We start from the raw sequence: 144179 nt of genomic DNA, 5'->3' as shown, positions 1-144179 counted from the left end.
TCAAAAGGCAAAAAATAACTTATAGACTTATTTTGTATATAAAAAGAGCAGGTAAATATGTTTTTGTGTTGTCTATTAACAACAAAGTGTCTGAAACATTCTTTGTTTCTTAGAATAAAATGGTGTTCTTTTATCATTTTCAGATTTACCAGCCCCTTTACGTCTTATAAAGGTAAACAAAATGTGGTTGGTTGTGTTACAACTAGGGGTGTAACGGTTAGAATTTCTCATGGTTAGGTTTGTATTATGGTTTTAGGGTCACGGTTTCGGTACGGTTCGGTATTTGCTTTGTTCAGAAAAAAATATATTACTACCAAATCCAAAGAATAGTCTATTTGGTAAACACTTCAACAGGTTTGCCTTTAAATAACATTTAAATATCATTGTTTTACAACAGTAACCGTAGTTTAACCATGGCATTTGTAGTAAAATCATAGTAACCACAATATAAACATGGTTACTGTCATGGTTACAATATATAAAATCATGGTTACTATATAGAAACTACAGTATTACTCATGGTTAATTGTATCAAAACAATTATTTCTGCTCAGAAAACCATGGTGACAGCAGTCATGGTTACTACAATATTACTAAAGTAAAACCATGGTTAATTTTCTTCAAGGTCCTTTACTAAAAACATTTGTTTCTCTAATTACTAAATCAACATTTTAACTTAATACCTGAACTAATATGCTACATACATCAACATGAAGTGCACTTCAAATTCATCTCAACATATATTCAATATTCGGAAGCTGTACATCACTATAAAAGGAATAACCTTGCTATTAAAATGGATATGAGAAGCGGTGTTGTGATAATGCTGCTCGAGTATTTTAATAATACATGGAAATCCCACATGAACACCCCAAGCACATAGTCATTGTTTCATGTCTATCCGAATTAGCACTGAGTGTCTTCTTAAAAATGGAAGGGAGTGTGTGCAGTTTCAGCTAACCTGAGGCTCTTTCCCTGGGTGATGTTGGCATAAAAGATCAATCACGTATCAGTGTATTACTATAACGGCATCTTCATGCCATTAATAAAAGTGCATTATTGACGCTCACGATAGATTACAGACGTGCGAGGAAACAGGAAGAACATGAAATAATGCATGCTTTAAACCATCATGCACAATATTGACATATATTACCAGAATACGGCACTCGCACTGCAAACAGGGAGTAGCCTGTTTTGCCTGTTTTGTAAACGTCTTTTGACCATCGCTGTTATAACTGACTGCAAAAAGAAAATGTTCCCAGAAAGGAGAAACGCAGGGCGCTTCTCTATCAGCAGCTCATTTTCTCCACTTGCCATTTTCAACTACACACAATACTTGCAGAACAGAGATATCATCAAGTTGACCCACGTGAAACACAGGCGGCGTGTCCATCTACAGATCCATTCAGGTGCAACGGGCGTTAGTGGAGGTTGTAACTGTGCCTGTCTGTTTGACGCTTTGTTTTCTTGACCACAACTTGTGCTCCAGATGCGTCATTAAACTTTTGGTGAACCAACCACGTTGCCAATGCTTCCCAAACCATGGGTGGTAAACCGAACTTTCTTTTTTTTTTACAGAGAACCGTTAAACTCCTAGTTACAACCATCAGTCTCTTCTTATCCAAATCTTCTTATCTACTGCTTTTAACAGTAGATGGCTGTAATGCACTATTTTAGTTTTTGATCTGTGGTTACAAAAGAAGAAGAAAGATGCTGATTCTGAGCAGCAGTCAGAATATGCTGTAAGTTCATCAGATGTTTTGCTGGCAGAAGTTTGGCTTCTTTGCAAAAAAAACACATATTAGATATAATCTGACCAAAACATGATGTAGCGTTTGGTCGCGCTACACCGCTGTTTGCTGGAAAAAGTAGTTTGCTACAGGAAATGTTACTTTTATTTAGTTAAGCCTTCAGCATGGGCACAGCAGTTGATTTTCCTTTTCTTTTTTTTTTTTTTTTTGCTAGGTGCAAAGAAATTGTCCAGTGAAAAACGTTCACTGCACACCCTCTATTTACAGCGAGATTGAACTAATAAGCTATCATCCAGATGAAGAGCAAGCAGCCATAAGTTTGATCTATCCGGATCATAGAGTGGTAATTTGTGAAAACTTTCCTCGTCTCATGCCTTCTCATGAAGTCTCGCTGGTTTCTGTCACTTGAAACACCCAGGAAAAGCACATCTGTGCACCATTTTGATAAATTAACAAGATTAAATATAGATAAATTAGCAACCCTGCTAAAAAAATCCAGCATTGCTGGTCACCAGCTTAAACTGCGTTTTGTGTGCTGGTCCCACAGCATGGCATGCTGGTGTGCTGGTGACCCTGCCAGGCTTTTTAATTAGATAAACCAGCTTCACCTGAAAGACCATGCTGGTCAACCAACTTCACCAGCTGGGTTTTGCTGGTGAAAAGCATGGCTATGCTGGTCCACCATCTAGACCAGCACTAATCAACCAGCTTAGATCAGCATGGGATTTGCATGCTGGTTAAGATTATTTTTTTAGCAGGGAAAACACAAGACACAAAACAAGATGCCTATTCTTCACTGCTGTTATTCTCTTCTGTTGTGTGTCGGCTGTAACCAAGGTAACAACAACAAAGTGAGCTCTCATGTGAATGCTCCGACTCACAACAAGACTTCAGCAGGGGCTGCGTGAACTTCTGCTCTCGTTGTGCACTCTCATGAACACGCACAAGAGGGCAATTGTCGGGTGAGCATTTTCACTTTATAGTACATAAGATTTCAGTTTGTTTCTCATCAAACCTTAACAAATGGCATCAAAACAAGGCATGAGTCTCATGTAATAATTTATTAGACATATGGTTTATACTTTTGCAGTCTTTTTGAAACAGTGGTCACAATAACTGCCATTGTGTGACATCACTGGGCAAAACATTTTTGTCCCCCGAAATGTCTCCCTTTGTGTACCAGAAAAGAAAAGAAGTCATATGGGGCTATAAAAACACGAGGGTGAGTAAATACTGATTTTTAGGTGAACTATCCCTTTAAGAGGCAGCCCAAAAAGGCAATGTAAACTAGTCCAGTCAAAAAACATTATGGCAGAGCTCAAATACAAAACCAAATAGGTAGTTTAAACCCAACAACTCACTCTAGATGAAAGCAATAATTTAATTAATTAAAGGGAAAAGTCTGGGGTGAAAATGTCAACATCTGGTGGTGAAATAGAGGAATTGCAGGCAAAAACATTAAATAATTTGTACAAATTGTTTTTATATTATATAAAATAAAAAAATATTATTTTATACTTTCTGCTTAAGTTGTCAATATGAAATATTAGTTTTAGATTTCCAAACATTTATTTTGCAAATAAATAATAGAAGTAGAAGAAGGACTAGTCCTGCAACAGATGGTATGACATCCACAGAGCCCGGATCTCAACATAATTGAATCAGTCTGGGATTACATGACAAAACAGAAGCAATTGAGGCAGCCTAAATACATAGAGCATCTGTGGCAAGTTCTCCACGATTCTTGGAACAACCTATCTGCCAACAACCTTGAAAAACTGTGCACAAGTGTACCTAGAAGAATTGGTGCTGTTTAACACTCAGGGGTAGACGGATTTTTTCCTCATAACAGCGGAAACAACTTAAAATACTCCATCATTTTTGGGCATACAGATAAGTGTAAGATATCATTAGAAACTATAAAGGGTCTACTTTTATTTGTGTACACTCACAAAAACCACAAAACCTTGTGCTTTTGTAAAATAAAGAAAATAAACAGGGTGCGCTTTCAGCCGTCTCGGTCTCCGCAGAGCATCTTTCTGAAACACGTCACAAAAATGAACTGAAACTCTGCGAATACTTATCACACAAACATGAAACATATGTCTAAAGAAAGCTTAAAATGTCTACTTTTAAATAAAACAATTCAAATTGAAAACAAATATTTTCCTGCAATGTAATCTGTATGAAACAAAGCGATGCACATTTTCTCCTGGCTCAGCTAATTATCCCTAATGTGATCACACCCACCAGCAGAGCGCGCTATTCATACGGTAATGTGCTGAGGCGATCAATGCAAATGGTAAACGCCCCGAGGCAATATATATATATATATATATATATATATATATATATATATATATATATATATATATATATATTTTTTTTATTTTATTTTTTTTTAATGCAATTTATTCCTGTGATGTAAAGCTGAATTTTCAGCATCATTAATCCAATCTTCAGTGTCACATGATCCTTCAGAAATCATTCTAATATGCTGATTTGCTGCTCAAGAAACATTTATTATTATTATCAATGTTGAAAACAGTTGTGTACATTTTTTTTTTCAGGATTCTTTGATGAATAGAAAGTTCAAAATAACAGTATTTATCTGAAATAGACTTTTGTAACATTATACACTACCGTTCAAAAGTTTGGGGTCAGTAAGAATTTTTATTTATTATTTTTTGGAAAGAAATTAATACTTTTATTCAGCAAGGATGCATTATATTGATTAAAAGTGACAGTAAAGACATTTATAATGTTACAAAATCTTTCTATTTCAGATAAATGCTGTTATTTTGAACTTTCTATTCATCAAAGAATCCTGAAAATTTTTGTATATATTGCGTATATGCCCTATATCAGATATTACATCTTATTCTGTTCCCAGGGGAGGGGTTTTTGTCTCTTCAGGTGTGAATCACATCAATATTCATGATCATTCATGCCTCCTAGCATATGGCCTTTCTAACACTAAAAGTGTCTTACAAAAGTTCAGTGACTATATTGTTTAGTATGAATGAGTGATCAGGATGGTTTTCACATCATTTTGTAGCAAAAACTCTAGGCTACAAGATCCAGTTCTCAGAAGTCTTGTGAACAAATGTTTAGTATGTGTTATATGGCCTTATTTCAGTGACTTAAAATTTTAGTTTTTTCAAAAACCACGCATAAACGTTATTTTCTCAAAAATACAAACATGTACATCCATGTTGCTCACATAATACTGTAGCCCAGTTTGTGCTGAATACAGTGTTATCAGACTTTAGCCATTAATATGTTTTTAAGCAACTGAAAAAAGCACAAATGTCAAGGCATGTCAAAACTTCTCCAGGGCCCAAAACACCCTCAGACCCCAGAGGGATAAAAGGCAAAGAGAGGTAACACAAAATATTGATTTAGCTTTTTATGTTTACTGCACTTTTTATGAAGTAAACTGATATATAAAAATTATTCATGGCATTATTTATTAAAACATCCTCACTATGGTCACATCTACACAGCAGCAGAATACAATTGTCAGTCTGTATTTGAGCGCTGTAATAATACGGTTGTGCTCACACACAATTCCGTCATTTACGAGAGTGACAACCGAACTGACACCTGTAAATTTTTAGGACTCACAACCACATATTCTTGTGTTTTTCATGTAGAGTTACAGAAACTCATGGAAACAAGGTATGAGCTGCATGTCATCCAAAGATCCAGTCGCTGTCTTCCACCAGAGCTGTGCACATCAGTTTTACTGTCAGGATGCAACACAAATGCTGAAGTGCCCCTGATAGCACACGTACATCACCTAGACGTCTATTTGATGTGTGTGTTTACGTTTGGAATGCATATTTTTTACGTTGTTTGCTCATCTTCAATATGTCTATAAGACATATGTCAGTAAGCGTATGTCTCGTATGTCAATAAGACATTCAGCAGATGTCTTTGAAATGGTTATGATTTACAGTGTTTGTAAATCGGATCTTTTTAAGATGTTTAGCAGATTTAATTTAGAATGTGATGCTTTCCAGATGAAAAGATCTAAAACAGACATCTCGGAAATGTGCGTGTGCTGTCTGGGTCTGCTCTCAGGTAAAAAAGCTTTAAAAGCCATTGTTGGTTAATTAAGATCTACTGAATGAAGTCGCACCTCGATTGGACTTGTTTATTTATTAACGAGGAGTCAAATATAATTACATTTTCAGAAGTTATGGACATTGCCATCTTTGATATTTACTCTAGTTACTGTCACTATGGCTACAGGTGATTTTCAAGGCTATCATGAGGATACCAATACAACTTTGGTTATTTGTTCATACAGACAGTATTCTAGACTGTAAGCTGTTGTATGGACAGGACATTTTGAGACTAACACCTGTTAATAAATACAACTGTCAATTCAAAAACACTGACTGTGTGAACGAGGCTTATACAACATTTTTCACAAGTCTTCCAAGTCTAGTTTATTCCCAACTCTGCTTCATAAATGTTATCTTGTTTTTTCTGCAAAAGTGCTTGGCATGGGGCAACAAGGTCATGGAAAGATAACATTAGTGTTATATTGAACATTAGTGTACCCTCTAACATGACTGGTTTGAAAATTTCTTAATTTTAAATGAGCTACATAATTATAGGTTTCACTAATTCAGTATAAAGTAGGCATCGATAAATGGCGATCAGTTGATAACACATGGTCTATGTTAAAGCTGTTAAACCTATAAATAAACACATGCTGTGGGCATATACCACAGAAAGAAAAAATCCCTGCACACTGTCATATCTTGCAAATCTTTATTAGCTTAAAGCATTTTGGTAAAATAACTTCTTTACGCATTCTGTTGAGCCAGCCTGCTCCTGCTGATGTGAACTGGTACGATTTTTCACTCAAGCTTCATGTCAAACCATTTGAATTTGCCCTGTAGGACTGTTCGCTTCACCTCCGATGACAACAAGAACCTGCACTGACAGTAGATTCCTCACTTTCTTTGAGATGGGACACAGTGTTTGCTAATTCAAAATGTTACGACTTGAATACACTTTATTTTAAAAACCCTTTTAATACTGTTCCTCTAGTGTTCATTTCATGGCAGCAATACGTACAGCGAGCCCATTTAAAAATCATTTTGCAAATAGTAGGTTTTGTAACGTGAATCTATGAGATCTGGTTGCTAATAGCCTAAAAAATATTTGTTCATTCAGACGCAATAACCTACTAGTTCAGTATTTGGGCGTATTTTTTTCAGAATGTCAGTGGTATGCTTCTTTACAGACAGAACTCTAATGAGGTTTGCTGATGCTATAGTCAGTCTATAAAGACAGGACAAAGTCACACAATATATAAAAGTGCATGACATGACTAATTTGTAATTGAGCTATTTTTTTATGGAGGGAAAACACACCACTACCAGGACAATAATAATAATTTTGTGTCTGTTCAAAAACCCAGTGAGCATCCTCCGAAGGCAGCACTTTAAGAGAACATAGGCGTGCTCCTGACACCAAGGCTGTTCTAAAATGTAGGAATCTTATATGGAAGGCCAAATTGTCTTTTAATGCTCCCAGCATTACTCGTCATTATTGTGTTTTTACTAGTAAAAATTCCAGTTACAAAGCTCTACAAATGCATTTTTACATGTAAGAATTCCAATAACAAAGCTCTACAATTGAATATTTACTTGTCATATGTTTCCATTGACTCCTATTAATTTTTAATTACAGAGCTCTACAATTAAATTTTTACTAGTAAGAATTTAAATGAGAGCTCTCTAATCGAATTGTTATTAGTAAAAAAATCACATTAAAGAAATGTTTCATTGCAGAGATCTGTAATTCAGTTGTTGAGCTCAGCAATTACATGCTTACTAGTAAAAAATGCAATTGCAGAGCTCTGCAATTGCTTTCTTACTAATAGAAATGTCTTTATAGAGCTCTATAATTATAATTCTTAGTAGTAAAAATCAAGTGAAGAGCTCTTTAATTGGAATTATTTCTAATAAAAACAAATGCACTTGCAGAGCTCTGTAATTGAATTGTAGAGCTATGCAATTGCTTTCTTACTAATAAAAATGTCACTATAGAGCTCTATAATAATAAATAACATATGACACAAAACCAAATGTTTTGCCCAAAATGTGTGTGTGCTATGCATATCTACACTCATTAGATGATTGCGTCTGTAACACAGCTTCACAGCAGAAGGGAAAGAGAACACAGGGAAGCGGGTTTTCCAGGTTCAGGTAAGACTTTTAATCGAGTGCTTTACAACTTCACAAACTCATCAGCTTCACAAACATGTAGTCACTCAAACACATCAGCTTCACAGGCACGTAGTTACTTAAACACATCAGCTTCACAAACACAACAGATTAAATGCAACAGCTTCAGAAGCACCGTGGCCTTCCTTGTGCCAGACTCTCTCTCCTCAGCTGGTGGTGTGGCTGCTTATATGCCACTCTCCACATGCTCACTGGAATTAGAAACAGGTGTTAAACATAATCTAGCTCAGGTGCAAGCACCCTTACCGCTTTCTCTCTCTCCGGACGGATGCTTGACCACACCCCCACTGCCACAGCGTTGTTTCTCTCACGTCACCTGCAATCAGTTGTGAGTCGAGTCTGACATTTTTATTTACTGAGATAACCTAAGCAGTTCTATCATAGGAGAGAGTGTAAAGGTCAACTTGCGTGTTACGATAGTAAGTCCCCGTTTGAAGATCCATACAAATGGATGGGGAGAGCCGCAAAATTCTCTGTGTCTTCTCTTATAAAACAGTAATTTTATAGTAGTCCACACACAGTTCATTTCAAAAGGATTGTTTAGTGTAAAACACGTTGAAGATTAGCAGACAGGCGGTCAATTCATTAAGTGATGAGCTGTTTCCTCACAAAAGCAGTTTATTCAGCGTACTGAAGCATCTCCTCCATAGACATCCATTCAAAAAGAATGGCTTCTTGTCTCCTCACCATAGAATGTCTATCGGATTGCCATGCTAGAAGGGTTCTGGTCGAGTCTCGTGACCTGTGCATGAGGAGTGCTATTTGAGTGATGCGAGAGCTGCAACCTATGTAAAACGTTCCAAATCTGTCTCTTATGAGGCATCATTTTAGGTAGGACTCTGCCATAGAAGCCAGCTGCCTATGTAGGCAGGAGACAGCGAGGAAGTTTTAGAACAGACACAATACAAATAAAAATGTCTACAAATGTACTAAGACACTTGAGAAATAGTGTTTAAGCACTATTACTGTTTTCACCAAAAATGTCAAGAAAGCAGATTTTACTTTTTGTATTTTGTCAAATGTTGTGCTTGACTGGACCAAGATATAGAGAAGGGATTACAAAAGCCTAAACAACTACTGTAGTATCACTGTATGTATAACGGGTGCCAGCTAGTACGTGATAGTTGAGCGGTATGTGTAAATCCAACTTCCCTGGCCTCAAGAGGCACACTAGCGACTGACGTTAGAGCCTGTAGCCTTTAGCCTCCTAGTTAGCATGCCAGCCTCCCAGGCCAGCTGATGCCAGTTCAAATCCCACTCGGAGCAGGACTGGTTACATATGCACCAAAGCAAAACATTTCCACTCAAAATTAACATCATTTTAATTGTGTGGTCAGTTATTTTTACACGTTCATAAATTGGTGATTATGTTTAATGCATATCTATTACCCTTGTGTGACGAGGAGGAGAGCGGGCCGAGCCATGACTACGCACGCCCGGCCCCCAATCGGGCTAATCAGCGAGGAGAGGGATAAGTGCAGCAAGACACGGCAGCTGCGTGTGGCTCTCTCTCTTTCACAAACTGCCGCATCCCGCTGCACTTATCCCTCTCCTTGGCTGATTAGTGCGTAGTCATGGCCCAGCCCAGCCTTTCTCATTGTCACACCTTGTCTTAGTGATACACTTTCCCACATTTTTTTCTTTGTTGAACGAGATTGACTCACATGCCAAACTGACACGACATACCGCCTCTCATCACGTAAATCAACAGATTGTAGTTCATGAACAAGATTGTCTTTTGTTACTTTGACTTTCCCACTTCTAATGCCTATCTTTGTTAATCCCACTATCATGTAATAAAAAGACTTTTTGTTTGCTAAACTTTTGTGGACCTGTGCTTGTTGCAGTTATGGGACCTGGAGACAGGAGAACACCTGTGTTCTCTCCACTACTTTGTTACTCGCTTTCTGCCAACCCCTAGACTAGAAAGCGAACCATAACACCACTTAACTTTAGTGAGCTTCTAGTCTTCAGACTAAAGCTGATTGTCTTTGAAAAGGAAATACTTCAGTAAACAAAAAAACAAAACGAAAATCAGAGATGGAGTATAAAAGTTAATAAAAAAGATTCTTTCACTTACAAGATCCATTCTAAAATCCAAATTCAATCATGCATAAAACCCCACTAAAACTACATTATGACTGTTCGGCCGAAAAATAAATAAGAGGACTTTATGGCATAAATTCGATGTATAGCACCCCTGACATCACGATCCCATATTCAAGTCATGTCACAGTGCAGATGGTTGGCAGGAATTGTATTTCTGAAAGGTTCAGAGGGAAAAGCTCGGTTTCATGCCTGTGGACTGATGATGTGCTTCTGAGTCTTTTGTGAAATGGCCCCATGTCAGATGTGCATGATGAATTTTAAATTCCAGGGTCAAAATGAGCAAAGGAGAGCGTAAATGACTAAGGAAGAAACATATCCGCCCACTGAGGCTGTGGAGAGACCCCTGTGAATTTCAATATCCAAACACTTATGTTGTGGCTGTAAGAGACTGTTGAACTGGAGGAGAGACATTGTTTCCAATGATGAACATCAGAGCAGAGGTTACTTCTCACAAACATAAACCTTCACCATCTCAGAATTGTGAGTTCCTTAAGTGTTCCTGCCTACATAAACTTTTAATGCACATAGAAAAGATGTATTTAGCTTTATTGTACTTGTACTATTTGAATCCAAAGGGTATAGTGAGCCCAAAAAGGTACACTTCAAAAATGTCTGAAAACCATTGCATTAGATAACATATCAAAGCAAGTGGCACCTATTTTAAAGGCCCCAGCACACTTACGGAGAAGTTCAAATAGGACATCTCTTAGAGTACTATAACATATATTTTATTCTATATACAGTATGACATGTTATGGACTTGGTCTTGGCAGACTAGATCTGCTCTACGAATGGTGCTGCTGCTGCTGTTGCTTTACATGAGTAAATATGCTGCTGCTGTTGCACAGAACAGAAGCGTGCTACTTCTACTGAAAAAAAAAAAAAAAAAAACATATAATAAAATCCCGGTAGAGATCTAGACATGTGGTGCTGGGGAGGTGAAGTGAGAAATGCTGCGTTTTACCATGCTTCTGCAGCCATGCCGCTACATTGCGTAGGTGGGTTATATATCATTTGATGAGGAAAAAAAGGGGTTCTGATTCGTTAGCGTAGCAAGGTGTGCCAATGTGACCTATCAGCCTGCACCACAGAGTTCCTAACTGAATTTAATTTCAGTATAACATATATTTTAGTATAAATATGACATGTTATTGGCTTGGTCTTGGTGGACTAGATGTGCTCTATGCATGCTGCTGCTGCTTGACGTGAGTAAATATGCTAAAATACGGAATATAAAATTGATCTCATTACTTGCTAAAATCTCTTACGAAGGATGGTGGTATGCTGCTGCAGAATAAATCATACAGAGCTGTAGATAAAGGATTTTCTGCTGCCAAATGAATGGTGTGACATCACAATCAGCCGAAGGACCCCCGCTGTCTCTGCAGGTGATGCCTGGAGATCTTCTACATACTCTTTGACGATATAGTCAAAGAAAGATCTTTATCTCCTCTCCAGTGCAGCACTCATAGTTGATGCATTAGCTGAATTAGAATGCTCCCTTTATAAGGGCTCTGGTGATAGCTGCCTGTAATAACATTCTAACTCTAAAATAATGCTGTCTTGCTCGTCTATGAAGTCTTTCGATAACATTATCGCCTCTGTAGGGCTTTACTGGTTGTTTAGATCAGTGTTACTATCAGAAATAATTAATAATTATTTCTTTAGTTATTTAATTTAAATATTAATTAATAATAGAATCTAACTCATTAAAACCTCATATGGGGCTCCAGTAAATGCAGTGCACTACGTTTAGGAGCGGGTTTGGTTATTAGCAATAATTAATAATTATCAAAGATAATTATTAATTATTAAAATCAATAGAACATTGATGAGAATCAATGTTAGCTTTTTTTTAATCCTTTAAATCAACAATTATCAAAGATAATCATTAATTGTTAACATCGATGAAACATTGATTAAAATTAACACTAGCTTATTGATCCTTCAAATTCAACAATCATCAAAGATAATTATCAATTATCAAAAATCAATAGAATATTAATAAGGATTAATATTGCTGGGGCACCACCCTGGAATCAGGGACTAATAACCAGATAGTATAACAGTCTCAATATTAGATTGTTCTCTTAGGAAAATCGACATCCGAATATCGATTTTCGAAAAGAAACAATGAAGGCTTGAATCCGAGCACTGACATCCCGTTAGCATTTGACACAGGTGTATGCAAAACAATCCAAAACACTTCTCTTTGAAATATAACAAAGTTTATTTATGCAAAAATATCAATTAATAATTAATACAATGCAGTCAATAAACTTCCGATTTACAATTACAAACTAAACAGTGATATGATTAGATATGGAAACCAAAAGAATCCTATAACACATGAGGGTGTGTGTGTGTGAGAGAGAGAGTGTGTGTGTGTGTGTGTGTGTAAGGAGGGACGTGCACAAAATGGCGGACGTGACTCTCGTGGAGAGTATGTCACGCGAGACTTCTGGCCAGAGAATATGGCCGCAAATGTGGGCGGAGAGAAACCAGTCAATGGCGTCTGCCAGTTTACGCGTGTATCCGCTTGTACGATAGATTAGGGACAATGCTGAGCTTTATCACGAAGCTATCTACTAGCCAAAAATGTGTGCAAGAATGTTTGTGAGGGGTTGTGTGTGTGTGTGTGATTACTACGAGAAAGAGAGAGAATAAAGTGACGGCCCCAAAGCCGATTTCGCGGTCGTGGGAAAGAAAGCAGCTGTTAGTTTAACGCTCAGAGACACAGTGGACGGCTCGTAAACTGTCCCGCGGTCTTTGATTCTTTAATGGATAAACTCAGTGTGCCGGTCTCACCCGCGATGGCGGAAATGCACAACAGTCCAATGTGGTTGGACTACAAAACAGCAGATCTCATTCATGATAATTAATACCTTGAGTATTAGCTGCAATGAGCGGACTCGGCGGTCCGTAAACTGTACAAGCAATAACCTTGATACACAAGAATAACACACTATAATATTCTATCTCTGCCCAGACGTAAACCTCTTATTTGAATCGCATGAGGATGCAGCTAGAATGTGTTTTCATCCGTCGTTTGACTCCAACTCGGTTCCTCGAGGCTCGGGTGATGACGGGAGGCCATTTCCTCGCTCTGTCAGTGGGCAGTGCGGCTGCTGATTCTCGGCGGGATTCTTTTATCTCTTCACTTCTGCAGGCAAACGGATGAAGATGCAGATTGCTCAGCAGTCTCCTTCGGATCCGTTAGAGTGTTCGGTGGAACACAGAGTAATCTCAACTCATCCAGTGAGATGGAGATTGTATGGCCTCAGTTTCAAGTCGGACGTTACTTCCTTGTGCCACGAGGCTACACCTGAGAGCAACAATGATCTGCGTCTACGCACGGCGAGCAAAGTTGCTAGAAGCAAATCCCGGAAGCATTTCAGAGGTATTTCTACTCCTGATGATGTCATGGTTGAGGGACGTTCTGTTGTGTGCCTCATCCAATAGGAGTTGAGAGTTCGATCCTTTAGTGAGCAAGGCTTCATGGGATTTGTAGTCTGTTTTGGACTCCCTTCGTTTGATTTTGGTGCGGTTTTTTATCAGTAAGATTTATGACTTTGTATGTGGGCCTCAGTTAGGTTTTACAACTGGGTTAGGCCTGCCTTTGTCTTCTATCTGAATACATGAGGCCCAACACTTCCATGACAGGGTCGTCAGCTGCAGTTTATATTTTGCATTTAGCGGCAAAGTGGGTAGATCGTCATCACCGTTGAGATGTTAACACTAGGCCTAGTAGGCTCGGGCATGCCCGGAAGATGAAGTTTCCTTTGGTGTGTTTGCAGATGAGGATTCCAGGATCTCATACAATAAATGATCATCTCCCCGATCTACTAGGAAAAGAGACTATCTGGGTCCAAAGCTCAAGATGAGGCATGGAGGTGGGAAAACAAGGAGTAATAGTGAAAATGATGACTGTGGGAGTCTTGAGAAATGCTGCGTGTTACCATGCTGCTGAAGCTGTGACACTACATTGCGTGGGTGGGTTATATATAATTTGATGAGGAAAAAAATGGGTTCTGATTGGTTAGTGTAGCAAGGTGTGCCAGGGTGACCTTTCAGCCTGCGCCACAGAATTTCCTAACTGAACTTAATTTGTCATTTCTTCTTTGTTCTTTGTTCAGAGGTAAAAAATAAATAAAAAAAAAGTTTGAAACAGCTGAGTAATGACATACTGTTTGCAAACATTCAGATACTGGCTGCACCATTAGGGGAGGCATTTAGAGGAACATTTAAATAATAGGACGCACAAAACAACATATAAAACATCAACTAATGTTACATTAAAATGTGTTATCAATGACTTCATGAGATCAGTAACAGAAGCTGTTTTAACTACTTGATGATTTAAAGTAATATACGCAGTTGATAATATGCTATTTGTCATTTTTACATTCTTTTTTTTCTGCCCAATGCCCAATTCCCAATGCACTCTAAGTCCACATGGTGGCGTAGTGACTCTGAGACCGTCAATCCACGCATCTTATCACGTAGCTTGTTGAGCGCATTACCGCGGAGATGCAGTGTGTGTGGAGGCTTCATGCTATTCTCAGCGGCATCCATGCACAACTCACCACACACCCCACCGACAGCGAGAGCCACACATTATAGCGACCAGGAGGAGGTTACCCCATGTGCTCTACCCTCCCTAGCAACCGGGCCAATTTGTTTGCTTAGGAGACCTGGCTGGTGTCACTCAGCCTGCCCTGGATTCGAACTCACGACTCCAGAAGTGGTAGTCAGCATCAATACTCGCTGAGCTACCCAGGCCCCAGTCTTTTTTACATTCTGAATTCATGGCACTAATGTACTAATGCGCTGTACGGGACCGTATTTTGCAGTTATTACCAGGGACTAAAAACAAAATGTTTTTAATTTTGGTTTGTTCTAAGCAAAAACTGTATTTTTCCGTTCCGGTTCCAGTGTTCCGCTCTCTCCTTTCCAATTGGTAACCAGTTAGAACAAAATTAAAGAACATATAGAGCATTTAAAATAATGTTTTCACTCTGGAACAATTGAAAGGGACTTTGTTACCATTTCCAGTTATGTTCTGCAAAAAAAATTAAAATAAATTGTTTTAGTTTTTTGGGGTTTTAGGAAGTGTGAAGTGGCCTTAAAGAAAGACAACACAAGAACACTTTAAAGAAAAAACAAATCACAAAAAGATGTTTTGTTAGGTTTCAATCTTTCAAATTCTCCCATTGTAATTACAGTTTTACTTTTTGTGGTTTAAATGAACCACAAATGTCACATACTCAGTGTTGGGGAAGCTATTTTGAAACTATAGTTTGACAAGCTACAAGTTACTCATAATTAAGTAGTTAAGCTACAGTCAAGCCACTCTTTTGAAAAAGTAGTTAGCTACACTACAAGTTACTATCAAAAAGTAGCTAGCTACATTGAAGCTACTTAATGAGGCAATATTTTTTTAATGTTACTATCAAACCAATAATATTAATAACAAAATTTACACTAATGACATTTATTAATTAATGTATTAATTAAATACATTTAATGTGTTTATTTAAATATATTAAATGTATTTAATACATTTAATGACTAGTAACATTAATACAGTTAATAATGGCCATAAAATAAAATACAACAGTATAAAATAAAAACAAAAAAGATCAGATGCCATTAAAAAAATATTTTTTATACTATACTTCACACATTTCAGTCCTGCTATGGCCAGGTGTAGCCTACTTCCCTAAAGATCAAATTTTTATGACAAACCTTGGTCTGGCAATTTTTGTTCTTGTCACATAATATTTAGTGTGGATAATATGTGAATGAAGACTCAGGGTGTCACATCCTCGTCAGCCTCTGCTCCTCTAACCGCCTCTCACTCACCTGATTACTAATCATTCTCACCTGTCCCTCATCAAACCATCAGCCAGTCCTGTTTAAAGCCTCACCACTCACTTCAGTCACCGTCTGGTCTCGTTTGGACTCACCCTAGCTAACTCAGCTCTCCATTCATCCTAGTCTTCAAAAGTATTATTCCTGTAATTCTTCAGTTCGCTAGATTATTATATCCTGATTTGCCCTTTGGTTACTTCTTTGTGTTTGCTCTGCTTTCTCCTGAGTTTGTTAATAAAACTGCATCTGAGTTCAACTCATCGTCTTGGCTTCTTGACACAGGGCTTGTTTCTTCCCTCACCTGGGTTCATGCTCATTGTATTTTCTGACTTTTTTGCCATTGACATGCAAGTGCCAGCTTTACAGGTCACATACAGAGGTTGCTCTACAAATATTTGTTCGCTTTGTTCAGGTCCAAAAAAAGTGGACAGATGGTCATCCTAGATTGTTACATAATAATACATGCCATAAATGATTTATTTTACCAATCATTTTATTTATTTTACATGAAAATAATAGTTAATTAAATGCTAAGAGATGAAAAAATCAAATAGTTCTGCATGATAGTAATTACTATAATAATATATGCTGTATATTTATTAATATTATTATAATTCACTCGCTGCTCCCAGTAACGCACAGATGATGAGAAGTGAAATAAACATATTTAGAACAGAAACAAAATCCCTCAAAAGGCAATAATAACTTTTTGAATTATTTTATTTAAAATAGTAAAAGTAAATATGCTGTTATGTGATCTATTAAGAACAAAGTGTCTGAAACATTCTTTGTTACATAGAAGAATAAAATGGTGTTCTTTTATCATTTTCAGATTTACCTGCCCCTGCGTGTCTTGTAAAGGTAAACAAACTGTGGTTGCTCACTTTACATAACCATCAGACAATCTCTTCTTATCCAAGTGAGCTGTAATAAGCTCTCAGTAGATAGCGGTAATTCACTGTTTTTGTTTGTGATCTGCCATTACAAAAGAAGATGACGCTGCCTGATTCTGATTAGCAGACAGAAATATGCTGCCAGATCGTCGGATGTTTTGCTGGTAAAAGTTTGGCTTCTACACAATAAGGAAGGCTATTAGTTATAATCTGACCAACATGATGTAGCGTTTGGTCACGCTACGCCGCTTCTTGCTGGAAAAGCTACTCTGTTTTAAAAGCAGCTGAGCTACTGTCAAGCTATTGAAAAATGTAGTTAACCAGTATGTAGCGTTGCTACATGTAGTTAGCTACTCCCCAGCACTGCACATACTACATATTGTAAGAAATGTATTAATTAATCAAGTTTGAATATCAGAACGGCAGATCTCGGTTTCACTTTATTTTACAGTATATGTACTTTCAGGATATTACAATGTACTTACCCAAGAAAGTACTGGGCAACAATAGGAAACTACATGTTCTTAATATGGGTTAAGGTTAGGGTTGGGGTTAGGTTTAGGGTTAGTACCTAGTAATTACTATAGTTGTTGTAATTATATAGTACGTAAATTTAGAACAGTACTGTAAAATAAAGTGCTACCCAGAACTCAAACACAGTGAGGTAATGCATCTGTGTTTGCTTTAATTTCCTCATCCTAAGAGGCGCTAAGATGCAAGGAAATTATTCAAGCAAAGGAAACAATGATGCGCAATATATATCCACCAAAAGGGGATGTATATCCCCCATATATACATTTACATTTATTCATTTGGCAGACGCTTTTATCCAAAGCGACTTACAAAAGAGGAATGCATTATAAGTTAATCATCTTTAGGAGACAGTGGTACGAAAAGTGCCGTATTACAAAGTTTCACTAGCACCAGAATAGTAGTATTCAAGACAGATTAAAGTGCAACAAGAAAATGTATTTATTTATTTTTTATTTATTTTTTTGTTACTGGTTAATTGCTCATTGTTAATTGTTTTTAGCCATTTTTTTGAAGACAGAATGTGAGTCCGCTTCATAGATGGAGTTGGGAAGGTCATTCCACCAATGTGGTACAATGAAACCGAAAGTCCGTGTTGGTACAACAAGGCGCCTTTCCTTAGCCGACCGCAGGCTTCTAGTGGGCGCGTAGCTCTGCATAAATGATTTTAGGTATGCTAGAGCAGACCCAGTGACTGTTCTGTATGCCAGCATCAGAACCTTGAATTTGATACATGCATCAACTGGCAGCCAGTGAAGAGAGACAAGGAGTGGTGTAACATGCGCTCTCTTTGGTTCATTAAAGACCAGACGTGCTGCTGCATGCTGGATCATTTGCAGGGGTCTAATTGCGCATGCAGGGAGGCCTGCAATGAGAGCGTTACAGTAGTCCAGTCTAGTTATGACAAGTGACTGAACAAGAAGTTGTGTGGCATGTTCAGAGAGGAAGGGTCTTATCTTCCTGATATTGTAGAGTGTAAATCTACATGATCGTGCCGTCTTTGTGATGTGGTCTGAAATTTAGTTGGTTATCGATGGTTACCCCTAGATTTCTGACCGTTTTGGAAGGCGTTACTGTAGTTGAACCCAGTTGCATGGTGATGTTGTGTTCCACAGCAGGGTTGGCTGGAAAGACAAGGAGTTCAGTTTTGGCTGGGTTAAGTTGCAGGTGGTGTTCCTTCACATGTACATGGGGTGATTACAGATTTAAAGAATCACAAAAATAGACTGTTGAGATTTAACCTATTTTTTCTATTTGTTGTTGGCTTCCACAGAATTGGTGTCCACAGCTGGATAGCCAACATACCTGAATCATTCAGGAGATAATAGTAAATCACAGTTACAATAGGTGCAATTATGAGATTGCTCAGTAAACATGCTATCACTTTTGACTTCCTTCTCTCTTTCATCAGGGCCATCACACACAAAGGGCTGGAGACAAGGGGTGGGAGAGGACAATATTACAAAGAATTCTGGGAAAATCAATTTCAGGGCTGGACATGCAAAGAACATGTCCCATAAACATGCTGCCTACACACAAACAGCAGTGTCAAGCCTGATGAAATATTGGCAGAAGCTTTTAGTAACCATGAATTCAAATGAATTACACAAGCAAGCTGGTACAAAACACAGCTTGTTTGGTGAGAAGATGTGTGAGGAATGGGGAGAGAATAGAGGCTAATTTCTGTTATGCTGAGCATATTTCTGCACCTTTTGAATTTAGGAACTTAAAAAAAAAAAAAAAATGCTTGTGCTGTAATTTCAGAAATAATTTCTTTCAAAAGGTATACCAGATGTTCAGAAATATGCTCTGGTCAAGAACAGGAACATTTTTATATTATCATAGCATTTTTGTAATTTTAACAACAGACTGATCTCACAGTGAAATTGGAAACAGTAGGTGGATTTTTCTTTAGCTAAAATCGGTCTGTGCTTAACAAAATATGAAACACTGCCCCCAGTGTCCCAAGTGGTAAATATATGAGCACGTGTGAGCTCCATTTAATGGGTGTAATGTCCATGGAGGGCACCAAAAGTGAGTTATAAAGCAAGTTGTTTTCAGCTGTACAGGCTGTAATACAGTGTTGAGGAATGCATATTTTATAAATTGAACCCCGCAACCCAAACCCCAAACCTAAACCTAACCATCAGTGGAGTTCAAATGTTATGGAAGAGGGAAAATGCGAATCCTGCTCATCACTGATTATGCAAATGCTATTCCTTCTTGGTTTCAATGCGGGATCTGATCCTCGGTCTCCTAAGCTGCAATGTGATGCACGCAGTGCCTGCAGACTATATGTTTATACTATTAAATCATTCACGCTTCAATAATCACACTGGGTCATAGAACCAACGTCTTATCCGGAAGTGTGAAACTACCAACTTCACGTCAAAATAAAAGTTTGATTAAAAATAAAGGCTTGACGCATGACATTTAAGAAATTTCAACAGAAATAGTTTATTAGTGTTTAGGTAAAATATATTTTGTTATTATTATTACTATGTTGAACCTATATCTTACAAGCAAGAGTGTTGTTTTGAATAGAAGTTTACATCAATTGATAAAGATCTGTTGTGCAGCAATTTCTTTGACCTAAAGAACCTAACGGGCCACAACACAAGGCCAATGTTGTTTTATATTATGTTGTGAGGATATTTACTAAAACATTTCATTAAAAAAAAAATTTTGTTGAAAAGAAACGGTTCTATTTTTCATTTGATTGAAGTTTGGATTAATTTGATTAGACACATGTTGATGATGAAATTAAAATAAACTTTAAAACATGGAATTCAGAATAAAAAATTGGAAAACGTGGAATTTGGGAAAAAATAAATAGAATTTATAGGATCCTACTTAAAAAAAACTTGAAGCAATTTTTACTTTGAAGCACTCGAAGGAAACATGCTATTGTTTTAACTTATTATTTACATTGAAATTTTACATTTTAATAGGCTAAAGGAATGTGTTTGTTAGCATATTAAAAAAAATAATAATAATTCTGTGGTATCAAAATTGGTATTGAGAATCATGAAATTTTACTGGTATTGGTACAGACTACTGAAATTTTGGTATCGCTGACGCAACGCACTTCTGGTCACACTACCAGGGAAGGTAAACACAATGGAGTCGATGCAAAAATGTCTGATAGGAGATGGTGCTTCATTATTATTATTCGTGATAATATGGCCGATCCTATGGTACCCGAAATTTCGGAAAAAACATGCCTACTTACTGTGTGATCATGTTGTTATCAAACAGGATGGGGTGAGACGTACAAACTATTACACTGAGTAACATGCTCAAAAAAAGACAACCTTGATCCAATACTGTACCTGCCAAATAGTGAGCATTTTAACTTATATCTTATAAATGCTAAATAAATACAGTACTCTTATTCATACTTATTTTAATCAAACCAAAATGTCCTATTTCATGATTTATGTCACAATGCAGCAAAAAATTGATCATTATAGTGAGATTAAAAGGAGGGATTATGTCATTTTGTGTTTATATTCATGACTGTAATGTCTTGACTCACTTGTGTTGTCACATTGATGTCAAAAGAATGGTGCTACGCCGAGTGCTGTCCCAACTTAACTAGTTCTAGTTACCTAAAGTCCTCTGCAAAAACACTTTTCAGCTCTTCATGCTCATTCACAGCAGATATCATATAATAAAGCCTGATGACCAGTAAACCATACTGAACTTTATGTGCTGGTTTCTGATGTTGGCAACTCCTAAATACATGCTTCATGTGTGTCATTTGTTTACTAAGGCTGTTGATTTAACATGTTAAATAAGTGTGATTATTTATATAAAAAATAACGCATAAAAATAAATAAATAATGTAATTAATTATGCCCCCTGACATGTACATAAATTCCATAATAAATGTATGGATTTTCCTACCATACAAGAAATTCAAGCTTGAAGTACACCTGTTTGTATGATCTATGTCAGGTTGCAGCATGTCTCAGCAAACTTCTGAAGCAACACAGCCCAGGGGCATCCCTAGACTTCAGTGACATCTGGGGCTTAGCCCACAGGCCATTTTATAATATAAAAATATTAAAAAATGACCACCCTACCTGTCAAATAATAATTATATTAAGCACATGTAACATCTGAGGTTGTTACCCATCCTACCACCACCAGAGGGAGCCCTCTCCCGAATACTGATCTTCACCCATTTCTTCACTGCTCATTTTCTGTTTACCACATGTATATATAGCCATGCAGTTCCATTGTTCATTGCGAAGTATTGCCAGTTTACCCTGCCTTACCGAGCATTTTTCCATTGCCATTGTTTATTGATTCATGTTATGACCATTGCCTGTTTTTCTGGATTTACTGCTTTTTGGATTACTCTTTGTTTTGTTTGCCTGGTTGGACTGTCTATTAGGTTTATTGGATTTATCTGCCTGCTTTACGACTACATCTCTCTGCCTGCTGTTTTGGATTGTTTGCTTGTGTCTCTTTTAATAAACTTCTGCACATGGATCCTAACACCGTCTCCATGGCCAGTTCGTTACAGCACAACACTGACACCAGTTCAGAACTTTATATGAGCAAACGTCAGGCGCACAAACAAATAAAACACGTTTGAATTTACATTGTGAAGGATCAAAGCGAGAATTACAACTTATCAGCTCATTGTTCATAGTGCAGAAAATAAAACAAACAATAAAAACAAAGTAATTTAACAACTTCAATTTGCAATTGTCATTTATCATAATATCTTGAGAATAAAGTAAAAAGTATGAGAATAAATTCGAAGCATTATGAGATTAAAGTCGTAATATTTTGAGCATAAATCAAAAGGAAAGTAAGATCAAAGTGATGTGGTGGACAATAGCAAAGTGGAGTGTCTGGGTCTTTACATACAACACCACTAACCAGAGAGATAACGTTGCTATGCAACCGAGCTGAATTTGTGGGAAATTTTTGCGAGCTTTCTGTTAATGAATCAGCTGTGCGTGCATTAGTATTTTAGTTTTCAACCTATGGGTGTGTGACGAGAAGGAGGGTGGGGGCACGCCACGAGGACACACAGCAGGCCCTGAATCGGGCTAATCAGCCAGGAGGGGGATTAAAGACGATCTGGAGGCACCAGTTCGAGAGAGAGAGACGTACGCAGCCACGCGCCGCCCCTGTGCCCTTCTTCCCGGAAGTGCACAAGGAGCTCACAAAGTCGTGGAAGGCACCTTTCTCTGCCCATACACACTTCGCCGGCTCGTCCACCCTAACTACCCTTGACGGCGGAACGGCTAAGGGATATGTCGAGCTTTCCCAGGTAGTGTGCTCCGTCGCGGTGCATTTATGCCCACAGGGCGCAGCCACCTGGAGGAACCGACCAAGGCTCCCTTCCAAGGCGTGTAAGTTCCCTGTCTGTCACTCACTCGACATGGTGTCGATGTAGTGACACTAGGGGTTCGATCTTGAGAGCCCCATTCACCTTTGCTTAAAATAGAAAAGGCCAATGAGAATTGGCGAGTGGAATTTGCATGCCACTCTCCGTCCCGGACATACGGGTATAAAAGGAGATGGCGTGCACCATTCATTCAGATTTTTTTCTTCGGACCCCAATGCACGCTTGTGTTCATCCTCTCACCTTTCGCTTAAGCTGCTGGATTTTATGGCGCATATCAGCGGTCACCCTCGCATGGTCGAGTGTTGTGCTTCTCTTGGGCGCTTCAGTGGCTGAGTCTATGGGTGTTAAAAGAGTACATTCAAAAGAATATTTCCTTCTAAAAGAGCTTGCACAAACGCTTGCCGTCTTTTTAAAGATGTCCTTCCGCATTTGCGCTACTGGATGTGGCCGTTATCTCTCCCCTCCGGACAGCCATGAAATCTGTCTCGAGTGCTTGGGGCGCCAGCACGCCGAGGCAGCTTTCGTGGAAGGGTCATGTTCTCATTGCAAGAAAATGCCCATGAGAACGTTGCGTCTTGCGGCTAACTTCCTACTTCATGAAGCAAGGAGCCACCACGGCTTCTCCCCAACCTGGTCCGTCCTGGGCTGATGCTCAGCTGGCCGGGTCGGCAAGCACCACGGGCGATCTGGATGTGGACATGGGAGCGTTTCCGCTGGCTCAGCCCCCGCGGACCTCCCATCCCCCAGCATGCTCGTTCTATCCGGAAGAGCTGTCGAGCGATGCAGGCGGCACGCCTCAGGGCGGGTTTAATGTGTCGTTCGTGGATCGCGATGAGGATGAGCTTTCGGTCGCAGCATCGGAGGGTGGGCTTATGCTATCGGAAGCGGACGAATCTTCTGAGTCGGTGCTGGCCTGCCTGAAAACCTTCACGCAGAAGGTAGCGGTCCCAGTGAAACAATTTCAGAGGCTCCTGGGGCATATGGCATCCTTGGCGGCGGTACTCCCCCTCGGGTTGATGCATATGAACCCGCTCCATCACTGGCTACAGACTTGAGTCCCGAGGTGGGCATGGCGCCACGGCACCCAGTGTGTGACTATCATGCCTCGTGCCGTCAAACTTTCAGTCCTTGGTCAGACCTGCCGTTCTAGTACTTGTAGTATGCCCCTTTTCAGGTGAGCCCATGTACTTGGGCTCAGTGCTCCATACGTGGTGATTCCCCCCCTCGGTAAACCCGTATGATACGTTTCCACTGTTCATTTTCCCCTCAGGTGAACCCTGTGTCTCCCCTCGTCAGAGCTCTGCTCTGCCTCAGCCACTGTTGCTGTGTACCCTCTCCGAAGATAGGGTCCTCTGCAGTGGCACCATTCCATATGTGAACTTCCCCGTCGGTAAGTCCATGTGAGGTATTCTCCATATGTTAATCTCCCTCCGGTAGGATGTGGTCTCCATAGTGCTCTCCCTCCAGCGTTATTCTAACTGGTGCTCGGTGGGAAATTACTTAATACAAAAATCAGGAAAGGCCACCGCCTGTAGCTTCCTCAGGTAAGTGACTCCTCCCACCCTTATTGGGACTCGGGAGATGCCTTACCTAACTCGCTGGAAGGTCACGACGTGGTTGAGCGCTCACTGCGAGGCACGCAGCAGCCTGCCCGTGTCCACTCCACTGTACCTCGCGACATGGTTCAGTGCCTGTGGTGTTTCATATAGGAACCCCTAATGTCACTACATCAACACAACACTGAGTGAGTGACAGACAGGGAACGTCTTGGTTATTGGTGTAACCTCTGTTCCCTGATAGAGGGAACGAGATGTTGTGTCCCTCCTGCCGTGGTGCTGAACCGGCCGCTGACATGGCCGGGACTCTCTCTCGGCTCCTCAGCACAACTCTGAATAAGTGGTGCACGCCATCTCCTTTTATACCCGTATATGTCCGGGGCGGAGAGTGGCATGCAAATTTCATTTGCTAATTTTCACTGGCCTTTTCTGAATAAAGCAAAGGTGATTGGGGATCTCAAGAACGAACCGCTAGTGTCACTACATCAACACAACGTCTCGTTCCCTCCATCAGGGAATAGAGGTTACACCAGTAACCAAGACGTTTTATGTTGTTTTAAGTTCATTTATATCATTAAACCTTTATGTTGACTGTTCAGCCGGTTCTCGCCTCCTCCTTGCCCATCCTTGAACTGTTACATGGTGCCTTTCAAGGGAGACACAAGATATAGTCTCACACTCAAGTGAAGCAAAAAATAATTGGAACTGCTGTTAAGTCCTTATCAAGATATTGCATGTGGTAACATCTCCTCAGTTACAGTATTGTTTAGAGAGGAAAACCCAACAACAACACCAAATGAGACTGCGTGAATGTCTGGTTCTTTCTCCTGAATAAATTAAATTTCCTACATAACTGCTGCAGTGTCCAGAAACTAAAAACTCTGTGCTGATGTGCCAAAAGACAAAGGATTTCATTATTGCTAAATCCTATTCTAAATAAGATTACATACTCCACATCCATCTCTTGCATTAATGAAGCTGCTGGCTTGGTGTCCGTTCTATCATTGTGATAATAATAATCTGTTTAGCCTAATGTTGAGATTTTTTTTCTCTAAATATTCTACTTTATTCACACAATATACAATTTTATTCTCACAATGCTACAACTTTATTCTTGTAATTTTTAATTTATTCTCAAAATATAATGACTATAATCTCAAAGTTTTTATTTTAAAAACTGTGACTTTATTTGTCACAGTCTTTCTCCCTCATGTTTCCTAGAACTCTTATTTTGAAGTGTTTTCCCAGACTACATTTCCCAGTATGCACTGCCCTCATCACTGCCGTCTGTTCCTGATTGTTCTCACCTGTTTTCCATTCCCTCGTTAGCTTTTGTTTGTATAAATACCCTCTTGTTTAGTTCTTTCTTTGTCAGTTCTTGTTTGTTGTTGTTTTGAGTTCCTGTTTGTCATAATTTTTATTGAAGCCTGCACATAGATCCTACGTCTCCTGTCTCATCTCAGCAACCATTCGTTACATTATTCTAATCATTTTTACTTTATCTCATAGGAATTTAATCTCATAATGCTACAACTTTATCCTTGTGATTTTGACTTTATTCTCAAAATATTATGAGTTTATTCTCGAAATCTTAATTTTTCCTTTTATTTAACGTGGCAATAAAATGCCATAGTAGAATCACAGAGTATAGTTAAAAATAACTAACATTTTTATAAATGCATCTCGAAACACCTGTGTTGGGTTTCATGACTGTTACACCATTAAAGATGATTCCAGGTTGTTTTTAACCAAAGCATAGTTTCAGTGCTTGATAAATGGTAAGACAGTGTTTTTCCATTTTGCTCTAGTGTGCAGACTTAAGTATTAAACGATTATTAGACAAGTTCAATGCCATTTGATTTTAAACAATTTTAAAATCAAGGCACCCCAAAGAGGCTATTTAACTCCACGCACATGACATGGAAATGTGAACCTGCCCGGGCAGAGCGCATATACAGGCAGTGACAGTTTGATCATTTTTGTTTGACTTTAATGTGAGATTTTATCATTTTAAGACCCATGTATTGTGCTATTTAGTCAGGGCGTACCAGAGCGGGCAGTGGGAGGATTCTTGGGAGGCGAACAGATCTACCTGTGCCGGTCCGAATCGAATCCAGATCAGCTGGACCACCTGAGAGTGGAGTCTCCACTGTCCTCTGAGGGTAACCTGCCATGACAGCGCGTCCGCTGTAGTGTTGAGGTTGCTCGGGATGTGAGTGGCTCACAGCGACTTGAAGTGCTGCTGACTCCAGAGGAGGAGACGGCGGGCGAGTTGTGACATACAATGAGAACGCAGACCACCTTGGTGGTTGACATATGCTACCGTTGCCGTGTTGTCTGTCCGAACTAACACGTGCTTGCCCTGGATCAACAGCTGGAACCTCCACAGGGCGAGCAGAATTGCCAACAACTCGAGGCAGTTGGTGTGCCAATGCAGTCGCGGGCCCGTCCATAAGCCGGCAGCTGCGTGCCCATTGCAAACAGCACCCCAGCCCGTTTTGGAGGCGTCTGTCATGAGCACGACGTGCCTGGAGACCTGCTCTAGGGGAACACCTGCCCGTAGAAACGAGAGGTTGGTCCAAGGTCTGAAAAGATGGGACAGACCAGCGCGATGACCACGCAATGTGTCCCGCAGCGCCATGCCCATCTCGGGACTCGAGTCTGAAGCCAGTGCTGAAGCGGTCTCATATGCATCATCCCGAGCAGGGTGGCCACCGCTGAGGATGCCATATGCCCCAGGAGCCTCTGAAAGAGTTTCAGTGGAACCGCTGTTTTCTGTTTGAATGCCTTCAAACAGACCAGCACCGACTGTGCGTGCTCGTTCGTGAGGCGAACTCCAAACCAAGGAAAGAGATGCTCTGAACCAGGAGGAGCTTGCTCTTTTCCCAGTTGACTTGAAGCCCTAATCAGCTGAGGTGTGAGAGCACCAAGTCCCTGTATGCACACAGCATGTCCCGAGAGTGAGCTAGGATTAGCCAATCGTCGAGATAGTTGAGAATGCGAATGGCCACTTCCCTTAATGTGGCAAGAGCTGCCTCTGCAACCTTCGTGAAGATACGAGGGGACAAGGGAGGACCTTGTACTGATACGCCTGACCCTCAAATGCAAACCACAGGAAGGGTCTGTGTTGATGTAGAATCGAGACGTGGAAGTACACGTCCTTCAGGTCTATCGCCGCAAACCAATCTTGATGCCGGACGCTCACTAGAATGCGTTTTTGCGTCAGCATCTTGAACGGGAGTCTGTGTAAAGCCCGGTTCAGTACTCGCAGGTCCAAGATTGGCCGCAACCCACCGCCTTTTTTCGGTACGATGAACTAGGGGCTGTAAAACCCCTTCTTCATCTCGGCCGGAGGGACAGGTTCTATCGCATCCTTCAATAGGAGGGTGGCAATCTCCGCGCGCAAAGTAGCAGCATTTTCGTCCTTTACCAAGGTGAAGTGGATACCGCTGAACCTGGGCGGACACCTGGCGAACTGAATCGCGTAGCCAAGTCGGACGGTCCGGACCAGCCATCGCGACAGATTGGAAAGTGCAAGCCATGCATCCAAGCTCCGCGCGAGGGGGACCAAAGGGAAAATCTCGTCAGAATTACCGGTGGGCGGGGCCTTGCGGCAGGACGGAGCTCGAGGTGCCACACCATGTCGTGGCCATGCAGGGACATCGAAGTACTTACCTGGCTCCTTGTGACCACCCCCAGTACAGCCTGGGATGGGGAGGAAGAGGCCTGTCCTCGTGACCCGTGGAGACTTTCACTTCGGGAGCGGATTTGTGCCACAGCTGGGCGATCATGGGCGGGAAGACCGCCGCTGGAGTGCCAAACCTGCCAAATAGAGTGGTGGATGGTGGTTGTGATGACGGCCATGCTCACCGGATACGTGACCCAGGGAACAAGGAAACCGCTCTTGCTGAACTCTTGGGTACTGCAGCCAGGAGTGGTCTGCTTACCAGCTCCAGAGCAGCGGGTTTCGTCGTCCCTGGGTCATCCGTCTCAGGGGCGCTTTGAAGCCTTTCACGGGTTATTGGCGGCCGCGAGACAGGTAGCGTCTGCTTCCTGCGGTGGGCTCCACGCCGGGGCCGGGCTGCGGCGGAGCCGGTGCAGTCACCGCAGGGGGACGTCCTTGGCGATGAGCAGACGGGGTGCGGGATCTTGAGCCGCACCGGGGCAGGATATGCTGGATAGCCTCTGTCTGCTGCTTCACCGTCGAGAACTGCTGGGCAGAGTCCTCGACGGTGTCACCGAATAGGCCAGCCTGGGACATGGGGGCAGCAAGGAACCGTGTCCTGTCTGCCTCACCCATCTCGACCAGTTTGAGCCAAAGGTGGAGCTCCTGGACCACTAATGTGGACATTATCCGCCCGAGAGACTGCGCCGTGACCTTCGTCACTCGGAGAGCGAGGTCAGTTGCCGAGTGTAGTTCCTGCATCAATCCCAGGGCGGAACTACACTCGTGCAGTTCCTTTAGCGCCTTGGCGGACTTGCAGGAGAGCCATGGCATGCAGGGTGGAGGCGGTTTGTCCAGCGGCACCGTAGGCCTTGGCCGTCAGAGACGACGTAAACCTACAGGCCTTGGACGGGAGCTTTGGGCACCCACGCCAGGTGGCGGCGCTCTGCGGGCATAGGTGCACTGCGAGCGCCTTTATCCACCGGGGGGATTACCGAATAGCCCTTGGCTGCCCCACCATCGAGGGTAGTGAGGGCAGGGAATCTGAAAGACCGGGCAGTAAAAAGTGCCTCCCACGACCTTGTCAGCTCTTCCTGCACTTCCGGGAAGAAAGGAACGGGGGCGGGGTGTGGCTTTGAGTGGCTGCCCGGGAAAGCATGTCATCTTCTCCGCGTCAGCCTGTGGCCGGGCAACTGCACCCAAAGGGAGGAGCCCAGCTGAGGCTTCCGTCCGACTGGACGAGCCCGCTCTCCGATGCTGCGCTCGAGAGCTCATCACTTTCGTGGGCTCCGAATAAGAGGTCGAACTCGCCATGAGACAAGCCCGCGGACTCATCTGGAAGCCCGATCGGGGCAGATGAGCATGCTGGGGAATGGGAGGTCCGCGGGGGGATACCCGGCAGAGGTGGTCCCATTGGGGTCCCCAAATCACCCCCAGTGCCAGCCGCGCTGGCCTCATACCCGTGGGTAGAAGGACTGAGGTGGGGAGCCTCTGGGGTGGCTTGCTTTCTTATGAAGGTAAGCCGCGACCGCATCGTTGCCATGGACATGTTCTCACAATGAGTACATGACCCATCCACAAATGCTGTCTCCACGTGATCAGTGCCCAGACACGAAAGACAGTGATCGTGACCGTCAGAAAGCGATAGATAACAAGCGCAACCAGGAATAACACACAAAGGAAAGGCATCTTTGAAAAGACGCGTCTTTAAAAAGATGTTCCGTGTGTGCCGCTCTTTTAGAGAAATATACTCTTTTAGAGAAATATACTCTTATTTCTGCCGAAGCGCCCAGGGGCATTCTCTGCAGTGCATCAGTGCAGAGGAGGGAGAAGCTGCTGAAATGCACCGTCAGATCCAGCAGAGGTGAATGAACAGTCGTGGGAATTCAGCTCAGTGAGCATGACCGTTCGGCTCCAAAGAGAAAATCTGAATGAGTGGTTGCATACCAGCTCCTTTTATACCCGTATGTCCGGGGGAGTGGCATGCAAATACTACTCGCCAATTTTCATTGGCCTTTTATCAAAGACCAGAGGTGTCTCAGGCTCCCAAGAGTGAACCCTAGTTTCACTACATTGACACAATGTCGAGTGAGTGACAGATAGGGAACTGTATTTTCTTATGTTTATTGCATGAACTGAAATAATAATCTTCCTTTTTGAGAATTTTGAGTGTTGTTTTTCTTATTGCTGAGTGAGGTCAAAATTATATGTGATGGTTATTTAGGCTGTCTTGCACCCAAAAAACTTAACTAACAAATAGTTAATGTGACCACGCTACAAGCTGTTGGTGAAACCCAAACCCATTGAAAGGTAGTTACCCATTTAACCAAATGGTAAAAACAGTAACCGTGCACATCCTTACTACAAATTATCAACGGATAATTAGAAATCCAGATATTTTGTCAGCTCATGTGTAATTTAACCAGTTAGCAACTAGTCATTAACGTGGCTACCTACTGGTATAAGAATCGTACATTTACATTTACATTTATTCATTTGGCAGACACTTTTATCCAAAGCAACTTACAAAAGAGGAAAACATAAGCAAATCATCTTAAGGAGACAGTGGTATGAAAAGTGGCATATAACAAAGTTTCACTAGCATCAGAATAGTATTCAAAACAGAATAAAGTGCAACAGGGAGCTGAAAGTCTGGGAAAGTGTTTTGGTGCCTCTTTGTGTTAGTACAACAAGGCAACATTCCTTAGCCAACCGCAGGCTTCTAGTGGGCGCGTAGCTCTGCATAAATGATTTTAGGTATGCTGGAGCAGACCCAGTGACTGTTCTTTATGCCAGCATCAGAGCCTTGAATTTGATACGTGCATCAACCAGCAGCCAGTGGAGAGAGTCAAGGAGTAGTGTAACATGTGCTCTCTTTGGTTCATTAAAGACCAGACGTGCTGCTGCATTCTGGATCATTTGCAGGGGTCTAATTGCACATGCAGGGAGGCCTGCAATGAGAGCGTTACAGTAGTCCAGTCTAGTTATGACAAGTGACTGGACAAGCAGTTGTGTGGCATGTTCAGAGAGGAAGGGTCTTATCTTCCTGATATTGTAGAGTGTAAATCTACATGATCTTGCGGTCTTTGAGATGTGGTCTGTGAAATTTAGTCTGTTGTTGATGGTTACCCCTAGATTTCTGACCGATTTGGAAGGCATTACTGTAGTTGCACCCAGCTGCACGGTGATGTTGTGTTCAACAGCAGGGTTGGCTGGAAAGACAAGGAGCTCAGTCTTGGCTGGGTTGAGTTGCAGATGGTGCTCCTTCATCCAGGCTGAGATGTCTGCCAGGCAGGCAGAAATTCAAGCAGTCACTGTGGTGTCATTAGGCTGGAAAGACAAGTAGAGTTGCGTGTCATCAGTGTAGCAGTGGTAAGAGAAACCATGTGCCTGAATGATGGGTCCCAGTGATGTTGTGTATATAGAGAAGAGAAGTGGCCCAAGCACTGATTCCTGAGGTACCCCAGTAAGTAGCTGATGTGGCTTGGATACCTCACCTCTCCAGGCTACCTTGAAGGACCTACCTGAGATATACTAGTTAAACCAGTCAAGCACAGTTCCTGTGATGCCCAGCGAGGAGAGGGTAGAGAGTAAGATCTGATGGTTGACTGTGTCAAAGGCTGCAGAAAGGTCCAGCAGAATCAGGACGGATGATCTGGATTCAGCTTTCACCTGTCTCAGCGACTCAGTGACAGACAGCAGGGCAGTCTCGGTGGAGTGTCCACTTTTGAAGCCTAACTGATTGTCATCCAGCAGCTTGTTCTGTTAGAGATAGGCAGAGATTTGATTGAAAACTGTCCTTTCAAGTGTTTTTGCCAATGAATGGGATGAGAGAGACTGGTCTGTAGTGTTCTATCTGCGTGGGGTTAAGTGCAGGTTTCTTCAGCAGCGGGATTACTCGAGCCTGCTTAAATGTAGTGGGAAAAGTGCAAATCTTATACTTGTTAAAATTTTGTTGTATTGAAGTTATTGTTACTGACATACCTTCTTCATTTTGATCGACTGATGCTAAATAAAGTCTGGTTGGTTTGCAGTTCAGTGAACTTGCTGCTAATTGGATTATGGATGGTAATTCTTCCATTTTAGGGAACGAGTAGGGATGTTCCGAACAAGCTGACTGGCGCATACATTAAAATCTACTTGGTGTGTGAATTGTTAATAACAAATAAAGATTAGAAATGAGGCTTATAGATTATATATTTAGAAATAAGGCTTGCATAATAAAACCTCCATGCCTCTGATACAGAAAAGCTGCACCCCCGTGAGAGAAAATAGAAAGCGTTCGTTACATGTCTGATGAACTTGAGCACAACAGCAGTTAAAACTCAAATTGCGAACTGTCAATTAATGCAAGTTGGGCTCACTGATCAGAATTCATTTACATTTGAAGCCAGAATTGCAGCATGCCTTGTTGCTTTTTTACCCTGATGTAATGAACATTAACCCTTACTTTTTTACAAAAAAACATTTGGGCTATTAACAAAAGATCCAGGGCTTCAGCCCTATCAGCCAGGGTCTAGCTACGCTGCTGGCACAGCCACAAAATGAGAAACACTCACTGAAGAAGTACAACAGAATACAGGAATCTTGAGACATCATTTTCAAAACTTCCACTACTTTTATCTTGACACAATGTCCAAAAAATGCACCGTTTATGATGCTGAATACTAGTGAGACGCTCCAAACGCGCCTGTTTGACGCACATGTACATAGAGCAACAATTAAAAATAGTGCAGACGGAATGCAAGAACGCATCCTGTGAGAACTGGACACATTGATGAACTCTTGTTCGATTGAACTGTACGCTTGTTCAATGATATGAGAATAAAGCAAACACTATATTGAGTTCTTAAGATGCTTTTTATATTGTCTAATCAATACTTTATTCACCTGCCACAATAATGCAGTTTATTTCAAAATGAATTTCCATCTCTGTTATATATTTATTATAGGCCCTACATATTATATTTAGAAATATTTTAATTATCTTGCATTATTTATATGAATTATCTTTATTTGGGTGCCTTTCTCAGCAAATAATGATCTGATATGTGATTCATTAATCTGCATGTCATGTAATTCATTTGATTACATTTTTTAATCGATTGACAGCCCTAGTGTTCACATTAAGGTACATTTTCATACTAATATTGAATAAGTGTTATTAAGCATTAATACCATATGAGGTAAAATTGTTCATTATTTGTCATGTATTGCATGAATGTCCCCCATTTATACATGTTGTTATAACCACATATCACTGTCTAATAAACCTTTAACAAAGGGAAAATTATGTAAAGTGTTACACAAAAGACTAATGAAAAGTGATATTGAGGATATAGAAAAAAACTATAAATGAATTAAATAAAAAAAATTTTTTGTTTGAAACATTTTGATTAGAGAAAGAAATAATAGTATTTCCATCTTAGTAATAATAGAAATAATAGTATTTCCAGTATTTCTTTTTTATACAAAACTTTACCTGGCTTTCATGAAAAATAACTTTGTCCAAAGAACACATTGAAACCTTTTGATAAAAATCTGCCTTTATAATATACTTGACCCTTGCTTTAATGTATGCCAGCATGGTTCAATTATGTTTGCTTGTTCACCCTAGAGCTAACAAAAATATGTATCAATATATCAAATTTATGCTGGAGGATTGAATTCACAAAAATATTCTGTAAATATGTACAAAAACATAAAAACTATTGCTAGATGGGGAAAAAAACACATTCGCGCAATTAGATATAGCCCTTGTGACAACTAGCCCCTGCATCCCCCTCTATGATACGGGCATGAACTGCATAGTAGGAAAGTCTCTGTACCAACAGGCCTTGTTCTGAAATAATGTGCTGAGTTTTACAAGAGTAACCAGGCTGATTAATCTTATGTTGGCTCAGCTTAAAGCATTTTTAACATCCACCAGCCCACATTACAGTTACTGTACAGTACATTCAGTTGCCCCCTCAACAGGCTCTAGGCATCCACTGAAGCTCTATCTAACCAGCACCATGACCTTATTTCACCTTTTGTCAACCAGCACAAAAGCCAACACTTCAGCTGCCTTTACAACCCCATATGTAATCCACCAGGACATAATTAATGCAAAAGAAAGTGGGCAGCACCTTGCAAGACACCTAGACAAATGGGCACATTCTGGGTGAAACAACTATAAATAGCCAGAAAAAGAATTCATTACTGCTCATCAAGTCTCCTGTGATTCATTCAGCACAGGGTGAAACATTTTCCTCAAGATTTCACAGAAGATATATATCCTATTATGGCACTTTTTTTAAGTTTCTGTATAGTGTATGCTTATAAGCTATTGCAGAAATGGCTCATAAAAGTTAGATCTGAGAAAAGCCTTAACATATGTTTATTTGCAGATACCATTTGCTTTGATAATTTGTTATCTTTTTGGGGCCATTTTTTGTTGATTTTTCAATTGAATTCCAAATATAACACCAACATTTTGTTTGTGTTTGCCTTCATAAGCAAAGCACAGCTCTGCATAATTTTTATGGGGGCATTTTACACTTGTGTCAGCCACTTACTGATAAACACTGGCAAATATTAGCAGCATGACTGCCGAGTATTTCTATAAAAAACAAACAGTATATTCAGTGTGCCACAGTTCAACGCACCTGTTAGAGCACAGGCATGCAGTAAAGCTCTGGTCCAATCCCGCACTGAGACATGAGTTCGGCCTGAGTGGGCTGAGAGTGGAGGAGCTGAACAGTATAGTTCACACAGGGTCACAAGGCACTGTACTGAATATTGCAATGCTGCTATACACACATACATTCATATGCTTTCTACATTTACATTTATGCATTTGGCTGACACTTTTATCCAAAGCAACTTACAGTGCCCTGATTACAGGGACAATCCCCCCAGAGCAACCTGGAGTTAAGTGCCTCCTTGCTCAAGGACACAATGGTGGTGGCTGTGGGGATTGAACCAACAACCTTCCCTGCCACTTACCAGTTCAGTGCTTTAGTCCACTACACCACCACTTTCTACTCTCACCCTCAGAGTGCAATTAGTGTAGTAAAACTACAATTAAATTTTTACACTTCCTGAAGAATGTCTAGGATGTTCTGGGTGATTTCTAATGCATTGCTAAGTGGTTTGCGAGGGTGTTCAGGGTTTTGTTAGGTAGTTATTTACTGGTCGAAGTCAAAAAGAGCCCAACCCCATGTCTTTATGATATTCTGTTCTAATGTTAAGTCTATATGGATTTTTTTATTTATTTTTTGGCCCCGTTTTACATCACTTAGAAAAGTATTAGCACACCTCTATTCGACAAGCTTGCACGATATCAGGTATTTTTAATGTCACAAATGGCATCAGTTATGCATATTTAATAGGTATTGTTCAAGCTTTTCAAAGTTTGTAACTATAAGCAAAAGAGCACAACAGTGTCTGCCCACTTTGTCTTATATTTCTTATTTATTTTTTCCATAGGGATTACATAAAAACATGCTAACACTTTACAATAAAGTTCCATTCGTTCACATTGGTTAATGCTTTAGGTATCATGAACAATTAACAATATGTGTTTTACAGCATTTAGTAATCTTTGTTAATGTAAGTTAATAAAAATACAATTGTTCATTGTTAGTTCCTGTTAGTTCATAGTGAATTAACTAATGTTAACAAATACAACTTTTGATTTAAAAAATTTATTAGTATGTTGAAATTAACATTAAATAATATTAAACAAAGGTACAAGACTGTGTACTTAACATTCATACACATAATAAGCGTATATATATATATATATATATATATATATATATATATACAGTTGAAGTCAGACGTTTACATACACTTAGGTTGAAGTCATTAAAACTCATTTTTTAACCACTCCACAGATTTCATATTAGCAAACTATAGATTTGGAAGTCGTTTAGGACATCTACTTTGTGCATGACACAAGTAATGTTTCCAGCAATTGTTTACAGATAGATTGTTTCATTTTTAATTGTGTATATCACAATTCCAGTGGGACAGAAGTTTACATACACTAAGTTAGCTGTGCCTTTAAGCAGCTTGGGAAATTTCAGAAAATGATGTCAAGCCTTTAGACAATTAGCTTCTGATAGGAGGTGTACTGAATTGGAGGTGTACCTGTGGATGTATTTTAAGGCCTACCTTCAAACTTAGTGCCTCTTTTCTTGACATCATGGGAAAATCAAAAGAAATCAGCAAAGACCTCAGAAACAAATTGTGGACCTCCACAAGTCTGGTTCATCCTTGGGAGCAATTTCTAAATGCCTGAAGGTACCACGTTCATCTATATAAACAACAGTATGCAAGTATAAACACGATGGGACCACACAGCCATCATACCGCACAGGAATGTATATACAGTGTATATACACACTGACTGAAATGTTTCTAATGATCTTAAAAATCTTTTGATCTGAAGGCGTATGCTTAAATGTTTGAAATTAGTTTTGTAGACAGAAATATAATTGTGCCACCATATTAATTTATTTAATTATAAAACTAAAATGTAATAAAAAAATAAATAAAATAAGTTTTTGAAATTGATGACTTGGACCAAATAATAAAGAAAAGCAGCCAATAAGTGCCCAACATAGATGGGAACTCCTTCAATACTGTTTAAAAAGCATCCCAGGGTGATACCTCAAGAAGTTGGTTGAGAAAATGTCAAGAGTACATGTCTGCAAATTCTAGGCAAAGGGTGACTACTTTGAAGATGCTAAAATAAAACACAGTTTTGATTTATTTTGTTTTTTTGTAGTCACAACATAATTCCCATAGTTCCATTTATGTTATTCCATAGTTTTGATGACTTTATTATTATTATAAAATGTGAAGAAAAAAATAATTATAATAAAGAATGAGTAAGTGTTTCAAAACTTTTGACCGGTAGTGTATATATATATATATATATATATATATATATATATATATATATATATATATATATATATATTCATCATTAAGCTCATGGTAGATCTACATTACCTAACATTACTCATTACAGTCTGTTCCTATCCTCAGAGAAGTGATTATTGTCAGATGTGTGTCTATGGCCTTGTTCAGACTGCCACTAAAAATCTGATTTTTTGCATATCCAGATTGTATCCAGATTAGTTTTTGATAGTCTGGACAGCAAAAATCCACATGAAATCTGATTTTTCAGAATCTGATTCAAACCACATCGGGAGGTGGTTTCAAATGCGATTGCAATCTGATTTTTTCAGATGTGTCTCAGTCCGGACAGTCTGGCTGCTCAAATCGGATTTCAAACGGTCTTTTGCGTCACTCTTAACGCGACACACAATGATGATGTCAGAAATCGGTGACTGCAGCATGGAACATCACTATATTTACTCCGTCGCTGAGTTTTTCTTGTGCGACAGAGGAGTTCTGCACCACGACTGAACAGGGCGCTTATTTGGAGAGTGAGATGATGCACCCCCATTTTTCCCACATCTGTTTTGAAAGCATCGTCACGTGGGTAAGCCTACGTCGTTACCAAAGCAACCCATGCAGATTGGTTGGTTATGTCTGAACGCACAAATCTGATTTGATCACTTGCAATTAATAGTGCGGACAGTCTGCCTGAAAAGATTTGCCTGCAGTCTGAACATAGCCTATTTCTTTGGATCTCTGCTTTGGGGTCATGCGGTGGCAACTTGAGTTCTTTCTAAATACTTCTGAGTGTGAAATGTAAGTCATTTGACCTTTATGAAATGCAGTCTGAGGTGATGTCAGCTTGTGAGAGGACTAATGAAAGTTTTTTTTTTTTTTCTCTCAGAGTGAGTGGTGGGCAGGTATATAGGCAGGAAAAGCCCTGAAAAGAGACTGAAGTGACAGTATGCAGTGATTGTAACCTTCAGCCATGGCGCTTCATTCGCTGTTGAGAGAGCTTTAGACATCAGCTGCATCTGAATTCGCACTGTCAGAGTATGTACTTCATTTATTGATGAAGAACTTATTGACTGTTAATGAAGTATGCTCCTAAAGTATGCAGTTGTGTAGTGTAAATACATGCCCGGACATATTTCATATGTGGATGTAGGCCTTGTCCTGTGACCCATCACATACTTACTACTGCAAAAAAAATAATCTACTTTGGTTTTGTTAAACAAGTGCAATTTAACCATGAGAAAAAACTTTATTGGTATATATAGATAGCACTTATGATTGAGAAGAGCCACCTGACTCATGGTTCTCAGATGGTGGATGAAGTGAGAGAATTATACATTTTAAAGAAATGTAATTCAGTACTGAAAATTATAGATAAAACATAAACCCGGTTTACACCTGGTGTTAAGATGTTTTTTGGTGATCGGATCACATGTGGTCAGTGCTAAATACAGGTCCAAATGGGGGTCTAAAATGTTTTGTGATCACATCACAAAAACCACATACTAAAGTAGTCAAAAACTTGTGACCACATCACATTTGAGAAGTAAATGCTAACACTATGTAACACAATTTTTGTTCCTGGTAGTAAGTGTTATTTCCTAATTGCTTATGCCTCAAAAGTATAGAAAATTGCTATTATTCCACACAAGCTTTTGTGTCCAGGACAGTGATATTTTGAAATTTACCTATTTCCAATGAGAAAACGGGCAAATTTTTGACTTTTCGTTCACATAAAGTCAGAAAAAAACAACATATGAATCCAAATTAACATGTATTTATAATAAAGTAATACAAAAATGACTACAAAAGATTTAGAAGTGAGTAGTTTTTTGAGATTTACGATTATACTGTAAATCACTTTCACGATCCCATCATGTTCTCGTTATACTGTCCTTGGTAGCGGCATTCAATGTCCAGTATATCCTGATGGAAGTGCTCACTTTGCTCCTCCGAGTACGCTTGTAGTTCTTCACCAGAGTCTCAACCAGCTCCACATAGTTTTCGGCCTTGTGATTGCCCAGGAAGCCCCGAACCACTGCAACAAAGCTGTTCCAAGCTGCTTTCTCCTTACTAGTGAGCTTCTTGGGGAATTCATTGCACTCCAGGATCTTCTTTATCTGTGGTCCGACGAAGACGCCGGCTTTGACCTTTGCCTCAGACAGCTTAGGGAAGAAGTCTTGAAGGTACTTGAAGGCTGCCGACTCCTTATCTAGAGCTCTGACAAATTGTTTCATAAGGCCCAATTTGATGTGTAGTGGTGGCATCAGCACCTTCCGGGGGTCCACCAGTGGCTCCCACTTGACGTTGTTCCTCCCCACAGAGAACTCGGTCCACTGTGGCCAGTCCCGCCTGTGGTAGTGCGCCTTGGTGTCCCTGCTGTCCCAAAGGCAAAGATAGCAGGGAAACTTGGTAAAACCGCCTTGGAGACCCATCAGGAATGTCACATTTTGAAGACTCCTATGACCTCCCTGCCATACTCATCATACTTCAAGGCATCCAGCATGGTCTTGATGCTGTTGTAATCCTCTTTGAGGTGCACCGATTGAGCCAGGGGAAGAGAAGGGTACTTGTTACCATTATGGAGAAGCACGGCTTTGAGGCTCCTGGATGAGCTGTCAATGAAGAGGCGCCACTCATTCTGGTTACAGGCGATTCTGATTGCCTCGAACAGACTGGTCACATTGTGGCAGAAGCAGAGCCCATCTTGACGGGTGAAGAAGCTGAAAAAGGTTGGTGACGCTTGCACACTTTCATCCAACAAGTTCCACTGCTTGAGGCTTGACGTCAAAAGCTCAGCCTTGGACTTGGTGAGACCAAGATCTCTAATCAAGTCGTTGAGGTCTTTTTGGTTGGGGTAGTATGGGTTTTTCTCCTCAGCTCCACCTCTGAAATTCCTCAAAGTCCATATCCTTGATACTCATCTTGATACATTTAAGGAGAACATGGGAGCGTACTTGGAGGAGCAAGGTGAGCACTTCCATCAGGATATACTGGACATTGAATGCCGCTACCAAGGACAGTATAATGAGAACATGATTGGAGACTACATTTGGGGGCTGATTCGTGAAATTGATTTACAGTATAATCGTAAATCTCGAAAAACTACTCACTTCTAAATCTTTTGTAGTCATTTTTGTATTACTTTAGTATAAATACATGTTAATTTGGATTCATATGTTGTTTTTTACTTTATGTGAACGAAAAGACACAAATTCACCCATTTTCTCATAGGAAAAAGGTGAATTTCAAAATATCTCTGTGCTGGTCACAAAAGCAAAGTTTGTGGGGAATAATAGCCATTTTCTATACTTTTGAGGCATAAGCAATTAGGAAATAACACTTACTACCCAGGAACCCAAAAAAATAATAATATTTGTTACACAGTGTAATCTGACCAGAATAGGGCTTTTCACACTGCTCTTCACCCCAGGTTATCTTCATTCTAAACCCTGCTTTTAACCCCGGGAAAAGCAACATTTCACACTTGTAATTTTGAAAGGGGGTTAGCACCGCTTTTTACCCTGGGTTATTAAACCCTGCTCTGGTGCAGGGTTAGCAACGCATTTGCGGGGTTAACCCTGTGTTGAGGTGCCAAAGGTAATCAGTTTGAAACGATGTGGTATTAGAATGTTTCAGAAAGTTGTTTAGCAACAGACAACCAGTCAAAAAAAGCCTCAATACTTACCTCATTAAATATACAGGTGCATCTCAATAAATTAGAATGTCGTGGAAAAGTTCATTTATTTCAGTAATTCAACTCAAATTGTGAAACTCGTGTTTTAAATAAATTCAATGCACACAGACTGAAGTAGTTTAAGTCTTTGGTTCTTTTAATTGTGATGATTTTGGCTCACATTTAACAAAAACTCACCAATTCACTATCTCAAAAAATTAGAATACATCATAAGACCAATAAAAAAAACATTTTTAGTGAATTGCTGGCCTTCTGGAAAGTATGTTCATTTACTATATATGTACTCAATACTTGGTAGGGGCTCCTTTTGCTTTAATTACTGCCTCAATTCGGCGTGGCATGGAGGTGATCAGTTTGTGGCACTGCTGAGGTGGTATGGAAGCCCAGGTTTCTTTGACAGTGGCCTTCAGCTCATCTGCATTTTTTGGTCTCTTGTTTCTCATTTTCCTCTTGACAATACCCCACAGATTCTCTATGGGGTTCAGGTCTGGTGAGTTTGCTGGCCAGTCAAGCACACCAACACCATGGTCATTTAACCAACTTTTGGTGCTTTTGGCAGTGTGGGCAGGTGCCAAATCCTGCTGGAAAATGAAATCAGCATCTTTAAAAAGCTGGTCAGCAGAAGGAAGCATGAAGTGCTCCAAAATTTCTTGGTAAACGGGTGCAGTGACTTTGGTTTTCAAAAAACACAATGGACCAACACCAGCAGATGACATTGCACCCCAAATCATCACAGACTGTGGAAACTTAACACTGGACTTCAAGCAACTTGGGCTATGAGCTTCTCCACCCTTCCTCCAGACTCTAGGACCTTGGTTTCCAAATGAAATACAAAACTTGCTCTCATCTGAAAAGAGGACTTTGGACCACTGGGCAACAGTCCAGTTCTTCTCCTTAGCCCAGGTAAGACGCCTCTGACGTTGTCTGTGGTTCAGGAGCGGCTTAACAAGAGGAATACGACAACTGTAGCCAAATTCCTTGACATGTCTGTGTGTGGTGGCTCTTGATGCCTTGACCCCAGCCTCAGTCCATTCCTTGTGAAGTTCACCCAAATTCTTGAATCGATTTTGCTTGACAATCATAAGGCTGCGGTTCTCTCGGTTGGTTGTGCATCTTTTTCTTCCACACTTTTTCCTTCCACTCAACTTTCTGTTAACATGCTTGGATACAGCACTCTGTGAACAGCCAGCTTCTTTGGCAATGAATGTTTGTGGCTTACCCTCCTTGTGAAGGGTGTCAATGATTGTCTTCTGGACAACTGTCAGATCAGCAGTCTTCCCTATGATTGTGTAGCCTAGTGAACCAAACTGAGAGACCATTTTGAAGGCTCAGGAAACCTTTGCAGGTGTTTTGAGTTGATTAGCTGATTGGCATGTCACCATATTCTAATTTTTTGAGATAGTGAATTGGTGGGTTTTTGTTAAATGTGAGCCAAAATCATCACAATTAAAAGAACCAACGACTTAAACTACTTCAGTCTGTGTGCATTTAATTGATTTAATACACGAGTTTCACAATTTGAGTTGAATTACTGAAATAAATGAACTTTTCCACGACATTCTAATTTATTGAGATGCACCTGTACATGCTTTTTGTACCATCACTGAAACTTTCACATGCTGTTTATACGTTCCCTGTAGGGCTTTTCACACTTGAAATTGTTAACCCCAGGTTATTCTAAACGAAAGGCACCTAATTTTCTTCCTACCTCTGTATACAGCCTTCAAAGGCAGCATTTTCCAGCTTTCGGATGCAGAAATGGTGTGAGAAATGTGTCCTTGTCTGTAGAGCAGAACCTTAGAGGTACAATTCACTGTAAATTTAGACATAATGACTGTGAATCACTAATCTCATCTGTAGATGGCCAGAGAATTGACAGACTCGTCAGGAAGCGCAGTGGCACATTCTGTCATCTTGTCATCTTGTTCTGCTGTTAAGAGATGCAGATTCAACAGAACATCATGTGCAGAGTACAGCCATGTATTAGAAGTGTTTGTGCAGTGCTCCCCCCAGTGGACAATGCTGACATTATTATCCTCAGAAAAACCTTCAGAATGTGTTCAGAATCTATCTGTCTGTCTGTTCGTCCATCTGTCCATCCGTCTATCCATCCTTTATTTACTGAGGATGCTTTAAATTGATCCAGAACTACAGTAAAGTCATTTATAATGTTAAAAATTACTATTTCTATTTGAATAAATGCTGTATTCTTCAAACTTTCTGCTCATCCAAGAATCCTCCACTTGCAGCAATGACACCTTATGCATTCCAGCATTCAGTTTATTCTAGAATGTCAGGTAAAGTTTAATCTCATGCTTTCTGCAGCACTTCCTAAGATATGTTTGTAGGACACTTTTCACTGACCTCACAATCAAACTTTTGTAACAACAGTTACATTCCTAGAATGTTTGTTGTGTTGAGTCCCACAGCAACCATAAACACCTACACCTTGTAACAGTTGGTAATGTGACCCACATTCTTGATGCACGGTGCCTTTAAGATTCTAGCCCTTCTCATTTACACATTATATGCAGGGTATTGTAATGCTTTGTGTGTGTGTACCCAGAACGCATGCACAGGAGAAGAGCAATGGTGACAGATCTTCTCTGCTGTACTGATGCACCCCCTTTTATTTCTTTATTTTATTTGTAATGCTCAGTAAGTGCCTTTTACTTTACTCTCTCTTTTCATGTATGAAGAGAGGTTGCGACTACGAATCAGCCATTAAATGTGTGGATTACCAACACCTGCCGCCTGGCTCTCTGTTTCTTAAATTGACCAACGGGTTCAACACTCAACTTTCTCTGGGTAAAAGCGTTTCAACCTATCCATAACTCTAAACCTAACTATAACCACAAAGATTTTAAAAATGAAAAGTTTGTAAAATCATTAAATATACAGCAAAAGTTCTTTTAAATTCATTCATACCACCGTATCAGTAAGTGGCAACAGTGAGGAGAAATGTCATTGAAAGTGAAGAGGAGAAGAAGCTAGCGATATGCTAAGCTAATAGACAAACCAATTAGCCTGTAAGCTAACTGGACAAAACAGAACAGATAAATGTTTATTTTACCATTTTATATCTTTTTTATTATTGAACAAGCAGAAATTGTACAAGCACCTTCAGGACTAGAGAAAAGAGCACTTCCAAAAAATGTCATATTAAACAAGTTCAGTCAGAGATGATTTGGTTCAGTTTACCATTTGTATCTTCTGTTTAATAATATGATATGTGACATATAATTTCAAAGTTATTCTTTGTAATATTTAAAGAGTTAAGAGAAAATTAATCATAGTGATTGCAAAGGATTTAAAAAGTTCTTGTAGCCAATAGAATCGCATGATGATCCAAAGGGGGCATGTGGTTGCAGACAGATACACTTGGAAGAAGTGGCAAAACTATGTGTTTTGATAAAGAGTCATTCTTAATGACTTATTCAAGTGCTCTAATAAATATTGCATATGAATTTACCAACTAACTTGATCCATACAGTTAATACTGTTGGTACTGGGATTTTGTTAGTCAGTGGATAAGATCAGTAGGCTAAGACATGCGCCAGAATGACTGATTGGTCTCATAGTAAAGTTTTTGCATCTTGTTCAACACAGTCTCACTTCGAAGTTGTACTGAAGTACACGAACTAACCATGTGCCTGAACCATAGATGTTTTACGAGCTGGGTCATACGAAAAAATAAGTTTGTTACTCGCATTAAAGAAGCATGACTCAACTCTCGTACAGATACAGAATACATTGTGATTTTTGGCAACAGTTAAGACAGCGCTGGCGGGAACGACCACTTACCAAGAAAGGGCACAGGTAAATTGTTGCCAAGTATCACGATGTATTCTGTATCTGTACCAGAGTTGAGTCACGCTTCTTGAATGCAAGCAACGAGCACGAATAATAATAATAAAAATAACAAACTCCAGCGCTGATCTAAAGCTTATTTATTAGAAAACAAAAACATCTGAAAAAGGGGTACAATGTGGTGGTATAGGATGGTAACATCTGAAAGCCCCTCTGAAGACATCACTGACATTTTATGGAAAGTTGGCTAATATTTTAGGATTAAAACCAGGGGTTGCTATAGAAACTGGTAACCAAACTCATGAAAATCATAGTGTTGGGTACTCACCTGTGACGTATGCGCCCTATCAAGCAGACATAAATGGTGGGTTCTACACCATGTATATCTACACGGATATTATAGAATACCAATCAGTTGGTGATCATCATGTTCCGCAACTAAGGTGTGTACATATAGATGGTGAGAATAACAAGATTGTTAGTGTTAGATACGACAGACCGCATTACGTACCAGTTAATAAATCGTCCATCACCGAGATAACCATACAAGTGAAAGACGATCAAAATCAAAACGTACGTTTCAGTTACGGGAAGGTGTGTGCTAAGCTACACTTTAGACCAGTGAAACAATTTGTTTAAAAATGGCATATTTCAACAATCACAATGCCGACCCCATGCTTTATGTGGCCTATTACCAGAATCAGGCTGGCAATGGACTCCCCGGCTATGCGGGGGGCGGGGTTATGTATGGAGCTGGTTTGGGGGAATGTTTAGGGGACTCTTTAGAAATGGCTATACCATTGCTAAAACGAGGATTTAGCATAGCCAAGCCACATTTTAAATCAGCTGCAAAAAACATACTAAGTGACGTTGTTAGCAACACATTATCACGGTCTTTTAATAACAACAGTACTCAAGATGGATCCAGGCTAATGGTGATGGCTCGCAAAAGAGCATCTAGGCCACCAGGGGTGCAGAGGAGTGGCCAAACGCAGAAGAAAACAAAACATACACCTAAGAAGGCGTCAGTCATAAAACGCAAGCGCAAGGAGACAACAAAACATGCTACATCAAAAAGACCAAAGAGCTCTGTTAAAACAATATTTTAGATCATGGCTTTACTACACAACATGTCAGAAGAGTGTTTAAAAACTGAACTGGATCTGTTCACAGTGCCGTTGACTCAAACTGCTATTGAAAAAAATACTTATATAGAAGTACCACCATTATCAGCGATATCGTACTCATCACCTTTGGAGTTTTTTATGGTGGGGACTGGAGAGGATTATGTAGACCTAAACAACACATTGGTGTTTTTGCGTTTCAAAATCACTAATGCTGATGGCACAGATATTACAGATGGAGCCCCAGTGGGTCTTATTAACTATGCAGGGGCAACAGTATTTTCAAAAGTGGATGTGTCGCTTGGAGACCATCTTATATCACAGAGTTCTAGCAGACATCCTTATCGGTGCATAATAGAATGTCTCACCAATTATGGTAAAGATGCCTTTGAAACGCTTTTCTTTGCAGGGCTCTTTTACAAAGACACGGCTGGTCATATAGATGAGGCAGACCCCGCTGGGCGTAATCGTGTCTGACAAAGAGAGCGGCCTTTACCAACGCCAGTAATGTTGTTGAGCTACTCGCACCCGTTCACAGTGATATTTTCTTTCAAGAAAAACTGATGCTTAACGGGGTGGACATTAAAATTCGCATGACGAGAGGTAAAGATGAATTCTGCTTGATGAGGAGCGATGCTGTAGCCTATGAAAAAAGTGTCTGTATCACCAGCTGTGAGATTGGGGCATGCACAAGCACTGCTCTCAACAACTGCCAAGTACTCCATCGACAGAGTGTGCCTGAAAAACTTCTCAATTCCAGCAGGCTCACGTATCTGCAATCAAGAAAAGGTATTCTTAGGAACTCTGTTCTAGCGATGACTGATAATGATGCGTTCACAGGATCCTATAATAAAAAGCCATTTGCATTTAAAAATTATGACCTAGAATTTCTGGCCATTTATCTGGACGGACAACAGCCCCCAGCGAAGCCTCTGCAGCCTGAATATGAAGGTGGTTCTGCAGTGCGGGAATTTTACCAGTTAGCGTTGGCTTCTGGAAATCATCTTAAAAATCAGGCACTATCTATTGATAGGGAGGACTTTCTGCATGGCTATACCCTCTACGCATTCAATTTCACACCAGATGAGGAGTGCAGTCAGCACATATCGCTTATCAAGTCTGGAAATATTAGACTAGAAGCTCGGTTTAGACAACCGCTACCCCGAACGATCAACTTAATTGTTTATGCCATATTCAACAGCATTATCGAAGTGTCAAATCGCCGACAGATACTGGTTGATTACTATTAACATGTAAAAATGGACACCGTCCAGCTTACGACTATCATGGATAAGATCTCATGCAACATCCATTTTCTCGGTGTACTCCCATGTGACTATCTACCAAAAGACCCTTTAAGAAAATTACCAACAATTCTTATAATCAACACACATCCTTCAGGACACCCAGGTGAACACATGTTAGCCATCTACATAAATGTGTGGGGTGTTTTTTTAACAGCTTTGGTAATAAACCAGATTACCCCCGTTTTCCGTCGATTATCAAAAACTTTCTAAACCGCAATTCTAGTGTGGTACAGCATTCATCAGTGCAAGTCCAAGATTTTTCATCAGAGACTTGTGGTCAGCATTGTGTGTTCTTTCTCTACCACCTGGCAAAGGGGTATGATTATGCTTATGTGTTGAAGCTGTATACCAATGATTTTATTAAAAATGACAAAAAGATGTCAGCTTTTGTGAAAAAACTAAAACTAAAACAATCTCATTGTAATGAAAATGTTTTCAGGTGTGTTCAATGTGTTCAGACAGGTGAAATGTTTATGTCTTATGCTTAATATTTTCAATAAACAACTAAAGGACAGAAATGTCTTCTTTTGACTCTTTATTATACATACAACACATTCAACAATACAGATAATAACAAGATCAAAACATGAGAACACAGTACATACAAAACTCTGAGATTAAAAACGTAGCCACTGACTCTGGTCAAGAGGGGATGAATTGAATACATGTCCATCTGAATAATCTGAATGTGTTGATGGTGAACTTGGGTGTACTTTCAGTTTTTTACCCTTCTTAGATGAGCTGGTTATAGTCGGCATCAATTTGGTTTTGAAAGAGTTAATTGCATGTCTGACATAATGATTTGGTACCGTTGAGTATGGTATGTTTAAAGTAGCAAAAGCGTCCAGAAACTCGTTCCGTCCAACAGGTCTCCGTGCATCAGCAATCTTTTGTGGAGCCGTGACACCTTCAACTAAATCGGGCATGTGTGAACCAGGGATTGTTCTACCTTTAAACACAAACTCGCCCGACTCAGTCCAAGAAGTGACATCTTTAATTTTAGACATTTTATCTAAAATGTAACAAACATTTTTTACACTCCTCTGTGGAACATTCTTCAAAATGTCATCCACAACATTATCTAAAACATCCTGGACATTTACACCGACCGTCACGGGTGTGTCTTCTTTTTCTACGTGGTCAGGCTGTGGAAGGGTTAATGTTAATGTGTTGGTTTCCCTGTCCCCTTGTCTAGCAAATGTTAAAAATCGCTGTAAAGTATTTGTGTACAGTTTTGTCTTTTCATAATTGTCCAAATCAGATATGTGCAAAATACTTCTTATAGTCATGTCCAAATCATTCTCCACAACCTGTTGAATTGACTTGCGGGGGGTACCAGTCTTTAGTATATCCAATTGATGCTGTGGAACTAAAAACATCTTCTCCGCATATTCCATCCCCAAAGCAACCAAGCTGGAGATAAAAGGGATTGCGACGCTTAAGAGGGGCAGAAGAAATCCACCCTGTTGGTTTATCAGCCGTCTCTTTCTTTTAACCCCAATCTTCCTTTCTGCAACAAATTTGATCTCGCTTTTCCTCCTTCTCAGCTTCTGGTATTGTTGTGACGTGAGTGGTATATTGCCGTAGAGCACATTAAGAGCTACTTCACACAGTGTCACAATGAGCTTGTCTGTGGCAGACTGTAAAATAACCCGTCTCTGTTTGGGTGTTGCTTTTAATAATAATTTTAAAAGAGGCATGTTTCTACAAAGTATAGCTGACATTTTCACCGTCCAACAGTTTTTTTTTCACTACCTTCTTTTCTGGAGGTATGCTACAGGATGTGGTGAAAGTAAATCTGTTCTGAGCTGATAGTGTTCAGGTGTTTTTGTTTTATAATCAATCATCAGGTATCCAAAAGATTTGTTGGTTGCATCTTGATAGCATTCCATAAAAAAATGTGTGTTCCTGGGATACATTTGCCTTCCTAGTACATTGACCTGATTGGTGTCTCTGGGGGTTTTAAACAACATCAGATAATTTGTGTTTAAGCTAATGGTCCTGCTGGATTTACCCTGGCAAAATAAATTTTGTACAATATAAATAGCACTAAGATTTCTGTGGTGAACATACTGTGTGAACACCTTCTCCACCTCATTGCTTCCGCTGGCCTCTTTCATCAGGTCATCAAGGATCAGTAAATTAGTTTTGTTGATGGGGAACAAATCATCATCATTCAGAGTCTGTGGTAGTCCTTCAACAAATTTAATTTTGTAAATTTTCAACAATTCGTCATACAATGGTTGCCAGCAATCATAAATATACACAATATTTTCAGTTTTTTTACAAATCAACCATACAGCATTTTGCAACAACATTTTTACAAAATATGACTTTCCCGAGTTTGAAGGGCCACTTATCACACATGAAAATGGATGCTGTAATCTGAAATCAAAACCATCTGTGTCTCGCACACCCCCATGTCCAAAAAGATTGTCAGAATCCATATGGGAGCGTGGTGAAATCAGGGAGCAGCACACGTTTGTTGTACAACATCTTAAGCTTTTTAACAACTGACCTGTTGTGAAGTGTGAAGTGTTTTTTTATTTCTCACAATAGTGACTGTGTATGCCAGTATATGCCGACTATTATCTTCCCCCACAACATAGTGATCAACAAGTCCAATCAGAGTGTCTAACCTAATGGCTTTTGAGTTTACAGCATTGAGAGTGATACCCTTGGCTTTCATGCAGACCTAACCATTAGCAGTGCGGTAGCCGTATGTTTTCGGGCCCCCTGAACAAAACTCTACAATGCGATCCCATCCCCAACCTCATCAGTCAGATTACCGAGGTAAGGCCCCAATGGAGGATCCTAGGCGCTGTCTCTAGAAGTGAAGATGATGCTGTCTGTGTCACTGTACAACAGCCTATTTAATTCTCATTTTCTAATCTGTTGAAATTGTGCGGAAAATAACCTTTCTCTGCGCAAATTAGATTTAACGCAGCAGATGTCATGGACAAACGCATAGGGATGAATGAATAACTGTCAATAAAGCGCTGCTTGAATGTGTTGTCATACATTAAAATTATCCAACATCCTTGCATCGTGATTTTAAGTGTGAGCCCAGCTTTTGTGAAATATTCCAGAAGTATAAATTTATCAAAACCAGAAGCATTGTGGGCAACCCATGCGAAATTCTGATAACGTGGATGTCTAAACCTTTTAACAAGTCGTTCTATACATTCTGGACCAGCGGCTGTGAACTCCTCCCCTTTAAATGTAATGGCGCAAACGAAGTTTGCAACGTGTTTACCAGGTCTCAAAATCATAGAATATGTACTTGTCACTAGGTGCCTCGAGCTTTATTGGTTGTATAAAGCATTGATGTACACTGTCATTAATCAATTCCTCGCCACAATGGATACACCGATCGGCTGCACACTTGTGCGGTTTGGGGTTGGTGGCACTGACATGATAACGTCTATTACATTTTTGGCAGTATTTTGTAACAGCACACTGTGCAAACTGTTGACCTAATGGCAGTTGCTTATGTGCGTCATAACAATAGGACCATTGCAGATATCGCAGACGTATTTGTAACGATGATCTCTACGGTTAGTAAAACCCTGGTAGCAGTAGTCACACATATATGGAGAACCTATGAACGCATTCAACTTCTTAATCATAAAATAATGGCCATTGTGCAGGTACAAGAACACTGTCTTGTGATGATGAGCGATATTGGACGTATACTTCTCCAACACAACAGTGCATGACCTATGGAAGACCACTATTTTAATGTGTAACATCCGTTCAAACCGTGTGATATCATTAAACGCTATCTCATGCTGTTCTGAATATCCCGCCATCTTCTGCATCGCCGCTGCTATAGCTCCTAGATCTGTGTGTGGTTTTTGAGGGTTTAGAAAATGTGCCAAGCAGATTGCAAAACACAGATTTGATGTGTTGATGGGGCAGAACAGATTAATCCTGTTTCTGGTGATCACTTCGTTATGGGCAAGATCACGTATCTTTCGATACACACACCCTTGTTTACTCCTTGCTATAGTCACATTTAGATCCAAACTATCATCAACCCGCACTTCAGAGTTACTTTGCATTATCTTTTCAATCTGATTTATGAAGACATCCACACTGTAATCGTTGCTAGGTGACAAGACAGTGTTAACATCAGTGGTTAGACTAGGACCTCTCAATGTTATGTTAATTAATCCGTTATCCCCAGCCAACAGTCTGGAAAATTACACTATTTCGGACAAAATATCATGCAAAAATATAGCGTAGGCTGCTAAGTCTGTGGCAGATATCACACGCAGATTTATACACCGACATATCTCCAAACTATTGAATCTGAGTCTCGGGACCACAGTATAACCACCAATGTCACCACCCTCTCTCTTACAAGCATGTCAATATTAGTGGGTGTTAATCCCATATTTGGTGCTGTAGGATCAAATGAATGATACGGATGGTTATCTGTGCCCTCACCCACCTGGTGAGAATTGAAAACACTGTCTAATGCTGAATTTGGATCTGGTTGATCGTCTGGCATTGATCTCACAATGTTTAATAATTCTAGCAATATACCAGTTGTAGAATCAGATCTATTCATCTCCTCCTTTGTCTGAATTATATAGAGCAATGTTTCTGTGTTGCTGCACAGTTCAAGTGGGATCTCACTGTGGTCGCGTCATCTAAACATGGCTGCTGGCCCCTGATCACAACCATCCGACTCCTGACAACATATTGCCATTTTTAAATCAGATCTTTTTTTATTTAAACCACACTTAGGGGTGTACAATTAAAATAACTAAGGATACAACTAAGGAAATAAAACTAGACCCATACAGTAAAAACAAAAACAGTACCGAAAACATCAACTATTACAACCAAACTAAAATGACATACAGTGGGAATAAATGTTGAAAAATAGATGGTATAAAAAATACACAGTTAAAAAATAAAGTTTTTACAACTCACCCGAGTTTCTTTTTAAGCATGAGTACGACCTGCTTTAATAAGTCTGTTGTCAGGTTTTGATTGCGGGCTGCTCATTGGCTCACCCCACCATGCAAATGCCGTATTGCTATCACTTTTTTAATCCAGATACCTTGTTGTCGTAGTGTGGCCGTCACAGACTGTATATAATAATCCTGCTTCTTCTCAAAGGTATCTAAGCACTCCTCAATGATGTTGAAACGCCTCTCAACGGCTTTAATACATCCCTCAATGGCGTTAAAACATCCCTCAATGGTCTTGAATCTGTCCTGTAACAGTCCGATTATGTGTTGATTGTCTATAACGGGATGTGATCCCCGTCCATAAGCCTCCTGATTTGAAGGCAGAGCCTCATGGTCGGAATCTGCCACAGACACCACATGATCATCCCGTTGTGTTTCTTTAGGTACCTGGGAAAATGCACAGGCATCCCACGATTCTATCAGTTCATCGCCCCAGCTCCGAACATCATTTACATCAGGTACCGCATGGTCATCCACAACCAACTCTGTGAAGAAAAAAAAATGTTAGGGATGATATACAGTATGAATTAGGAATAAGATAAAATAATGTTTTTAACATATTTATTTATGTTGGCTTTGAGAAGTCGTACATATTGTTATACTATTTAAGACTTCAAGCCAACATCAATGTTTGTTCACAAACTTTAGCATCTAGTTACACACACACACACACACACACACACACACACACACACACACACACACACACACACACACACACACACACACACACACACATACCAGCTGAAGCTCTGAGCGAACGTCTTGACCATTTCAGTTCTGGTGTCTGTGGTATGAAATCAAGATGTCTCACATCCCCATCAACCGGAGCGTGCACTTGGGCGATCGTAACCGCCTTACGTTTGAGTCTCGGCCTCTAGCCCTCACCGTGTGATTTTCGCTTCCAGACGCGCCGATCTTGTTTACAAGATTTGATAAATCTTCTGGAAAAAAAAAAGAACACATAAGAACGTTTTAAACAAATCATGTAAATAATGCTGCATTACAAACACTTACTAAGTGGCGGGATGTTTGTACTGTCTCGCGGAGACGCATGCTCTGATGTTGAACTATGCTCTGGATTCGGCCCTGCTGGTAAAATATAAAAAATATGATCATTCTACACATTCACAACTTACTATACGTAGACATGTAACGTATATAATTAGGTATACGTACCACTCGCTTGGTTCAGGAATTGAATTTCCTCAACAATGTCGGAAAAGTTTACAGCATCCACAGCACCTGGAGCGTTAGAGATCCTGTTTGAGCATTGCATCAGAGCTGTGACTCACATATAAATAAATGTTCTTAATAATAATAATACGAGATAATAAAACACACTTACTGTTAAGATAGACAGCCATCTTCTCTTGAAGTACGATTACATTTCAAAATAACAAAACTTGACGGAAAAAAGTTATTTGAGAATGAAGATTCACTTATACCTCACAGACGCTAACACAACTGTATGGTTTGATACTGACCGGTGTGACTGACTCCACCACATTGGGGTGGATAAACTGTGAAAAGCAGGGCTCACACTTAAAATCATTAACATAAACACACCATAAACAATCACTGACATCCGACGACTGGCCAACACATCCCTGGAAGATCATGTCCAAACAGGGGTGACAGGGGGTCATAAATCACTTTACACATACCTGTCAATCAAAGGTGACGGTCATAAATCACATGTCATAAATCAATCATTTTGACACATAGTATAGGTTATAACTACTATCGGACATCTTTACTCTCATTCTGATTCTGATACCGGATAGAGTAGGCTAAGTGCTGAAAGTTTACTGACTTGCGAGTACAAATCCATTTTTATTGCTATTTCTGCTATTGGCGACCTTTTTTTTTTTTTTTTTTTTTTTACTTTTTGTTGCCATATTTATGAGTCATGGTTTTGTTAACTGACAAAAAGAAAGTGTGAGTTCAAGAATTGAACCCGGATCTGACACGTAGATCGAAAATACAGCCTCAAATATTACAAGATGTACTGTAACTCTCATATTTACCACTCATGTATTGTCTATGTAGTATTACTTATTTTAAACTGCAGTTCAGAATCACGTGAGGAGATTATGCCAGCCGAAATAAAAAAAAGAGAATGCATTTCAATTCGGGGGGGGGGGCAAAGCCGACCCCTGCACCCCCCTAAATCCGGCCCTGATCCCAGAGTCTTCTCTTCACTGTTGCAAATGAAACTGGTAATTGGCATGTACTGGTCATTGAAGCTGCTAGTTTAGGACATGTGAGGTGTCTGTTTCTCAAACTAGAGACTCTAATGTACTTGTCTTCTTGTTGTTGTGCATCTGGGCATCCACTTCCCTCTCTACCCTGGTTAGATCCAGTTGTATTTCTTCTTTCAAAACAGTAGTGCATGGAATAACCTTCATCTCTTACAAAAACAGACTGATGAATTTCAGGAGAAATGTTTCTTTTTGACCATTTAAAAAAAAAAAAACAAGAAAAAGACTGTATTGCTGTTCACAAATCTAAAGGTGCCCTTTTGATGACTGGATGAAGTGAGGGAGCAGAGATGAGAGAAAGTGAAGAGTGATGAGACAATAGATGCATTAAAGTCCTATAACAAAAAAGACACTGTGTCTTTACCAGGGTAATACCATGGTACTGAATGATTATTATATTCATTGATGATACCATCATGGTACTCCAAGGTACTTTAAAAAGTACCATGGTTTTATTATGACAACATGGGGTTATCACAGACCATTTCTGAAAATAAGTGTAATACCATGGTGCTTTTTGTGAGAAATATGACAGAATAGGCTATTACTTGTGATAAAGGGGAGAAAAAACAATAATTATGTACAGTAGATAATACAAAACAAATGCTCAAAAAGCAAAGAAATTAGTTAAGTATATATATAATTACTACTCATTCAAAATAAATAAATCAGTACCCTTTTTCTTCCTTCCACCCTTGTCCGTGCTAAGGTCTGTGCACGTCACTGATGCCAGCAATATATTTTAACAGTAAGGGGAAAAAATAACCTGCATATAATTGTTAAAAAGGTATATTTCATAATGGTCTAGGTTTCACAGTGATAAAAGTAAATTTTTATGCAGTTTTTATCAGATTGATAAATAAGGGTGGTAAAAATGATATTAAAAAACTTAAAGCGGGGTTATCTTACATGAAGCAGGACAGGTCACCTCATGGGGGCTGACGTGTTGAGATCACATGACCCGCAAAACACAACTGAATGCAATTGCATTGGTAACTGAGAATCTCATCAGAAATTTTTTTTTGTATATACAGTGTGTATATATACACTGTATATTCAATATTGGGTGTGTCTTTATGTGACTGGAATAATTCTGTTCAAATTAACAGGTGTATGCTTTACATAATTTTTTTTAAATATGTGCCAGCCTGAGGAGGTTCTCAGTCCAACATCAGATTGCTTACACATCAGATAGCTGTAACATCTGCTGACAGATTTATCTACAGTTTGAACATACTTTTTTCAAATAATTATCACTCATCACTTGCTTTGGACTTGTGATCATTGTTTGGACCCTTTTTTTTTTTTTATTATCCTTTATTTTCTGAATGTGTCCACTGTCCAAATGAATAATGTAATGATAATTTTTATATTATTCATTACTTACCAAATTAACATAAGAGAACAACAAAAAATATAAGATTCATGCCAACCTGACTCTATGTAAATTACTCTTTATAAAGACGGTTATGGGTGAAGATTCCAGTGCATTTTATGACTTAAGCTAGGTCAAATGCTTTTCTTATTCTTGATGCTATTTGGTCAAATTATCACAACTGGCCCTTTGCTACTTTACTGATCAGTATCATGCATTTCATTACCCCAATTAATTATTTGTAATAAGTCTATAGACCATAGGCCTACTGTTTCTTAGATCAAAATTTAAAAACATTGGTTATCTTGCAAAAATAAATTTAAACCGCTTATGCTGAAGCATGTCGTAGAAAAACACATTTATACACCAGAGAGATCCACAATCCATGATATATTGAAGACGTTTTTCCTCAAACATGCATTGTATTCCTTAGACTTTTACCAGATCACCCTGTATTCTGAAATCAACAACTGACTCTGCTTTTTAGGTACAGCTTCGAAATGGCAATTTTAAGGATGATCAAAACAGTAGTTCAACTTTAAAATATGGCATCTAGCCCAAATAAGGTTCAATGAATATTTTGCAATTGAAAAATGAGGCTGAGGAATATATGTGCAGTCTGTTCAATGGGTTGTAATGTTAAATATCTTCAATCATTGAGCCGATGACAAATAAATCATGCTAACAGAACTCCAGTTAACATAACTCAACAAAAAAAAAAAAAAAAAGTTTTAAAATAGATAAAAGCACAAACTGTGCAACTATCCCTCAAAGCCTACTTTACAATTGCAAAAAGTCAATGGCCTTAAATTCTTACCTTAAACATTTACAAGATAGGGTAATGTTTATAACAAACTAAAAACAGCATAAAGCCCATACTAGCTTAAGCACTTTTATTTCTTATTTTTAATACAACAGTTTTAATTTGACAAGTTCACCATCAAGATGCTAAAGTGTATTGCTATTTTTGCATTTCATGTGTAAAGACCTCTACCCATTTTCAGTCCTACGCAGAGAAAAGTTGCGCTCACAGCAGAAAAACGGAATCAAGCGCACCCAACCTCATGAAAGTAGGAACAGAAGCTCAAGAAGTGCATACTGTTACAGACATGTGAAGATTTGAGCAGATCACTCACATAGGTCCCTATAGGGTGAAGAACACAGCTAATATCAGATGACAAAGTTGCAAATTCTGACGAAATAGTGCACAGATGCAACAGGAGAGCTGATCACTGCTATATACAAACCAAGAGCTGCATTTTTGTTTTCTGAATATAGACCCATGATGGAATGTCAATTTTTTTGGTCTAATTTTTTTTTTTTTTTTTTTAAATTCATGAGCAATGAACTTCACCCAAAAAGGAAAAACAAACAGGTCATCAATAGATAAAGAAAATTAAATCTTTGGTTATGTATAAAAACCCCATCAGAATCCCCAGTTATTGTAAATTTCAGTTTTCTTCATCACAGGGGACCTCTTTGGTTTCCTTGTTCTTTCTAACCTCTTCCAGTTTCTTGTCCTGGAAATCAAAGCAAAACATTAACTTTTTCATACCAAAAAAAATAAAAAATAATCAGCAATGAAGACCGACACCAGATTATCATTTACCTTTTCTTTGAATTTCTCATTCATAGCTGCCATTATTGCAGAGCGGTTCTCTTTGTTGGCCTCCATTTTCTGGTTGAGTTTTTCTTCTGCCATCTTGCTAAAGTTGTTGTTTTCTTCTAGAGCTTTCTGAAGCACCTCCTTTTCATGCTCGCGCTTCTCAGCTAAGTGCCTCAGAACCTCTGCTTCATGAGACTAGGGATAAAAAGATAGTGTGTTAGTCGATGACTTTCAGAAGCCAGAAATAAATGACATTGTAAGATAGCACAAACCACTGGAACAGGCCTAATTTAGAAAAGAAATGGATAGCAGGTCAGACCAAAGAAAATAAGAGCAAAGCAAATGTGTGTGCAAATGCATTCTTAAATTGTACTATTGATTTAAATGGGACGATTTACATAATCGCACTACAAACAAATTTGTTCTGATCATGTTTCATGAATAAGGCCAAATGTCATACGGTCAATAAGGCAGACTTTTCAAACTGCAAACGTAAGGAAATGCACCTTGCGTCTCTCCTCTGCGGCTTCTAGTTTCCTCTGGATCTCCTCCAAGGAAAGGTCCTTCTTCTTTGGAGAGGAGAGGGGGAACTCGCTCTTAGCATCCGGAGCAGGACTGCCGAGGATGACCTCAAACGCTTGCCCCGAGGCACGCTTATCCAGTTCCTTAACCTGAATACCTGAAAACAACCTGTACTTGAAACAGTTGTACACTGCACAATTTAAAAGCATCTTCTTTGGTGATCTACTGCCAATCGGCACAATCCAACACATCTGCCTATTTTACACCAACTTATGAATGCAGTTCCCTTACCACTCAGGGAGGCCATTGTTGCAGAACAGGACTGGGTCAAAGTATGCCTGAAAAACAAGGAATGGGCAGCAAATCAATCCTAGCTGGTGCTTCTTAAAACCACAAATCCCACCCTATTATTCGAGAAACTCAATGAGAGAGGAAAAACAACAACATGCCCATCCATTAATGCATACATTTCAGAGTTTTGACAGATTAAGCTCACTGCTAAGGATATTCTGGCTGCATCCGAACACGTCAACAGCTGTCTAATCAGTTAATGGCTTAACTGATATCTGGTTTGAATGAATGGAACTCTTAAGGAAACTGGTCTCCAAACAGTTTGAAAAGCACCTTATTTTCATCGTGCCTCCGTAGGCATCAGTTTCCCGGTTTCAGACGCAGCATATTTCCCCAAACTACAGCAAAGTTAATCCACATACACATAGTAAAATCTAAAGGTGGATCAAGTCCATAATATCTAACATGCAACGGATTACAAGATGTACCAGTAATATGCATCTCTTTGGAAATGCACGTGTTGACGTGTTCTGAATTTGGCGGGCAATGGTTTATAGGCAGCCCTACAGCTTCGCGGGGAAAAACTGGCGCGTTTTCTTCAAAGCACGCGCTACTGTACCACTCTAAATACTCCACCAGCATATGTGAAACCTAAAGACATTGAATGCATTGCGTTGCATGACACATACGTACATTTTTGTTTGCGTTCATCCATTAGAATTAATAGTGATCTTAAACGGACTTCTAAACGCATTTTATGGAGAGGCAAAGGCGCTTTTAAGAGAACAAATCCAAACAAAGAATCAAGCGTTACCGCGTGCACAGCTCCGCCCTGCTCACTACATCTACTCAACCAAACACACACACACCAAGGAACCATTATGCAACCCGTCACTACTGTACTCTAACATGTTTACGGGTTGCTTCAATGAGCATGGCGCCAAGTGCGTCGAGAACAATGCATTATGAATTACAACCCAGGCAAAACAAGACCGAATTTTAGTCGCTTAAATGCATGAGCTTGAAAAGGAATAATTTACTATTTCATCAGAATTGCATGCTATTGTTTTCAAGTACTATATTAACAGATTACATTTTCAATATTGCGAGTTCATTCGACAGCCTAAGTATTTTCTTTTTAATATGTACGAAATTAGCATATTTATCTGTTAATCCACGCGAGGAAGTCGTCGCGAGTGTCTGATAAACTTGGTGCACGCTTTCCGAACAATAACAGCCCCATTATGACTTAGTCCCTGGTCTGCGTGTGATACAAACATGTTTTTGCGCATATGAATGCATCGCAAAAACGAATCATAAGCGTGTGCATTTTTTTTAAACGAGTAGTTTATAACAATGCAGGCACACCCACCTTCAAACAAAAAGATCCAGGTCTGAACGATGATGACAAAGCTCGCCTCGCGCCGATTTCTCAGCTCAACGCAAGTCAAGTTCGCGCATAAAAGGATCAAATTTATGTCGTCACCTCGTGTTCTTGACGCTCATTGGCTGCATCTCACTGTCTCCCGCGAACTATTGGGGAATGTAGTTCTGTTTGTGTGTAAACCAAATCACTGTTCATTGCCAGCCACATAACTATTGATGATTTAGTAGTCATGGTGGGAGGAAATAATAATTCTAAAATAGTCTTAAAACAGGCTGCTATTGCAATGTCAGTGACCTTGTCGATGCGACTATATCTGTTTTTGTGTGTTATGGCATTAAATAATAATAAATGGAGGTGATGATGGTTGAACATTGTTTGTATTTTAGAGCTGTTTGCTTTACGTCCACTCAAAAACAACACTTGTACATGAAGTGTTTATAACATCAAGCTTTTCAGCTAATTTTAATACAGGCTTTCAGCAAAATTTAATCAGTACAGCAATTACAAAATGAAACAATTCATGAAACGCTAAACACGAATTACTATTAAAGTATTATTCAGTAAGGTTTAAAACAAGTCAAGCTCAGTCGACAACATTTGTGGCATAATGTTGAAACCACAGAAATACATTTTTTACGTTTTCTTAAAAAAAAAAAGAAGAAGAAGAAGAAAAGGGCAAAAAATCTGGGTTACAGTGAGGCACTTACAATGGAAGTCAATATGGCCAATCGTTAAACATTAAAATACTCACTGTTTCAAAAGTATACCCATAAGACATAAACAATATGCATGTAAACATGATTTTTAACCTTTAAAAATCATAACCTTTTCTGTGTAAAATTATTCTTATAATTCAAGTATGTTATTTAAAAAAAAAAAAAAAAAATGGCCCCATTCACTTCCATTGTACAGTTAAGTGTCTCACCCTTACCTTGATTTTTGCTTAAAAAGAAGGAGGGAATAGCTTATATATATATATATATATATATATATATATATATATATATATATATATATATATATATATATATAATAATTATTTGTGGTAATAAACATTATACCACAAATATTGTCGATTCACCTTAACTTGCATTTAACCTGGAATATTCCTTTAATAAACTGTATAAAATTACAACAACATAAGACATAAAATGACAACATGCAAAATGATGATGACATAAAAGGAGTGTGACAACATTCCACCAATAAAAATGTGACAACAACATAATCAAACCTGATGTTTATAAAAAAATAAAAAATAAAATACAAACACAGTTCAACATTTCAGTTAAAATTTACCTTCTTTGTATATTATATTTGACTACTGTTTAAATATATGGCATTGTGGATTTATTATGTTCACTTGTTTAACCGACAACAGTTAAAACAATTTAATACTGGAATTTTAGATTGAAGGACAGAATTCACAAAACAAATTCTAAAACGTAAAACTATTTTAAATGAAATGTTTGAAAACAACACAGAAAACCACTGCAATTTGTATAAATTGACATTTGAGTCAAACCTTATAGTTACTGAGATAAAGACCTTGTTACAACCTCCCCGTTGTGACAACTAGCCCGAGTCTCCCATATACAGTATATTTGCCCATGTGTAAAAGTGCATGTCATAATTAAACAAGAAATAGAAAAATACTCTTTAAAAGTGCTTTAGAAGGAATTTGGCATGTCAACAGCATGCTTTACTACCCATGTCTACATTTACACACAGTTCTCTATAGTTTCATGAATTTCAATGAATTTTTTTTATTTATTTTTTTTATTTTTTCTGTCATATCACTACAACACTTGTTTCTTCGGGCACAAAATTGATTGCAAGCCATGACATTTTGCAAACCATTTTTTTTACATACCTGTCTCTGCATTTACTGGCCTATATGACACTTTCAATGACCGCTCATTCAAAAATACTACAAGCAGACAATGATTTCCATGGTTAATGCCATCCAAATATCATTTCCAATATCAAGTCAATATGGTCAGATAAAGTAATGTCATGGCAGGGACTATCAATCATGCGACAAGTATCTTTATTGCCAGAAGACACAATCACACAAAAATAAATGTGATAACCGATCATTGAAACCAAACAAACGATTTTTCTTTCATGCCTTGTCACAGGTTACATGCTACCATCTGTTTTTCCAGCTAGTGGCTTCAGCAATGACTGATTACCTAATTTTCCACATTTAGAACTGCATAACGTCGCAGGGCAAGAGAAAATGACTCTTCACATTAACATGAAATAATTCCAGCACAATGATTTAGAGAAAAACCTTTGCCTGAGCATAAATTTAAAAGGAATAGTTAACCAATGAAATGAAACTTCTGTCATTATTTACTCACTGTTATGTCATTCCAAACCCGTAGCACTTTCTCTTCCATGGAACACAAAAGGTCAAGTTTAGCTGAGTATCCCAGCTGCTTCTTTTCATACAGTGAAAGGGAATGGGGACTCCAAAAAAATAACTAAAAAATAAATAAATAAATACAAATTTTGTTTTCATGCACATTCATATTGAATATATATATATATATATATTGAGAGCTACCGCAAATTGGAAGATTTTCAGTGAATAACAGTTTAAATTTTGTCACTCAAAGCTATCACATCGCTTCAGTAGACTTGGACACAATTCATTTGAACGTTTCGTGGTTTCTTTTTTGGTAATTTTTGGAGCTCAACAGCATCAGTTCCCATTCACTTTCATTTGAACAAATAAACGGCATTAATATCAAAGAATATCAGAGTCGCCTAACATGGGGCTTAATTGAACTGAATTCACACATGAATAGGTTCTGAATGTTAGTACTGTGTTCTTTGTGTGGCCTCTGCGACTGCGTTTTTTGGAAAATGGGCCATAAAAGACCTGAAAATAGCTAGAGATTATTCTTACTCCCTTCAAACTGACTGACTGTTGTTACATAAAAGTTTGGGAGTGAAGGATGAAAGGAGCATTTCAGCTTTGTTAGACTAAGTTATTTAATGTGAGGCTAAATTTAGCAACTCCTGATCTCTGCCTCAGCACATAACACTCTTGTGCTGTCATTGTCAGTTGTTAAGATGTAAACTGTAAAACTCCCCACTGGTGTATGTATACAAAGGTGGTCTCATCTGACTGATTTTTGTAATTATAGTCTATTGATTAGGTGTCCTTTTTTTTTTTTTTTTTTTTTTTTTTCCAACTAATTTGAACATGTGGCATTGCATGCTGAGTGTTTGTGCTATCCTCATTCCAGTCATTATTGACCAGTGCTCTCACTATTAAACTTACACTGTCATTTTTATTATTATATGACATTTTTATCTCTAGATATGGCTCAAGTGACCCCTTCAATGTAAGTCCATGGGATTTTTATTTATTTATTTTGCCTGATTTATCATCCACTAGGCAAAAATCATCTGATGACTTAAAAAACTAATAGCACACCTTTCCTCAACAATTTGCATGGTTTGAGGTACCATTCATGTCAGTAGCTCAAGTGGCGCAGTATGAGTTAAACACTGAAGTTGAACCCCTTACACTCTGCTGCAGGATTTGGCTGCCACCTGCAATTTTTCATACCTAAATGTTCATACAAAAAAAATTTTTTGTTCTGTTTATGAAAGCCTGTAATTTAGGCTCTGATTGCTCTATGTTGCAGTGTTAGTTCATTCCACTAGATGGCAGTAAGTACTGGGAAAAATAATTTCCTCATCACAATATACAGGTGTGAAATGCAGGTGGCGCTCTACCACCGCTGAGCATACGCCATGTGCTCTTCCATAGATGTTCGGTCTATTTTGTGATCTCATGCGCCTACCAAAATGTTTTGTCAATATCTCGGCCTCTAAATGGACTAGAAGCCTATAGTAATCTAGTTTCGTTTCTTTATCAATAGTCATCAACATATATTGCTAATGATTTGTTTAACATGCTTTTTTTCAGAGTGTCTAGTTACACTAAGTGCAAATAGCCCATCTTGTTGGCAAAGGCTATTTACACTAACTCCGCCCACCTTTGCTGAGACCAAGCTGAAGACAGCCACGACAGATTCCTTAGGGTTAAACTGCTGGTCAAATCAAGGCGGGCTGTAACAAAGTTCGTAATGGGGTTGCAAGGAGGAAGCGGGAGACAGCGAATCCCACTCAAATGGTATTTATTTTATAACACAAAATTGGCTTTTTACCACTTCACTAATTAATCAACGCTTTTCAGCACACACAGCTTAACACAGTCTCGGGGTGGGTGTGTGGTAGCTCTCTCTCTCTCCCTCACTGGCGTCCGGCTCACTCTTAAATCCGTCTCCAACTCAAATGACAAACAGCTGTTAGAGACAAACATTGCCAGGTGATGATCCTTACAGTCCTCATCTCCTGATCTCGCTCTCCATTCACAAGCCGCCGCTCAACCACGCCCCCACCACCACATACCCCCACCGCCTGACTCAGGCCAGGGAGCCATCCGGCCTGCCCAGTACTCCCCCCTCATTTCTAGAGAGGAAGTCCGCAACAGCCATCTGTGCCCCCGGCCTGTGGACCACATCAAACATAAAAGGCTGAAGAGCCAGATACCAGTGGGTGATCCGTACGTTGGTATCCTTCATGCAATGGAGCCACTGGAGCAGGACGTGGTCCGAACAGAGGGTGAAAGCCCATCCCAGGAGGTAGTACCGAAGGGTGAGGACCGCCCACTTGATAGCTAGACATTCCTGTACCTCGCCTCTCTCGCTGAAAGCTTCCAGCAGATGTACAGCACTGGGCGCTCCTCGACCACCTGGGACAACACGGCTCCCAACCCCCTGTCCGACGCGTCGGTCTGTACAACAAAAGGGAGAGAAAAATCAGGAGCATGTAACAACTCCCACCACAAAGCACAGCTTTCACCTGCATAAAAGCCTGTTGGCATGGCTCTGACCACAGGACCAGTTCTGGGGCTCCCTTTTTAGTGAGATCAGTCAGCAGGCTGGTGACGTCCGAATAATTAGGCACAAACCTTCTATAATATCCAGCCAGCCCCAGAAACTGTCTCACCTCCTTCTTGGTCTTGGGTCTTGTGCAGGCCGCAACCGCTGTGGTCTTATCAATTTGGGGATGCACCTGCCCGTGACCCAAGTGGAACCCCAGATACCATACCTCCACCCATCCAATTGCGCACTTCTTGGGGTTTGCCACGAGTCCCGCCCATCACAACAACAACGCAGAGTGCAGTCTGAGGACTCGGTCATTAAGGTTCTGAAACGTAGCCGGAGCCCCAAACAAACCGAACGGAAGGGTCATGAATTGGTGTAAGCCAAACGGTGTGGAGAAGGCCATTTTCTTACGGGACATTGGTGTTAAGGGGATCTGCCAATAACCCTTCATTAAATCCAGTGTCGAATAAAAATGAGCCACGCCCAACCGATCAAGCAATTCATCAATACGAGGGATTGGATATATGTCAAATTTAGACACCACATTGACCTTTCTATAATCCAAACAGAACCGGACAGAGTTGCCACACTTCGGAACCAGCACCACCGGGCTGGCCCAGTCACTGTGGGATTCTTCTATTACCCCCATATCTAGCATGGCCTTTAATTCCTCCCGAACCACTTTTTTTGTGCTCGGGTAATTGGTAGGGATGACTGCGTACCACTACCCCTGGGGTTGTTTCGATATGGTGTTATATGGGGTTCGTACAACTGGGAAGGTGCGAGAACATGTCTGAGAATTCTCTTTGCAACCAGGCCATATCCGTGATTTGCGACGGCGAGAGGCTGTCTCCGCAAGTGCCGCGATTGGCTTTTAAGTTCACCTCCAAGCTCCTCCCTTTCTGGTACCACCGTTACCAAAGCCATGGGGACCAACTCCCTCCACAGTTTTAAGAGGTTGAGGTGGTACATTTGACGTGCTCTGCCCCATCCGTTCCTTTAACCTCATAATCGACTTCCCCGATGCCGTGTGACCTCAAAGGGCCCTTGCCACTTTGGGAGTAATTTAGAGCTTGATGTGGGTAGTTATACAAGGACTTTATCGCCCTGTGTAAATTTCTGTAGCCGAGCTCCCCTGTTATACATCCGGGACTGATGTTCTTGAGCCTGTAGAAAATTCTCCTGTGATAGTTGCCCCAGTGTGTGGAGTTTTGCACTCAGGTCATGAATGTATTGAATTTCATGTTTACTGTTTGAAGGTCCCTCTTCCCAATTTCCCCTCACGACATCTAAGACACCACAAGGCTTACACCCATACAATAATTCAAACCCCATGGAGGCTTACGGGACCTCTTAAACTGCGAATAACAGGGATTCAAGCCAACTATCCCAATTCTGAGCATCTTTGTGCACAAACTTACGAATCATGTTTTTCAGGGTTTTATTAAACCGTTCGACCAAGCTGTCCGTTTGCGTGTGGTACATGCTCGTCTGAATTGATTTAATACCCAATAAATGAGGATATTTCTAGTGTCCCCATAATTCAAATCACTTAAAAAACATACTAAATGATGTTGAAAATGTAAAAATGCAGAAAGTTTTTTGTGAGGGTTAGGTTTAGGGGTAGGGTTAGGGGATAGAATCTATAGTTTGTACAGTATAAAAATCATTATGTCTATGGAGAGTCCTCATAAGGATAGCTGCACCAACATGTGTGTGTGTGTGTGTGTGTGTGTCCAGGTGCAGTGGTGGAACAGATGGTGTTGAGGAGCTCTATGCCAACAAACCACACACCCTGCATAGGACAAAATCAAGTATGCATAAGAGAGAAGAGGTAGGAGGGGTGTACTATAACCCCTGTTCTGAGACAGAGCTACAGATGAGTGCTGTGTATCAATGGATTTGAGATTGTCTTTTTCAGTTATTTGGGGGTGAAGCAGGGGTTTACCAAAAATGTTCTGTCATTTTCCAATTTTTTAAAACATTGACAGATAATTAAAAATGCTGTCCATCATTTTGACAGATAAAAAAAGAAACAAGAAAACTAGCGCAAAAAATTGACTAGGCAAATTCTAAACCTTCTCAGCTTGGCTTATAAATATTATCTAGGTGACGTAACCGTACGATAAGTTAACACATATACAGTATTTCATATATCCACTGTCATGTAAGTGATGTATTACTGAGACCAATTTATTATTTGTAATTTACTGTCATGCAGATAGAGATCAGTTTGTGATATACTGTACGTATGTCTGCTTGGATGTGTTAAATTTTGCACCAAAAATTGTGAGGGGCCGAATAAAAAAATATGACAGATAAATAAAACCATGACAGAAATTTGACATCTGAGTCTATGAGAGTAATGGCTAATTTTTTGTTGTTTTTTTTTTTTTTGTTTTTTTTTTTTTTCATGCAACCTCTGGGTTAGAGGTAGGACAGGTTAATTTGTTGCTTCCTGTTTTTTGTTTTGTTTTTTTTTCTCCAACTAATTGTGTAATGACAGATGAAATAGTCCATAAAAATGTGTGTCTGATATCAATTTACATTTATGTTCTTAGCAGACTCTTTCTTTCCACAGCAACTTAAAATTAAGTACATAAATAACATTTGAGTGAATTACCAGTACATGTAGCCAACAAAACCCAATTCTTGCTAAACTAGAAACACAATGAACCTCAAATAAATTAACATCATGGCAAATTGTTGCAGCAGGCACTTACAGTAGTCTTGCCGTGTGATGACCAGAGCCTGAGTGGCATAATAAGGAAGACTTTATTTTCCTGATGCTGTTGATGTCCATTTTCATGTCTATGCTGCATTGTAAGACACTGGGAGGTACTGACCATGTGACAATTTACTGCAATCGATGGAGATTTGATGAAAAAGGCAGTGTTTCCCAACCTTTTTTTTTTTTTTGCCAAAAAAATAAATAATTAAAAAATCCCACAGCACACCACTATCCCTATGGGAGGCACATTCTGACAATTATAAATAAATTATTAAAAGAATAAAAATGAAAACCAGATTAACCATTTAATTATCAAAAAGTGTCTGCAAAATATGTGCCAAAATTAAATGATTTGATTTTCATTTTAATTTTCACTATAACAATGAATCATCCCTGTCAAATTAAAAAATAAAACATGCTTTATTTTGCAGATGTTACAGGTAAAATTCATTAATTCAGTCTAATTGGATTGTTTCTCATCACAGCCAATTAAAACCCCAATCCTCTATCACAGTATCACGACTAGAGAAGGCATATATGAGTGATTTGTTTTATTGGTATAAGAGCAAGCTTAATAAGTAATAAGCGCTGTCTTTCCTAACACAGCGACATGAAAATGAAACGTTTGATCTGCTTGGATCTAGCATATGGCATAATCATAAGCGTTCCACACCGACAATGTCGCTTATGATTATGCCATATGCTAGATCCAAGCAGATCAAACGTTTCATTTTCATGTCGCTGTGTTAGGAAAGACAGCGCTTATTACTTATTAAGCTTGCTCTTATACCAATAAAACAAATCACTCATATATGCCTTCTCTAGTCGTGATACTGTGATAGAGGGGATACTGGGGTTTTAATTTGCTAGATACGCCCCCTAGTGTGAGAACCACTGTATTAAAGTATCCTCTCTTGAGCACCACGCTCTCATTAACATAGAATTTTCATGTTGAAAGTGAAAATTAAAATTAAAACTGAACTTTGCATTTGAATTTGAAAAATTGTCAGTTTTGCCTGGAGATTGTAATGAAAATGAAATGTCAAATCATACATTTGACAGGGATGATGCATTTTAAAGTGAAAATTCAAATGAAAATCAAATTATTTTATTTTCAATTTTGGCACATATTTTGCAAACACTTTTTAAATAATGAAATGGTTAATCGGGTTTTCATTTTCATTTTTATGCTTTGAATAATTTCTTTATAATTGGCAGAATCTCCCTTCCATACACAGGTGGCAAGAGTGCTAATGAAAAAAACAACAATCTGCCTTTTTTTCTAATTTGTAGATTTGTTCTTGCAAATGAATTCTTGCAATGCCACAGCAAATTAATTTTTTATTATTTATTCATTTATATTGTTACATTTTCCACAGCACACCTGACATTCTTTCACGGCACACTAGTGTGCTGCGACACAGTGGTTGGGAAACACTGGAATACGTTTTTGATGGAAGGAAGTGGAGCTTTGTGTTGTCAAGGTTTATTAGATTTATAATCTGTATAAAATAAGAGACCACAGCTGGACAGCACACATTTTAATATTCATCAAATTATTAGTAGAATTCTTTTTGCAGTCTTCATACCATGTCTGGCCTGGTCACTGGTCAAACAATTCTCCAGCTGCCCTAAAAAGTTATCATGTTATACATTATACTCTCTATTATATTTAATGTGCTCATCTAATGACCACCTGTTATTTACTTAATAAATTTGCTTGGCAATTCAAGTCAGTGGATGTAAGCAAGAGCCTTTTCATGTATCAATTATTTTCTGGTGTTTTTGGGGCTCTTAATGTATATGTGAATGTACAGTTAGAGCTCAGGTGTAGAAACATATACTGCCTGAGCATGAACCACAGTGCTGTTTCACATGGATTAGTGAAACACATTTGGCTTTCCTTTGCCTCCTAGCAATTGCACATGTCTCAGAGTTCTCTCAGTGCAGTCAGATCAACACAGCAGCACTGCCTTCTTGCGTGCTGCTCGACAGAGTGAATACGAATCTTGTTTTCTTTTTCTTTCCGAAAGCAGAGTCTGACCTTTTAATTTGGAGCAACAGAAAATTGGGCAAATAGCTACACAATTTATGTCTGTAGAATTAAAATCGGGCTAGCATATTTCTTTTTTGAAAAACACTAGTAAGGCCTCAAGTAATGTACTCTCATTTTGACTTGTGTTCTACATTTAATGAAGAATGTATGGCAGAATTTCCCTGGAATACCTCTCATCCATGATGTGTGGTTACTTGAGCATTTTTATTGCATGCTTGTTACGGAGTTGTTGAAAATAGGTTGTTATCAAATCAATACTATCATACAAGCAGAGTCAGCAACGAGGTGGGGCCAAGGAGGGGGATGCTGCTGAATCAGGCAATTTTACCATCACACCTCAACCCTGGGAATATGAGGTCTCCAACAAAATGGAGGAATATTAGGATGAGGAAAACCACAACACTGCATTATTACTGTCCAGTTATAAGACAAGGGAGCTGAATGGCTAGATTATCATAGCTGGGAAGGTTGTGTTGTCTCCAATCAAACTTGTCAAACATGACTAAGTCAAATTTTAGCCCTAAATAAACATAATATTTGCATAAATAAAATTAAGCCAATTTAAAACTGAGATTTAGAAGATTAAGCCTAATATTTTCATGATAATTAAGTGTCAGAGCCAGGATTCAAACTTGAGTCTCTGGTGCAAGAGTCTTAATTTCCACCACTGAGCCACAGAAGGGAGTTGAACCCAATAGTCAGACGCGTTCTTAAAATGAACTCAGTTTAACAAAATTAGCAAAAAGGGTACAAAAAGCAACTTCTTACCAACAACCACAAAACAGAAAAATCTTTCATCCAAAAAGGATCCAAAAGGAGGGAAAAATAATCTCCAAAGAACTCAAGAAAAAGACACCAAAAAATCAGCAAAAATAAACACAGGGAAAAAAAACAACCCAAAAGGCATTCAAAGTTTAGTACTTAGAGCTAGAGCAGACTTATGGCAGCAACTGGCTAGGAACATCAATAACCAAGCAAAAAAACAAAAGGAAGTGATCAACTTAAATACACAGCCCAGAAGGAGGCACATGTGAAAACAATAACACATGATAAAATGGCGGGAAACTGAAATGAAACACAATGAGGGCCTCTAGTGGCCAAAATATAACATTAAAGCAAAAAACTCTGACAATTAAGCACCCCCCACACACGTCTCATTCTCATTACTGTAATGAAAAATAAATACAGATATAATATTGTAAAGTTTTTTACATCATATACAGTGCATTCAGAAAGTATTCAGACCCCTTCATTTTTTTTTCACATTTTGTTATGTGGCAGCCTTATGCTAAAATGCTTTAAATTATTTATTTTTTTCACATCAATCTACACTCCATACCCCATAATGACAAAGCAAATACCAGATTTTTGATAACTTTGCAAACTTATTAAAAAGAAAAAACTTAAATATCACATTGACATAAGTATTCATACCCTTATCTCAGTACTTAGATGAAGAACCTTTGGCAGCGATTACAGCCTCAAGTCGTTTTGGGTATGATGCGACAAACTTTTCACACCTGGATTTGGAGATTTTCTGCCATTCTTCTCTGCAGATCCTCTCAAGCTCTGTCAGGTTGGATGGGGACCATCGATGGATAGCCATTTTCAGGTCTCTCCAGAGATGTTTGATTGGGTTCAAGGTTGGGCTCAGGCTGGGCCATTCAAGGACATTCACAGAGTTGTCCCTAAGCCACACTTGCAATATCTTGGCTGTGTGCTTAGGGTCATAGTCCTGTTGGAAGGTGAACCTTCGGCCCAGTGTGAGGTCCTGAGTGCTCTGGACCAGTTTCTCATTAAGGATATCTCTGTATTTTGCTGCATTCAGCTTTCCTTCAACCCTGACCATTCTCCCAGTCCCTGACACTGAAAACACCACCACAGCATGACGCTACCACCACCATACTTCACTGTTGGGATGGTATTGCACAGGTGATGAGTGGTGCCTGGTTTCCTCCAGACATGACGCTTGGAATTGAGGCCAAACTGTTCAATCTTCATTTCATCAGACCAGAGAATCTTGTTTCTCACAGTCTGAGAGTCCTTTAGGTGCTTTTTTGTGTCTTGCCCTGAGGAGAGGCTTCCGTCTGGACACTCTGCCATAAAGCCCAGATCTGTAGGGTGTTGCAGTGATGGTTGTCCTTCTGCAAGTTTCTCTCATCTCAACACATGATCTCTGGAGCTCAACCAGAGTGACCATCGGGTTCTTGGTTAACTCTCTTATCAAGGTCCTTCTCCCCCTATTGCTCAGTCTGGCCAGGCGGCCAGCTCTAGGAAGAGTCCTGGTTGTGCCAAACGTCTTCTATTTAAGAATTGTGGAGGCCACTGTGCTCTTGGGAACCTTCATGTAGTGGGTGGCATGCACGTAGTATGGGTAACACGTGTGATGGCACCCGGGGCAGTAAAGAGTTGGGCCAATCAGAAGATAACCAGGTACGTGACGGAGGCAAAATGTACACATACACACTCAACAACTAACTTTTGTAATATAACTGATTTGTATTGATTTACTTGAATAACAAACTTAAAACAATAAACAATACAACAAATACATCTGAAATAACATACAATAAACACAATTAGAGATTTCAATTCAATATTCTTTCCTTCAAATTGTTAATTTAATCTAATTACGCCCATTTAGTTTATTTGAAGCTTTGTCGAATGAATTCAAAGTAGAGATGAATTGAAGATTATTCAGAGATCCACGAACTGAAGATATTCACAGTTCAGATAAACTCTTGGGTTTTTGGCTCACCATCAAACTTTCCAGAAAGTTCGTGCAGAAACATCCACGTGAAATGTTCACTATCCTCATTGAAAACTTGGTCCAACTCGAACAAAACACGAATATACAAAAATTGGCCTGCACAAAGCAGGAAAACTTTCTCAAAAACATTTTCCTAACATTTCAGACAATTATTTTAACGTTCTTAACTTACAATACATACATTAGCTTTAGCTCTAAATGCTATGCCTCGTGGTAGCATTTACACAACACAGTTTCTCAACTAAGTTTACTCAAACAATTTAACGTTTCTGATTCTCATTTATATTTAGAATAAAAGATTAAACTTACCTATTTCCTCGATAATTAACTAAACTTGTTCTTTTTCTTCCAGGTTTTATCCGGATGAACGGTGAAATAAATGACTTCATCACTCAGCTTTATCTTGGTTAGACATCAAGATTCACTCTCAGATAAATATTTTTCTCGTTTTCTAGAGCTTTAGTTTAAGATTAAACTAATCTTTTCTATTTAGACTTTTGCTGTTATAACAGCACAGTTGATCGGCATCTCGTTGCTCTTCGATTCGTCTGTTCTGTGTCTGTCTGCGTTAACTCTAGGGTGGAGTCAGTGGCTACAGCAAGATTGGCTGATTGATTGGATAAATCACATTTGCAGCGCTGATCCAGAATCTTATTGGTCAAGTTTATCTGTAATATGTTTTACATATATTTGCAAGTATTAATAATAAATATACAATTTTGCATATTTTTCTGACTCTTTGGTTTTCATTCTGTTTCTAGTTACTTTTCTTAAGTTTCTTCACATATTTTAGTTAAATATGTACTTTAGTTAGTTTTAAGCTTATAACTTAGAATACAATTTACTCTGATTTTACATCTGGGTTACATTCAATGCAGTCAAAAAAATGTTGTAGCCTTCCCCAGATCTGTGCCTCAACACAATCCTGTCTCTGAGCTCTGCAGGCAGTTACTTTGACCTCAATCAAGTCTCCTGTTTGGGAACATTTTGTTTTTGCAATCAATTGCAACAGCTATGGTCAAAAAACATCTACAAAACAGGCACTGTTTGCAGGCATCACTCGACACGAGTGTTGTATACTGGTAGTACATCAATATAATTAATCATTTACACCGACATCACCCAGGGAAAGACGCAGGTGAGCCGAAACTGCGCAAACTCCCTTCTGATTTTAAGCAAGCACTCAGTGCTAATCCTGACTGATATGAAAAAATAACTGAAGTGCTTGGGCTGTTCAGTGCCAATGATAGTATGTTGCCCTTATCCACTGATGAAGATGTGTGATGTCAGCTAATGATTAAAACACTTGAGCTCGATGTTATTCCTTCAATAGTGATGTAAGCTACTATTCCCAAATGTTGAATAAATGTTGAGTTGAGTTTAAAATTAACTTTTTTTGTTAAAAAAAGTAGTGCAGGTATTCCGGTAAAAGCTAATTAAGTAATAAGAGAATTTTTTTTTAGTTAAGGACCCTAATGAAAATTAACCATGGTTTTAAGACACAGACTACCACCCCTGGAGTCACGAGTTCGAAACCAGGGCGTGCTGAGTGACTCCAGCCAGGTCTCCTAAACAACCAAATTGGCCCAGTTGCTAGGGAGGGTAGAGTCACATGGGGTAACCTCCTCGTCATCGCTATAATATGTGGTTCTCGCTCTCGGTGGGGTGTGTGGTGAGTTGTGCGTGGATGCCGTGGAGAATAGCGTGAAGCCTCCACACTTGCTACGTCTCCGCGTTAACACGCTCAACAAGCCACGTGATAAGATGCGGGATAGTCTCAGACGCAGAGGCAACTGAGATTCGTCCTCCACCACCCGGATTGAGGTGAGTCACTACGCCACCACGAGGACTTAAGAGCGCATGGGAATTGGGCATCCCAAAATTGGGGAGAAAAAGGAAAGAAAAAAAGAACTATAGTTTTATAATAGTAATATTGTAGTAACCATGACTGTAATAACAATGACTGCTGTCACCATGGTTTTCTTAGCAGAAATCATGGTTATGATACAATTAACCATGGTTTTACAACCGTAATACTGTAGTTTCATATAGTAAGCATTATTTTACTATATATTGTAACCGTGACAGTAACCATGTTGATTTAGTGGTTACTATGATTTTATTACAAATACCATGATTAAACTATGGTTACTGTAGTAGTTAAACCATGGGCAAACCTGTTGAAGTGTTTACCAAATAGAGTACTCTTACTTTGGGTTTGGTAGTAATATATATTTTTTCCTGAACATAGCAAATACAGAACCATAACGAAACTGCGACCCTAAAACCGTGATACAGACCGAACCATGAGAATTTTGAACCGTTATACCCCTAGACCTTATATAGACAGGTGTGCCTTTCCAAATCATGTCTAATCAACTGAATTTGCCACAGGTGGACTCCAATCAAAGTATAGAAACATCTCAAAGATGATCCAGAGAAGTTGGATGCATCTGAGCTAAATTTCAAGTGTCATAGCAAAGGGTCTGAATACTTATGTCAATGTGAATAATTTCAATAAATTTCTAAATAAAAAAGTTATGAAAAATCTGTTTTTTGCTTTGTCATTATGGGATATGGAGTGTAGATTGATGTGAAAAAAAAAATTAATTTAAAGCATTTTAGCATAAGGTTGCAGCTTAGCAAAATGTGAAAAAATGAAGGGGTCTGAATACTTTCTGAATGCACTGTATTTACTTATTTATTTGTAAAGTAATTATCAAGTTTCAGTACAGAACATTTAGGTCAGACATTAACTACAGCATTAAAATGAGAAAAACACTTTACAATAATGAAAATAATCAATATTTTGTTCAGCATTTAATAATCAAGGTTAATGTTAATTTCAACTAATACATTCTTAATATTAAAAGTTATTTATACACGTTAACATTAGTAAATGCATTAACATGAACCAACAATTAACAATCGCATATTTAGAAATTAGCGTCAAGCATGATGTCATGATATCTAATGAATTTACTTGAATGTAAAAAAAGTAAATAAATAAACTTATTGTAAAGTGTTACCGATACATGTTAATGTCCCCAAAATAGGTGTCATTTTCTTACAGAGACTCCTATCATAAATTCTCCTCCCTGCCCAGTAAGGGGCGATATGCATGAAGAATGTGAATCACCAAAAACAAAAGAAGAAGAAGAATGTGAAAGTGGAGATTGACTGAGCAGGGAGGAGAATTTATAGTAAAAAAGGACTTAAATATTTCTTTCTCACCCACAACTATCATATCAATTCTGAAGATATGGATTTAACCACCAGAATCATCTGGAATACTATTATATTGCCCTTATGTGGATTTTGGAGATTCAAAATTTTGGCACCCATTCACTTGTATTGTATGGAGACTGTGGACCTACAGAGGTGAGAAATTCTTCTAAAAATCTGTGTTCAGGAGAAGAAAGAAAGTCATAAAATCTTGGATGGCATGAGGGTGAGTTAATGATGAGAGAATTTTCATTTTTGGGTGAACTATCCCTTTAAATTTCAGTCTGTTTCTTACACTAGCTGTCACATGACTTCAGAATACTTGGAATATTACGCACAAGTCATATGATCTACATTTATGATACGTTTATGGTGCTTTTTTCCCCTTTTTGTTGCTTGACAGACCCTGGTCTTTACATGTTCTCATTGTAAAAGAGCAGTAATTTGTAAACATACTGCTAAACATCTAATTTTGTGTTCCGCACAAGAAAGACAGTCATACAGGGTTAGTGCGACAAGAGGGTGAGTAAATGATGAAAGAGTTTTCATTTTTGCATGAACTATTCATTTAATAAAAATAAAAAAAGACAAATTCTACTAAGTCTGAGTTTATGATTTCTTAAAATATTGCTGTTGCCTGACTGCAGTCTTTTGGGACAGAGCATGTAGCTGTTTATTCATTAAATGAAAAACATGACTAAATATAGTCTGAAATTGGTCTGTTGTTGACAAAGAGTAACACAGAGAGTGTAACGATACATTTAATGTGGATATGACAGATCAGATCTTTTAGTGTTGAAAGAATTTGATGAGAAATGTTTGAGATCACATTGTTGAGATCTCTTCTTAAACTCTACAGGAGACATGTGAGATTACTTGAATCTTTTGAGAAGCAGGAGACTTCTCCATTTGTCTCCATTTGCTATCATTTAAATTGTATTTCCATCTTCTAAGTCTTGGTATTGAGATTTTTTATATCAAAGTGATTGCATTTGTGATTTTGGGTGGTCCTCCTATGAGCAGTGTTTTGATTTGTGATTTGCATTATTCACTGAAAAACAGGATTTCAGTGTCTTTGAGAAAGTCTAGACAAGACTAGTCTAAAAAGACAGCTGGAGTGTCTCTCCAAATCATCCACTGTTCCAACACACACACTTCAGAATACATTAAAGTACACACTCCTGGGTGTGTTAGAATATTATTTTTTGAATCCATGCAAATTATATTTGACTGATAAAGATGTCACGTTTATGACAGAGTTTTATCTCCTCCCTAGCTTTTGCTTACATGGTTCGGTATGTTAGAAAGACTAAAGTCTCCATCTAGGGTACAAATAGGGGAAATGCATAAAGACATCATCACCACACCTATCGCATTTTGTCATTATAAATCAGTTGTTTGCCAGTGCAGCAATGCTAGGGTGTTGTTAATCGGTTGCTTATTGCATTTTTCAGTCTATGGACTTTTTTTCTGCTAATCTTATTGTCTGCAAGGCGATAGAAAGTCTGGCAAAAGTAATACTTTGGGTTAGGCTTTGTTCAAATCACTAACCCTAATTATAATCAATAACAACAGTGATGCTCACCTTATCACTTCACATTACTAAATACATCACAATATTTCAATATAAAGGACAATATAAAACTTAGAATCTTTGATAGATTCAGTTGTTTGCATACATAAATGATTTGGTTGCATTGCGTCATAAACATAAAATGTTTAGGTCGCTGTGTCAAGTTAAACATAGTTTAATACTTAGAAATAACACGTCTTGAAATAACATGCATATCAAACCACAATTTTGGCACTTTCAGTACTATTTTGAAGTACACTTGCAGACAAAAGTGTGAACATTTGACTGAATTTGTGTTTCTCATTATCCTAAAAATCTTCCAAACTAAATGCTTATGCTTAAATGCTTGAAATTAATTTTGCAGGCAAATGTATGAATTTCTTCACAACACTAAAATGTTAATTTCTTCTTAAATGGATGAGTTGGAGCAGATAAAGAGGAAAAGCAGTCAACAAGTTTTCCACAACATAATTCACATACTTTCATCTGTGTAATTTAATAGTTTTGATGACTTCACTATTATTGTTAAATGTGCAAAATAGTAATAATAAAGAATGAGTAGATTCTATAAAAAAAAAAAAAAGAAAAAAAAACATTATTGGTACAGTTTGTTGCATGATATTCAACACGTGAGTTTTTATTAGAATTAGAATTTTTATTTTTGATGATTTCACTATGAAGAATCAAAACAGAGTCAACAGGGGACCTGACACATTTGTAAAACATTGAATATAAACACATAGGAAATACCCTTAATCTTGGCACAGTATTACACTATTTACAAAAACTGACCGTTCCTATAGAGATGGATCATATGAACCATGGCTCATCTCAGCGAGCTCACAGTCCTGTTTCAGTCATCTGAGGTCATTTTGGCAATCTTTGATGCTGTTGTCTCTGTCGCACGTCAGCCAATGTGCTAATAGCTGTGAACAGATGACGCATTTCAAGCTGTTGAGTGGCAGAAGGTGACATTGAAAGCTGTGTTTGCAGAAGTGATGCTTGTGTGTTTGCAACACATGTGACATTGCCAGCTCCCCCAATATATGCTAATGACACACGCTAGTGATGCTGTGAATTATTATATATTACATGAGTCCATATACCCATACGAAGCATTCAGTGCACAAATACTTTAAAGACTTGTATGTTAGAGGTAACCCGCCTCTTTCACATGACAGTCCGATTCTTACATTCCCTTTCTGCAATATTTAACATTTAAAGAAAGTTTTTATAATACACAGGTGCCACATGACACATACTGTCAAATGTCACATAAAAATATATGTCTCATCTCAGTTGACACTTAAAGCTGCAGCGTGTAATTTAAGTGCCACAAGTGGCACCAAAAATAATGATTGTTTTCATATAGCTTTCAAACACTCCCCGCTTCTGCCATTGGTTGGGCTGCTCAAACAAAGAGTGCAATTAACGTTCATTTAAACAAAAATGAAAATGAAGCCTAAATGAAAACATTTTTAACACAAATTTAAAAAAATGATTGTGAAAACAATAAAATAAAGTGCACTTTCATTACTTCAAAATTGTTCCAACAGCTTTGAAAAGCTGTTTGCCAATGGTCAAACAAACAGATAGTCCCGCCCCAAATGCACACTATTGGTTGTCAGTGCTGCTGTGTTTGGCATCTGGGCAGCTCAAACAAACAGAGCTATTTTTATAGCACCAAAAAGACAGTGTGTTAACAGTTTTCAGTAAATCGACATACTATGAATGGCTTACTTATAGTTGTCTCTTCATATTAAGCTGGGATATAGGTATTTTCACATTAAAAAAAAAGTTACACACTTCAGTTTTAAACTAAATTGAAAGGACAAGTAAAAAAGTTAAAACTAAATAACAAATTCAAAACTATAATAACCTCAACTGCAATTTTGTTTGGTGACCCTAGTGGTGAAGAACTTAATTTCATTGTTGTATTTGACAAATTACCTGTTGGATTATTAGTCCCTTCACTTCAGAGATTCGTAGTCTGTGGCCTTTATGAATGTAAGTGTGTGTTTGTGAATGCATGTGTGTGAAAGAGGAAGAGAGAGAATCTGTGTGTGAAAGGCCAGTGTTAGTCTGCAGCACAACCATCACTGAAGATCAATCCCAGTACCACAGACTAATTGAACTGCCACCTTTACATTTCTATTTCTCTCTCCATCCCTTTCTCATTCTGTTTCTCTCCATCGGTGATGCAAAGCAGCTGTTCATTTAGTGACGTGGAGAGAGATTTCAGGTTCCCTGGTTCTCTTCTGAGCTTTCTGCAGGGGGCGGGACTTCCTGTGTTGTTGGAGACTGAGCCCCTCCAGGACCATCTGAAGAAATATAACAGAGACAAGGGATAACACAGAACATCTGGGCACATGTTAGCTTTAGTTTCTGGGTGACATGTCTACAGAGTGGTGCCAAGAGTGATTTGTGTTTTTAGTTGTTAATGATACATTTACCTTGTCCCCCAGTCCAAACCCCAACCATAAACCTAACTTTAGTTCAGAATTGCATACTACCATACTAATACTATTTCTGCCATAGACACATATGGCTTAAGTAGTAAGAGCAGAATGGGAAGTATGCCATTCCAAACTCAGCCCCTGTCTGCCAAGCAAGTTGTGTAAAATCAGCCAATCTAATTAGAATTTACAGATTGAGAAAATGCTTTCCAGATTTGTGTGCAATATGCATTACACAGTTAACAGACTGTGGGCGAGCAGTGAGCCATCTGAGACTGAAACTAGTACTTTACAGACCTGTGAGTTCAACTAGTTTGAGTGGCAGGTCGGAGGGGTTCACACCAGCCGGAGAGCCCAGGATGTCAGGCAGAGCATTCCGTCGGCCTGAACGACCCGATGAAGAAAAATCCAACACCGACTCCACTTCCGTCATCTCACCACTGCACTGATAAAAAGAAAGAAACATTTTATAATTAAATAAAGACAAAGAGCTACTTCAACAGCAAGGACATCTATTTGTGGAAACCTACAAATAACAGGTTTTGTTTTTTCAGCAACACCCATTAATAAAAGGTACATTAAATAAAGCAAATAACCATGTAAACTCCTTAGACAAACAATTGTAGTAGAAGACCCCTGTGCACAAAGTGAAGTGCGTATGGAAATTATTTACTTTTGTTTTATGTTTAATCGCATAAGGTGTTATCAGAATGTGCACACCCTAATCCCTACAGATAGTATTAGAGAACATTTCTTACTTGAATAATAGAAGAAACAATCAAAGCAGCACTGCGTTTCTATGGTAATGGGTAAAAAATAACCACTGCTGAACAAATATGCGGTCATTCTGTTCTTTTACTCTATTCCTGTTTGGTGATCTTTATTAACCCTCCATAATCAGAAGCACCTCATGCACTACTGCTATTAACACTCATGAAATCAATGACAGCAGCAGTAATTCGTTAAATAATGATCAAATGATAGAGAAGGGTGTTATGCATGTAAAGCATATACATGTAAAGTGATTTAAGTGTCCACAATAATTATTATTGTTATTATTATCTCTGGGTATTTAGCTGGGATAGGGAATGTTTTTTAACATAAAAATACATAATACACCTTTAAGAAGAGCAGAAAGATGAACACATACAATACACACACTGACACCTAATGTGATAGCAAACCATCTGTTACCACTCTGGCCTCTCACGTAAGAGAGAGTTCATCTAGCCTATTTTAGGTCTGGAGGGCATAATCCCCATCATCATCCTTTGTCAAAATGTCCTTCTTAGTAACAATGACAAATCCATGGGCAGAATATTCAGTTACGATATAACCTTTGTTCTCGGAATGAAGAGGCTACAGTTGAAGTCAGAAGTTTACATACACCTTAGCCAAATACATTTAAACTCAGTTTTTCACAATTCCTGACATTTAATCATAGAAAACATTCCCTGTCTTAGGTCAGTTAGGATCACTACTTTATTTTAAGAATGTGAAATGTCAGAATAATAGTAGAGAGAATTATATGTTTCAGCTTTTATTTCTTTCATCACATTCCCAGTGGGTCAGAAGTTTACATACAATTTGTTAGTATTTAGTAGCATTGCCTTTAAATTGTTTAACTTGGGTCAAACGTTTTGGGTAGGCTTCCACAAGCTTCTCACAATAATTTGCTGGAATTTTGGCCCATTCCTCCAGACAGAACTGGTGTAACAGAGTCAGGTTTGTAGGCCTCCTTGCTCACACATGCTTTTTCAGTTCTACCCACAAATTTTCTATCAGATTGAGTTCAGTGTTTTGTGATGGCCACTCCAATACCTTGACTTTGTTGTCCTTAAGCCATCTTGCCAAAACATTTGGAGGTATGCTTGTGGTCATTGTCCATTTGGAAGACCCATTTGCGACCAAGCTTTAACTTCATGGCTGATGTCTTGAGATGTTGCTTCAATATATCCACATAATTTTCCATCCGCATGAAACCATCTATTTTGTGAAGTGCACCAGTCCCTCCTGCAGCAAAGCACCCCCACAACATGGTGCTGCCACCCCCATGCTTCACCCTTTTTCTTCCAAACATAATGATGGTCATTATGGCCAAAAAGTTACATTTTTGTTTCATCAGACCAGAGGAAATTTCTCCATAAAGTAAGATATTTTCCCCATGTGCACTTGCAAACTGTAGGCTGGCTTTTTATGGTGATTTTGGAGCACTGGCTTCTTCTTTGCTGAGCAGCCTTTTAGTTTATGTCGATATAGGACTTGATTTACTGTGGATATAGATACTTGTCTACCTGTTTCCTCCAGCATCTTCACAAGGTCCTTTGCTGTTGTTCTGGGATTGATTTGCGCTTTTCGCACCAAATTTTGGGAGTGGTATATATTGTGTATATGCCCTATATCAAATATTACATTTTATTCTGCTCCCAGGGGAGGGGTCTTTGTCTCCTCAGGTGTGAATCACATCAGTATTCATGATCATACATGCCTCCTCACATATGGCCTTTCTAACACTAAAAGTGTCTTACAAATGAATGAGTGATCAGGATGGATTTCACATAATTTTGTAGCAAAAACTCTAGGCTACAATATCCAGTTCTCAAAAGTCTTGTGAACAAATGTTTAGTATGTGTTATATGGCCTTATTTCAGTGACTTAAAAATGTTAGTTTTTTCAAAAACCACACATAAACGTTATTTTCTCAAAAATACAAACATGTACATTCATGTTGCTCACATATTATTGTAGCCTAGTTTGTGCTGAATACAGTGTTATCAGACTTTAGCCATTAATATATTTTTAAGCAACTGAAAAAAGCACAAATGTCAAGGCATGTCAAAACTTCTCTAGGGCCAGAGGGTTAAAAGTGAAACAATCTGTCTGTAAACAATTGTTGGAAAAATGACTCATGTCATGCACAAAGTAGATGTCCTAAATGACTTGCCAAAACTATAGTTTGCTAATATGAAATCTGTGGAATGGTTAAAAAAATGATTTTTAATGACTTCAACTAAGTGTATGTAAACTTCTGACTTCAAATGTATCTCTCCACTCTGTTACATATTCCATATGTACAGGATTGACCCACTAGGTTTGGTGATTTGGATATTTATTATGACACTCCGGCTGTGCCAGCCACACCTTGTAAATTAGTGCCCTATAAAACACCCATCATGGTGTGGAGTCACTGCTATCTACAGACTGGGACATGTCTCCTCAAGGTGGAGAGATAGTTCTTCACACAGGGAACAAAGGTTTCATTGTAACCGAACATTCTCTATTGTATCGAGACTGTCTCTTCATTCCGTTACATATTCCATATGAATGGGGAAGCTCAGAAAGACACACACTCAGGGACGTTGAGGTAAAAAAAATAGGTACCAACCAGATGAATTATGTACACTATTTATATTTCCCTCAGCTATCAATACTGGCAGATGCAATACTTATGTCTTGCACCATGGCGCCAGATGCTACCAAGGGCTCACCAGATGGAGATACTATTATCAGTCCACCAGATGCAAAGCTGACAAGAGACAATGCTGCTGGCATGAGTCCCAACCAGGATGACTGAGTGAAATTCTAGTTTCTCCAAGCACAAATTCCCTAAAAACAGTGGCTGGCTGAAACAATAAATTGATAGAATTTAGATGGATATGACCATGTGGCAGCTTGACAAATCTCCTTCAGACATGCAGCAAAGCTCAAAAGGTCACAACCCCTCTTGTTGAGTGGGCCTGTAAGCCTGGTAGTGGTGGTTCATCCATCTGTTTATAGGCCAGCTATATCATCTCCATGACCCAACGAGATAGCCCTCCCTTTGTGGCTTCCCTTAGATATTTGCTTGCACAAACATTGTCTGAAAACATACAAACAGCTGGCCAGTCTAAATGCCTGCATGTGCTGCATATACACAGACAGTGTTCTCACTGGACAAAGCAGTGACTGCTGCTGTTCAGCTCCTTCACCTTATTGTGAGAGGAGAATTGGCAAAGCTCAGTTGACTGGTTCAATATTTGAGACAGAACTTAAATCAGGAATGCTGGATTACGGTGCAGGACTACAGCAGCTTTGATGGAGTTCTCCAATTCTCTTAGCAAAGGTCAATACCAGGAAGAAAGCTCTCTTAAGGGATGGCCATTTCAGTTCCATAGATTTCATGGGTTCAAAGGGAGGGTGATGCAGTGCTCCCAGGACCCTGTTTAAATCCCACTGGGGCACAGTAGGTCTTATTCAGCAGGTTGAGCATAATTTAGCACCCTTAAGGAATTGATAAATCAAGCTGCGCTGTGATAGCCTGTGGTCACCAACTCTAACAGCTTTGACTGCAGTCACCATGTCTCTGAAAGTGGTGGGAGATTTTCCTGCATCCAGTTGTTCCTACAAAAATTGCAGTATTTCATATGTTGTAGATGTGAGGGTGTTACCTTGTTCACTTCACACCTTGATTGAAACAATCCCTATCTAAAGGAGTAGGCTGCCCTTGTTGAAATTAGCATGTTCCAGGGTCCTAACTAACGTTTCTGGCCTGCGAGATCAGAATTGCATGTGCAAATTGCTTTCAGCAGCAATTTTGTGGTCCTGTTTGTGCATTGCCTGATCTGCACTTAGTAGCAATTAAAGGTATAGTTCACCCAAAAATGAAAATTCTCTCATCATTTACTCACCCTCATGCCATCACAGATGTGTATGACTTTCTTTCTTCAGCACAACACAAATTAAGATTTTTAGATGAATATCTCAGCTTTGTAGGTCCATACAATGCAAGTGGATAGTGATCAGCACTTTAAAGCTCCAAAAAGCACAGACAATAGCACAGACATCCGATTGCTCTCCAATGTGTGTCCATGAAGGGAATCAGTTCACGCTGCCTCTCGAGTGACTTAAGCATGTTGGCATGTGCATGTGAGAACTGATGTGATACAACTGGAAGTGAAGCTCGATTTGTTTACAACAAAATGCTGTTCACAAGCTTCATTGGTTTTACTTTCATTTGAATATGCCAGTGTGCTTACGTCACGCGAGCAGCAGTGTAAACTGATTCACCTCATGGACATGCATTGGAGAGCTACCAGAAATAAACAATTATAGTGAAAAGGACTTAAATATTGATTTGTTTCTCACCCAAAGTGATTGTATCGCTTTAGAAGACCAATTTTACCACTGGAGTCGAATGGATTAATTTTATTACGATTGTCTGTGCTTTTTGGAGCTTTAATAGTGCTGTGCTGATCACTATCCACTTCCATTGAGTATGTAAATGGGTGAGTAAATTATGAATGATGAAATCTGAATGATGACTAGCCAGTCTATTGTCCCAGCTAAAAAGACCAGCTTAACCAGCTTGCAATTACCATGCTAGTCTAGGCTGGTTTATGCTTGCTAGTGCTGGTTTGGTGCTGGTTTTGCTGGTGAACCAACGCAGCCATTCTTTTCACCAGCTAAATCTAGCTGGTGAAGCTGGGTAACTAGCATGGTCTTTCCGATGAAGCTGGTTAAGCTAGTTTAAATGCCTGGTGGGGACATCAGCAACCCATGCTGGGGGACCAGCACCTATAACACAAGATAAGCTGGTGACTTGGCCCCTCAAACAGAAATCGTTTGTCTTTTTTCCTCTAATTGCAAAAGGGATTTCACACACCACAGCTCAGTGGCACAACAGCAGACAAATCTTCCCCACGGATTACTGGCAGTACAGTTACAGTTTGCTTTCTCACAGGCTACAGAGAGATGCTATATTTAGCATCGTAAGGAGCAGGCAGAGATTTCAAGTCTCTTGTTCCTCTCGTCTGTTGAATCAGACAAAACATATTTCAATTATCCTCTGTTAACCTTAACAAAGCACCATAAAAGTATCATAAACATAGTCCATATGACCCCTGGCTGTATACAAAGTCTTAAAAAAACAATTGATAGCTTTGTGCACTCTTGAATCTGAAGCATACTTCTGCATATTCAAACTGGCGTGTTACTTTCAGTTACAAGCCACGCAAGAACCAGTAGCATTTAGCATCATGCATTTAAAACACCCGGCATGGCATCTTCATGTGCCATATTTGAATATATGTGGAATGGGATTTGAAAGCTATGGTGGTAGGGATGATTTTCTGCTAAACATCTTGTTTTGTAGAAGAAAAAGTCATACAGGTTTGAAACAACATGAGGATAATGAGAGTAAATTATGAAAATCTTCAATTTCGGGTGAACTATTCCTTAGAACAGAGATGTAGGACTAAGTTAAAGACTAAGTTAACTTTGTAATTTTTTACTGTTCTCAGGATAAATCGCTTGTGTTCTTGCAAATTACTTATTTGCAAGTCTCTTGGATATATTTTTGAATGTATCTTGAATAAAAGCATCTGCTAAATGCATAATTGCACATGTTGTAAAATGTTAAGCTTGTGGAGGCTAAGAAAGCCTAGTCCGGCAAAAGAGCTCTTGAGCCAAGAGCATGGCTTTTCTTCAGTAATGGAGCAGTCATTATAGAAAATGTGTGCTTATTTTTTCCTGAAGAGATTCTCTAAGATGTACAAAATGTACAAAAGACTTACCAACAAATAGAGAGCGGACATATACTACATCCAATTCCTGTTAATCCTTCACTAAAGCAAAAAATTATATTTGTGCTCACCTTAGAGTAGGTGCTTGTAATAATGAAAGAATGAAAAAAAAAAAACATTATAAAAGTACAGTGAATAGTAATTAGTTTATTTTCAAAGGCAATCATCACAATACCTATATACATCACAAGCACATACATACAGTTAATGATTTGAACAAACACTAACCCTACTTATTACATGGCTCTCTGGAATACTCGATTCTGACTGGTCAAAGGTGCCATCTAGCGGTCTGATATTTCTCATTAACAACCGCTCATCCCGGTCTCTGAGCCATCTTTACTACTTCTCGGATCACTGTGCAATATCTACAAGTAAGCTATTGAAATAATTTAAACTCAGATCAATGTTTCATGTGCATTTATTTATTTATTTGGCAAGTAGTCTTGTAAAGTCAGACAGTCATTAATAACAAAATAAACACCAACAGAACTCTGCAGCAAACCAAAGGTGAATTTCAGCTTTTCAGCAATTTCTTTCTTCTCACATAATTACATAATTGCAACTCAAATCAATATTTTATGTCCATCTATTTATTTCTTTGCTTAGTAGCCAATTCTGCTTCATGCCATGGTCCTGATCTCCCTGTCTAGGTTTATTTTGTGATAACAACAGGGTAACTGTATATTATCCCTTACGTAGTAAACTTTGGCATGAGTCATCTCACAGTGTATGTGCTATAGACACGAATGATAGGCTACCTCAAATTGCTTGTTTGCCATGAATGGTGGATCTTTCTCTTCAGGGTCATGATCATATACCAGTGATTTACAGCCTCAGAGCTCACCGCAGATGTGTCTTTAAAGGTTTATAATTTATCATTAAAAATCATCATATATTTACACACACACACACACACACACACACACACACATATACAGTATATATATATATATATATATATATATATATATATATATATATATATATATATATATATATATATATATTTAGAGGTGTGAATCTTCACTTGCCTCACGATTCAATTACGATTCAGATGGTAGTCATTATAAAACGATTCTCATCTTGTCCTTCATTTCTTTTATTAATAATGAGCAGTTACCATTACATATAAATCTGTGGCAATGGATGTCCAAGAATCACAGGTGATGGCCACTCGGCTGGTGTTACACATCAGCTCCATCACTCTGTATTTTGTGTCACTGTACAGAACAGGTATAGCGGTGTCTGTGAAAAGCTCTGAGAAGGGATTCTCCATCTTGGCTCCAGGGTATGGAGGAGGAAGCAAAAGCCAGTGTTTTCCATGACCGAGTAAGGGCGGAGATCCTTTGTAATAAATGTGCCAATAAACTAAGTGATCTTCTTTGCCCTTTCGGAGTTCTTAGGTAAATTTGATACCATTGCTTGTTGTATTGTTGGCTGATTAGCTGCGTTTTGCTGGGCTGCTGCTAACTTTAGCTCTGGGTGAAAACGGGAGATGTGATTCCTCATATTTGTTGTGTTGCTGAAGTATTTAATCTTGGCTTGACATCTCTTGCACACAGCATATTTTTTTTATCATGCTCGTTTTTCTCCTTATCTTCGTAAAAACTGAAATGTGCCCAAATATCTGCTTTTAAGAATTTAGGTGCATTTTTAAGCACTGGCTGCTGCACTCCCTCCACCATGTCTCCTATCTACGAACATTAGATGCAAGTGCTTTGCTTCCGGAGAACATAGGCAACTTTTTTATTAATATTTAATAAGACTACTTACTTTATTTAAAAGCAGTATGGCATTTATATGAAATTTAATTACATTTGTAAAAAATCGATTCTTTTGTTTTCATGCAGCGATGTAGAATTATTCACATCAGCATTGTGATGCATCGTAAAATTGTTATATTCCACAGCTCTAATTATATATATATATATATATATATATATATATATATATATATATATATATATATATATGATGATTTATGCATTCTCTGTGACAGTTTTTCTTCACACACCTCTTAGCTATGTGTCCTACACCATTACACCGGAAAGATATTGGCTGGCCATCATCTGTAAACCTTGGCTGCATCTTAGGTTTACAATAAGCCACAGGTTCTGAATTAGTGCACTGCAAAGTGAGTTTCTCGACAGCTTTTGTTAGCTCTCCTATAGATTTTCCTTGTTCTGCTACAATTTTAAAAACTTCTTCAAGAGTAGCGGGTTTTTTCTCATATACACCAACAGCAGTGCACTGAGCTTCTGCTGTCTCAGACACAACATTTCTGTTGTTCACTAATTTTGTGACATGAGATTTAAGATCTTCTAGAGACCACAAAATGGCTTATTCTTGCACTTCAATAACTGTTGACTGTGGCTAGCTTTCGAAACTCCCTTCTAAGGCCTGTGTCCCCTCAATGAATTGATCTCGGATTGCCAAAATCACATTTGATATTGCATTTGATGATTGTTTCAGGATAGAACTAAGAATTTGAGACAAAGCATGAGAGTAAGCACGAACATCCTCGCCTTCTATTTCTTTACAGCCATAGAATGTTTGCAAAAACTGAGACACTCTGCACTTTTCTCAAAACGCTTCTCTCAGGTACACAAAGAGGACATATGCTCGCTTTGGTTCATTCCCCATCCGTAATCTGACCTCTTCTAAGACTGCACCCTTTAAGAGAGAGAGTACGAGATCTAACTGGTCCTCTGTGATCTGATTTCTAGCATGTAACATCCTCTCTACTTCAATTATCTCATCAACATGTCTCCCATCTTTGCTGAAATAATCTCTAAATGGTTGGATGTGATGTTCTCTTGGCACATACATAAGACCTGGTTGGCTCTCTACTCAAATTGGCGATAGTTGCCATGGTCTCGTTATGTTTTCTGTTGAGTTCTTGAATCTGTCCCTGAACATCATACATACTACTTCCTGCACCACGTTCATCATCAGTGTTTTGTAATACTGGACAATCATCATCATATTGTGACATTTTTAAATGTTCAAATTATTTCAGTTCAACTCAGTAAAAAACAATGTCAGTTCACTTGTGGGCAAAACAAAAAATCTCTTTATCAGTCTGTAACATTGAAACCAAAGGATATGTTGCCAAATGTCTGTATAATATACTTCTTTTCTTGCTTGTAGAAAGTCACTGGATAGGTGTCTCTTCAAACAGTATCCCCGTGGAATCAGCAGAACTCAGGTGCCCGCTCTCTAATGTCCAGCAGTCTCGTCACCTCGCCATGTCACCTCTGGTCGACGCCTGTTCACTGGACCACTGCACCACTGAAGACAGCCTCCACTCTGTATCCCACTGGCATCTTCACCTCTATCATATTTGAAGATGAACACGGATAAAAAAACTGACCTACTGTATAGGCTCCCAACAGTCAGATACCCTACTCCTGGTACCAAAAATTAAGCCAGTGGGTAGTAAATAAACACATGGGATACAAAAAAATGTTTTGGTGGTAAAATCTGACAGCTGTTAACGAACAAAAAATAAATAAAACACTGGTCGATGGGGCCATATACACCGATCAGCCACAACATTAAAACCACCTGCCTAATATCATGAAGGTCCCCCTTGTGCTGCCAAAACAGCTCTGACCCGTCGAGACATGGACTCCACAAGACCTCTGAAGGTGTCCTGTGGTATCTGACACCAAGACAATAGCAGCAGATCCTTTAAGTCCTGTAAGTTTTGAGGTGGGGCCTCCATGGATAAGACTTGTTGGTCCAACACATCCCATAGATGCTCAATCGGATTGAGATCTGGGGAATTTGGAGGCCAAGTCAACACCTTGAACTCTTTGTCATGTTCCTCAAACCATTCCTGAATTTTTTTTGCAGTGTGGGTGGGCGCATTATCCTGCTGAAAGAGGCCACTGCCATCAGGTAATAGTGTTGCCATGAAGGGGTGTACGTGGTCTGCAACAATCTTTAGGTAGGTGGTACATGTCAAAGTAACATCCACATGAATGCCAGGACCCAAGTTTCCCAGCAGAACATTGCCCAGAGCATCACACTGCCTCCGCCGGCCTGCCTTCTTCCCATGGTGCATCACCAAACAAGACATGATCAACTCCAAATCGATGTACCCAGTCCTTGCATGTGCACAAAACACGGTCAAACTCCACACATGCAATTCATATGCATCCTTCAAAAATAACCCATAACAAACACAAAAGTTTAACCTACGACTCTTCTGAACACATATTTAATGCAAATTATAAGCATTTTGTGTAAAATTTTATATTTACCCAAAGAATTATCAAACGACGAACAAAACTGGGAGCTCTCTTCCACATCTTATGTTCTCACGTCTCTAACACAAGAGAGTGCCGGAAAGCAGGTGTCACAAACCTCTTGTCTTAAAGGGGCCACGTCCAATTTATAACTAGAGTTAAATTTCATGAAATTTCTTCACTTGGCTACATACGTTTGAAAAAAATGTTTAAAATACATTATGAAAATACCAAAATACAACCAGGCTAAATTACAACATTTGTGGGACATTATTTGTCTGTTTTATTTTACTTAAGTAAATGGTGATTATTCCTATTATTTTACCTTGTGAGAGGAAGATAATTTTTGAATGTAATTTGACATTAATTTAATTTGATCATTTTTCTCACTGGCAGTTTTTCGTGAGGCAGCCTGAGCTAAAATCTGAGGTAAATTTATATAGTTCACTTTCATTGTTTTAAATTAGCCACCTTAAAACTATCAACTTCTCCATAATCACTTACGTATTTTCAAAATGTTAATTTTAATAAAGTGTCTGTTCATTTTTACTGCTGCTCAAACATGACACTCGTATGCCTGTTGGAGATGGTGATGCTGCACAACAGAGAGTCAAATAGACTTTAAAACCATAACTGCACTCTCAAAGACTGTTTAAATTTGAACACTTTTGATTTTTCTGCACTAGTGTTCACCACAGAGGCCAAAATGGACATATTATAAATGTTAAAGCCTTGTGATAAATTCATAGTAATCATTATTATGAATGGGGGTCATTGACAAATATGGTTGTCCAAGGTGTTAAAATGAGAAATCTTTTAAAAATCTAGATTAAAGCTGAGTGACTCCAGTCATGCTTCCTAAGCAACCAATTGGCCCGGTTGCTAGGATGTGTAGAGTCACGTTGGGTTAACCTCCTCATGGTTGCTATACTGTGGTTCTCGCTCTCAGTGGGGCACGTAGTGAGTTGTGCTTGGATGCTGCGGAGAACAGCGTGAAGCCTCCACGTGCGCTAGGTCTCCACGGTAATGCGCTCAACAAGCCACGTGATATGGACACCCAGGAACTTGAAGCTAGTCACATGCTCCACTTTGTCCCCATCAATGTAGATAGGAGTGTAGTCTGCCGGTAGTCCACAATCAGCTCCTTGGTCTTCTGGGCGTTGAGTGTGAGATTGTTGTTGGCACACCACACTGCAGGTGCTGTACCTCTTCCCTATAGGCCGTCTCATCTTCGCCGCTGATCAGACCTACCACTGTGGTGTCACTATGCTCAAGTATGCAGTCGTGGGTGAAGAGGGAGTAGAGGATTGGACTCAGCACACAGCCCTGTGGTGCACCAGTGTTCAAAGGGAGGGTGGAGGAGTTGTGGTTGCTGATCCTAACAGACTGTGGTCTGTTAGTGGGAAAGATCAGTGAGCTTGGAGATCAGCTTGGATGGGATCACAGTATTGAAGGCAGAACTGAAATCAATGAACAGCATCCTGACATATGTGTTGTTTTTGTCCAAGTGAGTCAGGGTGGAGTGAAGAGCTGAGGCGATAGCATCCTCAGTTGACCTGTTGGGTTTGTAGGTGAACTGATATGGGTCCAGTGTTGGGGGCAGGCATGTATTCAGGTGGGAGAGGACCAGCCTCACAAAACACTTAGTGATGATGGGAGTAAGAGCAATGGGGCGGAAGTCGTTGAGGGCCACTGCAGCAGCATGTTTTGGTACTGGTCCAATGGTGGCTGTTTTGAAGCAGGTGGGGACAATGGCCTGGGCCAAGGAGAGGTTGAAAATGTTGGTGAAGACGTCAACCAACTGTTCTGCGCAGGCCCTGAGCACTCGGCCAGGGATGCCTTCAGGGCCAGCAGCTTTATGTGCATTCACTCTGCTCAGGGTGGAGCACACATCACTGGTGGAAAATGTGAGTGGCAGATCATCAGGTGGGAGCTCAGCTTTTATGAGTGGTTCTGTGTTTCCATGATCAAAGCGAGCATAAAAGGTGTTCAATTAATCTGGGAGGGTGGGATTACTTGTTGGGGGGGTGCTGTTTGCTGGTTTGTAATCTGTGAGGGCATGAATGCCTGTCCACATACATCGAGGGTTGTTGTTCATAAATTTGTCCTCAATCCGCAGTTTGTAATTGTGTTTGGCTGCTTTCATTCCCCTCTTCAGATTGGCTCTGGATATATTATAGGCTTCCTGGTCGCCAGATCTGAAAGCAGCATCACGTGCCTTTAGCAGGTGTCAGAATTCTTTGTTCATCCAGGGTTTCTGATTGGAGTATGTTTTAATTGTTTTATGAGTGGTTACTTTGTCGACACACCTGTTGATGTGTTGCAGAACAGAATTTGTGTAGGTATTAATGTCCGTGTGTGAGTCCAGGTTGGCCTGAGAAGCAAACGCATTCCAGTCTGTGTTCTGGAACTCATGCTGTAGTGAAGAATCTGCTCCTTCCAGCCACACTTTTACAGTCCTCACTGTGGGTTTCACACGTTTGATGATGGGGGTGTATTTGGGGAGTGGGAACAGGGATAAGTGATCAGATTGTCCAAAGTGGGGGAGGGGAGTGGCTTTGTAGGCATCAGAGTTGTTTGTAGAAACATGATCAAGAGTGTTGTCTCCTCTTGTAGGGCAAGAAAAGTTTTGATAAAATTTGGGGAGTGCTGTCCTTAAATTGGCGAGATTGAAATCCCCAGCAATGATAACAGCTCCATCCAGATGCGTTGTTTGCAGTTTTCTAACAACAGAAGAGAAGCATCCGGGGGTATATATACTGCAGCGATTATGGTAGATGTTCATGGGGCAGGTAAAAGGGTCTGCACTTGATAAAGAGGTACTCAATATCAGCAGAACAGTGGGATTTGGTAATAACAGCATCGGTGCACCAAGTTCTGTTTACTTCAAGTGCCTTACTTCAAGCGCATCAAGTGCCTCCGCTTTTAATTTCGGGAATGTGGAGGAGCATAAACAAGCCAGTTATGCACTCCGCAAAACTATCAGAGCAGCCAAACGCCAGTACAGGGACAAGATTGAAGGACAATTTAACACCACCAACTCTAGAAGCATGTGGCAGGGGATTAATATCATCACAGACTTTAAAGGGAATAAAAATTCCGCCGTGAACACCACTGCCTCTCTCCTGGATGAGCTAAATACTTTTTATGCTCGTTTCGAGGGAAATAACACCGCCTTCGCGGAGAGAGCTCTCGCAGCCGAAGCTACAGAGGTTAGTTCACTCTCCGTCTCTGTAGCGGATGTAAACTCGATCCTTCCAACGGGTGAATATCCGTAAAGCCGCGGGTCCAGACGGCATTCCGGGCCGCGTCATCAGAGCGTGCACAAACCAACTGGCTGGTTTTTTTACGGACATTTTCAACCTTTCCTTCTCCTTGTCTGTGGTCCCCACATGCTTTAAAACATCCACCACTGTGCCTGTACCAAAGCAATCCAAGATCACTTGCATAAATGGCTGGTGTCCTGTTGCTCTGATCCCCATCATCAGCAAATGCTTTGAGAGACTAATCAGAGATTACATCTGCTCTGTGCTGCCTCCCTTACTGGACACATTGCAGTTTGCTTACCACAACAACCGCTCCACTGATGATACCATTGCATCTACACTACACACTGGTCTCTCCCACCTGGAAAAAAGGAACACTTATGTGAGAATGCTGTTTGTAGACTACAGCTCAGCATTCAACACCATAGTGCCCTCCAAGCTTGATGTGAAACTCCGGTGAACTCTCTGTGCTTAAACATCTCTCTGTGCAGATGGATCCTGGACTTCCTGTCAAGCAGACGCCAGGTGGTTAGAATGGGCAGCAACATCTCCTCATCACTGACCCTCAACACTGGAGCCCAGCAGGGCTGTGTTCTCAGCCCACTCCTGTATTTCCTGTACACACATGACTGTGTGGCTACACACTGCTCCAATGCCATCATTAAGTTTGCTGATGATACAACGGTGGTAGGTCTGATCACTGACAATGATTAAACGGCCTACAGAGAGGAGGTGCACACTCTGACATGCTGGTGTCAGGAGCACAACATCTCCCTCAATGTCAGCAAGACAAATGAGCTTGTGGTGGACTTCAGGAGAAAAGACAGAGAACACAGTCCCATCACCATCAATGGAGCACCGGTGGAGAGAGTCAGCAGCTTCAAGTTCCTCGGTGTCCACATCACTGAGGAACTCACATGGTCTGTCCACACTGAGGCTGTTGTGAAGAAGGCTCATCAGCACCTCTTCTTCCTGAGATGGCTGAGGAAGTTTGGAATGAACCGCCACATCCTCACACAGTTCTAAACCAGCACTGTAGAGAGCATCCTGACTGGCTGCATCACTGTCTGGTATGGCAATAGCACTGCCCACAACCGCACAGCCCTGCAAAGGGTGGTACGAACTGCCAGACACATCGTCGGAGGTGAGCTTCCCTCTCTCCAGGACATATATACCCAAACAATCAGACTTTTGAACTCTTGATCTCTCACGATCAATATACATCAGCACTGAACTTTATTAATCTTATTATCTCACACTGGTCTGTCATAAATTATATTCTCTCTTAACAACACACTGGCAACTGACTATCAACCGACAGCCTAAATGTCAATACAGTACTATACAACCTACTGTATATTTTATATATACTATATATACTATTTTATTGTATAATGTGTATTCTATATTGTGTGTATTGTATACTGTACATTGTATATTATTATTTGTATATTGTGTTGTGTGTAATTATGTGTATATTAGAAATGTAAATTAGTTGTGTAGATCTGATGCTTATTGTAAATTGTGTATGTCTCATCACTGTCATGACTGCTATGTTGCTCGGAATTGCACCCAAGACTTTCACCCACTATTGCACTTGTGTATATGGTTGTGTGACAATAAAAGTGATTTGATTTGATTTGATTTGACATAGATGCTAACACCCCCACCTTTGCTTTTACCAGAGTCCACAGCCGTTCTGTCAGCTCTATAGATATATTATAGTTGCTGGGCAGTACTTAATAAAAAACTAAATGCATTTTTTTTATGAGCCCTCTTACTTTTTTGTTTTAATGATAAACGGCTTGCTAATTCTTCAAGGTGGATGCAAACTAATGCTCTCAACTGTATATAAATATTATTCAGGGACATGAACATCAGAATACTGCAAGAGTAAGGAACATTCCTTATTTTAGAAGTTGAAATGAAAAATGTATCCACAATTTGTACATATAAAGTGTAACATTTCTTTTATAGTGCTTAATATGTTAAGTATGTAACTTTGACATTAGTTTGTCCGGGGCTTGCTGTCACACTTTTTACTCCAGTGAATAATTCCTCAAGTCAATTTCTGAATAGCCACATACCTTAAAGTCTTGGCTATGAAAATGAAAAACCTTTGAACATTTCCACCATTAATGCCCAGGCAAAAATATACTGTTCATTAAATACCGGGTATGTTGTTGGGAGACATGTCCTTCTGTCACTGCCATTTAAAACAAATGTAACAACCTGGTCTGGTAAATATGTGACAGTATACTACAAATTGACTTTCATGAAAAAATAATTTGTCCTGAGAGTACCTGTCTTCATAATACTGTTGACCCTTCCTTTAATGTATGCCAGTGTGGTATGACATTGTTGCTAATTTAAATCATAAAAATATATGAGCTATAACAAAAATGTGATATATAAGCTTTGGAAGGTAGAATTAACAAAAATATTTTAATTTAAGAGGGTTTAGAACAAGGTGTTTGAAACAACATTCAAAATCTCTGCTGGAGAAAACACACATTTGTGCAATTGGAGTTTTGACTCCAAATCTTATAGTTCCCTATCTGTCACTCACTCGACGTTGTGTTGATGTAGTGACACTAGGGGTCACTCTTGGGAGCCCGAGACACCTCTGGTCTTTGATAAAAGGCCAATGAAAATTGGCGAGTGGTATTTGCATGCCATTCCCCCGGACATACGGGTATAAAAGGAGCTGGTATGCAACCACTCATTCAGATTTTCTCTTCGGAGCCAAACGGTCATGCTCACTGAGCTGAATTCCCACGACTGTTCATTCACCTCTGCTGGATCTGACGGCGCATTTCAGCGGCTTCTCCCCCTCTGCACTGGTGCACTGCAGAGAATGCCCCTGGGCGCTTTGGCAGAAATAAAAGAGTATATTTCTCTAAAAGAGTGGCAAACACGGAACGTCTTTTTAAAGACGCGTCACAGGCTGACGTGGAGATGACGACATGCTTTCCCGGGCAGTCGCGAGCGTCAGCTAGAGTGGAACTCTCTGCTCTTCCCTGAACCCTCACGGCTCGGTGATTGGTTCCTGGGCTCGTGGCGCCACTCAAAGTCACGCCCCCGTTCCTTTTTTCCCGGAAGTGCATGAAGAGCTGACAAGGTTGCGGGAGGCACTTTTTACTGCCCGGTCCCGATATTTTCAGCTTCCCCGCCCTCACTACCCTCGATGGTGGGGCGGCCAAGGGCTATTCCGCAATTCTCCCAGTGGATATTCGGCAAACCCCCACCTGGCACGGGTGCCCAAAGCCCCCATCAAAGGCTTGTAGGTTTACATCATCTCTGACGGCCAAGGCCTACGGTGCCGCTGGACAAGCCGCCTCCGCCCTGCATGCCATGGATCTCCTGCAAGTCCGCCAAGGCTCTAAAGGAACTGCACGAGGGTAGTTCCGCCCCGGGATTGATGCAGGAACTGCGCTCGGCGACCGACCTCGCTCTCTGAGCAACGGAGGTCACGGCGCGGTCTCTCGGGTGGACGATGGCCACACTAGTGGTCCAGGAGCGCCACCATTGGCTCAATCTGGTCGAGATGGGCTAGGCCGACAAGACATGGTTCCTTGCTGCCCCCATTTCCCAGGTGGGCCTATTCGGCGACACCGTCGAGGACTTTGCCCAGCAGTTCTCGATGGTGGAGCAGTAGACGGATGCTAGCCGGCATATCCTGCGTGGCTCAAGATCCCGCACCCTGTCTACTCATTGCCAAGGTGTCCCCCTGCAGTGACTGCACTGGCTCCGCCGCAGCCTGCCCCTTCAGCCCGACCCCGGCGTGGAGCCCACCGCAGGAAGCAGACGCCACCGGTCTCGCGGCCGCCCAGAACCCGTGAATGGCTTCAATGCGCCCTTGAGACGGGCGACCCAGGGACAATGAAACCTGCTGCTCTGGAGCTGGTTAGCAGATCTCTCCATCTTTTTGTTACCTTTTGCATTTAATTTGCAAGTGGCTGCAGTACTCAAGAGCTCAGCAAGAGCAGTTTCCTTTTCCCTGGGTCATGTATCCGGTGTGCACGGCCGTCATCACGACCACCGTCCACCACTCTATTTGGCAGGTTTGGTGCTCCAGCCGCGGTCTCCCGCTCCTGAGCGCCCAGCTGTGGCACAAATCCACCCCCGATGTGACAGTCTCCACAGGTCACAAAGACAGGCCTCTTCCTCCCCCGTCCCAGGCTGTTCTGGGGTGGTCACAAGGATCCAGGTAAGTGATTCGATGTCCTTAGACTCAGCACGGCTACGACGTGGTGTGGCACCTCGAGCTCCGCCCGCCGCAAGGCCCCACCTGCCGGTACGTCCAATGATGTTGTCCCTTTGGTCCCCCTTGCGCAGAACTTGGACGCATGGCTTGCACTTTCCAATCTGTTGCGAGGGCTGGTCCGGACCATCCGACTCGGCTACGTGATTCACTTCGCCGGGCATCCGCCCAGGTTCAGCGGTGTCCACTTCACCTTGGTGAAGGACGAAAACACTGCTACCTTGCGCGGAGATCGCTACCCACCTACGGAAGGGCGCAATAGAAACTGTCCCTCCAGCTGAGATGAAGAAGGGGTCTTTCAGCCCCTACTTCATCGTACCGAAAAAAGGCGGTGGGTTGCGGACAATCTTGGACCTGTGAGTACTGAACTAGGCTTTACACAGACTTCCGTTCAAGATGCTGACACAAAAATGCATTCTGGTGAGCGACCAGCATCAAGATTGGTTCGCGGTGGTAGACCAGAAGGATGCGTACTTCCACGTCTCGATCCTTCCTTAACACAGACCCTTCCTGCGGTTTGCGTCTGAGAGTCAGGCATATCAGCACAAAGTCCTCCCTTTCGGCCTGTCCTTGTCTCCTCGCATCTTTACGAAGGTCGCAGAGGCTGCCCTTGCCCCGTTAAGGGAGGTGGGCATTTGCATTCTCAACTATCTCAACGACTGGCTAATCCTAGCTCATTCTCGAGACATGTTGTGCGCACACAGGGACCTGGTGCTCTCACACCTCAGCCGACTAGGGCTTCGGGTCAACTGGGAAAAGAGCAAGCTCCTCCCAGTTCAGAGCATCTCTTTTCTCAGTTTGGAGTTGGACTCAGTCTCCTGGTGCATATGGCATTCTCGGCGGTGGCCTCCCCGCTCGGGTTGATGCATATGAGGCCGCTTCAGCACTCGCTCCAGACTCGAATCCCGAGATGGGCATGGCGCCACGGGACACATCACGAAGTCATCACGCCGGTCTGTCACCATCTTTTCAGCCCTTGGACCGACCTCTCGTTTCTATGGGCAGGCGTTCCTCTCGAACTGGTCTCCAGACATGTCGTGGTCATGACAGATGCCTCCAAAACGGGCTGGGGCGCAGTTTGCAATGGGCACGCAGCCGCCGGCCTCTGGACGGGTCCGCGACTGCATTGGCACATCAACTGCCTCGAGTTGTTGGCAATTCTGCTCACCCTGCGGAGGTTTCGGCCGTTGATCCAGGGCAAGCACGTATTAGTTCAGACAGACAACACGACAACGGTAGCATATGTCAACACCAAGGCGGTCTGCGCTCTCGTTGTATGTCACAACTCGCCTGCCGTCTCCTCCTCTGGATTCAGCAGCACTTCAAGTCGCTGCAAGCCACTCAGATCCCAGGCAACCTCAACACTACAGCGGACACGCTGTCATGACAGGTTACCCTCAGGGGAGAGTGGAGACTCCACCCTCAGGTGGTCGATTTGACAGGCACAGGTGCATCTGTTCGCCTCCCATGAATCCTCCCCACTGCCCGCTCTGGTACGCCCTGACCGAGACCCCCCTCGGCATAAACGTGCTGGCACACAGCTGGCCCCCTGGCATGTGCAAATATGCATTTTCCCCCAGTGAGCCTACTTGCACAGACCCTGTGCAAGGTCAGGGAGGACGAGGAGCAGGTCATCCTGGTAGCACCATACTGGCCCTCCTAGGCCTGGTTCTCGGACTTCACGCTCCTCGTGACAGCCCCCCCAGTGAATTCCCCTGAGGAAGGATCTTCTTTCTCAGGGATGGGGCACCATCTGGCACCCGTGCCCAGACGTCTGGAATCTCCATATCTGGCCCCTGGACGGGACCTGCAGTGGTAGACATGATCACTCAGGCTAGGGCCCCCTCTACGAGGCGCCTGTATGCCTTTAAGTGGCGTCTGTTTGCTAAGTGGTTTTCTTCCTGTCAGGAAGACCCCCAGAGATGCGCAGTCGGATCAGTGCTTTCCTTCCTGCAGGAAAGGTTGGAAGGGAGGCTGTCCTCTTCTACCTTGAAGGTGTACGTTGCCGCCATAGCAGCACATCACGACGCAGTCGACGGTAAGTCCTTAGGGAAGCATGACCTGATCATCAGGTTCCTAAGAGGCACCAGGAGGCTGAATCCCTCCAGACCGTGCCTCATTCCCTCATCGGACCTCTCTGTAGTTCTTCAGGGTCTGCAGAGAGCCCCCTTTGAGCCTTTGCAGTCAGCCAAGCATAAGGCACTCTCCTTGAAGACTGCTCTCCTGACTGTGCTCACTTCCATCAAGAGGGTAGGTGACCTGCAAGCATTCTCTGTCAGCGAAATGTGCCTGGAGTTCAGTCTGGGTTACTCTCACGTGATCCTGAGACCCCGACCGGGCTATGTGCCCAAGGTTCCCACCACCACTTTAGGGACCAGGTGGTGAACCTGCAAGCGCTGCCCCAGGAGGAGGCAGACCCAGCCCTGTCGTTGCTGTGTCCGGTCTGCGCTTTACGCATCTATTTGGATCGCACGCAGAGCTTTAGAATCTCTGAGCAGCTCTTTGTCTGCTTTGGTGCACAGCAGAAAGGAAGCGCTGTCTCCAAGCAGAGGATCGCCCACTGGCTCATTGACGTCATAACTATGGCATATGTCGCCCAGGACATGCCGCCCCTGGTAGGGCTACAAGCCCATTCTACCAGGGGTGTAGCGGCTCCCTGGGCCCTGGCCAGGGGTGCCTCTCTAACAGACATTTGCACCCAACACCTGTGCAGGGTTCTACAACCTACGGGTGGAACTGGTTTCGTCCCAGGTAGTGGCATGCAACACAAGCGGATAAGCCCGGGATAGCCGGCCAGGTGTATCACTTGCACATAGCATCTTACACCTCCCTTGGAGCTGAAGACGTGCGCCATTAATTCCCAGTAGTGTTCACAAACTTTGTTCCCTGGTTGACTTCCTCCGAGCCCTGTGGCAGTCAAGTTTTCGGAGAGACTCGCTGCCGGCCCAGTACACATGCGAACTAAGAGTCCTGTTCTGGGGTAGGTGCTCCGCATGTGGCAGTTCCCTGTAAGGCTAACCCCATGCAATATATATCTTCCGCTAATTCGTTTCCCTGTTGGCAAATTGCGTCTTAGTCTCCATGTTTGTAGTAACTCCTCCCCCATTGGGCAGGATCTACACATGGTTGGAAAGACCATGTGACATATTTTTCCACTTAAATATCCCCCCCTCACTTTGGGCGAGGTGTGGTCTCCGCGGTGTCTTCCCCTTGGGAGGGACACCCCCCGACTAGACCTGGCGGCCCAGTCGGATAATCCCCCTTCTTTTTTAGGGAGTGGAAAAAAAGAAGGGGAAAAGAGGCCACGACTGGGTTAAGCCTGTCTCTATCTTTTGGGTAGTCGACTTGTCCCCAAAACGGGCCGTTCGACACTCATAACTATGTTGGGGGAGGTTACGTGTCGACCTGGTGTGCTGGCTATGAGACACACAGTAGTCTGCCCACCACACACCGCCAGTTCACGTAACACAGTTCAGCCAATTGTGGCGTTTCGTATAGGGACCCCTAGTGTCACTACATCGACACAACGTCGAGTGAGTGACAGATAGGGAACGTCATGGTTACTTGTGTAACCTCCGTTCCCTGATGGAGGGAACGAGACGTTGTGTCCCTCCTGCCACAACGCTGAACTACCCGCTGAAATGGCCGGACCTTATATTGGCTCCTCAGCATAAAACCTGAATGAGTGGTTACATACCAGCTCCTTTTATACCCGTATATCCGGGGGAGTGGCATGCAAATACCACTCGCCAATTTTCACTGGCTTTTTATCAAAGACCAGAGGTATCTCGGGCTCCCAAGAGTGACCCCTATTGTCACTACATCGACACAACGTCTCATTCCCTCCATCAGGGAACAGAGGTTACACAAGTAACCATGACGTTACTTATAGTATCTTATTGTTTTGAGATCTAGCCCTTGTGACAACTTCCCCCTGGGTACAACTAGTCCTGGTCTCTCCTACATATAGTTATCAGTGCACAAGTGTTTATGCAAATTGTCCTTTTTACATGTTGTGAATAAATGCATTGAGTAAATAAATGTGTTTTGTGTTTAAGCTGATGTAGCCTATGACAATTTGAAGAATGCAAATTATTTTGAAAGTAATATAAAAGACACCTCTTCAAGCCCATTTTTGATCTCTTTCTCTCACCAGTACTATTTGTTTTTGGTTAACTCTTTGCTTTGGAAGATAATGTGGTAAATAAAATAAAAATAAATGATGACTGAATGTGTAATACCAGGTTAAACATGGCAAGAACGTTCCTAAAACTTCACAAGGAGATGTGCTGGTGTTATAAAAACATCTTGATGATGTTTATGCAATGTTGTGAAAAGACATACACTGGCAGCCAAAAGTTTGCAATAATGTACAGATTTTGCTCTTATGGAAAGAAATTGGTATTTTCAACTGATGTGGCATTCAACTGATCACAATGTATAGTCAGGACATTAATAATGTGAAAAATTACAATGTTTCAAATTACAAATACTATTACAATTCGAAAAAAAAATTAAACTACTTCAAAGAGTTCTCATCAAAAAATCAGGTTACATTTCACCCTACACTTCCTGTAGCACTTGCCATAGATGTGGCTGTCTTGTCGGGCACTTTTCACACACATTATAGTCTAGCTGATCCAAAAAAGCTCAATGGGTTAAGATCCATAACACTCTTTTCCAATTTTCTGTTGTTCAATGTCTGTTTCTTTGCCCACTCTAACCTTTTCTTTTTGTTTTTCTGTTTCAAAAGTGGCTTTGTAATTCTTCCCATAAGGCCTGCACCCCTGAGTCTTCTCTTTACTGTTGTACATGAAACTGGTGTTGAGCAGGTAAAATTCAATGAAGCTGTCAGCTGAGGACATGTGAGGCATCTATTTCTCAAACTAGAGACTCTGATGTACTTATCCTCTTGTTTAGTTGTACATCTGGACTTCCACATCTCTTTCTGTCCTTGTTAGAGCCAGTTGTCCTTTGTCTTTGAAGACTATAGTGTACAAATTTTTATCAAATGGCAATTTCAAGCATTGTATATCCTTGATTCCTCAAAACGATGACTGACTGATGAGTTTCTATAGAAAGCTGTTTCTTTTTTGCAATTTTTGACCTAATATTGACCTTAAGACATGCCAGTCTATTGCATACTGTGGCAACTCATAAACAAACACAAAGACAATGTTAAGCTTCATTTAATGAACCAAATAGCTTTCAACTGTGTTTGATATAATGGCAAGTGATTTTCTAGTACCAATTAGCAATTTAGCATGATTACTCAAGGATAAGGTGTTGGAGTGATGGCTGCTGGAAGTGGGGCCTGTCTAGATTTGATCAAAAATTATTGATGGAGCTGTTTTTTACATCAGTTATGTCCTAACTATAATTTGTGATCAGCTGAATGACACATTGGTGAATTAAAGTATCAATTTCCTTCTGAAACAGCAAAATATGTACATTATTCAAAACTTTTGGCTGCCAGTGTATTTATAACATTAAAAAATCCTGACATCTGTCACATTAAGTACGTCGGAAAAAAAATGTTATCGCAACTTGGGTAAAAACATTTTTAGAAAATATACATTTTGAAAACAACAACACATGAAGGACTACTAGGTTGGATGGGGTAAGTAGGTTCCTAATGTAAGAAAAATAAAACTCACAAAAGTAAAGAAGGAAAGGCATCTTGGTCTTCGGTTGATGATGCTGAAGTCTTCAGTGCAGTGTAGCAGTGACAAAGTACATGAAGCACCTTGGATTCAGCGGAGTCAGACTGAACAGTGAACATTCTAAACTCATACTTTTATGTACTATGTAAAAACAGTTTGCTGCCAATAATGTAAATTAATCTACGCTTTCTATGTAAATGAAGTTATGCACCTAATGTAAATTAGATTTGACAAAAGTTGTGGTGCCTAGTTGTCTGAGATGGTTCTCGATGGCCCATTGCCGCTCCCATGTTTGATGTCTCTGCAACTATGATAACCCATATATTGTGACACAAAATTGTGGATGTTTGCTCGTCTCTATGATAATTAAGCTGTCTGGGTCGGAGCGGTGTAGACTGCAATTTCTTACCCTAAATATCAAGAAGATTTGCAGACATGATAAAAACATTGTGCAATGTTGTGAAAAAACATATTTTTAACGTGAAAACCCCCCAACATCTATCAGATTAATTGCATCGGCTAAAAACTTTATAAATAACTTTTCACATATATATAAAAAAAAAAAAAAAACACTTTTTCACAACCAAATGTGTTTTCTGGGGAGATGTCGCGGAAGCTCATAGGGAGTGAATTCCACATTTTTGGTGCAATTACACTGAAGGATCTGCCACCAAAAGTCAAGAGAAATATTGGGTTAGAGAGCAATCTGGAATCAGAAGAATGAAGAGAACAAGAAGGTGTGTATGGATGTATCAGATCACGTAAATAGAGAGGCACTGTACAAGATCATGAAGAGCTTTGAAAGTTAAGAGAAGAATTTTGAACAGAATTCATCATGAGACCAGTGCAATTGAACAAGATGGGAGTGATATGTGCAGACTGCTCAGTGTTTGTGAGGACCCTAGCTGCAGAAATTTGGATGTATTGCAATCTGGCAATGCTTTTACCGGGTAGGCCGATGAAGAGGCAGTTCCAGTAGTCAAGACGTAATGTTATGAAGGCATGAACTAGTGATTCAGCATCCTTTGAACTAAGCATGGTTTGGAGTCATGCAATGTGGCGTAGTTGGAAGAATAATGATTTGTCCAAGAGGGAGAATGTAAATTATGAACAGAAGAGGACCCAGAACAGAACACTGGGGGACACCCTGAGTGAGAGGAGCAATAGGGGATTTGAATTTCTTTGTGGAGACAAAATGCTGGCTGTTAGTGTGGTGGGAAGAAAACCATGACAGAGCTGTGCCAGTGATACCCATATCTGAGAGTCTAGAGAGGAGAGTGTTGAGGCAGATAGTGTCAAAAGCAGAGCTCAAATCAAGGAGGATCAGAACACTGAGGGACCAGAGAGTCAGCAGAGAGGTGAAGATCATTAACAACCTTCAGGAGAGCTGTTTCAGAACTGTGAATTAGACGAAAGTCAGATTGAAAAGGGTCATAGAGATTATTGGCTAAATGTGATTTTAACTTTAGAGATGAAAGGCAGGTTGGAAATTGGACGATAGTTGAGCAGGGTAGATTGGATAGGGTGTAAAAGATGAGTCTCAGAAGTGTTCGCAACAAAAGATTGGTAATGGGAATTAATTTTATTTTGAAAAAAGTGAAGAAAGGAGCAACATGAGTTCATCAGAGCCTGAAACTTCTTCAAGTGGGAAAATTAAAAGAGCTTTAGGTCTGCAGCTTGCATTATTTATGATACAGGAAAGGTACGATGGATGCATTAACAGCACGCATTAAGAGTAGCTCTATATTTAGGCAGCTGTTTAGAAAGAGCTAAAGAGTGAACAGAGAGGCCTGTTTTTCTGCAAAGTCGCTCAAGGCGACGACCACTTCTCTTCATGGCCAGAAGCTAAGAACTGAACCAAGGGGATGAGTGAGATGATGGCACCAGCTGAGTCTTAATGGGGGCATGCTCTTCAACAGCATCTGAGATGACAGAATTATAATTTGAGAGAATGTCAGAGAGACATGGATTCAGAAAGCGAGAGAGCACAGATGGAGGCAGAGAAAGATGAAGGCTCAACAGCTTTGAGGTTGCGATATGATATCATGGGTTTCTTGTGTGACTTACAGATAGGAAAACTGAAAATAATTTCTAAGAGTTTGTGATCAAAATGCCAATCTGTTAACCTGTTATAGGGACATTGCTAAGACCATGGTTATGGGTGGGAAAATAGACATGCTGTATTAAATTGAAGCATTTGAAAATACATCATATTTCTGAATTTTTGGGAAGAAGAAAGTTATAAGCGCTAAATCTGTTTATAAATTAAAATGCGCTGTGCGCGGCATGACAGAAGCCTGCAGGGCACAGCATCATGAGCACAGCAGCTTGCATAAACTGCTACTGGTGTCCTCTCTTCTCTAGCTTTTTCAAGACTTTCTGCCCTGTCATTATACAAGAACTGTAATATGGTGATTTTCTGCATATTTCATTTTTATTCTGGAAAGGAGCCATTCATTCAGATACGAGGGAACCGTATGAACACGTTTAATCACTGATCAAACTTCACTTGTTTGTAAGGTAGGCAATGTATAAACTGTGTCAAACATTAACACAATGTAGTTTGACATGTGTGGGGATATCTTGTATACTTCCTACTTTTTCCCACCGTCCGATTCCTCGCACCATCGCGCACTGACGGGCTTTCCCTTCTATCGATCCGCATAATTTCGGTATTGTAATCCCGCGTTAAATTCTGTAACCGTTTGCCCCTCTTGTTCAAAATAAACTGTCCTAGCGGGTAACACTCTCGCTCATGATGCTGTACTGTACTTTCCTGCCCTGTTCTGCTGTTTATCTGTCTGAAAAGCTTCACCTGCTAGAGGCCAAAAGTGTGCAAGGGATTGATGTTATATAAAGAAGGTATGAGAAATCACAAAACATAATGTAACCAAATGCTAAAATTTACTTAATTATAATATCTCAATATGTTAAATAACCATAATGTTAATCAAGACTTTATTATTGCAACTGTAATACAATAATACATATAAAGAACAACCACTTTTAGTATTTGAATCAATCATATCTCTCACTAAACACTGTGTGAAATGTTTATTTTTGCCTTATTTTATTCAGTTGGCATGTAGGAGTTGATAATAGTTTGCTTAATAATCTCATTCCATATCTGGATTGCTGAAATATCATAGAGGATACATTTCCACTATGATATTGAATTATATTAGTTTTGTACAGTATGTTAACTTAATAGCCAAAATACTTGGACATACGTGAATGAGAATAAACCAGAAATAGGAAAGTGTTTCAGTCACAATGCACATTATGTAGTTTAGAGATGATTTAGAGACATTTAGAATGTTACAAATTGCTATTTCTATTTAAATAAATGTTGTATTCTTAAAATGTTCTGTTTGTCGAAGAATCCTCTTGCAGCAATGCAGGTCTTTGGCATTTAGAAGCTGCTAGTTTAGGACCTGTGAGGAGTCTGTTTCTCAAACTGTGATTTACTTGTCTTTTTGTTGTGCATCTGGCCGAACATTTCTCTCTCTATCCTGGTTAGAGATTCTTTTTTCAAAACAGTAATGCATGGAATAGCCTTCATCTCTCTAAAACAATAGACTTTAGGAGAAAATAGAATTTCAGGAGAAATGTGTTTCTTTTTGCCTATTTTTAAAACCAAAATCTAACTTGCAAGTTTAAATCAACTTGTAAGAACTCAATACCTCAGCAAATGTGGAAAAAACCCACTGTGTTGTGATTTTCGCATGGTAGCGCAACCATATTCAATTGTTTTAATAAAAAAATTTTTTTCTAGAATAACAAATTAGCACTTTAGAATGCTTTTGTTAGGAATAGGTGACAGAGTATATGTTCCCTATCTGTCACTCACTCGACGTTGTGTCGATGTAGTGACACTAGGGGTCACTCTTGGGAGCCCCAAACACCTCTGCTTTTTTTTAAAAAGGCCAATGAGAATTGGCGAATGGAATTTGCATGCCACTCCCCCGGACATACGGGTATAAAAGAAGCTGGTATGCAACCACTCATTCATATTTTCTCTTCGGAGCCGAGCGGTTCTATTCATTGAAGCTGAATTAATCCGCAAAGTTCATTCACCTCATCTGCTGGATTCTACGGCGCATTTCAGCAGCTTCTCCCCCTCTGCACCCATGGAGTGCAGAGAACGTCCCTGGGCGCTTCGGCAGAAACAACTAAAAGAGTATATTCTAAAAAGAGTATATTTTCTTTCTAAAAGAGTGGCACACACAGAACGTCTTTTTAAAGATGACTTTCCATTTGTGTGTTATTCCTGGTTGCAGTCATTATCTCTCCGCTTCTGATGGTCACGATCGCTCTCTTATGTGTCTGGGCGCTGCCCACGCGGAGACATCGTTCATGGATGGGTCTTGTACTCATTGCGAGAACATGATCATGGCAACGTTGAAATTCGTAAGAAAGCAAGCCACCCCAGCGGCTCCCCGCCTCGGTCCTTCTACCTACGGGTATGAGGCCGTGCCGGTTAGCACTGGGGGCAATTTGGGGACCTCAATGGGACCACCTCCGCCGGGTATCCCCCCACGGACCACCCATTCCCCAGCATGCTCGCTTGCCCCAGTCGGGTGCTCGGACGAGATCGCCGGATCATCTCAGGGTGAGTTCGACCTCTCGTTCAGAGCCCGGAAAGAAGACGAGTTATCGAGCGCAGCATCGGAGAGCGGGGGCTTCGACTGGGCTTCCTCCTTCGGGAATGGTCGCCCAGTCCCAGGCCGATGTGGAAATAACAGACATGCTTTCCCAGGTGGCCTCGAGCGTCGGGCGAGAGTGGAACCCTCCACTCTCCCCTGAACCCTCGAGGCTCGACGATTGGTTCCTGGGCTCGGGGCGCCTCCCACGGCCATGCCCCGCCCCCGTTCCTTTCTTCCCAGAAGTGCATGAGGAGCTGATAAGATCGTGGGAGGCACCTTTTACTGCCCAGTCCCGGTCTTTCAGCTCCCCCGCTCTCGCTACCCTCGATGGCGGAGCGGCCAGGGGGTATTCGGTGATCCCCCAGGTGGACAAGGTGCACTTGTGCCCGCAGAGTGCCACCATCTGGCGCGGGCGCCCGAAACTCCCGTCCAGGGCCTGTAGGTTTACATCGTCCCTGACTGCTAAGGCATACGGTGCCGCTGGTCAAGCCGCCTCTGCCCTGCACGCCATGGCTCTCCTGCAAGTACACCAAGCCAAGGCGTTAAAAGAACTGCACAAGGGTAGTTCTGACCTGGGATTGATGCAGGACCTGCGCTCGGTGACCGACCTCGCTCTCTGGGCGATAAAGGTCACGGCGTGGTCTCTCGCGCAGGCAATGTCCACCCTCTTGGTCCAGGAGCACCACCTTTGGCTCAACTTGGTTGAGATGCGAGAGGCTGAGAAGGCACGGTTCCTTGATGCCCCCATCTCCCAGGTTGGCCAATTCGGCGACACCGTCGAGGACTTTTCCCAGCAGTTCTCAGCGGTGAAGCAGCAGATGGAGGCCATACAGCACATCCTGCCCCGGCGCGGTTCAAGACCCCGCACCCCGTCTGCTCGTCGCCAAGGGCGTCCTCCAGCAACTACAACACCAGCTACGCCACAGCCCGCCCCCCTGGCCCGGCCCCAGCGTGGAGCCCAGCGTAGGAAGCAGATGCCACCCGTCTCACGGCCGGCCGCCAAGAATCTGAGGAAGGCTTCAAAGCACCCCTGAGACGGGCGACCCAGGGGCAAGGAGCAGACCACTCCATCCCCCGGTGTCCACAGTTATATCTTTGCAGGTATGGTGCACCAGCGGCGGTCCCCCCACCCCTGTGCACCCAGCTGTGGCACAAACATGCCCACATGGGATTGGGTCCGGTGGACTACGGGGACGAGACTCCTCTTCCCCCCTCCTCGGCCAATCTGGTGGGCGGTAGGAGCCAGGTAAGTGCTTCGATGTCCCTGGACTCAGCACGGCCACGGGATTCGAATCCCTTCGACATGGCACCTAGGACACAGGCCCGCTGCAAGGCCCCACCCACCGGTACGTCCGACATGATCATTCCCTTGGTTTGTGCGCTTGGCTCACGCTTTCCAACCCGTCGCGATGGCTGACCTGGACCGTCCGACTCTGCTATGCGATTCAGTTTGCCAGGCGCCCACCCAGGTTCAGCGGCGTCCGCTTCACCTCGGTGAAGGGTGAGAACACCGCTACCATGCATGTGGAGATTGCTACACTTTTGCGCAATAGAGCCTGTCCCTCCAGCCGAGATGAAGGAAGGGTTCTACTGCCCTTACTTCATTGTACCGAAGAAAGGCGGTGGGTTGCGACCAATCCTGGACCTGCGAGTACTGAACCAGTCTTTGCACAGACTCCCTTTCAAGATGCTGATGCAAAAACACATTATAGCGAGCGTCCGGCATCAAGATTGGTTCGCGGCGGTAGACCTGAAGGATGCGTACTTCCACGTCTCGGTCTTACCTTGACACTGACCCTTCCTGCAGTTTGCCTTCGAAGGCCAGGCATCTTCACAAAGGTCGCAGAGGCAGCCCTTGTCCCGCTAAGGGATGTGGGCATCCGCATCCTCAACTATCTCGACGACTGGCTAATCCTAGCTCACTCTTGAGAGTTGCTGTGCGCACACAGGGACCTCGTGCTCCAGTACCTCAGCCGACTGGGGCTTCGGGTCAACTGGGAAAAGAGCAAACTCTCCCCGGTTCAGAGCATCTCTTTTCTCGGTTTGGAGTTGGACTCAGTCTTGATGACAGCGTGCCTCATGAACGAGCATGCACAATCGGTGCTGAACTGTCTGAAGGCATTCAGACGGAGAACAGCGGTTCCACTGAAATTTTTCATAGGCTCCTGGTGCATATGGCATCCTCAGTGGTGGCCACACCGTTCGGGTTGATGCATATGAGACTGCTTCAGCACTGGCTTCAGACTCGAGTCCCGAGATGGGCATGGCGCCGCGGGACACATTGTGTGGCCATCACGCCGATCTGTCACCGCCTCTTCAGCCCTTGGACCGACCTTGCATTTCTACGGGCAGGGGTTCCCCTAGAGCAGGTCTCCAGGCGTGTTGTGGGTACAACAGATGCCTCCAAGATGGGCTGGGGCACCGTATGCTTGCGCATAGCACATTTCCCCTCCCTTGAGGTGAAAACATGCGCTCTTGGCTCCCAGTCATGTTCACAGACTGTGATCCCTGGATGACTTTCCTCCTTAGCCCTCTGGCAGTTGAGTTTGCGGAGTACTTGCTGACCAGCCCAGTACTTGCGCTAATAAGCCCCTGTACTGAGGTAGGTGCTCCACATGTGCTAGTTCCCCGAAGGCAACCCCATGTTATATCTTCCGTAAAATTGTTTCCCTGACGGCAAACTGCATCTTCCTTGGGCAGAGGCCCCTCTGCCCCCAGTCACCATGCTCTGTAGAAACTCCTCCCCCTTCAGGTAGGACCTACCATGGGATCTCTCCACATGACATACTTCCGACAAGACTCGGTAAGACCATGTGACATATTCCTCTCAGAATACCCCCAACCCCCCCCTGCACTCTTTTGGGCGGGGTGTGGTCTCCACGGTGTCTTCCCCTTGGGAGGGACAGCCCCCGACGCAGACACTTATGGCTCCCAGTCAATTAACAAATTCCACTCTTTTTGGGAGAAAAGAGAGGGAATAGAGGTCTCGGCTGGGCTAGCCTGTCCCTATAGTTGGGCAGCTGACTTGTTCCTGATGGACCGTTTGACGCTCATAAGAGCGTTGGGGGAGGTTACATGACGGCCTGGTGCGCTGGCTTTGAGGCACACAGCAGTCTGCCCGTCACACACCGCCAGTTCACGAAACACAGTTCAGCTAGTTGTGGCATTTTGTATAGGGACCCCTAGTGTCACTACATTGACACAACGTCGAGTGAGTGACAGAAAGGAAACGTCCTGGTTACTTTCGTAACCTCCATTCCCTAATGGAGGGAACGAGACATTGTGTCCCTCTTGCCACAACGCTGAACTACCCGCTGAAATGGCCGGGACCTGGTCTCGGCTCCTCAGCACAAAACGTCCTGGTTACTTGCGTAACCTCCATTCCCTGATGGAGGGAACGAGATGTTGTGTCGATGTAGTGACGCTAGGGGTCAATCTTGGGAGCCCGAGATACCTCTGGTCTTTGATACAAGGCCAATGAAAATTGGCAAGTGGTATTTGCATACCACTCCTCCGGACATACGGGTATAAAAGGAGCTGATATGCAACCACTCATTCAGGTTTTATGCTGAGGAGCCGAGACAAGGTCCCGGCCATTTCAGCGGGTAGTTCAGTGTTGTGGCAGGAGGGACACAACGTCTCGTTCCCTCCATCAGGGAACAGAGGTTACGTTAGTAACCAGGATGTTCCCTATCTGTCACTCACTCGATGTTGCCCAGTCCGCTTCTCTGCAAATGTCTGTTAGAGAGGCGCCCCTGGTCAAGGCCCAGGAGGCCACTACACCCCTGGTAGAATGGGCTCATAGCCCTATCGGGGGCGGCACATTCTGGGCTTGATATGCCATAGTTAATGGCGTCAATGAGCCAGTAGGTGATCCTCTGCTTGGAGACAGCACTTCCTTTCCGCTGTCCACCAAAGCAGACAAAGAGCTGCTCAGAGACTCTAAAGCTCTGCGTGTGATCCAAATAGATTCGTAAAGCACACACAGGACACAGCAACATCAGGGCTGGGTCTGCCTCCTCCTGGGGCAGCACTTGCAGGTTCACCACCTGGTCCCTAAAAGGGGTCGTAGGAACCTTGGGCACATAGCCCGGTCGGGGTCTCGGGATCACGTGAGAGTAGCCCAGACCAAACTCCAGGCATGTTTCGCCGACAGAGAACGCTTGCAAGTCTCCTACCCTCTTGATGGAAGTGAGCGCAGGGACATCGAAGCACTTACCTGGCTCCTTGTGACCACCCCCAGAACAGCCTGGGATGGGGGAGGAAGAGGCCTGTCCTCGCGACCCCTGGAGACTGTCACATCGGGGTGGATTTGTGCCACAGCTGGGCACGCAGGCGTGGGGAGACTGCTGCTGGAGCGCCAACCCTGCAAGGATGAAAAGGTGGACGGTGGTCGTGATGACGGCTGTGCACACCGGTTATGTGACCCAGGGAGCGAGGAAACCGCTCTTTTGCTGAACTGTTGGGTACCGCAGCCACTAGGGCATGCAGCGAAATTAAATGAAAAAGCAACAAAAGATTCTCCTCCCGGCCCTCCACCAGGGGATGGAGTGGTCTGCTTACCAGCTCCAAGGTGGGTTTCGTCGTCCCTGGGTCGCCCGTCTCAGGGGCGCTTCGAAGCCTTCTGTGGGTTCTTGGCGGCCGGCCGTGAGATGGGTGGCGTCTGCTTCCTGCGGTGGGCTCCACTCCGGGGCGGCACTCTGCAGCCATAGGTGCACCGCGAGTGCCTTATCCACCTGGGTAATTGCCGAATAGCCCCTGGCCGCCCCGCCATTGAGGGTAGTGAGGGCAGGGGAGCTGAAAGATCGGGACCGGGCAGTAAAAGGTGCCTCCCACGATTTTGTCAGCTCCTCGTGCACTTCCGGGAAGAAAGGGACTGGAGCGGGGTGTGGCTGCTTTGAGTGGCGCCGCGAGCCCAGGAACCAATCATCGAGCCGCGAAGGTTCAGGGGAGAGCGGAGGGTTCCACTCTAGCCTGACGCTCGCGGCTGCCCGGGAAAGCATGTCCATCATTTCCACATCAGCCTGTGACTGGGCAACCGTCCCCAAGGGGGGGAGCCCAGCTGAGGCTTCTGCGTCCGACTGGATGAGCCCGCTCTCCGATGCTGCGCTTGAGAGCTCATCAGCTTTGCGGGCTCTGAACAAGAGGTCGAACTCGCCGTGAGATGAGCCGGCGGACTCATCCGGAAGCCCGATCGGGGCGGACGAGCGTGCTGGGGAATGGGAGGTCCGTGGGGGGTACCCGGAGGAGGTGGTCCCATTGGGGTCCCCAAATCGCCCCCAGTGCTAGCTGCACTGGCCTCATACCCATAGGTAGAAGGACCGAGGCGGGGAGCTGCTGGGGTGGCTTGCTTTCTTACGAAAGCAAGCCGCGACCGCAACATTGCCATGGTCATGTTCTCGCAGTGAGTACATGATCCATCCACAAACGCTGTCTCTGCGTGGGCAGCGCCCAGACACGAAAGACAGTGATCGTGACCGTCCGAAGTTGAGCGGTAACGACCGCAACCAGGAATAACACACAAACGGAAAGGCATCTTTAAAAAGATGCGTCTTTAAAAAGACGTTTTGTGTGTGCCGGTCTTTTAGAGAAATATACTCTTTTAGAAAAATATACTCTCTTTTTTCTGCCGAAGCGCCCAGGGGCGTTCTCTGCAGTGCACCAGAGGGAGAAGCCGCTGAAATGCGCCGTCAGATCCAGCAGAGGTGAATGAATAGTCAGCTCAGTAAACATCGACCGTTCAGCTCTGAAGAGAAAATCTGAATGAGTGGTTGCATACCAGCTCCTTTTATACCCGTATGTCCGGGGGAGTGGCATGCAAATACCACTCGCCAATTTTAATTGGCCTTTTATCAAAGATCAGAGGTGTCTCGGGCTCCCAGGAGTGACCCCTAGTATCACTACATCAACACAGCATTGAGTGAGTGACAGATAGGGAACCTGAATGAGTGGTTGCATACCAGCTCCTTTTATACCCGTATGTCCGGGGGAGTGGCATGCAAATTCCACTCGCCAATTCTCATTGGCCTTTTAAAAAAAAAGCAGAGGTGTTTGGGGCTCCCAAGAGTGACCCCTAGTGTCACTACATCGACACAACGTCTCGTTCCCTCCATCAGGGAACGGAGGTTACGAAAGTAAGCAGGGCGTTTGCCATCACGGGTAAAGAATAAATATCACTTAAAGCAATTATTTCAAACCATAATAATAACTGCCAATTAATGATTTTGACAGTATTTTTGATCAATTTAATGCATCCTCGGTAAAAAGAAGCATACATTTTTTTCAAGAATAAAAATGTCTTTGTGTTCTAAAAATGGAAGCGTATTTACTGTATATAATATAATTTTCATAAAGTAACTTGTAACGTAATTACTTGAGTAGTTTTTCGGCAAGCTACTTCTTTACTCTTACTGGAGTCATAATATTTCATAGTACTTCTATTTGTACTCAAGTGAATTATTTCTTCAGTAGCAGTGCTTAAGTAAAAAAAATTACTTTTATTTATTTTCACACAAATCACAAGTAAAACAGCAGATTAACACTTCATAAACTTATTTTTTGCTCTATTGCTCACACAATACTATCTTTTTACATCGAAACATTTAACGCATGAAATGAAACACGAGACATTTTAACACTAACATTACATAACCAACTACATATACAGCTTCAAGCTTATTCAAGTGTGACTGACATGTGCAGTGGTGCAGCTGTTTAGAACGCTGACAAATTGCTGACAAGTGAGCTGGAACTGTCATACAAGCACCACGAAATGACGTAGCTACTTCAGCTATTACGTTTTTCGTCTCACATTTGCTGTCACTATCGGTTAGGTTTAGGTGTTGCATTTAGGGTCGGGACGTGGTATTGTTCATTTAAAAATAGAAAAAAAAACATCTTGCATTTGCTTTTTATTACACTATGCAGTGATATGTTTAATGAACCACGTAATTTCATTTTGCAAAAATGTTGCAGCAGTCATATAATTTTAATGAGACCAGGCTGTTTTTTTTAGCCGACTGTAGTTGCAAGTTCCGACGTTACCAACATAGTTCAACGATTTGCCAATGGTTTGCCGAAACCATACTTCAAACAAACATCATAAGTTGCATCGCAAAGTTGTGTGGTTAGAACACTGATCTATAATTTGGAACTGGATTGCTGATGACGTCATAACAATGAAACCACTGCGCCACCATATTGCTCTGCCCAGTGTGCTCATTGACTTAATAGAAAATCTTTTCATTTCAGTGAGTAAATATTTGCCATTTAATCACAGATTTTATATTTCAAACCTGTATATCCCTACAACGCAAACGTCCTACACATATAATCAATTATTTATTTAAAGTCGGGAATTTTTCCTTTCTTTAATGAACCAGCTTAATTGGCAAACAAATCAGCTGAATTTAAACAAGTTTAATGAAACTGAGGTAAGATACAAGCAGACATTTTCCCACTTATTTATTGTGAACATCAAAAAGTTCATTCAGAGTTACTTAAAAAAGTGGCTTTTTCTCATGGTCACTTGCCTGAGAGTGCATTCTCACTTGCCCTCTATCTCTATGACATGCAGCGGGCACGCAAGCAAAGAAAAGATGGTAAACATATAATATACAGCTATTATTGTTGTCGCAACTGGAAACATACACAAACTCACTCATACTACATACATAGCTCAAAGAGTTCACTGCAAATTGCAAGATCTTCAAATGGTCAGTCCAAACACAAACAAAGAGTGTGTGACCCTGATCTACAACTGGTCAGTTATTATATGCGTACCAGCAATCAGAGGCCATCTAGCTCAAAACACTGGCACTGCCTCTGGCACAGCTCCAGAAATATGCACAGTAATGGCTAGAACGATTGTGCTTGCCCTGTAGCACAAAAACATTTTGACTTTGAGCCTCTTTTTCTAAAATCAAAGGGCAAAAGCTTTGAAATAAGCATTCATGTGGAGAGAAAATAATAGAGTTGGGGAACTTGACAAAAGCCAGTTGTGAATCAAGTTATTTTCAGCTGTACAGACTGTACCCCCAATCCAAACCCCAGACCTAAACCTAACCATCAGTGGAGTTAGGGATGTAGACAGTTAACCGGTTAACCGATTAACCGGCACTAACAATTTGTTTGACTAATAATATTGGTTGAAAATGAAATGAAAGCATAACTGAAGAAATGACAGAGACGTTGTTTGATGGGTTTTACATGTAGGGCATGTTATCTACACACAAGGGCATTGTTAATATGTAAACCACTAGTTTGCTCTCAGTCTGACAGACAATGAAATATGAAGCATGCTGTGGTGGTGGGGGCGTGGTTGAGCATCGGCTTGTGAATGGAGAGCGAGATCAGGAGATGAGAATGGTAAGGATCATCACCTGGCAAAGATTGTCTCTAACAGCTGTTTGTCACTGCAGTGAGAGTGGAGACCTGTTTAAGAGCGAGCCAAACCCCAGTGAAGGGAGAGAGAGAGCTACCCATGCACACACACCCAGATAGAGTGTGTGTTGACAGTCCGCTGAAAGTAAGTTCTTTGTGTAAAATAAATTACCTTTTGAGTTGAATTTCGCTGTTTCCCGCTTCCTCCTTCCATCAAGAACTTTGTTACACATGTGCTTTGGTATAATTACTTCCGTGAAGACATTTTCCGGTGCAAATTGTGAAACAGGACTTTCAAGTTTAGTAGTAGCATGAGTACAATGCGGTACCATATAAAAACAAACATCTACAAGCCTCAACATCTAATGCTGCATTCCATTCTAATCGAAAAGTCAGATTTTCCAACTTCCTACAAGGAAAAGTGCAATGGAACGCCACTTGAACCTTGGAAACCTTTGGAAATGTTCAACTCCGACATCGCCGATATGCAAGTGTGTAACTTCACTCAAATATGTCAGTACCCAGGGAGATATACAAAGTAAGTGATAAACATTCACTTTTATTAAATAATATCGATAAATGAGTCAAATTTCCTGCATTACATGATATTAAAGTTGTTTAACTAACATCTGCAGAAACAGTTGTATAAAACATGGTAAATTACATTCTCTTTTGATAACCATACACCTGCAGCACAAATGCTAGCATTGCAGCATTGTTTATCAATTGGGTTGCTAGGAAACATTGTTGGTGACAGTCAAACTGCTACTAAGCTTATGTTGCATGGGAGATGGGAATGCGATGCCCGGCAGGACTTCAGTGCTATCGGAGCGTGTTTCAGTTATGTGTATCATACTGACTGCTGCCCATGTATATACTGTATACTATATGTTGATTTTTCTAAATAAAAATGATTAGGATTGGTCAGCAGCACAAACTGTAGGCTGATTTTTATTCTTCCATTGTTAAACTGCCAAAAGTTATCACCTCTTAGATTAATAGGTTGTGCAAGCGACCCATTCAATAACTGTTTGTTACAAAATGAAGGAAATATACAGTTGTTCATTCAAATGCTGATGTAATAATTGTTGCTAAATATGTACATCTGTCACGTGAGCCTGTTTTGTTTCAGCCAGTATAGATCATCTATAGATCACCAGTCTTCGTCTTGCCTGTTTGGCCACTTGTTTGATTTATGGCTTATATCGGTTAACCAGTGAGTACTCATGGTTAATATTTGCTGTAAATATTTGCAGTTACTCAGTTAAAATAATTTGCCAAAATTTGCATCCCTAAGTGGAGTAAAACTATCATTTTAGAAGCAAAAATGCCAATGATTATGCAAACGCGATTACGTCCTGATTTCATCACAGGATTCAAACATGGATCTCCCATGCTGCTGCCGCAATGTGCTTCCTGTCGTTGCAAAGAGAAAGTAAACATGCTCATAATATCGTAGTTGGTCACCTAGATATTAGTATCAGCCTTTTATAATCCATAATGGTATACTTTACTGACACTTGTATAATAAACTTGCGATATCTCTAGTTTGTCATAGCCTTCATATAAGTAAACATCTCATCTTGTGTAATATGCTAAAAGAGTGACCCACTGATCTGTGGATAGATGTTTTAGTGAATTATAAAAGGCTCTGTCTCTCTAAAGACTCAAACAGTTTGTGTATATAATGTGAGCATATGATTATGATTGTGTGTAAATGTGCAAATGTGTAAACAATATTTATTTATTTATTTCAAAATCCCTAATCTGAGACCAAAATTTCTAACACTAACTCCTCCTAGAGCTTTCTATCTACAAAGCCTGGTTCAGACCTCCAGACTATTCTGGAACAGCATGCTATGTTTTTTTCTAACTGATCGGATTAATAGTTTTCACACAGCAGACAATGAAAAATCTGATAGATCCAATAGACTTACATTGACAGAATGTTCAAACGGGTCAACGGAATGTTTGTTAATTCTGTTTTTTTCCTCTTTTTCTCCATCTGTATGTCTGTCTGTCTGTCTATCTGAGTGTTTATCTGTTTATCTATCTATGTGACAGTCTGTCTGACTATCTAGCTAGCTGGCTGTTTGTCTTACTGTAATGTAATGTTTTTCATCAAACTTCAAAATGATAAAACTACAGTAGTTTAAACTTTCAGACAAGGCTTTTGTCAAGCCAACATCAAAGATTACCTAGCTAAACTTCACATATATGGTTACTGTTTGTGGTGCTCACAATCATTGTTGGTCTTGATTTAAACAAACCCCTTATCCTATGTATTAAACTCTGGCTCATAACTCATCAAATGTAAACATCTGTCTGTGTTGCCATTGTTTTGTGTTCTAGAATGAATCACTTATAGATGTCTTCACTTCTTGCTTGTTTGTTTAGTGTGATTGCTGCCCAATTGAGCCTGATGAGAAAATTGGACAAATAGCTAATAATAACAAACATTCACATAAGATATTCAACATACAGCTGCTCTCTCTAAGCCACTGTGCATTAGCTGACAGCAAATTGAAGAAGAGAGAGAGAGAGAGAGCAAGAGAGCCTGGCTGAAAGATTATGAAATGTTTAGTCAAGGTGACCACAAAGAGCCAGTAAACATGGAGTGACTCTAGTCAGCTTGAAAGCAGGAAAAAGCGTGGGCTGACTGGGCTGAATTACCCAGAATACCATTCTGAGACATCTTACACAACTGCCACATGTTGCTGGGAATAAAAAGTACAAACAACATGTTTATGCATCTCGCTCCTCTCCACTGCACAGCATAATAGCTATACATCCTGGAACACAGTGTGGGGTGTATAGAGATGAGACTGAACCAATAAATGATGGGATTTTGCTCTACATTGACTTAACTGGTTAAGGAGATCACTCCAGGCTGACATTTTTCCCAGGGAAAATTGAAATTTCAGGTAACACTTACATCATATATTCCATTTGTTAAGGGATTATAAAGGGTTCATTAATGACTAATTATTCATTTACAAATGCATTATAAATCAATATTATGCAGTTACAACAAAATGCAAAAAGAGAAAAAAGGTGACTTTCATGCAATACCTGTCAAATAGTGACCTCTATTTTACCTCATGTGTTATAAATGCTTATAAACACCTGTGTTTTTGCAGACGACTTTTAAAAAAAAAAAGTCTATGCGCTCTATGCTACCCAGGCGCCCTTGCAGACGACTTTTGATAACTACACAGGATTAGGACTGTTGGGACAGCACTCAGAGTAGCACCATTCTTTTGACACCAGCTAACTAGGAAAGTGACAACACAAGTGAATCAAAACATTACAGTCATGAATATAAAAATAAAATGACATAATCCCTCCTTTTAATCTCACTATAACAGTCTATTTTTGCTGCATTGTGACATAAATCATGAATTAGGTCATTTTATGTTTTTGGTTAATATATGTATGAATAAGTGTATTTATTAAGCATCAATAACATGTTAAGTTAAAATGCTCACTGTCTGGAAAGAATTGCATGTCACAAAGTCACACTTTTTATGCAAGTTGTTATAAATGTATATCAATGATTTATAATGCATTTGAAAATGACTTATTAGTCATTTATAAACCCATTTATAAACCCTTAACAAAGAGAACAATAATGTAAAGTGTTACCAATCAAGTAAAATATGGGAAACTGGGTTTACTTGTCACACTTTTTACTCCAGTGAATATTTTTCAATGTAGGTAGGTTTATTTTTGAGAGTCAATTTCAGAATAGACACAAACCTTAAAATACTGGCTACAGATACGCTACAGAATATTTCCTCTGCTATTGCCCAGGAATAAAAGATACAGTTCATCTGACACATGCTAACCTATAGAGTCATGTTGTCACACTAGATGGAGTAAGCTGTCACAGTGGGACCCTGACATTAAATAGCATAATGGCAAAATTTAAACAGTCATGCAAATGATTCATGAAACAGCAAAAATGTGAAGGGAAACAGGTCATTGATAAGTAGTATAAACATTTAAAACTTATGTAACAACTTGACCCAAGAAAAATGTGACAACCTGCCCCGACCTGAGATAACATACACTTGTTCTTAGAACACAGTGTAACCTGTCAGTTAAAATCTACCTTCATTATATAGTCGACTCAACTCGACTCAATGTATTCTAGTGTGCTTTTATTGTGTTCACTTGTTTAACCAACAGCTATTTATTACAAAACTATAATGATATTGGAATGTAACAATTATAATTCACAAACGATTACTCTAATTGAAGAGGGTTTGGAAGTAGGTGTTTTAAAACAAGTTAAAAAATCACTGCTAGAGAAAACAAGCATCTGAGCGATTGGACTTTTGACTCGAAACCTTATCGTTACTGAGATATAGGCCTTGTGACAACTTCCTCATTTTAGGTCTCCTGTATTCAAACATGACAAAATACAAACAGCATCCTGTCATATGAGTCATGATGACATTTCTATAAGAAAACTACACAGCAAACCAAACAGGCCTTGTAGCATGGCTGAAAAAAAAGTTACCTTGCATAATAGATAATGTGTCTAATGCCATGAGGTATAGAATGTTTTATAGATCAAATAAACATAATTATTCCATTGCTAAGTGAGGAACATTTCTTAATTGAAGCATTAGATTCAAATTAATATTTGTTTACTGATCAAGTTTAATGTTACTGATATTGGTTTTACAATTGATAAAGTGCTCTCACTCTTGAACAGACTGAACTTTGGCACATCAGAATTACAGTGTAGATTTTCTTATAAAATTAATCTAAAAAATCATGCAATAGTTAAACCAACGGGAAAATTATGATTTTTTTAAGGTAGATTTTCCACCAAATGTGTATCAATTCACTTCATACTCTCAAAAACAACGACATAGACAGTGTCTATGACTGTAATAATAAACAAATGTGTTAACTTGCTCTTATACTGCAGTAATATTTGACATTCTATCATGATTGTCTGTTTGTGTCCACTGATTTTCGAATAATATAAAACTTGTTTGTAATATATTTGAAAAACAAAAGTGAATTCATATGTTTGCTTCTCAAGTGCATAAAGCATATCCATAGCAATGCATATCTTCAATATAATATTTACAATTCCCTCATCACTTACCAATAATGGGCAGCCTACAGAGAAATGGTTTCCATGTTTCTGTGCATCATGTTTCTCTTGGACAGAACAGGTGTGTATCAGGGCATCTTCAGTGTGTGTGTGTGTGTGTGTGTGTGTGTGAGTGTGTGAGTGTGTCATTCAGTTCACATGGCATGGAGGCAGTAACAGACTGTACCAACTTCAGCACACTGAGGGGGAGGACAGAATTAAATCAGATTGGTTTATTGTGCTCAGGGCTCCACCTACCTGAGCAAAGTGCAAACAGCATCCAATCAGAGTACAGATCTGTGGTAGAGAGACTGAGACTTGTTCTCATATGGGGAAGTTGTCACAAGGACTATACACTGCCTGGCCTAAAAACTAAAAAAAAGTTGCCATTTGGATTTATGGCAGTGTTATGATCTGGGTTGCTTCAATTTCTCAGGTCTAGGCTCAGCAACATTATGCGGCAATAAAATGAAGTCAGCTGACTACCTGAATGTACTGAATGACCAGGTTATCCCATCAATGGATTTTTTCTTCCCTGACGGCATGGCATATTCCAGGATGACAATGCCAAGATTCATCGGGCTCAAATTGTAAAATAGTGGTTCAGGGAGCATGAGGAACCATTTTTACACATGAATTGGCCACAACAGAGTCCTGACCTTAACCCCATTGAAAGTCTTTGGGATGTGCTGGAGAATACTTTACGGAGTGGTGGTTCGACTCTCCCGTCATCAATACAAGATTTTGGCCAAATATTAATGCAACTCTGGATGGAAATAAATGTTGTGACGTTGCATAAGGTTGAAGAATGTGCACCGGAATCAAAGCTAAAGGCGGTCCAATGAAATAATAGAGTATGCAACTTTGTTTTTGGCCAAGCAGTGTATATCAGTAATTATTGATTAAGGTTTTAAATGATATGAATAATAATGAGATCTTTCAGTGATAATATAATGCAGATGTGTTGGCTGAATGTAATACAATAGCAGTAAGTTACTCACTTTAACACTTAATAAAACACCCAAAAGTGTCCTAAAAGTAGTTTATGCATCATATTCTAAGTCTTCTGAAGGCATCCAATCACTTTGTATGATAAACAGATAAGTTGTTTTTCACTCTCATATCAAATCAAATGAGTGATCAACTTATCTATACAGAGCCCAAATCAAATATAGCAATATGTTAATAACAAGAAACCTCTTTGGTTCTTGTGACATGACATCATGACATTTGGTCACAAGGTGTGCAAAAACCAATAAGGTTTGAATATGATGCATGGACTATTCATAGTGTTCACTTTTATGCTTTTACTATGCTTTTACTTTTAATGCCATTTTTGAGTGCTTTATTAAGCGTTAAAATGAATCACTGTGTTGAAAACATAATATGTCCATTAGAAGCACAGTCCCAACTCACTAAATGCCATGATCAAACATTTAATATGTTCATTTACTGTGTAGTTATGTACACTATTTTAATGACATTTTCAAACTCAGATGTATTTTTAGTGTATTTTATTGAATTTGCAATCATGCTTATGTCCATGTTTATTAATAATAACATAATTCAGTTGTATGGGTTGCGATGAGAGAGTGCCCCCAGATGTTACGCAACACGACTGCGGGAAATATACCACAGAAACAACATACGAGTTTGGAACAACTTTAGGGTTAGTAAATAATGACAGTATGTTGTTTTTTGGATGATATATTCCTTTAAGAGTTTCCAACAACAAGTGAGATTTTCTTTCCAACAACATTTTACACATTTACACCTTGATTCTACCTTTCATCCAGACTTCTGGTAGTGAATATACTGTAAATAAACATCTTATCACTTTTCTTTTCTCGTTAAATCACTGTCCAAATTTGGCACTTGAGGAAGCAGCATCTAACACAATAACCAAGAGATCAAAATACATTTTGTGGCACAAAGGGGATTTGAGCCAAGTTCACCTGCAGAGCAGCACCACTCCATCTTTGCATTCTTCTCCACTAGATGTCCCTGCAGGACATTAAATGCACACTAGCTAAACTGTGTTCCTTTAAAAACCTTTCAAATGGAATTGTGTATTCTGATGATTGCTTGGCCCTATTATATAATAAAACTATTTTATATTGATAACTTTAATCATAATACTGTGTTCCCCATTTTATAAGGTAATAACTTATTTGACCAAATGTCAAGAGATGTTTTCTGTACATCCAATATCATGCCATGAATATGATAGCCTGTGCTTACAGCAGTGCATTTACAAACTTTCTTTACTCTTCTGTCACATTTGATTATTGTTACACCACACTAGATTATCCAGGGTTGTTTGAAATGGGTTGTAACCACGAAAAAAAAAAAAAAAAAGCAAAATCTTGCACATATATATTTAGAATCACACAGGTTAGCTACACAATTTCTGCAGTATGTAAACAGTGCGCAGTACAGGTATGTGGATTTTCTGTATGCATAGAATACCTGGATGCCATACTATTTTTGCCTAAATTGCTGTGTACAGCCAGACCACTATACTGTACACGGCAGAGGTTGGTTGGCACAGAGCTGATTTTTGGTCATTTTTTTATTAATTTTACTAAAGCGTAACATCTAAATGTTCACCTTCTTGTACCACACACTGATTGATTCTTTCAGGGCATTTGAATGTTAAAATATGTTAAAATATGTTAAAATGAAGACAACTTTTCATTTCATGGCAAAACGAAATGAAACCCCACTGCTAAAAATATCATAGAAATAATATACAGATAAATATATATAGGCCTATATATATTTCAAATATATTAATTTAGTAGTTCATAGTGATGGATATCAGATATATTTAGAAATAAGGTTTGTAAGCCTGTGAAAGTACAGTATGCTAGCTGGCTAACATTATTTATGAAAGTGGGTGTGAGTGGGGTTGGTTGGCACTCACACCCCAAGATGATAACTGGACGCCGCATGCTGCATTAAATATTAATAGTGAGGTCGTGTGACAACACTGTAGCATACTGCTTTTTGAAATGTAGTTTTGTCGTTACATAAGACGTAGGCAACTGTTTTAGGGGCCCTTCACATGTGTTCTTGTGCTAAAAACAAACAAACAAACAAAAACAAAACAAAACAACAACAACAACAACAACAACAAAAACATTATTAACACGTTCGGTGTGAACGCCCCTTACTATAGTAGGCAGTTTTCAGTTTACACTGTTCGGTATGCAGTACGCTTGTGTGCCATACCAGACACAGCCAGTGTCCTTGCGTGAGCATGCGTGCACAATGACACCCACGAGGCTCCACCTTCCAGTACCAAGATGATTTATCATGAGCACACTGGCGACAGAGACGCAGGAATCTTTTGTAAGGCCAGTGCATCTGATGTGAATATGTTTTGTACGTTGTAGAGTCGGACGCAATAGAAATGAAATGATGGAGACGTGTGCACTCGTGCATGTGATAATTGCATGATTGCATGGAAGCGTGCGACCTCACATTGCGGAACAAACAGACGTCTGGACCAGAAGCTTTCAGCTCACAGGCTGGTTGAAGTTAATTTTAGTTCTTTTAAGCAAAGAGTTTGAGTCTTTGACGGAAAGGAATATAATCATTGTTGAGTTAGTAATATAGCATGTGCTGTCAGAATGTCACAATAACAGTAATGTTGGCTGGGTCTCGATGAGGAGTGAAGCTTAATATGATCGATGCCTTTTTAGAAATTTCTTTACACATGCTGCAATGCGGATGCTTCATAATTTGCTAATGTAGTAATGATGGTTGCCACAAAGGACCTGTCAGGAGTGCCAAAATGAGGTCTGATAGGCTGTGCAAGATGGAATACAAGAAACAATTTCACAGGCCACTTTCGGTGTCCTGAGCCGTATAAACCTCTGTGTCAACTGCATTTCCAGGACAACGGAGAGCGACCATGAACAGGTTACGCAGGAAAGCGTGCGTGGCTCTTCTATTGTTCACCCTGTTTATTTTTGGCACCATGATGGGCCTACGAACCCTCAAGCCCACTGACGGATTCTCGGATCTTGCTCCAGGAATGGAGTTGATGCCTTTAGTGGGAGAGAGAATGGACCAGAGACCCAAACCTGGAATCGAATCAGCAGGTCAAATTGGTGTTGGGCAGGACACCAAGATAGTCTTCTCCAACTCTGGTCCTGACCACAGCATATTCTATGACATTCACATCTTCTATTATTTATGGTATGGCTCACCACAGATGGACGGGAGTTATGTGCACTGGGATCACATACTGGTACCACATTGGGACCCCAAAATATCTGCCAGTCACCCTAAAGGACGACACAATCCGCCAGAGGACATTGCGTCCAGTTATTTCCCTGAACTTGGACCCTATAGCTCCAAGGATCCAGATGTTATTGAGTCTCACATGGCACAAATCGAAGCCGCAGCTGCAGGTTTACAGCAAAAATACAAATCATTAGTCATGTTGATTCTTTTAGCATCACTAATATATATATATATATATGGATAGATAGATAGATGATACATACATATGTTTATTTTTTAATTTCAAACCCTTACAAACTTGTGAGTGTTCTGTTTGAAAAGTGTGCATGCTATTTGTCTTCAGCCCTTAAATGCACTTGTGTTTCGCCAAACATTTTTACATGTCTAAGGACTTTATGGCATGTATATCGAACATGAAAGAATCTACAAAATCCCAGATACTGTAAAATTTTCAAAGCATTTTCATGACAAAATTATAGACTAGAACATATTCTGTAATGTTTTATTGATTTATTTTTATATGTCAAAGAGATAAAGCAACAAATATTAGAACAGGATTCAATACTTCTACTCTGCAATTTTGTAAGATGCAACTGTCTCTCAAACACATATTGAGCTACACATAACACATAAGCTACATACACTGATCAGCCAGAACATTGAAACCACTGACAGTGGATTAACATTTAATATCTTGTTGCAATGGCACCTGTCAAGGGGTGGGATATATTAGGCATCAAGTGAACAGTCAGTTCTTGAATTTCATGTGTTGGAAGCAGGAAAAATGGGCGAGCGTAAGGATCTGAGCAACTTTGACAAGGGCCAAATTGTGATGGCTAGATGACTTGGTCAGAGCATCTCCAAAATGGCAGGTCATGTGAGTGTTCCCGGTATGCAGTGGTTAATACCAACAAAAAGTGTTTCAAGGAAGGACAACCGGTGACAGGGTCATGGGTGCCCAAGGCTCATTGATGCGTGTGGGGAGCGAACGCTAGTCCGTCTGGTCCGATCCCACAGAAGAGCAACTGTAGCACAAATTGCTGAAAACCTTAATGCTGGCCATGATAGAAAGGTGTCAGAACACAAAGTGCATCGCATCTTGCTGCGTATGGGGCTGCGTAGCCGCAGAACGGTTAGAGTGCCCATGCTGACCCCTGTCCATGGCCGAAAGCACCTACAATGGACACGTGAGTGTCAGAACTGAACTATGGATCAGTGGAAGAAGTGGCTTGGTCTGATGAATCACATTTTCTTTTAGAGCATGTGGATGGCTGGGTGCGTGTGCGTCATTTACCTGGGGAAGAGATGGCAGCAGGATGCACCATGGGAAGAAGGCAGGCCGGCGGAGACAGTGTGATGTTCTGGGCAATGTTCTGCTGGGAAACCTTGGGTCCTTGCATTCATGTGGATGTTACTTTGACATGTACCACCTTCCTAAAGATTGTTTCAGACCACGTACACCCCTTCATGGCAACGGTATTCCCTGATGGTAGTGGCTTCTTTCAGCAGGATAATGTGCCTTGCCACACTGCAAACATTTTTCAGCAATGGTTTGAGGAACATGACAGATTTCAAGGTGCTGACTTGGCCACCAAATTCCCCAGATCTCAGTCCGATTGAGCATTTATGGGATGTGCTGGACCAAAAAGTCTGATTCATGGAGGCCCCACTTCGCAACTTACAGGACTTAAAGGATCTGCTGCTAATGTCTTGGTGCCAGGTACCACAGGACACCTTCAGAGGTCTTGTGGAATCCATGCCTCGACGGGTCAGAACTGTTTTGGCTGCACAAGGGGGACCTACACGATATTAGGCAGGTGGTTTTAATGTTGTGGCTGGTCGGTGTATATGTATTTTCTCAGGCACATATTGAGTCTAAATAGATGCACAATTCACTACTTAAAACAGAATTGCAGCGGTACACCCAAATGTCAATAGCCATATTATGCTGTTCATGTGTTGTACTTGCTATAGTTTATTTCCACGTTGCTGCTGCATCAAATAGCAATGTCAAATGTAAATCAAATCAATCACTGAAACCACAGCGCCACCTTGAGGAACAAATAGTAAGTATAGTTTAACATGGTACAGTAGTCATAAGTATGAATATAGTACTCATTTGTCTTGTAATAAACAAACAAACAAAAAATATCCTGTTATTGTAAACTACATATGAAACAATTATAAAAATATGATTTATGGAAGTGAATATATTTATTGTGACACAATAATTCATATCACTGGTTACTAATGACCCTATACACTTTTTGTAATTAAGCAATTAGAAAAAATATATTTTTATATTATACAAATATTTTTTATTGTTACACCATCCAAAAAAAGGTTGAGGTAAAGGGGGTGGAATGACGTCACGGGTCACTAAAGACCCGAGGTATGCGTTTAAATGTTAAAATAAATGACACTTGATTTCATATAATGAAATGCAATGCAATGGCATGACTTCAGTGTTCACATACTTTATAGCAGGGGTGTCAAACTCAATCACAGAGAGGGTCAAAATTAAAAACTGGGACTATGTCGAGGGCCAAACAGGGTCAACATTTATTAAGCTGGATAAACAATATTGGATAAATTGCAAAAGGAAAACATATTTAGGTAGGCTACATTCTTCTTTTATGAATGTGCTTAAGCCAGATGTTTGGCACCTATTCTTGGCTGCCAGTTCATCAATGTTTGGGGTTAGATTCTTGAGGAAACCCTCAAGATGAAGTGAAGGTGTGCATCAGTGAGACGACTCCTTTGTGGGTCATCTTCATCACAGAGAAAAGCTGCTCATACAGGTATGTTCTTCCAAACATGCAGAGCATTTGAGCAGCATCTAGACGGAGTTGAGGCATCGTTTCAGGGATGAAGCCTGGAAACTGTGCAGCGCCCAGAGAGTCATATTTTGCCTTGAGTGTGTCACTACACTGGAGGTCTATCAGCTCCATTTGAAGGTTCACAGGTGCTCTTTCCACGTCAACTGCAAACGGATTGCTGAGCAGTTCAAATTTAAATTTCTGAACTGCAAAGTCGGCAAATCGCCGAGTGAACTCTGTGCCAAGCTCACCCAGTTTATCAGCAAATTGCGCAGTCAGAAACACAGCGGTAGAGACATGGTTTTTCAGTGTCTGGCAACACGGAAAGTGACGAAAGTTTCCTTGCTGCATCTGAGTATCCCACAGGCGCAGCTTGGCTCGGAAAACTCTCACTGCATCATACATGTCTGTGATCACATGTCCCCGTTCCTGAAGCTGGAGGTTTAGCGCAGTGAGATGTTTCGTTATGTCGCACAAAAAGGCCAGCTCACATCACCACTTTTCGTCCCGGAGCTCTGTGGTGTCTTTCCCTTTGCTTTCCAAAAACTGGCAGATTTCCTCATGCAAGCACTTCCTCGACTTAGCCATCACACCTCTGTGTGATAGGGCACAGTGCCATGTTCAGAATCTACCTCCTCAAGGAAAGACTGAAATTGGTGGTGATTTAAGCCTTTAGCTCTTATAAAGTTAACCGTAAGTGTTACGGTGCTTATTACATGTTCCATTTTGAGAGCTTTACCACACAGCGTTTCCTGGTGTATGATGCAGTGATAAACTGTCAGCTCACCTGCACATTTCTCCTGCTGCATGTTCTCCCGCATCCTCCCCACTAATCCGTTCTATTTACCGCACATCGCAGGCGCTCCATCTGTCGTCAATCCCATCAGTTTGTCCCAGGGCAGTTTCATTTCATTCACATACTTACATACTTCCTCAAATATGTCTTTTCCCGTGGTTTTGCCATGCATTGATGTAATTCCCAAAAGTTTCTCTGTAACGCATAAACTGGAGTCCACTTCATGGATGAAGATTGACAGCTGTGCAGTATTAGTCACATCAGCGCTCTCATCCACAGCAAGGGAATATGCAATGAAGTCTTTTCCCTTCTCCATCAACTGTTCTTGTAAATCGGTGGCAAACTCACATACACGATCAGCAACAGTATTTCTGCTTAAGCTTATATTTGAAAATGCTTGCTTTTTGTCTGGACACATGACGTCACACACTTTAATCATGCACCGCTTTACAAACTCTCCTTCGGTAAAAGGCCGGGCTGACTTGGCTATTTCTTCGGCCACAGCAAAACTAGCTTTCACGGCAGCCTCACTTTGTGATTTTGCTTTTGTTAACATAGTCTGCTGTGACACCAGAGACCTTTTTAACTCCTCTGCCTTCTGCTGTCTGTCCTCATGCTTGTATTTGTCCTGGTGTTTTGTCTCATAATGGCGTCTTATGTTATATTCCTTAATTACGGCCATGCCAGCTCCACAAACAAGGCAAACTGGTTTACCGCTAATGCAAGTAAACAGATACTCTGCCTCCCACCTGTCTTGAAAGCCCCTGTTTTCAGAGTCCACTTTTCGTTTGGCCATTTCTTTTGGGAGGCTTGTTTAAATGTAATTAAAAGTGACGAGTGTAGTTGACTTCTGACCTCTGATGAATGTGCTATAGAGTGAGGGGAAGGTGCAGCTGGGCTTGCAAGTCTTGGCATGCTCCCTATTGCAGTGCATTCTGGGACTTGTAGTATCAGCGGTGTGCGTCCTGTATAACGGCGGGCCAGTTATGATAGACATATGATATTTTCTCGCGGGCCGGATATAATTGGGCCTTGAGTTTGACATGTCTGCTTTATAGGGTCACTGTATAATATGCAACAAATGGATCAGAATTGTAACAAATGAATTAGGAGTCATTAAAAGAGGCACATTCTGCTGCTTTAAACAAATATATTTCCACTTTTAATGGCAGGTGTGGTGGTTCTGTCCTGGTACCCACCTGGTGTGGCAGATGAACATGGCAAACCCTCTGAAGATCTAGTGCCAGTTGTTATGGATGCTGCCCATAGACACAGTATCAAGGTAACTGGTGAGAGATTCCAAAAACTTATCTACTTACACAGAAACTTTGGGTATAAAGTTGCATGTTATCTTATTGTTTTTAAAACTAGTTCTCAACTTATATATATTATAAGTTATATTTAAATATTTAAATATTTCACAGTTCTTGATTGCACTAGTTAATGAAAATTATATCACGGGTCTGTTGAATGCTTGATTTTGATTGGTTCACAGATGTTCTAAGATGTGCAGTTATTTTTCAAGTAAACACATGGCTATGAAGTAGTTCCAGGTCTTGACCACATAACAGTTCCATATCACTTCGCCAAATTATTTCAGTTATTTCAAAGAGCCCTACAGGCTACCACAACAAAATAACCAGTTAAAACAAAGGCATTAATCAAATTAATTTAATCAAAGTAAATCGGATAAGAACGTCAAACAATGTCTAAAATATCCTACATTTATTTCAATTTCGGTTAAAAAGAGCCCTCGTGTTCCCTTATCTCACCTGCACTTACACATGCACACACACACACACACACACACACACACACACACACACACTGAGACCAACAAATAGAGATGCATCCCCGCGACTTGATCAATACAGTTTCTATTATCCGAAATAACTTTTAATGTTTCAGTGTATTTCGCCCTAATCAGTGCACACCCTTGACTCACTGGGATTGTAAACAGTTGTTTAGCAATAGAAAAGCTATATACAAGAATGCCGACACTCGCTGCTGCTGAGACATAAACTTACACTTTGGCAATTTTAAGCGATGTTATTCCTGACGAAAGCCACTTTAAACACAGGCAATTCAACTCGTGATCTCTCTCAGTTTCTCTCTTTCTCTCGCTCACACACACACACATGCACTACCTTGTTACTCCAATGCCGAGAAGCAGCGCATCCTCCGTTGCTAGTTCTAAAGTGATGTTTTCGAACTAGCAACGAAGGCTTGAGCTGTATCAGAGCTAGATACACTTGATCAATACAACAGTTTCTGTATTATCTGAAATATCTGTGGGAAACAGCCTCGCACCCCCTCCTCCTCTCACACACGTGGACACACAGACATTATACGCATACGCAAACACTTAATCGCGAGAGAAAAACAGAGCTGTCATGTCAGCCACACATGCATCTCCGTAGGGTTGAAAAAAGTTGTTTTGGTTTACGACGGAAATATGGCGACACTCGCTGCTGCTGAGAAGTGCTTAAACTTACATCTTGGCAATTTTGAAGCGATGTTATTCTGACGAGAACTTCAACAAAAAAGTTAATCCCAGAAAAGAGTTTCTTTCGATCCCTCAAACACAAACTCACACACAAACTCACACACACATGCACAAACGCACTACCTCATTATTCAGTAAGTCCTCGAGTAAAGCAGCGCAAGCCTCGCTATCCTCCGTTGCTAGTTCTAAAGTGTCGTATTCGAACTAGCAACGAAGGCTTGGACTGATCAAAAAGCAAGACGCTGAATCCGTGGCGACAAAGTAGTTTCTCTCATAAGAGCATTTTAGGGACGAAAACCAGAAAATGTCATGAGATAAAACCCTGAACGATGTCTTAATGTGTGGTAACCGTGGTATAAGCGGAATAATTGACTCCGGCCCGTTGAATTGTTTAACAATAATGCACATCCGAGGTGTAACGATCACTCCGCTGCACGTCGTGACCGCATTACCACCTCGGGTGTGCATTATTTTTCAACAATTCAACGGTCCGTCTTCAGTTATTCCTTACTTAAATGATCCTATCCTGCCAAAGACCCCATGAAATCAAAATGGGATTGTGACGATGAGGAGGGCATGGCCGGGCCGCCAAGCCCTTGTCACAGCGATTTTCTTTTTTTTTATTCTGGCTATTAGTCGTTAGTTTTAAGGCCATCTTTTTGATAATTTTCTCTTAAAAGTTAACCAGATTACTTAGTTTTAACAGATATACGCATTAACAAATTAAAATCTTGGACCAAAAATATTAAAGACATCTGCTCAGAGTAATGTACAGATTTTTGTCAAATAAACTGCTCTTTAGAATGATATTGTAGGTAAGGTAAATAGACAAAATGTATGCCGTTTCAATTATGGGGAAACCACAGACCTATTGTGTCTTTTTAAAGAAAAACAAGTTAAAATCAATGGGTAATTTTATAATCCAATGTTCTGCACTTGTGACATATTTGCATGTGTAAAGAGACAAGATGTTAGACAGCCTGACCACTGCTGCTGTTCTTATATCACAAATGTGTAGCATTTTCCATGTTACCATTCATTTGTTCATGGTGGTTCCACCACATGACTTTTTAAGTTATTAAATATTAAATTACATTTCTACATACTTGACACTTGTGTTTAAACTAGATATTTAAAAGATTTCTCATTTTTATCACCTTAGACAACCTTACTTAGTCAAAGAACCATTACTGGGTGGTCATTGACCATAGTGTTGTTCAGTGATGTTGCGGTTTCCTGGGGCTGAAGTAGGCGTTTGGGTGACTGAGGTAGTGTATATAGAGAAGTTGAAACGGTCAAGCACTAAACTTTGAAGCACCATGGTGGTTGTCTTTGGACTTAGACACACTTCCCCTCGAGGAAACCTTCCAGGACCTGCCTGTATGTGCAATTTGTGTGTCCAATGTCAAATTTGACTGTGCACTCTTGCCAATAAGTGAGCTGTCTCCTAGTTTGCTGATTAATTTTCCTTTCTACCTTGTATGCTATACTCTGCTTCACTTGTTCATGTTTTGAGTAAAAATGCTAACTTGTCTGTGCAGTGTAGTGCTTTCTTAGCCAACAACATGGAACATCGATTCACATCAATTCAATTTGTTTCTCTGCTTGCTTTGGCATTTTTGTTTCATGGTGTCACGAAACGAGACGTAAGGGCACATTAGGTAGACAGAACACAAGAACAAGTCCTCTGAGAACATGATTGACGAACTTGCAAAATGGATTGCTGTGGACTGTAGGTTTATGTTCAATAAAATGGGAATAAACAAAATATTGACTTCTAAAGCCAGTTTTTGTATTGTCTAAATTCTTTTATGTCAAAAAAATGCAATATATTTCAATCTGAATATATTTATGGCAGATGCTATTTGCACCCTGGTGCAAATAATGGTACAGTATATGCTATTTACACCCCAGTGTTAATAGTGGCAGATATTATTTGCACCCCAACCCTGGTGCAAATAATGGTAGATACGAATTGCTCCCTGGTGCAAATGGTGTCAGATACTATTTGCACCCATATTTAAATACTAACATACATCACTGCAGTGTGTTTATTGTGCTTATTTAGAGTCCCAGAGACACACTACATTAACCCCTTCCCCTAAACCTAACCTTAACCTTACCTTAGAAAAAATAACCTTGGTTTGATGCAATCTACACACAAGCGATGCCGAGCCACAGGAGTAAGAGGAAGGGAACGAGAGCGATCGACAGATCAAAACCTTCTCTGCACTCCTCGACATTCACTATGATGAAATCAGCATTTATATAAATTTGTATGTATTATTTTAAGTATTATTAAAGGAAATATTAAGAGTAGATACAGGAAATTGGATGGGAAAAAGAGTGGGATACAAACCACGGTCGCTAGGACAACAGTACACATTCATACACCACACACCATGCCACTGCAGAGACACTTATTGGTTGGTTTGTCGTATAATTCTCTGGTTCCACCAGATCTTTGGTGTGCAAATAGCTTGCCCTGTGTGGCAGATGCTATTTACACCAGGGTGCAAATAGACACTTTGTATATTAATTAGGCTATACAGTATATATTTATAATAATTTTCATTGTTACAGTATGTATTACTGATATTGAAATATCTTTCTTTTTGGACCTTTCTCAGCAAAAAATGCACTATATTCGAATATAATCAGCAAATAGTGATTAATTGCAACTGTTTTTATTAATTAATTGGCATTTCATTTAATTAATTCGACTGACAGCCTTAATTTCTATTTACGTAAACAACATAGACATTTTGGGGGACAGGTCCCCTCAGTATTCAGAATATTTTCAATTAAATGGGTTTTTCACTGATCGATTCTTACATTTTTTCACTCCCTAAATCTTGAATATTTAGTTACATCCTTAATGTTTTAATCTATACATCCATTTTGACTCTTCAATACACTAAAATCTGGCAGGCTCTGATTATCTCAGGATATGTATCCAGAGGATGAGACAGGGAAACAAATGGAATAATATTAGCATCAGTTCCATTCACTTTATATTAATGGAGAGTTATAAGGTGTGAGAAATTATTTCAGTTCCGGCAGACCTGGTTGAGATGTAAATTAGGTGTATGCCTGTGTCACATTTATGTGTATTTTTGTTCATGTCTTGAATAATGTTTTTGACTTCATGTCTTTATATTTTGAAATTAGTTTACTTCCTGGTCTGGTCATGTGTCTTAGTCATGTGGTTTCCTGTTTCCCTCATGTTTCATGTGTCTTGTACGTATTGGTTCTGTGGTTTATTAGTCTTGTCTTATCATTGGTTCTTATGTTATTAGTTCAGTTTTGTTATTGGTTGTCTTGTTATCTTGTTTCCTGGTTCTGTGTATTTATGCCCTCACGTTTGCCATTATCCTTTGTAGCCTGTAGTATTTGTTGTGTTCTTTTTGAGTTTCATTTAAACGCTGCAGTTAGATCCTCCTCCCTCATCTTGGCATTCATTACAGAAGAGATGTGTCTTTAGTCTAGACTTAAATTGAGAGAGTGTGTCTGAGTACCGAACAATGCTTGGAAGACTGTTCCATAGTTTAGGAGCCAAACAGGAAAAGGATCTACTTCCCTTAGTGGATTTTAATATTCTAGGTACTTTCAACAGGCAGAATTTTGCAAAAGTTGTGAACATGATGGATTATAGTGCGATAGAAGGTTGCTTAATTCATTATATCTATATTTAAGGAACAGCTACCTCAGTAATTTATGGCATAAATGTTTTACACCACACATAAAGCTGTGTGTATATATATTTTGTTTTGGAGCCAATATTAACAGATTACAACATTCATAACCTGTGTAAGCGAAGCAGTGCTATGTAGCAAGAGCTTAGTATAAATGTGAGTAGAGTTTCAGTGCTGAGCCTCTTTTTACAATTCACACTTTGGAAATGCATAATAAAGCTATTATCATCACAACGTTTTATAAAACAGGCTTTTACGAAGCAACATAAAATACTGGAGCAAACTACTATACCATGGAGAAGTCTTAATGAAAGCCAAGAGATTTTGCTACACACTCAGAGCCCCTCCAAGGATATATCTTATGCTTTGTTCAAATGCAAAATAATTTGTTTACAGCATAGAAAACTTTTCTTTGTAAAACAAGCGTTTATAAAAAGATGCCCAATATCAGTTCAAGATATGTATGATGTATTGCTAGCATACTTAAAGCTGGTGCTGTGTGTCTGAAAGATAAATTCAGAAGAGTTGATTCAGCTGTAGTAATGTTTTAGTCCCTACTTCATAACCTTCATAACATAAACAATCTTTTCCAGGTTGCGTTCCACCTTCAGCCCTACAAAGGCCGAACAGACCTCACCGTGCATGACAACATCAAATACATCATTGACAAGTAGGTAGCACCTCCTCAACCCGTGTCCATACTTCCTACATCTTTCCAACGCTAAAGAGTGTTCCTTCCTGCTAACCTAAAGTCGTAGCCTCTCTTTCATATTGATGAACTGGCTTGCTTTGAACTCAAGAGCTGAGGGTGAAATTCAGCCCAGCCTGAAGAAAAGATAGAGTGGTGTTTTCTTCCATAATTGATTCATGAAACAGAAAGTATAACATGACCTGATGGTCTCGCAGCTAACCCAATCAGCATACAGGTTCAAGAGAGCAATGGCTGAAACATGTTAATCTATAATACTAAAACAACCTCTTGACTGTAACATGTTGAGTAAAGTGTTAATGAAAGCATCATAAAAGGACTCATTAAAGTTGTTTAGCCTTGAATTTTTCTCTTCTAGCAGTTGGAATGGCTGAGGAAGAAAGACATTATGTAAGGGCGAGCGAAGTAAAGTGTAGGTTTACATGGGTTGAGTATCAGGTAATACAGACAGCTGTACTGCACTCTGTGGTTCAAACCATTATGTTCTCAGAGGAGTCCTCTCATATGTAGAATACATCCCATATGTAGAATAAAACTGCTTTTTTAGACCACTGATTTGAATTATCTGAATTGAAAAATTTTATAATTAATATTCATAGTGTTTATTATTGTATTATTTTTATTTTGTTTATTCAAGTATCTTGTAAAAGATATGCGAAAATGTTTAAAGCTAAACAAACCATTTCAATACGAAAATGATTTCTATCAATTTTTCAAAAATTACTTCCGTCAGTTCTGTGGCATCATTTCAACCACACCAAACAATTTTGGCTCATATAGTATAGGTTGTTTGAAGAAAACAAAGAAAAATCAAGGTAAATATCATATGTGAGCTGAATATTTTTATTGGCTGTCATATCCAATCAAGCTCTAATTTTGCCAAATTACACAAAAAGTGTGAGAATATTTTATTGTGTGGATACACAAAATATTAGTTATGAAGTTAGCTTTAGCAAGACAAAAGAGTCAGCCATTTTATTATTATTATTATTATTATTATTATTATTATTATTATTATTTTAAACGTTAACAGCCATTTCCACTACAGCTTTCTTTAAAACACAAAACAGAATGTAAGGTGTGCTAGACATGACACTGTGGTGGGAATTTTCATGACTTAAAAAAAAAAAAAAAAGACAAATCTTCTATGATGCATGTACATACATACACTGTTTGACATTGTTAGAAGAAAAAGAAACAAAAAAAAAAAACTTCTAGAAATCCACAGTGCTAAAAGTGCACGGATATGAAGAAACACCCATGTATGTTTCTTATATCAAAAGACGACTGTTAGATTTGTAGTAGCATGTGAGATGTTAAGGAAAATGTAAAAAATAAAAATAAAAATAAAATAATAATGATTATTTCAGTAGACCCTTTTTACACTTCCAGGTTTTAAAACACAGACGTAAAGGACTGTAGGGTAAACGTCTATAGCAGTAAACAGGAGACCATGCTAAATATAATTTTTGCTTACCCATTTGCTCCAAAAGCAAAATAAAAACTCAACTTATGTTTCCACAACATTCCAAATGAAGAACAAAATAGAGAGCACTGGATTACAGCAGTAAGACAAGACAAATATTCTGTCACTCCCTCAGCAGATGTATTAGAAACCTCATTGCATCTGTGGTAACTAATTTTTTTAAAACTAATTCCAGGGTAATATAAAGTGAAATGTTATAAATTTACACTACATAATTAAAAATTGGAAATATTAAAAAAGTTTGCTAGATTTATGCTGCTGTATAAGGTGGAAATACGTCCTCACAGTGAAGAAAAGGGTCCATTGCACCCTGCCACCCCTACTTTTTATTTCTTTTGGTGCAAAACTTTTGGTAAACATTCCGCAGTCCTCCACACTCGTCCTCTTTCACCTGAGCAGCAGCAAATATGTTGTCTTTCCTTACTTAACAAATGGTGTTATTGTGTACAACAGTTTCAGTAACGCAGTATAATTAAGCATATCTGAAATCTCTTCACAGATATGGCAAACATGGTGCTTTCTACAGATTCAAGTCCAGCACTGGGAAGGTTCTTCCACTCTTCTATGTGTACGACTCATACCTGACCCCTCCTGAGGCCTGGGCTGAGCTACTTACTGCTCGAGGGTCTCACAGTCTCCGTGGAACATTGTATGATGGCATCTTCATCGCTCTCATAGTGGAAGAGCTTCATAAGCACGACATCCTGTCCGGTGGGTTTGACGGCATGTACACCTACTTTGCTTCCAACGGTTTCTCCTTTGGATCTTCTCACCAGAACTGGAAAGCAATCAAGGTTTTCTGTGACAAGAACAACTTGCTGTTTGTGCCAAGCGCTGGACCTGGTTATATGGACACTGCCATTCGGCCGTGGAATAACCACAACACACGCAACAGAGTGAATGGGCGATATTACGAGACCTCTTTGCAAGCGGCAATGTCTGTAAGGCCTGATGTCATCACAATAACATCATTTAATGAGTGGCACGAGGGAACTCAGATTGAAAGGGCCATACCTAAGAAGACTGTGGCTCGTCTGTATTTGGACTATAAACCTCATCAGCCAGACTATTACCTGGAGCTCACCAGGAAGTGGGCGGAGCATTTTAGTAAAGAAAAAGAGCAGTGGCTTATGTGATTGTACCTCATAACAGCTCAGCATTGTTGAGTTTTGCTTTAGATTTATTATCTTTCAATTTATGCATAATCTTTAAGGCAGCAAAACAGCAAGGACTAGCAACATTATCTCTCTCTTGGTTATTTGCTATTGATTTTGATTTGATTAACTGTAAATTTCCATGCTGACAGATGTCCCGGTGGAAATATTTAAAGGGGTAATTCTGCCAAAAATGATAATTTTGTCATCCTCCTCATGTCACTCTAAACCTGTATTACTTTATTTATTTATTTTGTGTAACATAAAAGCAAAGGTTTTCAGGTCACTATGCTATTTTCTTTACAATGAAAGTGAATGGGGACTGAGGCTATAGAGCTCCAAAAAGCCATTATTCAAAGAAAATCCTCCCTCTGCGACAGCTCACTTCCACAAATTCAAACCTTGGTAAAGAGAAATGTAAGAACCAATGATATTTTATAACTTTGGCACAACATGATTGGTAACGAGACATGCAAGAACCAATGGCATTTATAAACTGCAATGCAGTTGTTAACAAGACAGTAAAGAACCAATGGCATTTTAAAACCTTGGCAGAATTCGACTGGTAACAAGACACACAAGAACTATTGGCTTTTTAAAACCATTGCGCATTGCAATCGCTACCAAGACATGCAAAAAACAATGGCATTTTTAAACCTTGGCATAATGCAATCGGTAATGAGACACACAAGAACCAATGGTATTTTAAAGCATTGGCATAACGCGATTGGTAACAAGACACACGAGAACCAATGGCATTTGAAACCTTGGCGTAACACGATTTGTACAAGACATGCAAGAACCAATGACATTTTAAAACCCTGGCACAACGTGATTGGCAACGAGAAGTGCAAGAACCAATGGCATTTATAAACTTTGGTGCAATTCAACTGTTAACGAGATAGTAAAGAACCAATGGCATTTTTAAACCTTGGTGCAACATGATTGGTAACGAGATGTGCAAGAACAAATGGTATTTTAAAACATTGGCGCGACGCGATTAGCAACAAGACACGTAAGAACCAATGGCATTTTAAAACCTTGGGATAATGCGATTGGTAACATGACACATGAGAACTATTGGCTTTTTAAAACCTTGACGCATTGCGAATGCTAAAGAGACATGCAAAATAACAATGGAATTAAACCTTGGCATAACGTGATTAGTAAGGAGACATGCAAGAACCAATGGCATTTTAAAACCATGCTACTTTATGATCTCTACTGAGACCAGCAAGAACCAATGGCATATTTAAACCTTGGTGTAACACGATCAGTAAGGAGACATGCAAAAAAATAATGGCATTTTTAAACTTAATGTGCAATGCAATCGTTAACAAGACACGCAAAAACCAATGGCAATTTAGGCCATGGCGCAACGCGATTGTTAACGAGACTTTAAAAATGAAGGCATTTTTAAACTTTGCCGCAACGTGATTGGCAATATAACAGACAAGACCAATGGCATTTGAAACCCTTGATGCATTGGGGTCACTACTGAGACACACAAGAACCACTGATAATTTTTAAACCTTGGCGCAACGAGATCGGTAACAAGACACTCAAGAACCAATGGCATTTTTAAACTATGGCGCAATGCGTTCGGCAATGAGACATGCAAGAACCAACTTCATTTTTAAACTTTGATGCAATGCAATTGTTAATGAGACACCCAAGAACCAATGGCATCCCTTACAAAAAATCTGGAGTTCTGGCAAACTAGCCACAATCTTGCCACATATTTTCCACAAATTTGCCTCTCATAATTTTCACATGCAAATGAGCTTGTGATTCACCACAAATGTTTGCCAGTAGTTTGCAGCTCTTCATAGTGGTGAACCTGCAGCAAACCTTTGGCAAAAATGGACAATTTACTGCAAATTAGTGGCAAATTTGCCATGAGCTCTTGATTTTTGTACAGAATATTTAAACCGTGGCACAACGCAAGAACAATAGCATTTTTAAACTTTAACGCAACAAGATAGGTAATAAGACATGCAAGAACAAAAGACATTTTAAAATCTTGGTGTAAAGCAGTCGATAAAAAGACACATAAGAACCAATGACATTTTAAAACCTTGGCGTATTGGGATTGCTACAGAGACACTCAAGAACCAATGGGATTTTAAAACCTTAGCACAATGTGTGTTAACTAGATACGCAAGAGTCAACATTTTAAAACTTTGATGCAATGCAATCAGTAATGAGACATGCAAGAACAAATGGATATTTTAAACCTTAGTGCAATGCAATCGGTAACCAGACATGTGAAAACTAATGGTATTTTAAAATCAACATAAGAATGAAAGTCTTTAGAGTTTGGAGGGTGAGTAAACAATGATACATTTTTCATTTGTGGGTGAACTATCCCTTTACTTTTGGGCATTGAATTTGAGTTTTATGCTAAGAGCAGACTGTGTGCCTCCGTTTTTAAAAGATTGTCTTAGTGTTTGAATAACATTTTAAAATGTTCTTGTGGTTGGTGGTGGATATGGTTTGTTTAGGTAATGGTTGGATTCATTATATCATGTAAATCCTATTGGAGAATCATGCATATTGTAATTCATGTTTAATATATAAAATAAAATAAAAGTGCTTTGACATAATGGTGTTTTGATATATAGACTAACAGAGCAAGCAGAACAAATTTGTGTAGCGCAGTATAGAATGTACACAGTAAAATGACCTTTAAATTGACTTTCATGAACTTGGATTAGAAGTAGGCTACTAACTAAATTGAATTTATTCATTAAGCTTTAACTCTGCAGGTTTTGGACATAGCACAACAATAACATTACGTTATGTGACCGTTGAGCTGGAGAACAGTTTTGTCATTTAAAGATGAATGATGTTTACAGTAACGATCACAACACGGTAATTAATCAACTAAGTCTGGACAAAATCTGGCTGCATGCCACTTCATGTTGAGGTAATGTTAGCCAATGCTGTTTCAGCAGTTTATGAGTACAAAGACTGTCAGTCCTGCACTATGTAACAACAAAAACAGACACGTACTTCAGTGGTGTTGCATAACCAGAGGACAAATATCATACCTAACAGAAACGGGGAGGGGGAGGGGGACTTCTATGTGAAAAGGTGACTCAAGAACAAAGTGTGGATGTACCTACTTTGCGGTAGGATCAGATGCCAGATAGTTAAAGGTCAAGTGTGCAAAAGTATTTGATTCAGGATGGGGTGCTCCTCCACAGTTCACTGCAAACTCACATACAGGTTTGACTCCATTTTGGTATGGAAGGCCTACTTTCCATGATCCAAACAAATCCGGATGGATAAAATCAAGACGGGACTCAGAAATACACTTTAAGATGAATGTCATGTTAAGAATGAACTGAGCTCTACAGTACTTGGAAGCGCAGTAATATTTTTGTGTATGTCGTTTGGACTTCCACTGACGCCTAGGGGAATTGATGCAGCATAATTCACACTCAATAGTTTTGAGTTACCGATGCCATTGATTGAAAGTCAGCCTTGATTCATTTAATTTATTAGTTAAAGTGTCCAAAAAACGATTACTGAGATTAAGTGAGTATATTCGTCTGGTCATAGGATCCTAATATGGCCCCCATTTTAGGGACCCTCTCTATGTAGAATAAAACAGATCTTATAAGGTTATGATTTATACAACATTATTTGTATTATATTTTTCAAAACGATTATTCATTTCTTTAGGAGTAAAACTTTGCATTTCCCTCATAAAAAGTCTTACGTTCCCTCTCAATAGTTTGCGTTCCCTTACAAATAACTTTGCATTCCTTTACAATAGTTTGCATTCCCTCACAAAACGTTTTGCGTACCCTCACAATAGTTTGCGTTCCCTCGCAAATCGAGAGTTCTGGCTAACTTTGCTGCTAATTCACCTCTCATTATATCCACATGCACATGAGCTTTGAGGCAAACTCTTCACTGTCGTTCACAGGTTTGATGCAGGTTCACCACTACCAGTGAAGAGCTACAAAATTCTGGCAAACATTTGCAACGAATCGCAAACTCATTTGCATGTGAAAATAATGAGTGAGAAATTTGCGGCAAATTTGTCAGAACTTTTGATTTTTTGTAATGGAGTTTGCGTTCCACCACAATAAGTTTTGTTTCCTCACAAAAAGTTTTGCCTTCCCTTGCAATAGTTTGCATTCCACCACATAAGTTTTGTTTCCTCACAAAAAGTCTTGCATTCCCTCGCAATTGTTTTCCTTTTCCCTCACAAAAAGTTTTGTGTTCACTCGCAATACATTTTGCATTTCCTCACAGTAGTTTGCGTTCTCTCACAAAAAGTTTTGCGTTCCCTTGCAATAGTTTGTCTTTGCTTGCAACAGGTTTTGCAGTCCCTCCCAATACCTTTATTTGTCCCTTATGAAAATTAATCATGGTTTTACTAGAGTAACCATAGTTGAACTATAGTGTTTGTGGTAAAACTATAATAGCCACAAAATGTACCAGTTTACTTTAGTAACAATATTTTCACCATGATATTCATAATAGAACCAAAGTAATAATACAGGAAAACCCAAATTAATTGCAAGGTAATGCAAAACTATTTTAAAAAAAAATACCCTGCCTGACCTCTTAGGGGCATAGGGGATGTTATAATATTAAACAGTTAAGCAGAAGACACGTCACAACTGCAGCACTTAGACAGCAGATTTGCGCTGCTTAGGAGGTGTATTGAGCCAGTAGCACCATGGTTGCCATGCCACGAGGCTTAGACGCACTGCCCGAGAGAATTTCACAGTTGTAGCACCAGGGTATTATGTATGCATTGGTGAGAAGAAGGGGACTAGCAGGAACTTGCACTTGCAGTCGGGGCTCATTGAGGCTGTGGTGAATCATAGACAAAAGGGCTTCCGCAGAAGCATGGTAAAATACTCCTGGGGCAGTATTAGCAGACAGATGGGCTTTCCGTGGTTACAGCAGAAGTCAAGTACAGCATCACTGCAGTGATGCCAGCAGAGAGCAGAGCTGCAGGATAATATATGCAGCACGTGAGTGCCTTCAATTTATTAAATCTTATGTGTTATTAAAAAAAACTGACTGACCGGACCGATTTGACAAATGCTAGTAACTTTGAGTATGGTAATTAAAAAAGTTGGACATGTCATAGCACGGCTGTTGCCTTAGCTACAATGCAGGAAGTAGCTGGATTAACAGTTACTTCATTATGTTAAAAGAATACAGGGAGTTTGCCATGACACACATGTGGAGAATGTAGTAGAAAAATATGCAGACACACTTGTAAAAGGAACATTAAGACATCTGCCGACAACTGTAAATGCAACGGTGAAGCAGTCACTGATAAATATAATAGAAACATGCCGACACATATGCTAAGACGTGTACTGATGCCAGTAGGGGGCAAAAGACACCTGCAAACGTCTGATAAGAAAACAGAATACTGTGTAAGGAATGGTATACATATGCAATGTGGAACAATTATAATGCCTGGCATCTGTGAGCTCCTTTGGGAGAGAACAAAATAATTATGGAAGGACACCTATAAAGAAAGCAAAAAAGAACCCTGCATAACATCCAGTGGAAAGAATGGAAGTACGGTAATAATGTTGATACCCCA

The 144179-nt window shown here is 40.4% G+C and overlaps 3 protein-coding genes across 6 annotated transcripts; 1 reads left to right on the top strand and 2 right to left on the bottom strand.

The window, feature by feature from the left end:
• Positions 1-56371: 56371 nt before the first annotated feature.
• Positions 56372-59404, bottom strand: LOC127420780 (stathmin-like). Its single transcript, XM_051663321.1, has 5 exons — positions 59285-59404; positions 57913-57959; positions 57606-57778; positions 57103-57294; positions 56372-57013 (listed from the first exon to the last, which is right to left on the bottom strand). Exons 2-5 carry the CDS (start codon positions 57926-57928, stop codon positions 56945-56947), a joined length of 450 nt encoding a protein of 149 aa, XP_051519281.1. The 5' UTR covers positions 57929-57959; positions 59285-59404; the 3' UTR covers positions 56372-56944.
• A 17797-nt stretch (positions 59405-77201) lies between these two features.
• Positions 77202-121338, bottom strand: LOC127420783 (cAMP-dependent protein kinase inhibitor alpha-like). 4 transcript variants are annotated; one of them, XR_007893867.1, is made up of 4 exons: positions 121186-121338; positions 79321-79468; positions 78488-78888; positions 77202-78451 (listed from the first exon to the last, which is right to left on the bottom strand). XR_007893867.1 is itself a non-coding variant. In XM_051663326.1 (3 exons), the coding sequence occupies exons 1-3, from the start codon at positions 121321-121323 to the stop codon at positions 78806-78808; spliced, it is 369 nt and encodes a 122-aa protein (XP_051519286.1). In that variant the 5' UTR covers positions 121324-121338; the 3' UTR covers positions 77202-78805. The 4 variants fall into 4 exon arrangements, 1 of the variants encoding a protein (XP_051519286.1); XR_007893868.1 differs by having other exon boundaries at positions 77202-77518; positions 78518-78888; XR_007893869.1 differs by having other exon boundaries at positions 77202-77493; positions 78518-78888.
• Positions 121339-124483: 3145 nt separating this feature from the next.
• LOC127420726 (glycoprotein endo-alpha-1,2-mannosidase-like protein) lies at positions 124484-140280 on the top strand. Its single transcript, XM_051663230.1, has 4 exons — positions 124484-125594; positions 130215-130324; positions 135837-135913; positions 137938-140280. The coding sequence occupies exons 1-4, from the start codon at positions 125093-125095 to the stop codon at positions 138572-138574; spliced, it is 1326 nt and encodes a 441-aa protein (XP_051519190.1). The 5' UTR covers positions 124484-125092; the 3' UTR covers positions 138575-140280.
• The last annotated feature ends 3899 nt before the right edge of the window (positions 140281-144179 follow it).

This window comes from Myxocyprinus asiaticus, chromosome 30 (assembly GCF_019703515.2).
Source record: "Myxocyprinus asiaticus isolate MX2 ecotype Aquarium Trade chromosome 30, UBuf_Myxa_2, whole genome shotgun sequence".
Taxonomy (NCBI): domain Eukaryota; kingdom Metazoa; phylum Chordata; class Actinopteri; order Cypriniformes; family Catostomidae; genus Myxocyprinus; species Myxocyprinus asiaticus.
Note: the sequence above shows the minus strand (reverse complement) of the source record. Positions and strands in the feature narration are given on the sequence as shown.

Coding starts and splice junctions, on each gene's coding strand:
- LOC127420726 (XM_051663230.1), top strand. CDS start 125,093: ATGAACAGGTTACGCAGGAAAGCGTGCGTGGCTCTTCTATTGTTCACC. Junction 125,595..130,214: donor AATCGAAGCCGCAGCTGCAG/GTTTACAGCAAA, acceptor TTTTAATGGCAG/GTGTGGTGGTTCTGTCCTGG. Junction 135,914..137,937: donor ATCAAATACATCATTGACAA/GTAGGTAGCACC, acceptor ATCTCTTCACAG/ATATGGCAAACATGGTGCTT.
- LOC127420780 (XM_051663321.1), bottom strand. Junction 57,295..57,605: donor CCGCAGAGGAGAGACGCAAG/GTGCATTTCCTT, acceptor TTTTATCCCTAG/TCTCATGAAGCAGAGGTTCT. Junction 57,014..57,102: donor ATGAGAAATTCAAAGAAAAG/GTAAATGATAAT, acceptor TTTGATTTCCAG/GACAAGAAACTGGAAGAGGT.
- LOC127420783 (XM_051663326.1), bottom strand. CDS start 121,323: ATGACACACTCACACACTCACACACACACACACACACACACACACACT. Junction 79,469..121,185: donor CTGTAGGCTGCCCATTATTG/GTAAGTGATGAG, acceptor TCTTTTTATCAG/TGCAGTGGTGAGATGACGGA. Junction 78,889..79,320: donor CAAACTAGTTGAACTCACAG/GTCTGTAAAGTA, acceptor ATATTTCTTCAG/ATGGTCCTGGAGGGGCTCAG.